The sequence below is a fragment of the Dromiciops gliroides genome, chromosome 2 (genome assembly GCF_019393635.1).
Source record: "Dromiciops gliroides isolate mDroGli1 chromosome 2, mDroGli1.pri, whole genome shotgun sequence".
NCBI lineage: Eukaryota > Metazoa > Chordata > Mammalia > Microbiotheria > Microbiotheriidae > Dromiciops > Dromiciops gliroides.
In genome coordinates, this window is record NC_057862.1 from 118,585,928 (window position 1) to 118,715,146 (window position 129,219).

The 129,219-nt window shown below is 39.4% G+C and overlaps 1 protein-coding gene across 5 annotated transcripts; it reads left to right on the forward strand.

The window, feature by feature from the left end:
- The first annotated feature begins 4,946 nt into the window (after window positions 1–4,946).
- Window positions 4,947–106,836, forward strand: CTXND1 (cortexin domain containing 1). 5 transcript variants are annotated; one of them, XM_043990051.1, is made up of 3 exons: window positions 4,952–5,195; window positions 49,664–49,837; window positions 102,501–106,836. In XM_043990051.1, exon 3 carries the CDS (start codon window positions 102,555–102,557, stop codon window positions 102,732–102,734), a length of 180 nt encoding a protein of 59 aa, XP_043845986.1. In that variant the 5' UTR covers window positions 4,952–5,195; window positions 49,664–49,837; window positions 102,501–102,554; the 3' UTR covers window positions 102,735–106,836. The 5 variants fall into 5 exon arrangements, with proteins under 5 accessions (XP_043845989.1, XP_043845986.1, XP_043845987.1 ...); XM_043990052.1 differs by lacking the exon at window positions 4,952–5,195 and adding an exon at window positions 5,206–5,470; XM_043990053.1 differs by lacking the exon at window positions 4,952–5,195 and adding an exon at window positions 18,698–18,730.
- Window positions 106,837–129,219: the final 22,383 nt, after the last annotated feature.

Consider the following 129,219-nt stretch of genomic DNA (forward strand, 5'->3'; position numbering starts at 1 on the left):
CATTTTCAGAACTTAAGCACAAAAGCTGTGGTCTTCTTAAGTGGGAAAAACATGTGATAAGAATGGATGGCAAACTGAGTATATAGGTGCATGCCTATTATCTCTACTACCAGGGAGGCTGATGCTGGAGTATCTCTTGTGTTTAGGTCTGAGTTGCAGTAGACCAAGCCAGTAGGTATATGCTCTAAGAGCAGCATTAATTTAGTGATTCCCCCTCATCACCAAGAAGGAATACCAGGTTGCTTATGGAGGGGTTGGAAATGGAACAGTTCAAAGCTCCTGAGCTGAAGAAGAGAAAAAGTAAGAAAAGGAGAGGGAGAGGAGGAGGAAGAGGAGGAGGAGGAGGAGGAAGAGGAAGAGGAAGAGGAAGAAGAAGAAGAAGAAGAAGAAGAAGAAGAAGAAGAAGAAGAAGAAGAAGAAGAATGGATGTCATAAGGATTTCTCAAATATTTACTGTTCAAGAACCAAATTAGTCACTCCACTGAAGTACTCTTTGGGAGTAAGGTCATGTCTATGTAAACACCATTGAATCTGATTAGCAAGATGGAGCTGGTGTGACACAAGAATACTTTAAGGGTGTCAGGATTGGCCTGTTTATATCCTTTTAATTCGGTGGGGGAGGGGGGTCTATAGGTGAGACAGAGTGAGTTTAAATTTTTATCCACAACCAATTTAATATAGCTTTATTCCCATCTCACAAAATGGTAAGGAACAAGAAAGTCCTAGAATCTTTAAGTTTGAAGTAACCTTAGGGGATATCTAGTCTAACCCCTCCCTCCCCCTTCCTTATTCACCCAATGCAGGACTCCCTTTTGAGACATCTGCCAGATGGTCTTCCAGCCTCTGTTTGAACATCTCCTAAGGCAGTCAGCCCATTCTGCTGTTGGACAGCTCTAATGATTAGAAAGTTGTTTCTTATAGTGGGAAGAAATCTGTCTTTTTGTAAATTCCACCCACTGAAATAATGCACTTCGTAGCTTTTTAGCTGCAATATCTTTCGGGTGAGATCCCACTGTAAATAAGTAGGATACTCTTCTCACTAGAAACCAATTTTACTTAGTACATTTCTACCGTGTCGAATTACTGCTATTTATTCAGAGATGATTTATGGAGACCACTTGGAAGTTTCTTCAGGTGCAAAAAAATAGCATCTTGTGTGTTGTTTTAAAAATCCTTATCCCTGTTCTGCAGTCTGTATATTTACTGTTTTCTATTTAATTGATTCAAAATGTTTCTTTAAGTTTCTCTGAGGTTAGCACTGTATTTTAAGATCTTTGAAGAGCAGGGGACCTTGTATCATCCCCATAGTACCTAGAATAGTGCTAAGCATATAGTAGTGCTTAGCGAATGCTTATTGAATGGATGAACAACCTTCTCTTGTACCTTATGATGAGATATTCAACTGGACCATTGTTGAAACAGTTGCCATCCAAGCAACTTTTGCAAAGGCAATGAAGTGCTGTTGCAATAAAAAATGTACTGGGTTTGGAATCAGAGGACCTATGTTCAAATCTCAATTTTGCCTTAAAGTTGGATTGTAACAATCTCAATTTTAAACAAGATTAAATTGTGACTCTAAGAAAGTCATTTAACCTCTTTGGAAACCCTCACTTTTTACATCTGAAACGATGATCTCTTCCAGCTCTAACTATGAGTTCTAACCAAGAGTAAAAATCAAAAATTTTAAATATTTATTCTAGTTTATTCTTCAGAGGATCTGATGAGTCATGTGAGTAGGAATGGGATTATGAGCTTAAGTACAGCACCTCTACCACAGGTGAGCAAGAATCAGAGTTCTAAGAGATAGAAAGAACAAGATAGCTACCAAGGCTAGGGACATCTATCTTAGGTTCCTGTGTGGTGACCTGTGTGCAAGGAAAGAACAAATCAGAGGGAAAAGTAAGGGACTTGGAATCCAGTTTAGACTTACCTAGACAAGCACAAGCTCTCACTGCCATGTATATCATAGATGCTGCTAGGAACTCAGAAAAGGAAGATAAATCCCTCCCCAAAAAAGTCTAAGAGAAAGCTCTTACAGCTCTGAGTTGCATATTCAAAAGGGGAAAAATGAGGGAGTGAGAAAGAGCTCGGTGATCTTAGAAAAACATGGATAGGCTTGCATGAAATAATGGAGCAAAATGAGCAGAAGCAAGAAAACATTGTATACAGTAATAGCAATACTATTTAAAGAACAACATTGAGCTAATAAATCATTTTGACCATTATAAATACCCAAATTAACTATGAAGGAAGACACTATCTGCATCCAGAGAAAGAACTGAAATAGAAGAATGTATAGAATTATTTTACATATGAATTGATATTTGTGTCTAATGGTAGCCATTTCTGGGGGGAGGGAGGAAGAAGAAAAGAAATTCACATAACTCTATGTGTGTGTGTGTATTTATTTTTTTTTATTTGTTTTTTTAGTGAGGCAATTGGGGTTAAGTGACTTGCCCAGGGTCACACAGCTAGTAAGTCTTAAGTGTCTGAGGCCGGATTTGAACTCAGGTACTCCTGACTCCAGGGCCAGTGCTCTATCCACTGCACCACTTAGCTGTCCCGTGTGTGTGTGTATTTAAAAGAAATATCAAGTTGTACATAATATATTTGCAGTTTTGTGTACAATCATCTTTTTAAAAAATATACTATGCTATGAAAATGATTGCTTTGTTCCATAAATTAAAAATAAAATAAACAAGGCATAATAAGAAAGGAAGAAAGAAGCCTACTGAATAGTTCCTCCTAGTCAGGCATCCATAATTTTTGCCATAGTCACCAGTTAGAGAGATTATAGGAACCAGTAAGGGATTCTTGTGTGTTATCCCAAAGTTCAGATCTACAAGTACCAACAAAAGGTGTGCTGTGTCATCCCAAAATTAAAGTCCTTCATTACTAAGCCAGAGCACATATCATTCCCTACAGAACAAGAATGTGTATGGTCAGCTCCATGACTGGAAGTTCCTCATTCTAGCAGACTGCATGGAAAACTGAGAGCAACTAGAATTCCAGAAACATGGAAGTCAAGAGTGGAGTGGTATAATGAGTCTCCTATCTTACCATTAGATTATCCCTAGCATTTGAAAATCAAATCTAGGTGGATTTTCTAGGGCTTAGAATTTCAAATCTAGTATGTTCCAATGTAAACAAAACACTATTATAATCCAGTTGATATGGATGGAAACAGGAAATAGCACTTCCACTTTTGCTATTTACCCCTCATCAATGACACTGAACTCAGCAATACTTAGTGAATACCTACCAAGTAAAAAAGACACTGTATCACATCAAGGAAATTATCCTGGCTGGATAAGCCATTTAACTTCTCTGGGCCTCAGTTTCCTCATCTGTAATTTAAGAGGGTGGTACAAGATGTCCCTTAAAGTTCCTTCTGTCTATGAAACCTATGATTATCTATAATTAGTTTAGCAGTGGAATATAGAATGGATGAGAGAATGAAAAGAATGGAAGTCAATTAACTAGGAGGGTACTATATTAGGCAATGAGAGACAATAATAATGAGGACAAGAAAAATGGAAAGAAGGCATCAGGTTCAGTTGACATTGCTGAGATCATATTAACAGAATTTGACAACTGACTACATGTGGCCATATGGGAAAGAGGGAGAAATCAAAGACAGCACCAATGGTTTAAGCCTGTAGGACTAGCTGTCTGTAGCAGAAATAGGGAAGTCATAAGGAAACACTGGGGGTTTTGGAGATCAACTCAGTTTTGTTTTGAACATCTTGAATTTGAGGGGTCAACATGACATCTATGTGGAGATACCCAGCAGGCAGCTGAAAAACACAAATTCATAGAATTTTAGAGCTAAAAGTGATCTTGATTTTCAGGAGAGAGTGAAGCTTGGGACTGTGATTTAAGAATCAACAGCAGGGGGGCAGCTAGGCGGCACAGTAGATAAAGCACCAGCCCTGGATTCGGGAAGACCTGAGTTCAAATCCAGCCTCAGACACTTGATGCTTATTAGCTGTGTGACCCTAGGTAAGTCACTTAGCCCTCATTGCCCCCAGAAAAACAAACAAAATTTTTTTTAAAAAGACTCAACAGCAGAGGTGAGAGTGGCTGATTCCACCAAGGGAAAGTATAAAGACTAAAAAAGGGTCACCCTTTGGTCCATGTCAGTGGGCTCTCCATTAGGAGAGTCTAACCCTTGCTGTCCTCACACAATGAGACATATTTCTTTGCTCTGGATTTTGCTGCTTTTCTGAGCTGTAGTCGAAAAGAGTTCACTGTTAAGAACCCACCTTAATGACTTCCAGCCACCACCAGATTGGAATTAGAAATCTTTTCACCAAAAGTTGGTATCCTAGTTGTTAAGGGCAATTGTCCTCCAATTATTATTAGACCCTGGTGACACATGGGCTAAACTGGAATTTTAGGATCTGTGGCTGAGGGGAAGAGATAAACCTACATTCCAATTGGGGTTGCATTCAAAGCACAAGCCCAGGAAACTACTGCTTTCCTCCTCAATTAGCTGGTGGGGGAAAAAAAGTTTACCACTGTTGAAGTAATAACTCTTAGCAACATATTGTTTAGTCTCTGAAACTCACAAAATTTTGGACAAGGAGTTGGAAAAAATGCCCATGTAATAGAGAAAACCTATGTGAAAATGTTATAAGTTTGGACACTCCACTGACTGTCATATATAGTATGTGTGGTTAATGTCCCGCCCCACTCCCCAAAAGGTAAAATCTTGAAAGTATGTACTAAAGTAGAACTCTTCCACTGATTTTTCAAAATGTTATCAGGCAATTTCCAGATAACATTTTTCAAAAATTGTTTCTGCCACTCATGTTGAGGTTTGCCCTTCAGCTTCTTAAGGGATTCAGCCAGGCAACACATTGTGAGAGGAATATAGCTTCTTTACCTTTAAAATGTTATGGATGCTGTGGCTATTGATAGAAAACCTTCTTATCTGGTCTCCAAAGCTGTGCCTCCTCTCTTTCTTTTCACTATGAAGACCCAGTGGATTGCTTACTTAGCATCCACCAGAGGCTATGGATAGGGTGAGCAGTCACTGCAGCCAGAATTTCTCAGTCAAGATCGCATGCAATTATACTCAACATGCAGATCCTTTGGAGCTGAATTGTGCTGGATCCAGCAACTCGCCAGCTGACAGAACCATGTGGGGCTTGGGAGAAGAGCCACTTACACACAGCTAAGAAAGCATTGCAGTAAGTGACTGGGATACTGCAGCAGGCACCGGCTGTTTCCTTGGGTTGGCTAGGGATGGATGCCTTGCAGTTTTGTGGGGAGAGCCAGGCAGGGGCTAGAGGTTGGGCAAGAGGGGCATCATCATCCTGAGCTTTGGGCTTTTCTCCTTGATCTGAATTTGGGGAAGGAACTGAGCTGAGGTTCAGAGTGCCTTGGGCATCTCCAGCTATATTTTCCTGTGTATTGCAGAGGAAGGGTTGCGCTGGCTGGTCCTGCTCTGAACAAGAACTGTTAGGTCTGTAGCTCTCTCCGGTTATTTCTCTTAGTCTCTGGCAGTTAACTCTGTGTGTGTGTGTGTGTGTGTGTGTGTGTGTGTGTGTATGTATGTATGTGTCCGCGTGTGTGCATGCACATGTGCATGTGCAGAATGGTTGTTTGCTGTGATAAAATGACCGGACTGCCCACTGATACTGATTATTTACTATGTGTTATATTTCGTTGCAAACTATTTTTCATACCAGTAGTCTGGCACTGAAAGTGCCTGTACACTGCAAATGAAAAGCAGCAGGCGTCTAGCTTAGCTGTCTGTAGTATGAATAACTAGGTATAAGTGCTGGACAGGTAACAAACAGTATATGTACTCACTTGGCTAAACCAGGATCAGGTTTCACTTTCTACTTTCTGTGGGAAGGGGTCTGGGCTGCCACTGTGGTAGCCCTTGTTCTAAGGGTTAAATAAATAAGCACTTTTTTGCACCAATTCTGTATTCTGACACTTTAGTAAGCTGTTCTGACTGGGCACTTTAGAAACACAGATGGAACTTTGTGAAAGCTCTCGTTTATTTGTGATGAACCTACGGCACTTGAAATTTGTCCTGTGACAAACACTAGATTACTCCCTTTGGAAAATCTGTAGACTTTGCTTAGTTTTCTGAATGTAGTTCCTCCTTGCCCCTTCCCCAATATAAATGACTTCATCTTCTAAAACAGTTTTCAAGGTGCTAGGAGGGCTGGTGGTCTATTGCATTTGCATAGTGGATGTGGGCTAGAAATGTGGACAGCTTTCATTGACTTGGCTAACCACTGGCTTTGGTGATTTTGATATGGCTGCCATTTTGGGTTTGCAAGCATGGAAGTGGGGAAAAAAGTTGAATATTTTTCTGAGTCCAGTAGAGGTTATGAAATTTTTCTTACTTTATTACTTTTTATAACATCAGGCAGGGTTTCTTTGTTTTTTCCAGTGTTCCCACTGAAGGTCACAATTGTTTTAGCTTTTGCGATAAACTTAAAGTGAATAGTACAATTTGTATCATTGTATTCTCCCTAAATTAAAAGTTCTTTCAGTTGAAAGCCTATTCTTACCTTGTAATCTACCCAGAACCTATTCATCTTGATTCAAATTCTGTGTGTGGGAAAGTTCATGTGGGAGAATGATTTTAGACTTCTTTTGCCGGACCCTAGAAGGCAAAGTTAGGATCAGTAGGTTGATAGAATTATTGCTTCTGATCTGAGGGGGGACTCTTGTAATTTAGGCACAACCCATAAGTAATCTGGAGGGTATGTGGGAGAGCGAGTCCCTGGGGAACACAACCTTTTTCTCCCACTTTTGTAGGATAATTTTACTTTTGCCAGGTTTACATTTGCTAGCAAAACAATAGTAATATCTCATATTCAAGTAAGGTTTGACAATTATGAAATACTCCACCAACGTGCTCTCATTTTATTCTCACCAACACCTTGGGATACAGGCAGAAATAGATGACTAACTCCACTTTACAAATAAGAAAACTGAGGCGTGGGAACCTTAGGTAACTTGCCCAAAGTCGCACAGCTACTAAGTGCCCAAGAATGAGGAGTTGAACCCAAGTCTTCAGATTCCTGGGCCAACGTTCTTCCCACTGCACCAAACAAACTAACCAGTGATGGGCTCCAGTTCAATGTTAGCAAATCGTTCTGTTTTTAATTTGAGCAAAGATTTACTATAGTGTTAGCTTTATTGGATTCTATTGTTGGAGATTTTTTTTCTTATGTTCCTGCTCTTCCTCCTCCCCCCCCCACCTCATTTTTTTTTTCTTTCTCATTTAAGCAGTCATTGGAAAGCCATCAGAAAGTGATTTGTTAGTCCTTCTGGAAAATTCGCTTAAGGTCTGGAACATCATAAGTTTAAAAATCGAGTAGCCATGAATATGATTTATCATCTTAGTTTTGATTAAAGCTGTTTGTAAAGCTGTCTTAGGAAACTTATTCAAGACATAGGATCTCATGGAACAAACAGAGGATGGGGAAACATACACAGGACAAGATTATGCTGGGAACTGACTGCAGAGCAAAGGAAGTTTTATTTGGTCTGATATGAAAAATTTGGTTAAACCTTTTCATTATTTTTAGTGGTACCTGAATCAGTATTGACTTATATGAACTGCAAATTCACCAATCATGATTGCTAATTCAGTTCTAATTATTACCTTTATGTGATTATATATAGGATCAGAAATTTAGAGCTAGAAATGACTCTAGAGATCATTTCACCCACATACCTGTTCCACCCCCTCATTTTACAAATTTGGAAACCCAATATCCAAGAGAAAGCAACTGGCAGATCATGGATTTAAACGAAAGTCCTCTGGCCCCCAGTTCAGCCACCTTTCCACTGTACCACTTTGTGTTCTAAGAGAGACGCAGAACAGAGCGGGCTGACCTGGGATTCAGGAGGAACTGGGTTCAAACCCTGTCTCTGATCCATACCAGCTTTGTGACCATGGGCAGATGACCTAACCTCTCTGTGCTCCCAGGCCACTCTCTAATATAAATTACAAAATGATTTGTAGATCTGCATAAGTAGAATTTCCTGTGCCAATGAAATCACAAGATCTTAGGTCTGAGCCAAAAAAAAATGTGTGTGTATAAATGTAAGTGTATACATACATTTAAATATATGGACATCATCTATGATATCTTTGGTGGAGGGAATTCCCAATGTGGATCTTCCTTTACTGAGAAGTTAAATGACACATACAGCAGGTGTGTGTGTCAGAGGCAGGACTGAACTCAGGTTTTCTGGACTTTAAGACAGGCTCTTTATCCAATATCCCATGCTGCCTTGTGTATGTTGGGCTGAACCTGAGATTTCATTGGTGTGAGGAGATGCCTTCTATTAAGGGAGGTTTGCAACAGTTTTACAATTTACAGTCTTGGAGAGTTGCCCAGGGTACTGAGAAGTGAAATATAACTTGCTCAGAGTCATGCAGTCATGAAGTCATATCATTTGTATATCATTAAATATGCAAAAGGACAGCTAGGTGCTGCAGTGGATACAGCTCCAGGCCTGGAGTCAGGAAGACTCATCTTCCTGGGTTCAAGTCTGGCCTCAGATGCTTACTAGTTGTGTGACCCTGAGCCAGTCACTTAACCCCAATTGCCTCAGTTTCCTCATCTGTAAAATGAACTGGAAAAGGAAATGGCAAAACTACTTCAGCATCTCTGCCAAGAAAACCCCAAATGAGGTTGCAGAGAGTTGGACACGACTGAAATGCCCAAACAACAATACAACATGCAAAGGCCATAATTCAGTAGGTAAAATAGTGAGTTTAGACAGGATGTAAATTTTTATCATCTGTAGATAATGAAAACTGACTTTTCTCTGAGATCAAAATACAGCAGATCATGGCATATTCCTGTCACTTGGGCTTTAAAGGAAGGAACACAAAATGTACAAACTTACAATTATGAAAAAAATAAACATTGCCAGCTTTAACCTCAATTGTTTAGAAAAAGTGACATTGATCAAAGCAAACTAAGTCACAGACAGAATAATTGCAAATAAAAGAGTGTATGTACATCCCCGGGGCGTTTTGGCAATGTTAATAGAAAGAGACATTCCCTTTGAACATGCTGGCTCTTCTTGCTCCCAGTCTATCTCCAAGCAAGTCTATCTCTAGTATCAAACATTCAGGCAATACAAAGAACAATTAAATCCATAGGAGCCGTATGTTTGCAAAGTAATGGTCAAGTTTAATATTATTTTCATGGCTAAAATTGAAACTGGGGACACTGCAGTCATCAAGAAGAATGAGTTTGAGTTCATCTGCCCTACCATAATAAAGAGAACACTATTTATAAAATTGTCATTCTTCCAAGAATCTGTGCTTAATTATTCTTATAAGAATTTGGGACCAATGAAGTAGAGTAATGCCTTATTTTTCTCTTGATTGAGGAATGAGCTGCTGTATGTGAGTGAATGTTCTAGATAACTGAAGTATATGTGACAAAACAGGTGGGTTTTTTAAGTGTTTTACAGTAGAAATTTTCTTTAAAATGCTACATAATTCCTTGACTTCTTAACATTAGCAATGAACATATATACATATATATACATACATATATGTGTGTATATATGTTGACTCAAGGGATATCATCATACATAAGCTACAGTAGGGAAAGGACTGGATTTGAAGTCAGAGAATAAAGGTTCAAATCCTGACTCCTACCTGGCCTGAGTGACAATGGACATATCATCTTACTTCTCTGTGTGTTAGTTTGCTCATGTAGAAAATGTGGGAAGGGGCAGCTAGGTGATGCAGTGCATAAAGCACTGGCCCTGGATTCAGGAAGACCCGAGTTCAAATCCGGACTCAAACACTTGATACCTACTATCTATGTGACCCTGGGAAAGTCACTTAACCCTCATTGCCCTGCCCCCCCAATTGAGGGGATGGACTTCTTTGTCTTCTGTTCTACAAAAAAAGAAAAGCAATTTGATGAATTCTAAATTTTACATAATATCACACTGTACCACATTAATATGAATTCTTCTGATAGTTAATAAATGTCAAGCACAGTACCCTCTATATTGAATAGGTGCTGTACTATATAGCACAGCGTACAATGTCTTCAGAGCTCATTGACCAGTCTGTGTAGGGTTATTTGCCCCCTACCCATAAGTTTTTTCAAGTTCTTTTTGTTTACATGTTAAAAAAAGAATAATTCTCCCATCTCTTCCTTCTCTTTGAGGCTATCATTTGCTTCTAGCTTCTTTTGGAATATATTAAACATCCTCAAATGTTTCCTTTCCCAATTATCTTGTGGATAGGAAATCTGTTGTTTGTTAAAAACTGTATCCAAAACAAAAGCAAATAGGCTCTGAGGGAGCTCCCCTATGGGAAAAAGACCTAAGATTTTATGCAAGGAATCTATAACATCTCTGTTGGCTACTTTAGGGGCCTTTTTTTTGCTTATTTCCTGGCTCTTGATTGCTTTGAACAATTAAAGTTACTTGTCTTATAAGTGGTCTTTGAATATATGCAGAAACTCAAAATACTACTTTGTTACAAAAGGTGAGTTAAACATCTTTTCTTTTCAGTTATTGAAAAATCAGAAACATTTTTTGGGGGAGGACAAAAAGCCATGTATGTATGTATACATACATACATATTTTTGTTATTATTGTTCAGGCATTTTAGTCCTATCTAACTCTTCATGACTCCATATGGGGTTTTCTTGGCAAGGATACTAGAATGGTTTGCCATTTTCCTCTCCAACACATTTTACAGGGTTGAGTGACTTGCCCAAGGTCACACAGCTAGTAAATCTCTGAGGCCAGATTTGAATTCAGGTTTTCCTGATTCCAGGTCTGGCACTCTATACACTCTGCCACCTAGCTGCCCCCTACATAGACATACATACATATATACATACTTACATATACACAGTGGATAGGTAGGATAGATAGGTAAGTACGTAGGTGGGTAGGTAGGTAGTGTAACGATTGGAATGACGCCACCTGCTGGAGACTTACTGTAGAAGAGTTCTGCCCATGAAGCAAAGGTCTTTGAGGGCAAGACCAGGAGTCTTTTCTTTGGCGTGACGCGGGCTAGTGGGAGGAGGAAGGAAGAGACTGGCGCTCGGTCTCACGCTCTTTCCTGAGGACGCTGGTGGAGAGGGGAGCTAGAAATGCGCTCTCCCTTTAATAGATAGGAATCTAGGCCTTTCTCTCTCTCTTTACCAAATTCTTATTCTCCTTAATAAATGCTTAAAAGTCTAACTCTTGCTAAAGCTTATAATTTATTGGCGACCACTCATTAGATATTTTAGACAGTTTAGCTAGAATTTTAGCCCTTAACAGTAGGTAGGTAGGTAGGTAGGTAGATAGATAGATAGATAGATAGATAGATAGATAGATAGATAGATAGATAGATAGATAGATAGATGGATGGATAGATAGATAGATAGACAGACAGATAGCTTAATAGATAGATAAATAGATAGATGGATCATTGATAGATATTAAGTGTTGGTATTATGGTATAGGATTGATAATCTCTTTTAAGTATGATCACGTTTAATGCACTTCTTATGTTCGTTATTATTTCTGGGAATGGGATTTGATTGGTATTGTTTCAATATATCATGCCATCAAGAGCAACAATATAATGGGACACCACTATATTCTGTAATGGCTCATGACCTATAGAGAAGATTAGGATTTAATAGTTGCCTCAGAAAAGGAGGAAACAGAAAACACCTAATAATAAAGGTGATGCACAAGGAGAACTGGGTTGATAGCACTTGGCTTCATTTTTCCTCTCAAAGGATGACAATCCAATTATAAACCTATTTTACTAGATGATATTTGGAAAGAATTCTCTTCTTCCCAGTGTTAATTTATAGTGTTTGGCAAATTAACCATTCTGACTGAACTTAAATGGAATCTCTAAATTTCTAGTGTTTTTAAACATTGATACAGTAATAGTCAATGATGGTAACAGCGTTTAATTAAATAATCCCCATATTCCTTAAAAAAAAAAAGATCAAAATTGACATGCATCATATTAGTCCAAACATGGGTCCCACTTTTCCTCCCTACATCTGATCTAGGTGACGCTTATAATAAGTGTTATTTTTTAAATGTATATCAATACTTTTTTTTCAAAGAGATGTGATTTTATGGGTGTGGACAATATTTGGAGCAATAGGGCACATTGGGCTTTATAGTTATAAGGGACTTTTATAAATATCATCTCATTTCTTTACAACCTTTGAGGGAAGTTGTATGAGAATTCTTATCCTGATTTTTCAGACAAAGAAAATGAAACTCAAAAAGGACAAGTCACTTAGAGGTAGAGTTAGGGCATGACTTTCAACTCCAGGTACAATGCTTTCTCCATTTCATGATAACTAACTTTCTTGTATCATTCTTCTATCTATCACTGTCTTTTTAATATTCTGATCCTAAAATTGTCAGGGGATAGTCAGCCCTCAAGGAACTACCCTTGGCAAATGTAGGTAATATCTTTATCGCTGCTTCTAAAATAACAGTGACAAAGACAATCAGTTTAAAAAAACGTTCATCAGAAGCTATTTCTCCCCAAATTTATTTACTTTTAGTTATTTATCTCATTTAAATGCAGAGAGGGGTAGCATAAAACCAAAACTTCTTAGGGGAAAGATAAGAGTAAGAAGACGTGTTCTTCTGGGGCAAGGGAGATGATTTGTAAATGGTTGAATATGGTGTTTACATTTAGTATTTCACTTCTTTTCAAAGTTCAGGTTTCACGAACCTGACTTCTCTTCATTTCAGAGGGAGAAGGATCAGGCAGCCACTGAAGACCCAGTTATTATACTGTCATTTCATAAATTTGGAGGTGTTTTAAGATCAAGTCATTCTCCCCTTTTCCAATCCAAGTTACAATCAAACCTTTAAGATACCCCTTTAACATAATCCTTTGTTTTCCCTGGCAAAGTCAGTAAATGTTCCTCTGAATGAATCCTTTCTTGGAAGTATAATTGCTGTTTCCAGTGTGCGGGGCTTTGGGGTGGGGGAGGTTTGAATGAGGAGAGAAATGTGTTGTTAGAGGGAAGAATTTCTCAGGAAAGTAATTCAGGGAAAACTTGTAAAAATAAAAAGATATCTCAAAATGTAAATGGGAAAGGGAAAGTGGAAGAAAAATAATCTGGGAACATAGGTTTTTCATCTGAAAAATTAGATGGTGGGATTAGATGGTCTCCGAGGTCCCTTTCAGCAGTAACATTCTATGATTTATAGATCCATTGAAGGGCTAGGCTGAGCACTCTCTTGGCAAGCTGTTAAACAGAGCTTATGCATGATTGCAAACTCGTCAACCTTAAGATAAATACAACGTTGGGGGTTATTTCTGCTCATACTCAAGGCTAGCCCTAAACAAAGTAGTGAAGCATATGAAGCTTGGTTTTGGTGGCAGTATTTTGACCTCTTTGTAACTTTGTGGGGGCCTCTTCCCACTTCCCTTCCTCTTACACTGGTATCCCTCCTGAGAAGGAGAAAAGGACCTAATTCTGGGTTTTGTTATTGTTATTGCTGTTCAATAATGTCCAACAATGTGTGACCCCATTTGGGCTTTTCCTGGCAAAAAGACTGTGGTGGTTTGCCATTTACTTTGCCAGCTCATTTTACAGATGAGGAAACTGAGGCAAATAGGGTTAAATGACTTGCCCAGGGTCACACAGCTAGTAAGTATCTGAGGCCAGACTCGAACTCAGGAAGATGAGTCTTCCTGACTCCATGCCAGGTACTCTTACCACTGTGCCATCTAGCTGCCCCTGATTCTATTTAGTCACTAGCAGTTTAGTGTGAAATAGTTCAATGTAAACTCCTCTTAGAAGTACTTGCATCTTAAAAGGAAATAGAATTAAAAAAATGAATCAATACAATTCATACAGTTTCATACAATTCAGACACTATGGTATCTAAACTAGGGAAATATGTGGGATTAGTGTTAATACCTACTCTATTACCACCAACTCCTATAATAAAGGAATCTAGCCCTTACTAAGCTATCAGGATGTATAGATATTGAAGAGGGGAGTGACATACAATTTGCTGAGGAAATGAAAAGTTTTGCATATGAAGATCTCATGCATACTCCATACATAAGGAAAGGAAAGTAAGAAGCCAGGGGGTACAGTGGATACAATAATGAGCCTAAAATCAGAAAAACGTGAGTACAAATCCAGTCTTGGACACTTACTAGTTATATGACTTGAATAAGTCACTTTACTTCTGTTGGCTTCAGTTTCCTCATATGTAAAATGGGAATAATAATGGCACCTGCCATCCTGGGGTTATTGTAAGGATCAAATGAGATAATATTTGTTAAGTGTTTAGTACTGTGACAGGCACATAGTAAGTGCTATATAAATATTAGTTATTATTATTGTTGCTATTATTATTATTTTTAAATGACAATAAACTATCCATAAAGTAGATGATCAAAACATTCTGGATCAGCGCCAACAATGGCATTGTTAAGGAACCATCCTGAGAGGATTATGGGAAAAGCATAAGGGCTAAATGGTGATGACAAAGGAAAAAGAGAAACATTCTAAGCAAAAAGGAGACAAAAGAAAATGGGCTTCCGGTGAGTCAAAGCATGATGTATGGGAAAGTTCACTGGCCTGGGAGTCAGGAAGCTGTTCTATTAATTAATTCTTGCCAATTAATATCACTTGCTAAAGTGATTTTCCTAAAAGGCAAGTCTGATTGGTATCCCTCTCCTAATTAATAAACTCCAGTGACTCCCTATTGCATTCAGCCAAAATTCCAATAATCTTACCACAAATACTTAGCACAGTGCTTGGCTCATAGTAAACACTTAATAAATGCTTCTTGACTGTTCAACTTATACTCCTCAGGCCTCAGTTTCCCCATATGTAAAATGAGCTTAAATTCAATAACCTCTAAGGTCCCTTCCCAAACATTCTATTAGATTATAACCCAGGCGTCCATAGAGTTCTAAAATTCAGGAATTCTAGGAAAAATATTAAAAATATTGGCATCCTGGTAATAATTAATGCTGTAGCATTCTGAAAGGATGAATGAATCCTCTTATGTGTCTAATTACTAGTAGGAGGCAACTAGAAAATGGGGTAGATCAAGACTTATTTTTTCCTCTAGCTCTCTTACTTTATTTTCAAAATCCTTTTTGAGCACTTCTATGGCCTGAGACTAATTCATATTTTTCTTGGAAGCTTTGGATGTAGGAGCTTTGACTTTGTTATCTTCTGAGGGTGTATTTTGATCTTCCTTGTCACCACAGAAACATTCTTTGGTCAGAATGTTTTTCTGTTTTCTCATTTTCCAGGCTATTTCTTGACTTTTAACTCTTTGTTAAAGTGGGGCACTGCTTCCAGAAGAGAAGGCACACTGTCCCAAGCTTCAGGGGTTTTGTACAGCTATTTTCAGAGATCCTTCTAGGAATTTGTAAGTTTTCAGTTCTTTCAAAGTGGTACGATTTAAGGAGAAGTATGTTTACTATTCTTCTGGCCCATGCTCTGTTCTGAAAGCAACCACAGTCTGGATTTTCTGCCCTGGAACTATGAACAGAGTCTCATTCCACTGTTGCTGACAGCTCTTGTGTGCTTGTGCTCCTCTCCTGCCTAGGACTGTCACCCAAGACTGTGACCTGGGTCTGAGTATGGGCAAAACAACTGAGTCCCGCATTGGTGTTAGCAAACAGACCCCTGTAATCTCCTTCTAGCCAACTGTTTGGCCCCCTTACTGTCTGTGGGCTGAGAGTTCCAGAAGCAGTTGCCACCACTGCTGATTCAAACACTCCACGACCTACTCCTGGTTTGCTGTGTCTGCCTCTGCACAGCCTATGCTAGACTGTGCTCTACTCTCACCCTAGTACAAGAGACCTTTCCTGCCCACCTTCTAAGTTGTCTTTGGCTGGAAAAATATTTCACTCTGTCCTTTTGTGGGTTCTGCTGCTCTAGCAATTGTCTTATGGTATTATTTGAAGGTATTTGGAGGGGTCTTGTGGAGAGCTCAGGCAAGTCACTGCCTTTCCTCCGCCATCTTGGCTCTGCCTCCCCATTGTTTCCCTAAGATTCTAGAAACTTGTCTTATGTGGAAATTCTAAAGGCCAGTTTTCTTTCTCCCAGATGAATTTTCAAGGATCGAGTACAACGTGGTATGGTATCTATCATCCAGGTCTCATTGTTCTCTTTACTCCAATCCTTCCTGTTAGGCTCATTTCAGATTAACATAGGACCTATTTGAAAGCATTAGAATCCACTGTGGATCATTTTGTATACTTGTGGAGAAGCACATTTTGTCTCCTTAAGAGAACCAAGGAGACAATTGCCCCAGAACATGTTACTTTCTGGTTGTTGGTCTCTTCTGTGTTGCATTAATTAATATATTGCAGGGGCTGTAATATCTACTGTATGGATATTATAGGGTTTATAGCTAGAATGGACCTTAGAGGTTATCTTGTCCTAAAATCATAGATTTAAGGCTGGAAGGGGTCTTATAGGTTTGTGGTTCAACCCTCTCACTTTACATATGAAGAAGCTGAGGCCTAAAGAGGTCTAATAATTTCCCTGAGGGTCAATTATTTCCCCTAGCAAGTAGGAGAGTCAGAATTTGAACCAAGGCACTCTCATTCCAAATTCAGAACTCTTTCCACTACACTATGCTCTACTATCCATCTAATCTGACCACTTTATAGAGAGAGAAATTAAGTCCTAGAGAGGAGTTGAATGACAGTGGATAGAGCTCCAGGACTAAAGTCAGAAAGACCTGAATTCAAATTCGGCTTCATACACTTATTGCTATGTGACCCTGGGCAAGTCACTCTACCCTGTTTATCTGTTTCCTGTTCTGTAAAATGATCTGGAAAAGGAAATGGTAAACCACTACTCCAGTATCTTTGCCAAGAAGATGATAAATGGGGTCATAGAGTTAGACATGACTGAAACAAGTGAACATCAGAAAGAGAGAAGTGACTTACCCAAGGTCATGTGGAAAATAGGTAGCACCACATGAGGGGATTAGATGTTGCCTGGAGCAATGATTTGATTTTAAAATACTCTTCAGGGAACAAAATACCATGTGATTTGAATGGTGGTGTGTCATGGTGGATGGAGAAAGTTGTCTTGGGTGTCAAGAAGACCTGGAATGATGTATGATTATAGAAAAAGATTCTCATTTTCCTCCTTTGTGAATTGAAGAAAATAACACCTGTGGTAATTCCTTCACAGGGTTGCTGTGAGGCTCAAATGGAAAAAAAAAACTATAATTCATAATATAAATGTCTAGAGGGAGCCTAGACCTATGATTTCACTTATTTAGGAAACTCCTTCGACCAGTGTTGGTTGACACCTTCTTTGCAATTTAGAGCCTGAAGAGGGTTGCCTTGATTGAACATTAAGAGGTAAAAATGGGGGCAGCTAGGTGCCCCAGTGGATAAAGCACTGGCTCTGGATTCAGGAGGACTTGAGTTCAAATATGGCCTCAAACACTTGATACTTACTAGCTGTGTGACCCTGGGCAAGTCACTTAACCCTGATTGCCCTGCCCCCCCCCCCAAAAAAAGAGGTGAAAATGACTTGCCCGAGGTTACAAAGCTGATATGTTTCAGAAGCAAGCCATGAACTCAGGTCTTCCTGGCTCTCAGGGCAGCTCTGTATTCATTACCTTACGTAAATATATGTTACTAGTACAATTATGACATAATAACATAATAATTGCTATTATCCTCTAAACATTTATATATTTATTATGTTTTGCACTGTCTTGTGATAGCACTGATTTAAGGAACTCCCCTTGTGTAAATCCCTTCATCAGTGCAAAGCAGTTTTGGACAATTGCCTGGGGTTAAATGATTTACCCCAAACTAGTATTTGATAAAAAGAACTTGAAATCACATTTTCCTGTTTCCAAGGCAAATTTTCTATCCACTGTACCAAATTGTCTTTTACAATTTATAAAATATTTTAAAGCATAAATATTATTTAACCTACAAATCAGATGTGATCAACTAATTACTCGACATTGCTAGAAAATGGTGGCAAATCCCCATGAAAGAATCTTTAAGACAGATGCTGAACCTTTTTTGTGTCTTGGTCCCCTTTGGAAGTAAGTCTGGTAAAACCTATGGACCCCTTCTTGGAAGTTTTTAAATGTATAAAATAAAATACATGGGATTACAATAGAAACCATTATATTGGGATACAGTTATCAAAATATGGTTTAAACTAATATGGTTTAGGCTAATAGCTCCTGCTTCATAAGAATATGAACAGGATTAGAGTAAATACAGCTAAAAGCAGACAAACCTTTCCAAGAAATCTGTGTGAAAGATTAGTTAGTAAAGACAAGTTCCAGAGAGCACTTTCTCCATTCTGTGGCATTTGTTACTTCCTATGAGCCTTTCTGAAGGTCAATTTCTTAATCTGTAAAACTGGAGTGAGTAGATTAGATAATTTCTACAGTGCCTGCTATCTCTAAGACTCTAGGTCTGAAACTATGAAGAAAGTCAACCTGATTTCCATTTCAGGGTGGAAGTTTGCATCACCCAGAGTAGGAGGGAATGAGAATGATCTCATCTGATTCAGCATCTGAGCAACAGTGGCGGGGACCCTGGGGTGATCTGAGCTAGATGAATGATATCAGCTCTGAATTTGTCCTTGATTTAATATGAAACATGCTCTACACCAAAAGTCTAATTTCTTTTATTCCAGCTCATGCAGCCAATCAAACTAACTCCAACACTCTCTATACTTTCTCTCAGGACCAGGTAGGAAGCAAATCCCTTTATTGATAAGAAATGTTCATCTTTGCAGTTGATATTTCCTTGTAGTCTCCTGTTCTTATCTTACCCCACTCCCACCTATCCAATCCTCCCCACCTCCCCCAAAACCTACAAGGTCAGTTAATTGGCATTGGCATTTGGTGACAAGCCAAGTAGCACTGTCTACTGCATCCTAAAGTGAAAGGATAAAGAAAAACAAAAACAAGGAGCACACATTTTCAGCTTTTATATTTAAGGGTCAAAGCCTCTTACAACAAATACAATGTTAAGGGGAATATGAGTATAGCAAAAAGATTCCTAAGGCCTAACTAATGGAACTTATTTCAAGTCATTGCCAAATAATTAAGATAGTGAGTTCAAGTTCATTGAAATATGATGGAATTTGACCTGTGGTACATTAAAGCTCTGATTCAGACAAGAATTTTCCAGTGGCCTGTTAGAAATAATGTAGTTTTCAAAAGACGTCTAACATGTTAAGGGTGTTATGTGGGTCCTGGGAGAATCTGATTCCCTTTGATGATGTGAAGGTCATCTATTTTTCTCTTAATTTTGAAAATGAAGACTGGGTGGGGAAGAGAACTGAGATTAGATTCTGGAACTCAACTTCAATCTCCTCTCTTTAGAGTAGGCATATCTACATTTAGTAATCACCCCACAATGCACAAAAGCCAATCCAGAATTCAGCAACTCATCACTTTCCCTAGGGCTCTTCCACAATGGGTATACCTAACTCCAAAAAATGGGGATTCATTTCCACTCAAGCTGATTCAAATATACAGTAATTTTACATTCATTTTGAAGCAGTCCAAGACTAGGTATGTTCCACTCCACACAACTTCCTCATTATATGATATAGCACTGTCCCTATTTGCACAGCATTTCAAATCAGAAAGGTGCTTCATTCCTAGGGGGCTCATCCAAGTCCATCAGCCAATATTAATTTATCACCTGCTATATCTATGACAATGTACCTAGGTGTGGAAGGCTAAGGACAGTACCCAAAGAAATTGGTTTCCTTTCAGGAGTTTGTTTACAGGCAGAAATTCCTCCCATCCCCTCAGCCTCAGGTTGAATCATATTGTGATAAAAGAATGACTCCTATCTGGTATTTAATAGTTAAGTAACCCATCTAAGTGGTGCAGTGGGAAAACACTGGGCCTGATCAGGGTCAGGAAGACCTAAGTTCAAATCCAGCTTCAGACACTTACTAGCTGTGTGTCCCTGTGCAAGTCTCTTAAACTCTGTTTGCCTCAGTTTCCTCATCTGTAGAATGGGGAAATAATAGCACCTAGCTCCCGGTGTTGTTGTGGGAATCAAATGAGATAAAAACTGTGAAGGGCTTAGTACATTAGTAAGTGCTATATAAATGTTAACTATTATTAACTTTTAACATTTTAATTTGCAGCGCAACACATTACCTTGACATGTATTGTTTCTCAGTCTTTTGACTAAGATTTACGTGGAATGGACAGTTCTGAGTGGGCAGGGACCATGTCTCCTTAGCTTGCTACCACAGTAACACATAGAAACAGAGAGCCATTAATTCTCAGAGGTATCCCACAGGGCTCTGTCCTGGTCCCTCTTCTCCTACTCTACTACTTCATTTGATCTCATGGGCACCCATGAATTTAATTAACAGCTCTATCCTGATGATTCTCAAATCTACCTACACTGCCCTAACAATTTAACATTTCCAGCTACCTTTCAGACATCTCAAAGTAGGTATCCAGTAAACATTTTAAACTCCACATATTTAAAACAGAACTCATTATTTTTCCCTCTAAACCTTCCCTTCCTCCTATCTTCCCTATTACTGTAGAAGGCATCATCCTCCAAGTTCACCAGTCTCACAACCTAGGAGTCATCCCTGAGTATCTCTCACCACTAGCCCTGTCCCCATAGCCAAGTTGTAGCCAAGGCCTGTTGATTTCACCTTTGCAACATGCACCAACATGCCCCCTTCTCTCCTCTCACACCACACCACGCTGGTGTAGGCCTTCATTGCCTCACACCCAGATCATTGTGATAGCCTGCTGATGGGCCTGCCTGCCTCAAGTCTCTCTCCACTCCAGTTCATCCTCTACTCAGCCACCAAAATGATTTTCCTAAAACACCCTCTTTTATTCAATGAATTCTAGTGCCTTCCTATGGTCTCCGGGATTAGATACAAAATTCTAAAGTCCTTCATAGCCTAGCCCAGCCCCTTCCTACCTTTCTAATCTTTTAAACCATAATGACACCTTGCCCCACAAACAAGACTAGTTTCAGTTGAATGATGAAGTCTAGAAGATAGAAAAAAGGTGGAGATATACAGTATAAAAATAATTTACTAATTACAATAATAAATTAATTGAGAAGTAAAATGTTTCAGTTGCCTATCTGGAGCACAACAGGTAATTAGTATACCAGAAGTTCCATACAAAGTAAATCATAAGTCCAGATGGGCCTACCAACCTATACAACATATTTTTTTAAAAATAATAAGTAACTTGCATTCACATAGAACTTTACAGTTTATAATGAGCTTTAAATTACTCATCTGAGGTCACATGACTAGCTAGTGTCAAAAACCAAACCCAAAGCCTTACCTTTTGCTTTTAAGTCCAGTGGCTTTTTATTTTAAATCTTTGCTTATTTATTTGTTTTGCTATATCTCCCGGAATCTCCTTACCAAGAAAGTTTTCCAAATGGGAAATTCCCAAATAGGAAACAAGCCATTCTAGAAGAGAGGTGTCATCCTGCTTAATTAGATAAATGAGATTACTTTGCTCCCAGTCTGGTGATGAAAGGATTTTATTTTACAGTGCATATTATCTGGGACTGAAGCTATCATCCACCTCCAACTTGCCTTTTTTTTCATCACTCATTCCATGACTGTCCCAGTTGCCCAGGCTTGAAACCTTGGGGTCATTCATCTTTAATTCTCCCTCTTCTTTATCCCTTACCTCTACCAGTCACCAAGTCCTATTGATCTTTCTTTTGAAATATCTTGTAAATCAGCCTTTTCCTCTTTATATCCACCACCCATACTCTAGTCCAGGCCCTCCATACTAACGAGCTTCTCCCAACCTCCAATCTATCCTTCAAATGCTGCCAGATAAATCTTCCTAAAACATAGAAACTTTCCACAGTTTCCCAATCATGTGCAAAATAAGGGATCTGGTCCTCATTCTGGGGTTTGAGGGCCTCCAAATGAATATCTTGTCTCCCAGTTCTCTCTTGTAGGAACCCTCCACTCCAGTTAGTCTAGTCTAATTATCCCTGGAACCTGCCCCCTCTCCCACCCCACGCACACACACCATGCTTATATATGACTCTTGCTCAGGCTATTTCCTCTGAACCTTTCACATCTTCTTTAAGGAACAGCTCAAATTCCCCGGGAACCTTCCCTACTCATTCCAGAAAACATGTCTCCTTTCTCTGGACTCCCATGGTATTTGTTGTCTAGATCACCTGTTTTGGCACTTAACTAACTTTCTTGTTTTCCAAGTGTAGGTCTTAGCCACCAACCCAAATAGACTGTAAGACCCTGGAGGGTAGGAGTCAGGTCTTACATGTATATCCGTTCACTTCAGCACATAACACAACTCTGCATTTGCTTAAAAGAATATCAAAAGAGCCCAATCCTTTCCACTCTCATTTCCCTGAGCACACTGTGCCAATGTACCTCGATGGTCTGGAATAATTTAGAATCATTTTTCCCCCTTCACACTCTCTTTATTGGGGACTTTTAGTTTTTTCATCACTGGATTTATTTTCATTAAATTGTGATATTTACAGTAGATTTTTATCTCCTGTGCCTAAAGTCTCTATGTAACAGATGCATTTTGAAGAGACCTAATAAATGAATCGGTGAAATATATCAACATCAAAAACCTCTTCCCCTTACTAAATGTCAGAAATGTTCTCATAACTTCAGCCCTTCCAGAAGGCACTGCTGTGGAGACACATTTCACTTGGGACAGTGATTGGGAACCAATTCAAGGTCCTTCATGCCGATGCTGCTACTAAATAAAGCAAGACAAGAGTTCCCTTTATGAGTGGCTACCAGAAACCAGGCTGCAGCCCTAAGTTTCAAGCTATGGGGAGAATCAAGGCACTAAATGGGAGCATCTTAAAGGTTTCTGAAAGGTACACCGCTCCCATGTGTCTCCCTCCCCCCGCCCCAAGTCCAAAAAAGCATCCTCTTGTTGGCTCACTGTTGTTAGAAATTCCACTAAAATGGCATTCCTTTAGTTTAAAAAAAAAAAACAAAACCGGGAGGGGTTGTAGGTTTGGGAGGGGAGAGACCAAAAGTCTTCTTGCCTAGGAAAAGGAGAGGCCACTGGGAAGAGAGGAAAGATGAAAAACTGGGACACAAGTGATGTTTAAAGTTTTGCTTTCTAATGAAATGTAACACTCCCTAGAAAGAGCTACCCCTTAAGCCAATCACTGATACTGTACAAATCTCACACACACACACACACACACACACACACACACACACACACAGTATTACGCTGGTTTTAGAATCAGAAGACTTCACAGGGATCGTAGATTTAATGCTGGAAGGGAACAAAGGCTATCCAATGTTCTGGGTTTGGAAGTCAGCACGATCTGAATTCAAATGCAGCCTCAGACACTTACTAGCTGTGTGATCCCAGGCAAGTGACAATGTCTATTTGGCTCAGTTTTCTCCACTGTAAAATTGTTGCGAGGATCAAATGAAATAGTATTTGTAAAGAGTTTAGCGCAGTGCCTGTCACATAGTAGGTGCTTAATAAATGCTTGCTCCCTTCCTTTTCTTCCTTTGTTCCTTCCTTTCCTTTCCTTCCTTCCTTGATGAGAAAACTGAGGTCTGGGGAAGTTGTGACTTACCCTAAATCACACCGTAAGTTGGGTGAAGTAATACATTCAGAAGTGATAGGAAAGGCCTGGGAAGGATTTAGCTTTCTCCTAGCTAGCTGGGATGAAGGAGAAGAAAGGATTAAGTGCCTATCACTATCCCCACCTTTCTGATAATAATTCAACCCAGATCCTCTGTCTCCATAGCCAATGTACTTCTCATTGTAATAGTCATAATAGCTCATATTTATTAGCACTTTAAAGTTTAGAACATGCTTTATAAATATCATCTTAGTTTATCTTCAAAACCCCCCCCTGGGGGGGGGTGACACAATGGATAGAAGACTGGCCCTGGAGTCAGGAAGACCTCAGTTCAAATCAGGACTCAAACACTTGACACTTACTAGCTGTGTAACCCTAGATAAGCCATTTAACCCCAATTGCCTCACAAAAAACCCCAAAAAAACCAACCCTGGGAGATAGGTGCTATTATTATCACCTACATTTTACAGATGGCAAATCGGGTTAAGTGACTTGGCCAGGGTCACAAAGTTATAAGGACTTGAGACTGACTTGAAGTCTTCCTGATTTCAGGTCCTGCGATCTAAACACTGTGCCTCCTGGCTACCTCTACCATATACCATGTCAATAAGTTGTTGAAAATAAAAACCATGTTTTTGCTTTTCTTTGTATCCCCACCACTTATCACAGGAGTAGGGGATTTTAATCCAAGTCTTCCTGACCCCAAGTCCAGCATATAGAAAGGACTGAATAAATGTTTGTTGACTATCTGACTGACTAATAGATCATAAAGTACTTTACACACATTTTTTTTTCACTTGAACCTCCCGAACTGGAGAAGTTAGGTGAGTCCGGAACAATTGTTATCCCTGCCCTACAGATGAAAGGCAAAGTCAGTATTCGAGTTCAGGATTCCAAATCTGCAAATCTAAATCTTGTCCCTGCTGCACCACTCATTCTCCAAGGCTAACCCTATCATCTCAAACGCTAGTCCAGAAGCTTTCCTATTTTCCAATTCTACTCCAGTAAGAGGGAACCTGGATTGAAGGTAGTTCAAGATCCTTTTTGAAGATCTTCCTTTGGTCCCTTGGCTGGATTCTCTAAAACAGGAGTTGTTGACTTTTTTTTGCCATGGACCCCTTTTAAATATTGGTGAAGTCTATGGACCCTTTCTCAGGGTAATGTTTGTTAGCTACACTCATAACTGAAGGAAATGCTATATTTGTTCATGAAAACAAAAATGTAATTTTTCCCCATCCAAATTCAAGGACCCAATTTAATAACCATTGCTCTAGAAAAAAGAAATATATATATATATATATATATAGGCTTCTTTTCTACTTCACTACAGTAGCTCCCCAAAAGAGCTGTAACTACTGATTCTGGTACCGAGGCAAGGGTAAGGGGCACAAAAGACACATCAAATGGGGTAGGAGTGAGGCAGAGACATTGGACCTCAGGACATAAGGACCTAGGCTAGGGAGAGCTGTTAGGATACTTTCCCATAGGGACAGAAACAAATCCCAGGCCACCAGCCCCTATGAATGGTTTTCCAGAACACTTTGAGACCACAGTTGAGGAGGCTACCTCCCACTGTGGAAGGAGAACAGAATTGAGACAGCCAGGGAGGAACTCACCTGGGGTATGGTAAGCAGAGTAGGAACCTGGTAGTTTCCTATATAAATGATTTATTCTTGATAACTAGAGGTTAAACAGTTTTTTCCCCCTTGACTGTTCAAGGAAGACAAGTACAATCAATACTTTCTAAATTGTGGCAATCTGGAATGCAGCCCCAATTAACCTGCCCTAGTTATTGTTCTGGTTTCCAAGTTAGTTTTGATAAAGAAGTGATGATACTTAAATCCAATATTAAATTATTTAAATCCAATATTGCCATTGTTTACCTTCCCTTGAGTAATATTCATTCAACAAATATTTATTTAGCACCTTCTAAGGGCAAGAAAGACATTGTGATAGGTACTGTGTAGAATCCAATTTTTATCTCTATTTTATAGCTAAGGGAAAGAACATGGCATAGTAGATAAAGAGACCTCAAAGCTAGGCAAACCTGGTTATAGACCCCACCTCTGACTCAAAGTAACTATGTGACCCTGGGCAAATCTTTTAATCTCTTGTTGTTCTCGGAAGCTCTCCAAGATTATAAATTGCAGAGATGGTGCCAATATACATTGATAAAGACAGTTCCTCAGCAAGAAGTTCTCTATTTCAACAAGTCCCATTTCAATCCCTACTTTACAGATAAAGAAACTGAGACTCAGAACTTGAACAAGTTAGTATGACTAATAAATGATAAAGGGGGCAGCTAGGTGGTATAGTGGATAAAGCACAGGCCCTGTATTCAGAAGGACCTGAGTTCAAATCTGGCCTCAGACACTTGACACTTACTACTGTGTGACCATGGGCAAGTCACTTAACCCTCATTGCCCCACAAACAAACAAACAAACAAACAAACAAATGATAGAGCCAGGACCCGAATCCAGGTCTTCAGATTGTGAATGCAGTATTCTTTCCTCTTTATCATAAATTTTGTTGTTCTGGTATTTTTTTCAGTTGTGTCTGACTCTTCATGACACCACTTCGGGTTTTCTTTGCAAAGATACTACAGTGGTTTGCCATTTCCTTCTCCAACTCATTTTACAGATGAAGAAACTAAGGCAAATGGGGTCATGCAGTATCTGAGGCCAGATTTGAACTCAGGAAGATGAGTCTTCCTGACTCCAGGCCCAGGGCTCTATCCACTGCATCACATAGCTTCCCATTTATCATGAATAGAAGTGGATAAATCAAGTTTATAAGGTCAAGATAATGAGTTTAGTCTTAGACATGTTTAAGGGTTAAAATGTCCAGCAGACAGAAGACAGAGACTAGATACTAGAGCACAGGAGAGGAATCAGAGCTGAAGAAAGAGATTTGGGCTTCATTTTCCTAAGTGCATCTTGCCAGGAATGAATGTTATCACTAGTTGAACTGTCAGCAGAAAATATGCAGCTATGTTTGCTATTAGCTTATGCAAATGAACACAGTTTAGGATCAAATCCTTCTGAAATGGAAAATCAATGACGCTAGCCATCATACTCAGAATGGTGCCTGAGGACATTTGTAGCCTATTATGCTTGGACTGTGAGTGTCAATTTTCCAAGTTGATTTTCCAGCTGGCCTCCATTAGTACATTGGGTTAAGTTAGGGCATCAATCCTATTTCCCATGATTGTGCTGCCCTCTTACCTTAAGTTAACATCAGCTTCCCATGAATGACCAAACTGGCTGCAATTAATAGAAAATGAGCCATCATGTTAATACTTCATGTGGAATTGTACCCAGTCATGCAAGACAGAGTTGCCATGCATGAAGCCATCCTAATGTAGCTCTCATGGGAGTTACCTTAATGGACACTCTGCTCTTTACCAGTTCTCCATGCTTTCTCTATTCCCTTTATAGTCCTACTGACACAATAACAATAATAAAAAGTAGCAGCGGCTATTCATATATGTTCACAAAATGCCTTACATTTATCACCTCACCTGACCCTCAAAACAACCTTGTAGAGTAGGCACCATTATTAGCTGCATTTTATAGAGGAGGAAACTGAGGCTCAAAAAAAGGTAAGTCACTCACCCAGGGTCATATACCTAGTAACATCTAAAACAGAATTGGAACTCAGTTCCTCTTGACTTACAAGTCAAGCATTCTGTCCATTATGCTGCAATGACTCTCAGTAATAATGATATTCATTTACTTTACCAACAATATCTCACATCATACCCATACCACTCTGCAAAGTGGATACTTTTATTACCTCTATTATAGTTGGGGATTCTGAGGCCCAGCGAAGTTAAATAACTTGCCCATGATTGCATGGCTAGTAAGAACCAGAAGCATGATTTGAATCCAGGTCTTCCTGATTCCAAGTCCAGTACTTTATCTACCAATTACTTACAGTCTCTCTTCCAAAATGGAAGTCAAATGTGTACATATGCATGCATGTATGTTTGTATGTATGTATATGTGTATATGTTTAATATAAAGTTATATCATAAATTAAATTCTCCCCTCAGTAGAAGTATAAGCCTAGATCAAGGGGAAAACTTACTAGGATACTGGTATGGATATTTTCTTCCACATGTTGTTCTAGGATATACATACAAATATCTTTTCAAATCACAAGAGAGAAAGAGAGACAGAGACAGAGAGACAGAGAGAGAAGAAAGGGGGAAGCAGGCAGGCAGGAAACTCCTTATATGAAAACTGATTGGAGGTCTCTAGTGGGGTGTCACAAGGTTCTGTCCTTGTTTTGTCTTAATTTGAATAAAGACATAAAATGCATGCTTAGAAAATTCTCAAACAGAACAAAGGGACCTTAATATATTGTATTACAGAATCAGAAAATGTTCTTGATTGGATGAATGTATGGCTAAACCCAACTGCATAAAATTAAAGGGTGACAAATGTAAACACCTACATTTAAACTAAAGGAAAAAAAAGGTAATACAACTGAACAAATGTAAACTGGGTGACTTCCTTTTCAGTAGTTAATATAAAAGAAAAGATTTGAAAGTTTAGTTAAACACAAGCTTGCTATGATACAAATATCTATATGAATATATATAGAGATAAATATATGTATACATATATGTTATGTGTGTATGAGTATATATGTGTGTATATGTGTATATACATGAACACACATATACACCAAGCATTATACCAAGAGTGAGTAATTTATTTAAAGTAAAAACAATCCCTGCCCACAGGGAACTTACTATACAATGAAGGATACAACATGCAAATAGGCATATAGACACATACAACATTTAAACATATATACACATGCATATCTATAAACACATATATCTGGGTTCCTATATATGTATATACATATAAGCATACATATATGTATATGTGTGTGTGTGTGTGTATATATATCTGTGCTGCTCAGTGCTTAAAAATTCTCTCTCCAAAAAAAAAATACACTACACACTTTTAAGTCTAATCTGCATTAACAACATTCTCTCCATCACTTTCTTCAGTCTAGACAATCAATAAAACAATATATTAAACCCTGATTTGTAGTATTTGCCAATTTCTGATTTGTAGATGCTCACACTGAAAATTCAATAAGCAACTCTCATGAGCCAGTATAACCTGACATGTATATGTGTGTATGTGATGTGTATTATATGTGTATGTGTATACACATACATCTCTATGTACCCATATATGCCCCTCTCTCTCTCTCTCTCTCTCTCTCTATATATATATATATATATATATATATATATATATATATATATATATATATATATATCATTAGAGCTAGAAAGGATCCTAGAAATCAGAGGAAAATATAGATTCCCAAAGAGGTAAACTGTCCAAGGTGGCATAGGAAGTTAATGGCAGAGCTGGAGTCCAGCTCTTGGTGTCCTTGCTTTGACAGTTCTGTGACTTTCTGCCATGTCACACTCCAGTCTAGGTCTGTTCCAATAGAAATATAATATCCAGGCCAGGAACATGATCACTCTGCACTGCTCAGTTTATGTATAGAATATCATAGTTACCCCCAAATGAATTCATTTTAAGGAGCTTGTAAAACTAGAGAAGGTCAAAAAAAGAATGACAAGGATTGTGAGCGACCTGTAAAACATGTCATGTAATAAATGATTGGAAAAAATAGGAATGTTTAATTTGGAAAAGAAACTACTAAGGGAGAGACATAACTACCTTCAGTCATATAAAGGACAGTGAGGTAGAAGAATGATAACTGATATTCCTTTAATGCTTTATAATGTGCAAAGGGCTTTGAATACATTTTCATTTGTGCATCTTACCCTTGTAAGATAAGCACTTGCAGGTATTTTCTTTTTTACAAATGAGAAAACTGGGACTCAGCGTAACTTGCTTTTGGCCACACAGTGAGGAAGTATCCAAGGCAGGATTTGAAAACAGACCTTCCCAACTCCAAGTCCAGTACTGAAACCTCTATATTACTATGCTATGGAGGGGGGCAGCTAGGTGGTGCAGTGGATAAAGCACTGGCCTTGGATTCAGGAGGACCTGAGTTCAAATCCAGCCTCAGACACTTGACATTTAACTAGCTGTGTGACCCTGGGCAAGTCACTTAACCGTCATTGCCCTACAAAAACAAAGAAAAAAAAAAGAGTGTCCTTATACTACTATGCTATGGAAGGCAGAACTAGAATCAGTCACTGGAAATGACAAGGAGACAGATGTCTTTACGTGAAGAAGAATGTTTCTTGCCTAGAGCAAGCAAAGAAATCTAGAAAAGAAATAGTATACCTTCTAAGATTACTCTCCCATCCACTCTGAATATATATTGTAGGTACCTATTTATATTTTATCTCCCCCATTAGAATATAAGCTTCTTGAGGACAGGGATTATTTTTACCTTTTTTGAATCCCAAACTCATAGCACAGTGTCTGTCACATAGTATGTGCTTAATAAATGCTCTTTGATTGACTGATTGATCATGAATCTGTGAATTTCCTTTCACTAAAGAGAGTCCAGCAATGACCATCATTTAGAGATTTCTTCTTTGGACAAGAGATTGAATTAGATTAGATGAATTCTAAAATCGCTTCCAATGTTAAGTTTATGATGCATTTAGGTCCAGCCTAATTTCTTTCAGACCCGAAGTGTGTGGCTACACTAACTTGAAGAGTATTATCAGAGTACTTCTTGTCTGACAAAGTTCATACTTATTTATCTAAATATTACTAAGGTCAAGAAGTGGGAACTCAAGTCAATGGGGAAAAACGCATCTTGCCCACTATGTGCAAAGCACTCCTGGGTGCTAGGAGATACAAAAACAACATAAAACATGGCTCTTGCCCAAAGACTCTACAACCAATGGGGTAAAGGACATGTAAACAAACATATAGCTATAAGGAAGGGCAGGGTATATATGATAAGGACAGAGGAGAGGACTGGACAAGGTCCTATCCTATATTTGAAAAAGAGATCCCTTCTACCAGAGGGCACAGATGATTTTATTTTCAAGACCAGTAAGAACTGGAAGGAACCTTAGAGATGAATAAATCCAAAGCCCTTATTTTTTCAGATGAAGAACCAGGTCCAGCAAGCTTATACAATTTACTCAAGGTCACATACAGAGCAAATTAGTGGTGGAGCCTTTAGTTTCTACAGGAATGACATTTTCTATCCCTTCTGGGAACTGGTAAGATTAGCAGTGAGTTTGGAGTGAGGCTCAAATGAGCATTGGTTCTTTACTTACAGAATCATTTAGGCCTGTACTCTCAATCCCAATGGATAAAGGTCAGCCTGCTTGGTATGTTTTCTTTATCAATAAGAAGTAGCTCTTATGATATGCAAATTAGTCTTGAATCTCAGACAATTACAGCCTCAATGTGAAGGGCTGTTAATTACAGAAAGATTAATTACTCCCAGAGAAATCCACATCATTTTCTTCCATGACTTTTTTGTTAGCCTGAGTAATTTGGAGAAAAATGAGCCTTATAACTAAACTGAATAGATAGATGGCTATCCATATGAATTGCTATGAGGTGCCACAAGGCCTTCTTCCTTTCACTTTCCTAAGTCTGTCATGGAAGCCTGAAGTTCCAGTGCTAGAAAGTCATTGCTTTTTAGGTTAAGGTCTGGTCCTCTGTTTAAAATGAAAATACCCCAGGAAGAGTTAATCTGTTAAATCTTTGTTTGTCATGTCTATTCTAATGTCTTAAAGCATTAGAGCTTTTCCAAAAAGCAGAAAACTGAGAGCAGGTTTTGGCTCTAAGGCAGAGCAAAGGATTTAGAGCTGAAGAGACCTCAAAGATCATCTAGTGCATGCCCCTGTTTTTATAAATAAGAAAACTGAGGCTAAAAGAGCAAGGTGACCCACCCAAGGTAGAGGCAAGATTTGAACCCTCAGAATTCAGCATCCTTCCCAGAGGGAAGAGATTATTTCAGGACACAAAGGAAACCAGACTAAAGTGGAAGATTCTGGGTAGGAGAAGAGGTGAGGGAAATAGTTGTAACAGAACACATCCAGAATCTAGCTACAGGACTTTTCAAAAGTCAAATTCTCACTGTTCCTTGGTTTCCTCACCTGTTAGATTGAGAAGGACAAAGGGGAAATGCATGATATCTAAATGTCCTTTCCATTCTGACATTCCATGATTCAAAATATCACAGTGTTCTTAGAGCCAGACTGAATTATTTTGCCTGTGTCGCTTTTAGTATTTACTCTTAAGTATTTTGATATCATAAAACTTCGTTGTTAAGATTTCAAACATCATTCCTGTGGGGCTACCAGAAGTCATGAGACACAGGATTTAAAGCTAGAAGAAACCTTAAGGATCAGCTAGCCTAAATTTTTCATTTTTGCAAGATGAAGAAATTGAGGCCTGGATAAGCAAAGTGACCTACCTAAAGGTCACACAGGATGGTATATGGTTGGACCAGAACTTGAAGCCAGCAGGTCTTCTTACGCTTGGATGGGGCATAAGATCTCTTCCTATCTGAGCTTTTTATCACACAATAGCAAAGAGGAACTGACCATTTCATGCTTTCGCCTAGGATAGAAAGAGCACTGGGAAACTAAACTGAGAGGCATGGAATCTAGGTTCCTGAGTCAGCTACTCACTAACTGTGCAGTTTTGGGCAACTCACAACTTCTTGGGGGTCAATTTCTAAAAAATTGAGATAATCATGCTTGCTATATTAGAACAAATGAGATATTATAATGAAAATGCTATCCTAAAGTATTATAAATGTAAGTGAACATTACTTCTGAAAATTGGTCAATATTATTTTTAGCTGGAAAATGAGGCAAAAAAAAAAGCTGAAGGGACTTGTCCATGGTCATCTTGCAACATATTGGCAGGGGGCAGGTGGGGAGACAGGAGAGGGAGCTTGCATCCCCCAGCTAGTAAAGCCCAAAGTTAACTTGCCTGTCATATTATAATGAGATTTCCCTATCATAAATTTGTCCTCCTTTGTCCTCAATTATTGCTTTTGCTAACATCATTTTTATGCTCTGAGGTTTGGTGATAATATTTCCAACCTTTTAATAAAAGGAGTCTCAAGCAAAACAAAACAAAAAAAAAGCAAAACAAAAAAACCTTCCTGTATATCAGGGCTATATAAACCACAGGTAATTATTATTTCTGGTAGTGATAATAATAGGGTATGACAACTTCCAAAAGGTTAAGAATCACTGATCTCTGCCAAAAAAAGAAAAATGGGTGGGGACAGAATCTAGAAAAATAATTCAATTTGGCTTTAGGGCCCATCTCTGTTTGAATATATCTGCTACTTGCTTGCTCTTGGCCAATAATAATAACATTTAACATTTGGATAGCCCCTTATAGCAAACAAAATGTTTTCATCAAAACAGCACCTGAAACATAATTAGCACAAGTATTTTTGTCGCCATTTTAATGTTAAGAAAATTGAGACTAAAAAAAAACTAAAAAAACAAACAAACTGAGACTCACAGAGATTAAAGGCTTATGGTCATTCACCTAGTCAGGTTTAGAGTAGTGAATTTAACTCAAGTCTTCTTTCAATGACTTACACTGCACAGTTTCTTCCATATCACACTGCCAAAGGCAAGTGAAACCCTGTGGCTAATATTATAGGGCTTCATGCTACATCCAAATGACTTAAAATTTACTAACTTTTTTTAAAATTAAGAACTCTTATGCTCCACAGATTAAGCCTTGGGCTTCAGAAAGAGTAGTTAGATTATCCATAGACCAGAGCCTGACTGAGGAGGAGGGGTTGCCTTAGAAGCCTCTCTCTGCCTCATTAGCATTTACAATGCCATTAAAAGGGAAATATGGTCTGGTGATGGCAGCATTCAGCCATCCACATTGCTGCCTCTTGAATTGAGGAGGCCATATGGTTCAGGATCTTGATTTAGAGGGCCTGGGTTTGGTTCTTGCCTCTGATATTTACTACCTATGTGATCTTCAGCAAGTTATTTAACTTCCCTGGGCCTTGGTTGGTGTATTACTTCATCATGCCTATTTAGAGGGTTTTCCCCACTTTTCCAATGAGGGTGGATAGGAAGAAAATAATGCTTGATCATTGGGGGAAAAAATACAATTTAATCTATATGTTAGTTGTTGCTCTTCTTCAGTCATATTCAATTCTTCATGACCCAGTGCCCCATACTGTCCATGGTGTTTTCTAGGCAAAAATACTGAAGTGGTTTGCTATTTCCTTCTATGGTGGATCAAGGCAAACTGACGTTAAATGGCTTGCCTAGGGTCACACAGCTACTAAGTGTCTGAGGCCAGATTTCAATTCAGGTATTCCTGACTCCAGAACCAGTGCTCTATCCACTAAGCCACCTAGATGCTTCCTTTAAGTTAAAATTAAATAAAATGAGAAGTTTGAGATCAATGACCAATTTTTCCAACTCTAAATCTATGCTCCTTTGCTGCCATATTTGAAAGGCTAGGCTTAAAACAGAATAGAAAGCTTTCTGCAGGAGGCAAAGAGTAGGATTAAAAAAATAACTGAGGTTAATCCACAAAGTCAACTGATTGGAGAGAGTTGGTCATAAAGAAAACACCCCACACAGACTAAGAATCTGGAAGTCTTCTCTTTGTCACTCCCACAGAGAGACTCAGTTAAGCAAGACAGAGGGAAGGAGAAGCATACAGGGCACAAATCTTCCCTCCTATGGTCACCAAACAGCCTGTATCAGCTTGCTGAGTCTCATCAGATACACAACAGTATGTGATTTATCATCTCAAGCTCTCTGCTCCCTCAGCGCTATCAGTGAAAACAGCCAGAATTAGGCACATCTGGTTTTTTTGTTTTGTTTTGTTTTTCTTTTTTTAAGGCTCATCTTCTATACTAATAGGCTTCTCTTTTTCATTCTGACTATTAAATGTGGTCAAAGACAACTAGGCTAATGGTCCACCCTTTGAAATAAACAGCAATAGTGGAAAGAACAATGAACTTGGAGGCAGAAGATACAGCTGGATTCTAGTCCCAGCTTTTCTGTTAATTCATTGTGTGACTTTAGTTAGACAAGTCACAGGATAATAATAATATTAACTAATCAGCCATAATAACTATGTGCCTGGCTAAAAGCTTTACAAATATCTCATTTGATCTTCAAAACAACCATTCAAGGCAGGTGCTGTTAATATCTCCTTTTTATAGTAGAAGAAACTGAGGTGAAGTGACTTGCCTAAAATCACTAATATCTGAGGCTGGATTTGAACTCAGATCTTCCTAACTCTGGGCAGAGTATCCTTTCTACTATATTACCTAGCTGCCTCTAAGATTAAAGGACCACACATGATGAACTGTGGGGTTTTTTTAGTTTAATTTTTTAATTTTATTTTTTCCAATTACATGTAAAAACAATTTTTAACATTCATTTCTTAAAATTTTGAGTTCTAAGTTTATTCCCTACCTCTCTCCTCCCTGCTCCTTGAGAATGAAGCAATTTGATGTAGATTATTCATGTGCAATCAGGTAAAACACATTTCCATATTATCCATGTTGTGAAAGAACACAAAGACAAGAACAAAAAGCAAAATAATAATAATAATAATCTGCATTCAGACTCCATCAGTTCTATCTCTTAGGGTCATTTGGAGTCTCTGTGGAGTCCTTCAGAATTGTCTTGAATCATTGCATCACTGCAAATAGCAAAGTCATTCACAGCTGATCATCATACAATATTGCTCTTACTGTGTAGAATGTTGTACTGGTTCTGTTCATTTCACTTTGCATTAGTTGATGAACTATTTTCTAGGATCCATCCAGATCTGGCATTCCATGATTCTATAATTTATTAGAATGACTATAGCCAGTAGAAACTGATTTGGAAAGAGTACTCTGAAAGCACAAATTGGGAGCTCAGGATTCATTTTCCCCCAAGTGATACCATGGCTTTTGTTATTTCATGTTTAAAAGCAAGTGCCAACTAGGAAGTATGGTTTAGTGGAAAGAACACCGGACCAGGAATCAGGAGAGATCTAGGATCTAACAGAACTACCGCTAAATAGTATATGACCTTCAAATGGTTACAACTCCTCTGGAATTAGACTTCCCCAACTATAAAATGAGGAGATTGAATTAGATGATCTATAAATTCTCATTTTTGTATATGTCAGGTCATAGGAAACAACAGACCCCCAAACATGGGATGTACATGGGCATGTGCTGGTAAATTTTTTATAATTGGCTCTCCAATAAGAATGACATTCCCCAATTGATAGTCAAAGGATATAAACAAGCCATTTTTCAATGAAAAAAATCAAACCTATATATTGTTTTATAAAAAATGCTCTAAATCATTGTTGATTAGAGAAATGGAAAGGAAAACAACTTTGAGATATCATCTTTATATTTCTTAGATTGGCCAAAATGATAGAAAGGGGAAATGACAAATGTTGAAAGAAATGTGGAAAAATTAGGACTGATACACTATTGGTGGAACTGGGAACTGATGCAAGCATTTTGGAGAACAATCTGGAATTATGCCCAAAGAGTTATAAAATTGTGCATACCCTATAACCCATGAATACTACTATTGGGTCTGTTTCCCAAGGTGATTAGAACAGGGGAAAAACCCATGTGTTCTAAAATTAAATATTTTAGAACATATTTTTGTTTTATTTTAGCAGCTCTCTTTGTCATGGCAAAGAATTTGAGGGGCTTCCCATTGATTGGGGAATGGCTGAATAAGTTGTGGTATATGATTGTGATGGAATACTACTGTGCTATAAGAAATGATGAGCAGGGTAGTTTTAGAAAAACATGGAAAGACTTGCATGAAATAATGAAGAGTGAAATGAGCAGAACCAAGAGACCCCCATTCTGAGTATTATATTCAAATGAGCTACAAAGAAAGAAGATGCTATCTACCTGAAGAGAAAGAACTGAAAAATAGAAAAATATATAGTATTGTTTCACTATACAGTTATCCCTTCCACATCATGATTTTCCCCTTGTCAGTTCTGATCTATTGTGAGTTGGTATAAGAAATTAAATGGTGGGGGGGAGGGGGCAGCTGGGTGGCACAGTGGATAGAGCACCAGTCCTGGATTCAGGAGGACCTGAGTTCAAATCCAACCTCAGACACTTGACACTTACTAGCTGTGTGACCCTGGGCAAGTCACTTAACCCTCATTGCCCTGAAAAAGAAAAAAAGAAAAAAGAAATTAAATGGGAATTTGAGGGGAGTTTTGTGGAAGTCACAGAATACACTAGAAGGCCAGCAGATGATGCTTAACATTGACCTATATATAGCCTATGATCAAATACTTGACCCAAATGTTACAACAAGGTACAATAAATACCCCATTAAAAAAAAAAAACCAAACTCAGATTTCTTCTCTGGTATAAAAGGAGGGCCAAAAAAGTTTACAGATATTTTCTAAATTGTGGGGGCACTATGCCCCTCATCACCTCAATGTGAAAGGGATAACTGTATATATGTGTGTATATATATATATGCATGTATAGCTATATATGTATGTGTATATATATCTGTGTCAAATGGTAGCCTTCTCTTTTATGGGTGGGGAGGGAGGGAAAGAGGGAGACAGTTTAAAACTTAAAATGTAACAAAATAATAACTTAATTTTTAAAAAATAATTTTTTAAAATGTCAACAACATTCAACTAGAAGGAATAATCCTTTGGACAGAACAAAGATCAGTGTCATCGCCTGCCTAGAGTTGCAGCCATTTAACATCTCTATTCTATAATGTTATTCACCTCAGGATAAGCATTTTACAACTGACCTTATATGAATCCATATAACCATTATAAGTTGTACTCTAAGGATCACATACATAACTGCCAAATAGTATATCCTTCAAAAAGACAAATACTAAGTTGTTAGTGTTGTTGATGGTTGGATTTTTTAGGATTTGGGGGTAGTGAGGAGAAGCTGGCTTTTTGGACTATCCGAAATAGCTAGATGGACCATAAAGATATCTGATCCAATCTCCCAGTCTCATAGATGAGGAATCTGGGTCTTAGAGAAGGGAGATGAGTTACTGAAAGTCACTTAGTAAGTAAGTGATTGAGTTAAGAATGGAAGGATCAGGAAAAGACTTCTGAATTTTAGAATCCAGGCCTTTTGCTTTTTAAATATAACTTTCCTTAGATTGCATTGCTTACTTGTTGAATAAAGAAAGGATTTAAAACTAAAGAGAAAGAGAAAAGGAATAAAGCATAAAAATTTGACTCAAAAAATGTACCTACAACACACTTTTAATTTTGATCTTCATTATTTCCCATACTGCATTTTCTCCATCATTTCCCTAAGTCTAGATATAAAAAAATCAATAAATCAAAACCCTCTTTTGTAGCACTTGCCATGGTGTAAATGCTGTCACTGAAAGTTTAACAATAAAACCTCCCTAGCTATTAAGAGCTGGCTCTAGCACTTCCCCAGATGTGCTCGATAATTCTATTTCCTGACATCATTCCCCCCATAGAATTTGAGGAGCATGTCAGAAAATAGCATTCTTGAGGACCTATTGGTCCCAAGTGACTCTGTGGAATTGGGGAACTGGAACAGACCAAAAGAATTCATAGTTGCCAAAATGGTTCACCCCAAGCTCTTCCTGGGCTAACTGGTTTAAAGGATAATTGAAGGAAAACATTGTTTTCTGCCTCCAGGCACACTTGGAAGGGTGAACAATTTGTTGTTGAAAGTGACCTACTTTCTCTGGGGTCCTGAGAACTTTCAGGATTGACTCTTCCCTGAGGCATATGTGATATGTATAGAATAGGAAAATTTCCTGACCTACATTAGGTCATGACACATAGAGGTTCTGGCTTAAGGCCATGGGTCCAAAAATCTCAAAGCACTCAATCAGCAAACAATGAAGGACTAGAATTCATGCAAGTTAAAGCCAGTCATGGGTTAGAAAGAATAGAGTTCAAAAAAACAAAAAAACAAAAAAAAAAGAAAGAATAGAGTTATTCTGTGAGAAGCCAGGATGTATCTCCAGGACTTCCTCAGGTGCTAGTGTGCTCTTTTGGGAAATTACTTTGTGATTGCTTTGCATTTTTGTACTTACTAGTTCATACTCTTTCCCCACTAATAGAATGTATACTCCTTGAGGAAGAAGACTAATACTTTTGGTTTTGCCCCTCCCATAACTAATAGATGTTTGTTGAGGAATTAGATGTAAGGGACAATCTTGGGAAATTTGAAAGGAAAAGCAGAGAAAATAAGCTTAAATTTGGCAGCATTTTCTTAAAAGTCACATCAGGGCTCTTTCTTTGGTATCCAGGATAAGGAAATGCCTGACTAGTAGAGAAAAATCCCAAATCTTTTCTGTATTTCCTCACTACCAGTACTGGTCTACAGGAGAGTCAGATCCTTAGTGAGAAGTGTTTTCCTTCCCTTTCCCTTGTATATATTTAATGAGAATGGAAGGGCAAGGAAGCCATTTGGTTATAGACACTTGAGATCAGTGTGTCCTTGTATTTTGATACCTTTGACATACTTCTTTAAGTTGTTTAATTCCATGATTGAGATTACATTTTGTGTGATGAATAATATTTCAAATTCAGAAAACATTTTAGTTTACAGAGGACATGCCTCATAACAACCCCAAGAAGTAGACAGTGTGCCTATTGTTAGCCCCATTTTCCAGATGAAGAAACCAGTATTTAGAGGTTAAATAACTTGCCCACAGTCTCTTACCTATTAAGGGCTAGCCAAACACCAGTCTTCTTATTCCAAGACCAGAGTTCATTCTACTATACCACGTGACCTTAATGATTTTGAAGGCCTCTTTTGTAAGTTAGTGCATAGCAGGATGACATGTTATGGGCCATTTTAATCATTTGTCATTTATTCATCTCAGTCATGTCTGACTCTCCCTGATCCTATTTTGGGATTTTCTTGGCAAAGATACTGGAATCTCCATTTCCTTCTCCATCTCACTTTATAAATGAGGAAAATGAAACAGAATTAAGTGACTTGCCCAGGGTCACTCAGCTAATAAGTGTCTGAGACCAGATTTCAACTCAACATCTTCCTGACTCCAGTTCACGTGCTCTTTCCACTGAGCAACAAACCTCACCAGGTGCATTGCTATTACAGGCCATTCATTCAACGAGTATTTACTGAGTTCATATCTCATGCCCGGGCATGACTGGACATGCAAAGAGATAGTACAAAACAAGATCCTTGCTTCCATGGAGTTTACAATCTAAATCACTGTATTCAATTGACTTTTCATTTCTGGCTGGTTCAAACTCACAAAATAGTCAATTGAAGCAAATTTCTCTTGAGCCTATAAATGGAAAAACTGTTTTGTTGTTGTTATTCTACAAAGGAGCCTGGAAAATAATTAGCTAAGCTTTATTTACTGAAGAACATTCATGTGAAACAGATTTACATTATTGTCACATCACCACACTACTTGAATGTGTAATCAGCCCGTAACTAGTCACTTAACATAATCTGCTTTTTAGCTAACAAAATATTTGTGTATGACTTCTATGAGCTTAACAAATAATCTACTCATTTTTAGAATAAAGAATAATTACTTTGATTTCCTGAATTATATTATTCAATCTCAGGAAGCTCCTCAACCCTAATAATTAGCCATTAATGTTGGACTTATTGTTACTAATAATTATGATAATTGAACCAGGGTGATATAGTGAAAAGAACACTAAAAGAATTCTGGGGACATGAGTTTTAATTCTCACTATGACATTAACTATTTGGGCTAGCTAGATGGTACTGTGGATAGAATGCCAGGCCTAGAATCAGAAAGATTCCTCTTTCTGAGTTCAAATCTAGTCTTAGATACTTATTAGCTATGCGGCTCTGAGCAAGTCATTTAACCCTATTTGCCTCAGTTTCTTCATCTCTAAAATGAGCTGGAGAAGGAAATGGCAAACCACTCCAGTGTCTGCCAAGAAAATCCCAAATGGGATCAGGAAGAATCAGACACACACGTGACTGAATAATAACTATATAGTTTTGGATAAGTCACATACTCTCTCTGAGACTCAATTTCCTCATTTTCAAAATGGGCTCTATTGTATCTAAAGTCAATTCCAAGAATGTAATTCTATTGTTCTAGTTGTCTCCAACTCTTTAATTATCCTCAGAAGTATGGTACTTACCAAGGGAGTCTATGATCAATCTTTTAGACCACTGATGGATAGGATGGGCCAGGGGATAAATCATAATAGCAGCGGCTAATAGTAGTAGTAGTAGTAATGTCTACTGTTTATATGAGCATTTGACACATATGACACAGCCAGCATGATAATAATAGCTAATATTAATGTAGTGTTTGCTATGTACTAAGTATTGTAATAGGTACTTTACAATTATTATTTCATTTGGTCTTCACAATAGCCCTAAGAGGTGAGTGCTATTATTATCCCCGTTTCACAGCTAGTGAGAGCCTGAGACCAGATTTGAACTCTGGTCTTCCTACATTGTGCCACTAGCTGCCTGGTACTGAACCTTGAGTCAGGGAGACTAGAGTTCAAAAATCAGCTTCAGGCATTGAGGGTCACTGTTTGACCCTGAGCAAATCATTTAACCTCTAGTTGCCTCAGTTTCCTCATTGGTAAAATGGGGACATCAAAAATCCTGTCTTCTTTTGGTATCTTCTAGCTAGTGATCTTTCTCAGATATTTAGGTGTGTTAATCCTAGATACTAGGAGGTCAAACCCAAGACTTCCTTTTCCAATATGGCTGCCTCTTACAAGTTCCTTCCTATAGAGCCCTCATAGTTATAAAAAGGGATGAGTCCTTACTGAAGCTTGGTCTCTTTCTTCAGAGCTCCCTAATCTCTGCACAGTCCCTGTGCCATTTTGCAGACCCACCAACCCTTTCTCCATTGTAATATCTTCTTTGGAGTTTCACTATAAGATCAGGTTTATTTTCTGGCCTATTACAGGGAATAGGTGAAGGGGAGGATAACATGGGCTGTGACCCTAATGCTTGTTTTTGTGTGAGAGACATGAGGAGCTCTGAGAGTAGTGTCTGTGCTCCCATCCAGCCTGCAGGAGCCTCTTCCTCTTCACTTCCTTTCACCCCAACCCCTTCTTTCACCTTTCTTCTTTTCCTTGGACACCCCTACCCAGTGACTTGAGTACTAGTTGGGGGCTCCCATGTCAGGTGATCTGGACTAGTTCTTGACGAGGCAGGGGGCCATTTGGCTTTTTGGCTACCTAAAATATAAGAAACCCAGCCCTGGAGGAAAACACATTAGAGATTATACCTGTGGAGAGCATTCTCCTGAGCATCGGACCTAGTGCCTATAGAGTTGAAGGGGAATAGTGTTTTATATGTCCTTTTTAACATTGAAAGTTGTATTTTAATATTTTGTTCTTATTAATTTTTTTAATTGCGTTTTGCAATTCACTGGTCCCTCATGACTTTTTTTTTTTAAGTGAGGCAATTGGGGTTAAGTGACTTGCCCAGGGTCACACAACTAGTAAGTGTTAAGTGTCTGAGGCCGGATTTGAACTCAGGTTCTCCTGACTCCAGGGCCGGTGATCTATCCACTGCACCACCTAGCTACCCCTCATGACATTTTAACCCCTAAGCTTGAATAACTAGACTGGACTAGCCTAGTTCAGGCCTATATTTATATATTTAACATAGTCTAAAGGTTTTGTTTTTTTTTTTACAATAGCTTTGTGGTTAAATTCCTATCTTTTAAAAATTAATTGGAGGAAATGTCTTGTGGTAGAAAAAGAGGCCTGAGTGATTGGATGGCCTGATCCAAGACAGTGAGTGGTATCCTGTTAAAGGTATGTGGGGAACCACTTCAGCTGGAAAAGGAGACATTCCCATTCACTTTGTAGTATTTGCGGAGTTTGATGGGAACAGAAAAATATAATTTGGCTCTTACTGAAGGCTTGGAAAAACTGCACTGGCAAGGAAAATGAAGATAAATTATCCTTTCTTAGCCAGTTAGAGGCTTAGCACAGTGCCTGGCATATAGTTGGTGCTTAATAAATGTTTATTGATTGATTGAGGGGAGAATGAACTTTTGATCTTTAAATATTATAACTTGGAGGCAAAAGAAACATTCAGTAATCTGATAATTTACTAAATGAAAAGGGTATATAGCCCTATGTAATTTTATACATATATGGATATATTAAAATGTATATATTAATATATTAAATGATTATATATTAGTGTAATTAATAATTTAGTAAATCATAATAATGTGATTAATATATAATATGTATGATATATAAAATATATTTACATATATTAGAGAGAGAAGCAGCTAAGTGGAGCAGTGGATACAGTGCCAGGTCTAGAGTCAGGAAGATATCTTTCTTCCTGAGTTTAAATCCAGCCTCAGACACTTACTAGCTATGTGACCCTGGGCAAGTCACTTAATCCTGTTTGCCTCAGTTTCCTCATCTGTAAAATGAGCTGGAGAAAGAAATGGCAAACCACTCTGGTGTCTTTGCCAAGAAAACCCCAAATGGAGTCAATGAAGAGTTGGACATGTCTAAAAAATGACTGAAGAACAATATATGGAAGGTATGATCTTTGACCCAGAAGTTTCTCTGGACAATGTGTTTAACATTGTCAAGGACTATAAGGGAGGAAAATTGAAGCAGGTTGGATTATGAATGAGAACTGTAGCTAGTGGTAAGAGAGAGTCAGACTTATTTGACTACTACTCCCTCTCTCCCCCCACCCCCACTATACTAAGGAAGAGAGTGACTTCCTTTATAGGAGAGTCAGAGGACAGTCTCACTTCAACACTAAAGAACTTGGGAGAAATTTACAAATCAAGCCTATGAATCATTGCAACAATGATAAATGGGGGTAAAGTCTTTGCCTTGGCTCAACCTATTATTGCATCCAGATCTGCTTATAAGAAATTCAAGTGTCCTTCCCCAAAGGAGGATTGTAGCTTTCCAGGAGGCCAGAACACTTCGGATGATAATCAAGTTCCCTCTCCTAAAGAACTGGAGTGCATTATAAAAGTGAAATAGGTGTGCAGGAAACAAAGAACACCAGGGAATCATCATGGTTGTGAAATCATAGCTTCCTAGACTCTTAGAAACCTTGAAGATCATCCAGTCAAACTTCCTTATTTTATTTAAGAGATGAAGAAACTGAGGCCCAGAGAGATTTCGATGTCTTACCCTCAGTTATACAGGTAGGAAGCAGCAGAGCATGGGCTTGAGCCCAGGTCTTCTGACCCCAAGAATAGAGGTTATATATCAACTCTAAATTTGAATGAAATGAGTTTAAAATAGACTCTATAGTAAATTAATCCCAAGTGGTAAAATTGGGAAGCTGTAATGAGATGTAGCAAGAAGATGGTCAGTTTCAGAACTCCCTCGAGCTATGCCATTTATACCTGTCACCCAAAGGACTGATAAACTCATTCCCACAGCAGTGCTAGTCACAGGTAATAATGTACTGGGTCATATACATCGCCAAATCCTGCCAATTTTCTTTTTCCCTCAGCAGGAAAGATGAAGTCTAGAATTTAGTAGATAAAACTTGGAGAAGGGTCTGAAGCACACATCGATTAAATAACTATCCCAGAGTCCCACAACTAATACAAATCAGAGATAGAACTTGAACCCAGGTCCAAGCTTAGCCCTCTATCCACTTCTTCTTCCCTCACTACTTCTTAACAGGAGTTCTTAAGCATTTTTGTGTCCTGGACCCCTTTGGTAGTCTGGTGAAGACCACAGTCTCCTCAGAAAAATGTTGTTAGAGCAAAAATTAAAATATTTAAGATTACAAAAGAAGCTAATTATTTGGAAATACAGTTATCAAAATCTTTTTGAAAGTTCGTGGGCCTCAGCCTAAGAATCTAGGTAGGCTTTTTTATCAAAATATAATTCAATTTCATACATTCCAGAAAGTTATACATTTAATAACAATCAACCAAATAATCAAATATTTGCAGGACACAATCTTATTTCCAAACCCACAGTATCTAACAAAGCAGAACCCCAGGAATTTACAAATAATCAAAGAAAATAGACTTTGTTTTGGTCTTTTGGTGGGCCTGACCAAAGTGTGAGCACTTTTTGGCCCTATTTTCCACCCATCTTTTTCCTTCTTTCTTTCTTTCTTTCTTTCTTTCTTTCTTTCTTTCTTTCTTTCTTTCTTTCTTTCTTTTTTTTGCAGGGCAGTGGGGGTTAAGTGACTTGCCCAGGGTCACACAGCTAGTAAGTGTCAAGTGTCTGAGGCCAGATTTGAACTCAGATACTCCTGAATCCGGGGCTGGTGCTTTATCCACTGCGCCACCTAGCTGCCCCCCCATCTTTCTTTTCTTCTTTTTAATATGCTTATGGTATATATATATATATACACACACACATCTAGTTCTTCCAATATCATTCTGTCATCTGCTTTTCCATATTTCCATGTGTGCTATAGATTTCCTTTTAGTGCCAAAAGAAAATTTTATTATATTAATATAGAATAGGAATAGGGAATAGAGCTATGAATTTTTATATAGGAAACATCCTCTACTAATGTGGGTTTTCAGTCAATAAGCATTTATTAAGCACCTACTGTGTGCCAAATATTGTAGTAAGTTCTGGAGATGCAAAAAAGGTAAAAGTCCCTGCTCTCAAGGGAACATCTTTTCTGCAATTTATAGTGTTAGAGACATATGCAAGAGCACTCAGTATGAACTGACATGCCTAGAGTCCCTGAGCTGCTATGTACCAGAGGTAGTGCTTGAACCCAAGTCTTCTGGCTTCAACACCAGTTCTGTATCCACTCTGCCATATTGCATCTCTTATATAGCATTATTTATTCAGCCATCCTCTCATTGTTGGACATATGGGTTATTTCCAATTTTTTGCTATTATAAATAGAATAGCTAGGATATTTTCCATGGAGATAGGTCCTTTAACGATGTCTTGGAGATAGAATTCTAGCAATGGAATCACTGTGTTGAAGGATTTGATCAGTTTTATGACTGTGGATTCCCACATTGATTCACAAAATGTTTTCACCATCTGTGGTCCTACCATCAATATATTAGAGAACCCATTTCCCCATACCCCAAACAACAGTGTATCTGTATATTGGGACTGGCCAGGGAAGGAGCTTGAGAAGTCATTTTGGTAGCTATAAGGTAGCATCTTCAGATTGTCTTTATGTCTTTGATTATTCAACAGTTTGAGCATCTTTTACATTATTATTAGCAGCTTGTGTCTCCTTCATAAATTGTATGAGATTTTCTTCTATGAATCTGTGATTTTGCTGAAAAAATGATGAGGTACATATATATTTAAGTCTGATATAGTCATTTGGTATGGAATCTTTTAGTATAATATTATGTCCTTCCTTATCCTTTCAGTAATTTCTAGTTTGTCCAGAATCATTATTGTCATTTCCACTTTTATGATTTGGAAGCAGTGTGGTAAATTATAAACTGGTCTTTCATTTTGAACCTATTTTGATCTTTCTGAGTTCAGGTTGTTTTCTGTGAGGAGTATATTGTTAAATGTTGCTTTTTAAGCCATTCCAGGATTTTTTTTTACTGGACCTATGAATTTATTAGTATAAGGAACTGATAAAGAAACTACCTCTCCTAATGCAGATGCTGTGCACCTTGGTTTTAGAGTTGCCTGGGGTGCTGAGATGTTAAATAAATTGCCAGTATTTTAATAGATCCAGGACCTCTTTCTAGGGCTTCCTGTGGCCAAAGATGGTGCTCTATCTTCTCCATTCTTCTGCCTCTCCCATCATTCCAACATACCACAATTAATCATAATTTATTACTGTTTCTAAAAACTCTTCACAGTATTTTTGGTTTCAGATATCCACCTTGTGTCTTCATAAAGCATACTGTGTTTTTCTGAGTAGGTAATTCAGGGTCCATGACCCATATCTCTTTGTTTTGAAAATGTATTCCAGGGGTCTGCAATCCTTGAAAACTCTGCAGTGTTCTTAATTAGTGAATGGTCTTATTTGGCTGGAGTACTTGGAGATAACTAGCATTAGACAGGACTGGAAAGGAGGAATGTTTCCAGGTTATGGTGACTGTTCAGTGCCAAATCAAGGAGTTTACATGAAACAGTGAACAATAAGTAACCACTGAAAGGTTGAGACAATCATTTTTTTTCTGTTCTACTGCTATGGAAATGCTTGTTTTACTTCTTAAGTTCAGAATAAAATTAATTTAATTTTAAAAAGAAAGGTTTGGGCAGAGAAGTTACTTGACCTCATCTGTGAATAAGGAAAATAAGTTTGTTGGAATGTGAAGAATAGTTTGGGGGTGACAGTGATTAGAAGAGGAAAGATCTAGTCTATTAAGAGGCTGTCCTATAACTCCTAGTGGTTAATTTCCTAATCTTACAGCCTGCTTCTCTACTCAAACACTGTACTGGTCAGTCTGAACTATTCTCTGTTCCCTGATGAGGTCTGCATCCTTGGTTCTGGCTAAATCTGTCCCACTATATTGTTTTTCTTTATCCATTTCTGTCAAAATGCTCCCTAGTCTTTAAGAGCTACTCAAATTCCTTTTCCTCAGTGAGCATCAATTTCTCTTGTTTGAATTAACATCACTCATTGTCTGTATCATTCATTTGGGAAATTAGTGTCTTATATTTTTGTCCTTAGTATTACTTAACTTACATTTTCATGCCTTGTCTTTCAGCAACCTTGTATTTTTTGTATTTATCTCCCCTCTGCACTCTGCACTCAGCACAGGGCTCTACACAGTGTTCAATTAATGTTTGCTGATTTATTCCTTGCAAGGCTATTTACATTTTTTTAAAGGAATATTCTTGGACAGGAAAATTCCTTGTCCAAAAAGGTGACAATGATAATGCTACAATTTCAGGCAAGTGGGCAGCATCTAAGTGGAACACATACTTTGGGGGCAGGAAAGCCTTTCAATTGTCAGTCAACCTGCCTTTATTAAGCACCTACTATGTGCCAGATACTGGCCCTGGAGAATACTAGGGATACAAAGAAAGGGAAAAAAAATCCCTCTTCTCAAGGAGTTCTCCCTCTAATGAGGGAGACAATTACCCTAGTCCCACACCTGTGAAAATCACACATAATGCATGACAAAGAACACAACAATTGGGAAATATATTACAAATGGGTTGTGGGAATAGCAGAGGTAGGAAGACAAAATGCAAACAACTATGTTCAAACAAGTTACATACAGAATAAATTGGGAGTAATCTCGGAGGGAAGACACTAATGAGGACTGGGAAAAACTTATTGCTGAAGGTGGGACTTTAGTTGAGTTTAGCTTTAAACACCAAAGGATTTTATATTTGATCCTAGAGGCAATAGAGAATCAATGGACTCTTATTGAAGAGAAAGGTAATATTGCTAGACCTACATTTTAGGAAGATCAATTTGACAGTGAAGTGGAAAATGGATTGGAGTGGGAAGAGACTTGAGGAAGGCCTTCATAAAGCATCTTATTGGTAAATGCTTATTTCTAGCTGATATAAAGAGGATCTGACTCTATAGTTCATGTTTTCAGAAGACTTAATAGATGCATAAGTGAAAATGACTAGCATAAACAAAGTATTTCAAGTCCTTGAAGATGTTTTACCCTTTGCTATTTATTCCCATTGCAGTATTTGATATTTGCAATGTATTTCCCAATCTTTGTGTCCATTATTAGTCATCAATAATCTGTGATATTTACAAGAGAGGGCTTGGGTAATGACATAGTCAATGATACACCCTTTTCTCCCCCTCTTTCCTCATTCATCTTTCATTTCTCCAGAGGCTACTTTCCTCAAATTGATCCAGGTAAAAATGCTATCTGTAAAACAGTGTGGAAAATACAAGGATCTCTGAGATGTGGTTCCATGCCTCCAGAAGCCTATATTTTAGGAGGGTAGATAAGCTGCCTATGTGAATAATGTTAATGCAAATTAGGTATTCACAAAATCCAGTCAAATTCATTTTCAAACAGGAATATCTCTGACATATGTTAAATAGCCCCCATTTGAAAGAATACAATGATGGGGACCCACTTCAGTGGGTCCAAAATTCACTAAGTCAAAATTCACTAGAGAAATTATTTAGAAGCATTCCAAAATGTTACTTGTGAAAGCAATGACCATAAACTTTAAAATAATTTTATGTTATGGTAAATTTCTTTTCCTATTCTTAAGTAAAAAGCTAAGAAATACAAATATAATTAAAAGTCCAGTCGAGGTATGAGGACATCTTGTCTAGATTTCCTGTAACCCAACGCTTCCTTTTGGCCTATCATATGAAATAGCACCAAAGCATGAGTGACTGTCAGATTAGCACATGAAACAAAGATCTCAAAACAACCCAATTAAGTAAAAATATCTCCTTACTCTTAAAAAAAGAGGGGAAAAGAAAACTATAAGAGACTCCACCTGCCCTCTTAATGTAAAATCTACTTAGCTGAATAAAACATACTTAAAACTTGAGAAACATTTCTGAATTGGATAAGAATTCTATTCCTTTAAATAAATGGAAAGGGACCTATTCAGAGACACAATACAAGAAACCAAATGGATGCTGTTCACTTTCTCACCCAGAAAGTAGATTCTATTGCTGCTAAATTAAATTTGGTTGGAAAGTCAGGCTAGCACCTTGGACTGTTGATTAAAAAATGAAGAGCCTTTCTAAGTGAATACTGGTATTACTTTGGCTCTTCAAAATGAATCTGGATCACATTATTAAATGATACATTTTCTTTTATCAAACATAGACTGATACAGACCCATTCTATTCCCTCCTTTCACCTCAACACACACACATACACACATTCTAAGGCTCATAATAATAATTAGAGGTCTAATCTGGAACTCTAAAAGGATTATTTGGCTTATTCTCAAGATAGGGTCTAAGGTCTATCCCCAAGCCTTAGGGGCAATATCTTGTGCAGTCAAAGGAACTGGGTTCAAATCCTGACTTTGCTATGAAATAACCTGGGCCTCAGTTTATTTCCTATGTCAAATGAGAGGATTTCACTAAATGATTTCTATGGTCCCTTTCAGCTCTAAATTCTATGATGTTATAAGATATGTACGTATACAAAATCCCAGGGACATGGAAACCATAATCTTTCTTGTTTTTTTCCCCAGGGTTTAAAAACTCTTTGACAAGGGATTTTTTCCTTCGATGATCCATTTGGAGAGAAACCCCTCACAGGTTTAAGAAGGGAAAAGAGATATTTCCATCCCATATACATACAGACACCCTAACTCCAGTTTAGTGCCATTTGACCTCGTGACCTCCCCACCATCTTCATGACATGTGTGAGTATTCCCTTTTCTCCCCATTCCCTCTTTCCTACTTTAGTTCTGGGAATAGTAATCAAATCAATACTACCATTCCTGGGAAAAAGATGTGTGGGTCAACAACTTCATGACTCCAATCACCATCCTCTGACTTCCCTGTCCAAACCACCCTTTCTTGTCCACCGCTCTTCCAAGGGTGTTGTCTTCTATAAAAAGGCAGACTCCTGGAGGTCAGGAACTGTCTTGCTTGATTTTATTTGTATTCCCTCGCATACATTAGGCACTTAATACATGGGTTTTTTTTATTCCTTTGGGGATCTTCCTCTTTGAAATGAGAAATTGGAATAGTTGGTCTCTGAGATTCCTCCTAGCTCTAAACCTATGCCAGCCTCCAATCAGATACTCAGGTAAGAAAGAGCCCAGGACAGGGCTAAGATCGCCTTTTAGCTGTGTAGACGTCATTTCTATCATATTCTCTCCAAGATGGGGCCAACATGTGTGACTGATTAGACAAAAACCCAGGGCTGGGTTGGGATGGTGGAGGGGGAATTGTTAGCAAGGAGAAGATGGTGTCTACATTGGAGCAGGGGATGGGGAGGGGAAGAGAGACAGAAAGAGACAGAGAGAAATGCAAAGCTGGGAGTGGTTGATACTGTGATGTATAGGGAGTACTGAGTGGAAGAGGCTGAAATTAAGAAGACTGATAGTTGGAGGAGAGACTCAAGGATGGAGAATCAGCACATCAGGAAGTAAAATACAGAAAGTACTGAGGAGGAGAGCATTGATCTAACTCTATCTGCTTCCTCAAGTCTTCTCTTTTTGAGAGCCACCACTAGCCACCCATCACCTCTTCTTCAACACCTTATCCTCCCCTGCTCAGCAGCACACCCATTTATAGAATCAAATTTGGCATCATCGAAGAGGAATCATCTTCCTGCTCAGCTTTACCTTTCAGCCTATGAACTCATAAAATGTCTCTGCTCTCTCTGTTATCATCCTTTCTTAGCAGCATAAACCTTTCTGCACTGTTTTAATAGCGATATGAAGAACCAGTAAGATAGGAGGACCCTGGAGGTCATGAGTACAGAATAGTACCGGTCTTGAACTGAAAGAAAGGCTAGTTGAACTCTTCCTAAGGAGAATGTCTTTGAATCACACTTTCCAGGCTCAAGAGGGTTGATCTGTGCTCATTATTCTGCAGGAATCCAATAATTCCAGTACCTAATTTGTTCATTCATCCCACAAAAATGAATTTGAAAATCAGAGCTTCCCAGATTTGGAAAGGATCTCAAAGGTCATCTAGTCCAATTCTTATATGAGTAGGAATTCCCTCTGAAATATCCCTGATCTTCAACTTCTACTTAAAGACCTATGTAAGATACTCATGCAACCTTTGAACAGCCCTAATTAAGTGCCTGCTACAAACTGGTTACTGGATTAGGTACTGAGGGTAACTTAAAGATATAAAAGATCTGGTCCCTGCCCTTAGGAACTTACAATCAAATAGGCAGGATGTGTTCTCTGAGAAGCATGATAAAAACGAGAGGACTGGATAAGAATATACGTAAGAATAGTGTATAACACTATGTGCATAATAGTATACATAAGAATAGCGTATAACTTGATGGGAGAAATAAGATCCATCCTGGCAGGGAGAAGAAGGGCTCTGAGGAAAGAATAATGATGCTTATGATGATGGTGATGGTAAATGATGATGAGAGCAAGAAAGTCCCTCTACAGGTTGTCTCATTTGATTCTCAGGAAAAAAAAAAACATAAACCTGTGAGGTAGGTGATATTATCATCTGCATTTAACAGATGAGAAAACTGAAACTGAGAAAAGTCAAAATGATTTGACCAGGGTCACGCAGTTGTTTTTGTTTTCCCTTGGTTCTTGAAGAAGATCGTGACATCAGGATGATGTCATGACTTTCTGTGAAATGGATTTAAGTGAAGGAGGGCTGTGGAAGATCACCAACCTCACTCTTTCCTCCAGAGTCATCTGGGTCCAATGGTAAGATATGGATCAGGATGACTGGAGATGGCCCTGGATGTTGAAGGCAATTGAGGTTACGTGACTTGCCCAGGGTCAAACAAGTAGTAGTGTCTGAGGTAAGATTTGAAGTTGGGTCTTCCTGACTTCATGGCCAGTGCTCTATATACTGTGTCACCTAGCTGCCCCAAGAGTCACACAGTAATTAACATGTAATTAAATGTCAGAGATGTCTTCTTCTACTAATATCACTGGTTGCTTCCCAGGCTTTGATGGAGGGTGCTGAATTTCAAACGGTGCTTGTGGGTAGGATGTAAATGGTGGATAAAGGAGGGTGAAGGTGTTTCCAATCCAGAGGGAAACATGAATGAAGGCGTAAAAGACATGGTGTGTATTTGGGGGAAAGGGGAAGGGACAAGCAAGTTAACCAGTTTGGGTGGACTAATTGAGTACATGAAGAAGAGTAGCACAGAAAATTCAGGTTGGAATTAGATTTTGGAAGGTTTTGAATGCCAAGAAAAAATTTTCTTCAGTAAGCAATTAGAAATTGCTGAATGTGTATGCGATAGGATGCAAAAACCACAAACTAGCAAGATCTGGCAGCTATATAACAATTAACAACAATAATAAAAACACCAGCAGCTAGCATTTATATAGCTCTCTTTAAGGTTTGCCAAACACTTTACAAATATCTCGTTTTATCCTCACAACAACCCTGAGAGGTTGGCAGGGGGGGTGTTGATTAGTTGTATCCAACTCTTTGTGACCCCATTTGGGGTTTTTTGGGGGGGTAGGGGTTTTTGCAGGACAATGGGGGTTAAGTGACTTGCCCAGGGTCACACAGCTGGTAAGTGTCAAGTGTCTAAGGACGGATTTGAACTCAGGTACTCCTGAATCTAGGGCCAGTGCTTTACCACTGAGCCATCTAGCTGCCCCCCATTTGGGGATTTTTGGCAGATACCGGAGTGGTTTGCCATTTCCTTCTCTAGCTCATTTTACAGATGAGGTTAAGTGAGTTGCCCAGGGTCACACAGCTAGTAAATGTCTGAGGCTCAGTTTGAACTCAGGTTCTCCTGACTGCAGGGCTAGCACTCTATCTACTGTGCCACCCAGCTGTCCCAAGTTTTGTCCTATTTGTTATCATCTACTACTTATTATCCTCACTTTTACAGATGAGGACACTGAAACATATATAGGTTAAGTGACTTGCCCAGGGTCACATAGATAGTAAGTGACTGAAGTGAAATTTAACTCAAGTCTTCCTGATTCCTAATTCCAGATTTTGGGTCCAGAATTCCGTCTACTATGCCACCTAATATGTATACAGTAGTTTGGAAAGGGAAGAGCTGGAGGCAAGAAGTTATCTAGTAAAGACATTCAATTGAAAATAAGACAACACACTTTGCCAGATCAATGTCAACACATACCTCAGGATCTCTCTCTTTTGCTGAGCTTCAGTTCTTTAGTAAGAAAGAGCTATTAAATCTGAACTGTATGAAAAGATATACACATTCTTGACTGCAAGCAAAAGCTGTTTATTTGCAACTATTGATCTTCAATAAACAATGTGCATGTTTCAGAACCCCCAATTACAGTCTGGTTAGTTATTTGGCGGTGTTCTTCAGGGTTTGGGTATAGAGGATTTTTTAAATTGCTTGTTAAATTGAAAATTGACAAATTTCTAAGAACTTAATTTCCTTTATCAGGTGAATGAGTTATGCATCATTATCTTCCCCTGTTCAAAATTTAAAACTCTGAAGATATCTAAGAATATTAGAAAGAAAACTTTTCAATATGATCTTTTTTTTCCATTTACAAGATTCTCTGATACAATAGGAGAAGGAGCTAATATTCTTGCAGGAAATCTGATAGCTTGAAAAAAGAAGATTAGAAGGAATATTGATCAACAGATATTCACTCAGCAAGGACATTACTCTAGATGCTATGGACTATATACAATGTAAAAAGCCCTGTGCCTGTTCTCAAAGATCTTACAACAGTGCAGATGGAGAGCAGATTTATCCACATGGAGAGACAATGACACATAGGCATGTAAGAAAGATGCCAAATGAATACATCAGGGCTTTAGGAGCTCAGAAGTGAGGGAGATCACTGGGAGGGAAAGTTGGGGTACAGGGGAATTGCATTTGGGAGATGTATTGCATCTACATATTTGAAGAGGAAGGGGGGTCATTCAGGTGGGGAGAATAAATCAAGCAAAGACTCAAAAAGCAAAAAAGTAAGAAAGCATTAGAAAGTTTCTGAAGAAAGGAAGTAGCCCAATAGAAGGCCTAGAGTCACAAAGACCTAAGTTAAAATCCAATCTCATGGGGTAGCTAGGTGGCACAGTGGATAAAGCACTGGCCTTGGGATTCAAGAGGACCTGAGTTCAAATCTGGCCTCAGAACTTGATACTTACTAGCTGTGTGACCCTGGGCAAGTCACTTAACTCTCATTGGCCTGCTCCCCCTCCAATCCAATCTCATGAATTTAATCTATGTATGACCCTGGATAAGTCACTTAACTTCTGCTTGCTTTAGTTTTCTCACCTGTAAATTAAGAATAATAACAGCACCTGGCTCAAAGAGTCATTATGAAGATCAAATAACATGATATTCGTAAAATACTCAGCACAGTGACTGCTACATAGTAGGAACTTCCTCTTCCCTCTGCCCTAATCCATCTGAAGCCAAGGATTCACAGAATCAAGGTTGACAGTATGGACTTTTTCTTTACTTGTATTTATATCCCCAGTGCCTAGTTTTAAGGGATAGAGGATAAGAACTAGACATGTGATTTCATTGGCTTGGAGAACTCTTGGAGATAAGGAAACTTCCTCCACCAGGTTGGTTCCTTCTCTGCAATTTAGAGTCCCAAAAAAGTTGCATCATGCACTGAGAGGTTAAGTGATTGCTGGGCAGCTAGATGGTGCAGTGGATAGAGCACTGGCCCTGAAGTTGGGAGGATTTGAGTTCAAATCTCATCTCAGACACTTACTAGCTGTGTGACCCTGGGCAAGTCACTTAACCCAAATTGCCTTAAACATCCAGGACCATCTCCATTCATCCTGATGTATATATCTTTCCACTGAACCCATATAACTCTGGAGGAGAGAATGAGGCTGGTGACTTTGCACAACCCTTCTTCATTTAAATCCAATGCACTACAAGTCATGACATCACTTCCCAATGTCATGGTCCTCTGAGAATGAAGGGCAAACAGCGATAAGTGATTGCTGTGGGTTAGACAGCCAGTTTATGTCAAAGGTAGCATTCCTAAAGTCAAAGCCAGCTCTCTAGCCACTATGCCACACTGCTTCTTACCTGACACAGGAGAGGTGCGTGATAAATCCTTGCTGATGGATTGAAAGACAGGTTAAGAAATAAAATCATAAAATCATAGAGTTGGAAGAAATCATAGCAGTTACCTATTTCAGAAATCACTGAAGGATTTTTGAGCAAGGAAGTGATGTAGAATAAAATTATAGAAGAAGGGATGTTAGAGATCATTTACTTTAACACTTCCCCCACCTACCCATCCCACGAATGAAGAAATGGAAACAAAGTAATGTTTCAGGAAGTTGTTATGATAGCAGGGTGTAGAAGGGATTGAAAAAGGGAAGAAACTGGAGGCAGAGAGACAAGTTAAGACACCATATCCTGCCATGTCAGGACTGAGGAGCCTGAAGGCATGAACAAGGATGGTGGTAATGGCAGTAAAAGGAGAAGGGGCTGATGGAGATATGAAAAGCTCCAAAGGAAAAATCAAACGGATTCAATGACTAATTGGATATGGGGCTGGGGTGGGGGGGTATGAGAGAGAGGCCAAGATAACTTTGAGGCTTTAAGCTTATGCAACTGGGAGGATGGAAATGCCACTAACCGAGATGGAACCAATATGGGGAGAGGAGGAGGGAAAAGGAAGACTTCATGCTCTTTGGCATGGTGAAATGGGCAAGTGAATCCATTATCCAAACAAATCCACCCCAAATTCCTTTTAAAAAAAAAATAGTCTTTAGACAGAAGCAGCATACCTGCTGCTAAGGAAAGAAAAAGAAATTAAGTCTGAACTATTGATAATGCAGTGAACAAAAGGCTGGGTTTGGAGTCTGGAAATTCACTTTTGGCTTCAAACCCTATCTGTGTGTCCCTAGACAAGTCACTCAACCTCTGCCTGCCTTGGTTTCCTCAATTATAAAATGGGAACAAGAATAACTCCAACCTCCAAAGGATTGTGAGCATCAAATGGGATATTTGTAGAGCACTTAGCACACTTCCTGGCACAAAGTAGGTACCTAATAAATGCTTATTCCCTTCTGCCCTTTAAGTCTCTTTCATTTTACTCGAAAATCTGTTATATCTCTCATATGCCTATTTCTGCTTCCTCACTGTTGTCAAGCTATAGGGAAGACCCTGGACCTAAGAAAGTGTTCCTACCATATGTGGGTACCTCAGAATACCAATAATATTAGGTGGTCCATCTGCACCAAAGACTTCAGAATGTTACCAGAATGATAACAGAAAATTGATCTGGGCCAGGACCACTTCCATCTTAACTCCATCTAAACTTAATGAGAAGATGAGATAAAAAAAAATAAGCACAATGTCTGACACATATTAAGTGCTTAATAATTTTTTGGGGGGGAACAATGAGGGTTGAGTGACTTGTCCAGTGTCACACAGCTAGTAAGTGTTAAGTGTCTGAGGCCGGATTTGAACTCAGGTCCTCCTGAATCCAGGGCCGGTGCTTTCTCCACTGCGCCACCTAACTGCCCCCTTAATAAATGTTTTTGATTAAATAATAACATATTTATATAATGATTTAAAATACATGAAACACTATTCTGGTATTACCTTATAATAAAACACACATATTGAAATTATCAATTCCTATTTTATAGATGAGGAAATTCAGGCTCAGAGAGGGTGTAAACTTGTTCACAGTCACACAGCACTAGAACCTGAAGTAGTGCCTAGGTCTCATTTAACTCCTAGGCATTTTCTCTAGTTGTCCTCCATGCCAGGAATGCTTTCCTTCCTCATCTCTACTTCCTGGGTTTCTTTCAAGTCCCAGCTAAAATCCAGTCTTCCATAGAAAGCCTTTCCCAACCCTTCTTAATTCTGGTGACTTCCCTCTGTGAATTATTTCCAATTTGTCTAGGACATAGCTTGTTTGTACATATTTGTTCACTTACTGTCCCCTATTAGACTGTAAGCTCCTTGAGGGCATGAACTGTCTTTTTTCCTTTTGCATTCCCAGGCACTTAGTACAATGCATGGCACACAGTAGACACGTAATGCATGTTTGTTGCTGAGTCCCTCTAATATTTGCTTCTTCTAGGTTCTTGAAGCCTTCTCATTATTTTTCAAATACCCAGGGTCTCCCTGACCTCCAAGTCTAGCTTAGTACTCAACAACATTATTTCAGCTTCTCCGCTCTCAGCTTTTTTCCCCAAAATTTGGACTCAATTCTGCCGTTAGCCCCACAAAACACAGGGTTTGGGGAGTGATTCTTTGTTTTCTTTTCTTTTTTTGTTTTTGTTTTTGTGGGGCAATGAGGATTAAGTGACTGGCCCAGCATCACACAGCTAGTAACTGTCAAGAGTCAGAGGTCAAACTTGAACACAGGTCCTCCTGAATACGGGGCCTGCACTTTATCCACTGCACCATCTAGCCACCCCAGGGTAGTGATTCTTAATGAAGAAAATGTTGGATGTCTCCTTTCCTCTGGAAAAAGTTGAGGATAACAATGGTTGGCAGTCTCATATTTTCTCTCTACTATTAAAACAATTTGGATGTTAGCTTTTTCTCAGGCAGTTCAGATCCCTGTTGGGTCTTTAACAAATGCAAACCTTCTTTGGAGAATGGTTGTGGAAGGCTCTGTTGTGTTACCTTTTTTCACTGTTGAGAGCAAAAGTCAATATTTTAAACAAGTTTTATTCTTTTATGAAGCAGCATCTTTTGTAGTCCACAGATCTTGGATTGGATGTATTGTCCCCCCCCCCACCCCAACTCTTACCTTCTGAAACAAGAGAGGAATTTTAGATCTATGCAGAAGGGATTTGCATGATTTGGGGGAAAGTACTATGAAAAGGAGTGTCACCTAGACACCTGTCAGCATAAATCTTCAGAGGTAGTCAGAAGACAAAAGCTTGAGGGAAGTTGGTTAGGGCAGCTTCCCCTGGGGAGAGGGGGGTGGTCTCTGGAATACAACTCTGCAGTGCTTTCCAATGAAAGGTGAGGCTTTGTCAAATACCTTTTAAAATGTAAATTGCATGCTGTTAAGCAAGAAAGCAAGAGTATTCTACCTTTTGCAAAGAAGGCTGCTTTGCCCAAAGGCCCTGGAGCTGGAACAGCTGCCAAAATGCCTCATGGAATTTCCTTTGTCGAGTGAATGATTAGTGTAGCATGCAGTCAGTCCCATTTGGAGAGGAAATCCAGATGCCATTGGCAGCGTCATCTGAGATGTAGTCAGGAGGAGGGCTGCCTCCCTGAGCTCAGGGTCATGTTGCCCTTGCTCAGCAGGTTGAGAAAATCCCCATGATGCTAGGGAGCTGGGCAGGGTCTTCAGGCCCTAGCATTGCAGAAATGAGACCCTCATTTCCTTGTATTCCATAGCCTGGGGGGAGAGAGCTTCTTTTTACCGAGGGAAAGAAGGAAGGCAGTGAAGCTCCTAAGAAACTGGGAGGGGTAGGGGAGAAGGGGGCAGAAGTGTGATTAGTAGTAATATAAATAACCAAACAATTTATATTGCCTTTCAATGCCTTTGTCACTTGGCAAAGAGTAAAAAGAATAAAAATTTAGTTTGTGTTTTTTTATTCATTATATATAATATGCACTTAATATTCGTGAAGTTGATTTGAATCACCAAACCATATACTGAGATCTACCAATATGTCTATACCTAATCATAGAGCTCCAAGCTGATTTATAAAGTCCTGTCCTCCAACAAAGCTATGAGGCAGTTGATATAAGTATTATTGTCCCCATTGTACAAATGAGGAAATTGACAGAGGTTATGTTAATTAACTCTGGGCACAGAGCACATTGAAACAACAATTCCAATATTGAGCAAAACAAGATCAGTAAAAATAGCTATCGTTTATAAAAAGCCTTAAACATGCTCTAACATTTTACATGCATTCATTCTACTTTGATCCTCACAGTATCCTTGTAATATAGGTATAACTAACACCATTTCAGAGATGAGGAAATGAAGCTCAGAGAGGCTAAGCTGTGTTAATACAGTTAATAAATAGTAGAGGGCAGCTAGGTGGCACAATGGATAAAACATCTGCCCTGGATTCAGGAGAACCTGAGTTCAAATCCGGGCTCAGACACTTGACACTTACTAGCTGTGTGACCCTGGGCAAGTCACTTAACCCTCATTGCCCTGAAAAATGAATAGATAGATAGATATGTAATGAGGGAAATGGGGTATGGGTTGGGTTAGAGGTAGGGGTTGGGGTTCTTAGGAATTCCTCTTTAAAGATTTACACCCTCTTGCACACAAAAGTAGTTAGAATAAGGTGGTAGTTTATTTAGGAGCAAGGGAAGAGAAGGGTGGGGGGAGGGAAACCATGAAAGAAATCCTTGGACTTCTCTTGGGAGATAGGCACAAAGCACGTGGCTCAGAGGTACCAATTTCCTTGAACAGGAGACAGGCAGGTACTTTTATAGAGGACTGATGCGGGGAGGGGTCACCATTTGACTGTGGAAAGTTCCTTTAGTGAGGGAGGACCATCCCCCACTGTTGGTAGCTGGGGGAATTGGGTGAGGAGGGGAGGGCCAACCCCACAGGTAGTGATTAGAGGAATTGGGTGAGGGGTGGCTATGGATCCCTCTACAGAACACAAAGGCCGAAGCCACACCCAAATTTAAGGGAGACCAGAATGAAGGGTGGGAATCCAAAGCTAGCTCTGTTCCATTTGGTTCCACTTATCTCTCTAGGCGTTATCTGTCCTCTGGTTTAGTTTCTCAAGGAGAAGGTTCCTTGATGTGCCCCAGAGAACTTCTGGGGTGCTCTGCACCCCATGACAGATAGATAGATAGATAGATAGATAGATAGATAGATAGATAGATAGATAGATAGATAGATAGATAGATAGATAGAAGATAGATATAGATAGAAGAAGCAGGATTCAAGCCCAAGTCTCACCTAATTCCAAATCCATGACTCTACCTTCCACCTTCTGGTATTTCTCTCAGAAAGGGGCAGTTACTGCTGGCTATTTTGTTCTCCTTACTTGGCATTTTACAATAATATAAGCTCAATTTATTTCAATCTAAGATCCCTGAAGGCTGGGCCTTATTATTTTGGTTTTGCATGGAAGCACCTAACATGGATGCCTTTCAATGCCTTTGTCACTTGGCAAAGAGTAAAAATTTAGTTTGTGTTTTTTTATTCATTATATATAATATGCACTTAATATTCGTGAAGTTGATTTGAATCTCCAAACCACATACTAAGAACTACCAATATGTCTATACCTAATCATAAATCTCCAAGCTGATTTTTTCCATTGAGTTCCCCCTCTTTACCATGATCTCCACTTCTGACACAATCCCTCTCTGTGCAAATACACCAAAGTGGAAGATGAGCATTGTGTATGAAGAACAGGAAGTAGGCGAGTTTGGCTAGAACACAGAGTTTGTGAAACAGAGGAAAATAAAATAAGTTTGGAAAGTAGGTAGAAACCAGGTTGTGTAGAGCTTCAAATGTCAAACAGAAGTATTTTTTATTTTATCCTAGAGACAACATGGAGCCATAGAAGCTTTTAGAGGAAGGGAATGACATGGTCAAACACACATTTTATCAGTGTGTAGAGCAGAAGTGTCAAATTCAAGGCTCATAAACTGCCTGGAAACTCCAGAATATGGATGGAACCAGATTAAAATGTAATTGGAGGGGCAGCTAGGTGGTGCAGTGGGTAGGGCACCGGCCCTGGAGTCAGGAGTAATTGAGTTCAAATCCAGCCTCAGACACTAAACACTTACTAGCTGTGTGACACTGGGCAAGTCACTTAACCCCCATTGCCTCACCAAAAATAATAATAATTTTAAAAATTTTTAAATAAATTTTTTAAAATTTTAAAAAGAAAAGAAAAGAAAAAATGTAATTGGGAAATGTTTTACAAAAATAAAGAACAAAACCTAAAATGCATCAGCTGAAGTAAAAGAAAAAGGAAGGAAAAGAAACCAAAATTTTTTTTTCTCTCTCTCTCTCTCTCACACACACACACACACACACACACACACACACACAGAGCAAAATCCAAAATAGACCCAATTTAAAAAGATAAACAAGGAAACTACTTTGCTAAAAGTTACCATAGACAGTGAAATAGTATCAAAAAATTTTACAGCTCATTTCTCTAATGAAGGCCTCATTTCTCAAATATATAAAGAATTGTGTAAATTTATCAAAATAAGTCATTTCCCAATTGATAAATGATCAAAGGACATACACAGGCAGTTTTCAGAAGAAGAAATCAAAGTTATCTGTAGGCATATGAAAAGGATATTCTAAATCACTATTTATTAAAGAAATACAAACGAAAACATCTCTGAGGTACCACTTCAAACCTATCAGAAATGACAAAGAAGGGAAGATGGGGGGAAATAGGTACACTAAAATTCTGTTACTACAATTATAAACTGATAAAAAAAAAACATTTTGGAGAACAATTCAGAATTATACTCAAAGATCTAAAAACTTTGTGTACCCTTTGACTGAGCAGTGCCAACACAAGGTCTATACTGCAAATAGATCAAAGAAAAAGGAGAAGGACCCATATGTACCAAAATATTCATAGCAGCTCTATTTGAGGTGGCAAAGAACTGGACATTGAGGAGATGGTCATCAGCTGGGGAGTGGTTGAACAAGTTGTGGCATGTGACTGTGATGAAATATTACTGTGCTATAAGAAATGACTAGGGGAGTGGTTTCAGAAAAAAAATAATGGCCAGACCTATATGAACTGATGCAAAGTGAAGTGGGAGGAACTGAAGGATCACTGTGCACAGTAACAGCAAAGTAGTGATGAGGAAACTAGAAAAGTCTTAGCTACTCTGATCAATACAATTATCCAAAACAGTCTCTTAAAGCTTATCATGAGGGGGCAGCTAGGTAGTGCAGTGGATAGAGCACTGGCCCTGGATTCAGGAGGACCTGAGTTCAAATCCGATCTCAGACACTTGACACTTACTAGCTTAACCCCAATTGCCACGCAAAAAAAAAAAAAAAAAGGCTTATCATGAAAAAATGCTATCTATTTTTCTTGCTTTTTTGTACAATAGCTAATATTGAAATGTTTTGCATGATTTCACATTTATAATTGATATATTGCAGTGGATGAAAGAGTAGGAGGGAGGGAGAGAATTTGGAACTCAAAATTTAAAAAGAAAAGAATCACCCCCCCAAAAAAAGAATTTAAATGAATAAATAATTGTTAAAAAGAAATGTGATCTTGAGTTTGGGAGGGTTTTGGATCCTTTTGCTACAGAACTTAAGTAATCATTATCAGAGTTAATTGTTTTCTTGTTGCTTCCTGGTTTCCTTTCTTTATAAGAATTTAAAGGGTAGAAGTAAATTATATTAATTTTTATTATATATATACATATGTATATTCAAACAGATAACTTGATATCATTTATTGTATTTGCACTTGCTAAGTATTTTGTAGCTCTTTTTTTAATACCAAAACAATTGTAACTCCAAAGTGACTTGGCATAGTCTACATACTGCTCAACTGAATAATTATAACTCAAAAACATTGAGTGAAAAGGAGCTGAGATAATATATTATGTAACTCCCATATTTATCACCACATTTTCTGAATCATCCAGCTTCATAATGATGATTTCTTTCCATTCTTTGCACTGTTTGGAAAATGCATGTTTTGTCAATCCCTAAAAATGTATATAAATATTCTCTCTCCTCACAAACCAATAAATCCTTAAAATTAAAAGACAAAAATAAATTAAAATATAATATGACACAAATAATGTTAATTTGTGGTTTTCTAAGTCAATGTACAGCCTAGAGGGATCCGTTTCTATTTGAGTTTCATATCACTAGAAGATGGGTTAGAGAAAGGAGAGGATGCAAGCAGAGGACCAATTAGTAGGCTATTACAGGAGACAGCTAGGTGGCACAGTAGATAAAGCACCAGCCCTGGATTCAAGAGGACCTAAGTTCAAATATGGCCTCAGGCACTTGACACTTACTAGCTGAGTGACCCTGGGCAAGTCACTTAACCCTCATTTCCCTGCAAAAAAAAAAAAAAGTAGAAGGCTATTACAATAGACAAAGTGAGAGGGCATGACCTATGATGCTGGACATTTTATTGGAGGAATAGGGATGGCTTGTGAGAGGTGCTGTTGAGGCAGAATCTATAAGATGAGAACCAAGTAGTAATGGAGAGTGAAGAGTCAAGGACGGTCCCAAAATTATACAGCTAAGTGCCTGGAAGAATGATGGAGAGAAGTTAGGGAAAGGGATGGATTTGTTGGGAAAAGATACTAGTTCCATTTTGAATTTGAGAGGTGCCTTTGATACATACAGGTAGAAATGCTTAGCAGGTGGTTGGCTCTCAGCCCCAATGATATCACTGTCCTGGCCCTGAGCCCTAGATCTCATTTGTAAACTCCTCCTCCTGTTCCCACTCCCGCCTATTCCCTTAAAGAGGCTCCAGGGACCTCAAAAAGTTGTCATTCAGATACAGATTCTGAGAGATATCCTGCCAATATCAACACTAGGACCCAAAATACAATCCAAACTGCCACATAACTCAAGCCAAATCTGCACATACTCACTGAAGCTGCTGACCTTGACCTTCATAGGCACTGGTCCTTCCAACCTGGTTCTTAGAATTCTAAGCTACTAACCACACTCTGACTCCTTACCACAACTGTAGGGGCTGCCAGTTCCCATACAATATTTATTCATTTATTCTCTCTCTCTCCCTCCCTCCCTCCCTTCCTCCATCCCTCCATCCCTCTCTGTCTCTCTCTGTATCTCCCTGTCCCTCTGTCTGTCTCTCTGTCTCTAGCTGTTTCTGGCTGTCTCACTGTCTCTGTCTCTCTCTGTATCTCTGTCTCTCTGTGGCTCTCTCCCTCCCTCCCTCCCTTCCTCCATCCCTCCTTCCTTCTCTGTCTCTATCTGTATCTCTCTGTCTCTCTGTCTTTGTCCCTCTCTCTGTGTCTCTATATCTCTGTCTCTGTGTGTCTCTTTCTGTATTTCTTTGTCCCTCTCTCTGTTTCTTTGTCTCTCTCTCTGTCTCTGTCTCTTTGTCTCTGGCTGTTTCTGGCTATCTCTCTGTCTCTGTCTCTCTCTGTGTCTCTGTCTCTCTCTCTCTCTCTCTCACTCCATCCCTCTCTCCCTGTCTCTGTCTCTCTGTGTGTGTGTCTGTCTCTCTCTCTCTCTCTGTGTCTCTCTGTCTCTGTCTCTCTCTGTGTGTGCCTGTCTCTCTCTCTCTATGTCTGTCTCTCTCTGTGTGTGTCTCTGTGTCTCTGTGTGTGTGTGTGTGTCTCTCTCTCTCTTTCTCTCTTTCCCCCACTAGCTCCCTGTCCATATATCTCCTTCAATACATCCAGGGATTAGTTTCCTTCCAGATGCCTCAAAACACTACTATTAAAAGTATGTTTAAGTGTACCTGAAACATGACAGCCTCCCACACACAGCTCTTTGTCTTTTGCCAGCATTCTCTTTCTAACAATAAGTGAAGTATGGCATGAACATAAATAAGGATAATATTATGTAGGTTGTTACAGGGGCAAAGGCAAGATCTAAACATGACAGGTTGGAGGTACATCTTGGAAATAACTTTCCCCTACTCCATCCCACTCCCAGCAGCTAATAGCAATAGCTCACCTGTATATAAGTATTTGATTCCCAAAGCCTTTTTCCTTCATAGCAACACCATGAGGTAGATAATACAAATGTTATGACTCATTTTACAAATGTGGAAATTCAGACTCACAGAAATTGATTTGTCTGTTTTACCTAAGTGGCAAGTGTCAGCAATGTAATCTCCAACCAAGACCTAGGGCAGAGCACAGGAGCCAAGGGATTAAGCAGGAAAAGACACCAATTAGCTGCAAGAAAAGAAATCAGCCAGGTGCATAGATTGTAGTGTACAATCAATTACTAGTGGCAGGTCAGAGATAACTGAACCAACAACTAGAAGATATCTAGCTGCCAACTGGGTCGACAGATAACATAGATGCATGGTGAGGAAACCTCTGCGTTACTTATCGATGTAGTACCTGATGTCATGTAGGTAGATATCTGCCATCTTTACTCAGCACATATGATCTGCTGGTGTTTGATTGTTTGTTTATGGATGTCTGAGACCTTATGTCCCTGGCTAGCAATTCAGAGCACTAGCGCTTTGTTTCCTAGACTTTTTGTGAGAACCAAATGAGATATTTGTAAAACATTTAGTACAGTGCCTAGCACATAGCAAACACTTAATAAGTTCCTTCCTTCCTTCCTTTATAAAATTAGGGGGTTAAATTGCCTCATCCCTAAGGCCTTCATCCAGTGACTTTCATAAGAATTTTTCAAGTATGAATAATACCCCCTGGGTAAGCTACCAAGCATTCACACAGCAAGTCCCAAGGTGGAGTTGTTACCCAGTTTCCAATTTGCCCAGCTCCATTCCTTTATCTCCTTCATAGGAATTGGGAAATACCCAACCTCTAGTAATTCTCTGTTGCTACCTCCAGACTTAGGTAAAAAACACTATAGTCAAGTCATATTCAATAAACATTTATTAAACACCTACTGTGTGCCAGGTACCGTGCTAAGCTCTAGAGATACAATAAGGAGCAGAAAAAAAGGAGTCTCTGCCCTCAAGGAAGTTAAAATATAATGGGAAGACAATATATACTTTATAATTTGCCAGCAACTTGTTCCTCCTTAAAGTCCAGGCTCCCTCCCTTATGAGAAGACTAATAATAATAATAACAACAACAATGATGATGATGACATCTTTGAATCCTGAAAAAACAATCCCTTTGAAATTTGTCAGCTGGTCATGTAGTTGATAATTTATGTATATATGAATATAATAGATATGACTATATTATATATATATATTCAACCCTACTCAACTCATCCAACCTAGAAAATTTTGAATTTTCTAGACTACTGTTGATTTTTGGTGCTATTATGGATTAGAAAGTATTGGATTGGGGCAGCTAGGTGGCGCAGTGGATAGAGCACTGGCCCTGGAGTCAGGAGTACCTGAGTTCAAATCCAGCCTTAGACACTTAACACTTACTAGCTGTGTGACCCTGGGCAAGTCACTTAACCCCAATTGCCTCACTAAAGAAAAAAAAAAAGAAAGTATTGGATTTAGGGAGCTAGGTGGCACAGTGGATAAAGCACCGGCCTTGGATTCGGGAGGACCAGAGTTCAAATCCAGCCTCAGACACTTGATACTTGTAGCTGTGTGACCCTGGGCAAGTCACTTAACTCCCATTGCCCCACAAAAAAAAAAAAGTATTGGATTTGGAATGAAGAGGTGGATTCAAATCCTTGCTCTGTCAATAACTACCTATGTGACCTTGGACAAATCATTTAATGTTTCAGGACATCAGTTTCATCATCTATACAAGCAGGAGACAAGATTAGGTGGCCTCTTCCATCCTTTCCAGCTTTGAGTCTGTGGTTATATAAACAAATATTCAGAATCATTTCTAAGATGGGCAGAGACTGTGCAGCATCTCAAAAGCTGTCACATATCTGTATGTCCCCCTTCTTTTTACTGCTTTCTCTGATTATCTTTTCATTGTGTGTTTTTTCTTCTTGTTTCCTGGATGACTATTGTGAGTGCCAAGTTTCTGTCAGAGCAGAAACCACTATTGAAATAAAATGCTTGAAGAAGAGTTGCATTTTATCTTTGTCTTAAAATCTCGTTATAGGTTGTTGCAATGTGTTTTAAAATGTTATGGCTCCAAAGCAGGCCTGGTCTCTTTAAGGCAAGCTGTCTCTGTCAGACTGTCAGACTAGGCTGTAAAGGAGGCTGGCGGGAGAAGTATTCAATGAGTAACCCTAAGTATTCAGAGCAAACTAGCGCAGACCCAAGTTTTAGGGGGGTAGTTATTAGGAGGCAGATTTCAGCTCAACATAAGATAGAACTTTCTTTTTTTGGGCCCGGCAATGGGGATTAAGTGACTTGCCCAGGGTCACACAGCTAGTAAGTGTCAAGGTACACCTGAATCCAGGGCCAGTGCTCTATCCACTGTGCCACCTAGCTGCCCCTAGATAGAACTTTCTAACTAGAACTGCCTAACAATAAAGCCCGTGAGACAGATGGTCAGTTCCACATCAGTGGAAGTGTTCAGAAATAGAGAAGCTTCAGGTAAATTGTTAGAGCTTTGTCTTTTACCTTTCTTTGTATCCCCAACACTTGGCATAGTACCTAACACATAGTAGGTGCTTAATAAATGCTTATTGACTTGACTGAATGAGGTTTGGGGGTCATAGCATCAGGGATTTATAGCTGTGTGATACCACAGAATTCGTTTCATTAGAGTCCCTTGTTTTACAGGTGAGCAATCTGAGGGTGAGTAATTTGCCCAAGGTTATATACCTACTAAGTGCCAGGGTCGGAATTTGAACCAAGGTCTTCTGATTCCAAAGCAGCACAATGCTGCTTCCCTTCTAGTGTCAAGACTGCAGGACCCCATAACATGTATCACCCTTCCATTGCCAGTTCTCTCAGAAATTATTCCAGCTATCAGGAGAAAGATTTCTTAAAGTTATAGGAAACATTAAACATCATTTTAACTGGTTTTTAATCATAGAGTCATAACCAACAGGGCAGCTAGGTGGCACAGTGGATAGAGTATTGGGCATGGGATCAGGAAGACTCATCTTGATGAGTTCAAATCCAGCCTCAGACACTTACTGCTGTGTGACCCTGGGCAAGCTGCTTAACCTCTCTGTTTGCCTCAATTCCTCATCTGTAAAATGGCAAACAACTCTAAGTGTCTTTGCCAAGAAAACCCAAAATGGGGTCATGAAGAGTCAGGCATGACTGAAATGACTGAACAACAAAACAGAACCAACATTGTTCTAAGAAGATGGCAGATGATCAGACAACCAAGCATTATTTATTTCCTTGCACAGTGCCTTGAACCTAGTACACACACATATCGAGCAGTTTATGACTGAATACAATGGTGTCAAACTCAAATAGAAATTAGGGGCCACTAATCCATACATAAGGATCCCTGAGGACCATATATTGACTTAATTTTAAATTATAAAAGTATTTTATTGTTTTCCAGTTACATGTAGAGATAGTTTTCAACATGCTTTTATAAGATTTCTAGTTCCAAATTTTCTCCCTCCCTCCTCTCCCACACCCCCTCCCCAAGACAGCAAGCAATCTGATATAGGTTATATATGTACAATAACATTAAACATATTTCTGCATTAATATTGACAATTTTAAAATATATTATCTAGGCTTTATTGCATTTTTCTTTATTTTGATTAATATTTCCCAATTACATTTTAATCAAGTTCCACTGCATTTGGGGAGTGTTGAGTGAGGTCCATATGTGACAGCAAGTTACATGCCTGACACCTCTGACTTAATAAATAAGTCCTAGAGAATTTTTGGAGGCCCATTAGAGATTAGATTGAGTCAGTCATCCAGGGTCACCCAACTAGTACCCGTAAAACACTCCTTCCTGCTTCTACATCCAGAGCCCTAACCGCTAAGCCAGGCTACCTTTCTCATAACAGGTAGTTAAGAAACATTTGTTTGTTGATTCAAATTGAAGAGGAGTGTTCATATTTGCCCCATCTCTAGCCCCACATGTCACATTCCATCCCAGTTACCTTATTTACCATTGCCTATATACAGTTCACCTTCAGTTTCTGTACTGACCACTCTACTGTGCAATACTGTTCAAAACCCCAGCTCAGCTACTTACCATCTGCCTGACTTTGGGCAAATCACTTAACCTCTAGAGAATCCATTGTATCATTTGTGGAACTAAGAGAGCTCCACAGTTCCTTTTGAGCTCTAAATCCTGTGTTTCTATGGCTCCTGACCAGGCAAGCAGCAAGCATATAAAAGTCTTACTTGCTTCAGGAAGAAGTTATCTCCTTGCTACTGGTATCGCACCTGCTGTCCTGAGTGCCCGCTGGAGGCCCAGTTGTTTTGGATCCAGTCCTGCTTCCATTTTTGCTCCCCACCTTTCCTTTCTAGCCTTGCCCTTGTTTTCCTAGTCCTGGTCTCCAACAGTTTCTTTAATCCAGTATAGCCCATAATCCCAGTTGGTGGCCTGCTGAGAAAGGAAGATGTGCCGATATCTTGTGACAAACTGAGATCCTCAATCCCACCCCAGCTCCCAAGAAATAAAATCCCTAATTAAAGGGGCCCTACACAGTGTGAGATTAGAACCTGAGAATGCTTCCCCATGGTGGTCTCCTAAAGAAAAGCCCATAAGATGCCCTCAGAAGTAACCTGGAGAATTCTACCTGGGGCTCAAGTTATTCAATGGATGAACCTCTAGAAGAACAGAAAAACAAATCAAAATAATGCATAAGATCTTGCATTTCTATAGCGCTTAACAGTTTCCATAGCACTGTCATGTACATTATCTCATTGGTCTTTACAACATTCCTGTGAAGTCCCTAGAGATATATCAATATCCACATTTTTTTGTGGGACAATGAGTGTTAAGTGACTTGCCCAGGGTCACACAGCTAGTAAGTGTCAAGTGTCTGAGGCCAGATTTGACCTTAGGTCCTCCTGAATCCAGGGCCAGTGCTTTATCCACTGCTACACCTAGCTGCCTCACCCACATTTTTACAAAAGGAAAAAATACAGACTGAGAAGTTAAGCAGCTTTCCAAAGTAACCCAACTAATAAGTCATTGAAGTAGAACTTCTGGGTTTTCTGACTCTGGTATTCTTTCCACCTCACCATACTGCATTCTGGGGTGCACAGAGATGGGTTTTGGTCATGCAAAGCTATACACCAATAGCTTAGAGAACATTTGTCATAACTTCAAGAGAACTGGAAAATTGGCCCAGCAACTAGCACAGTGCCAAGCCTTTATGGGATGATGATGATAGCAGTGATAACAACGATGCTGCTGCACCTCTGTAAAAATATCCCGGTGATTAGAAGCCATTGAAGCTAAATTTAGAATCTCTAGGAGCTGTTTTTATGCACCATTAGAGAGATGCCATTTCCATGAATTGACTTTCTTTTCTGCTAAGCCCCATGGAGAGTTGGAGAATCAAATCTGTATTCCTCACCTAGCGTTCTACTAATTTTCAAGCCTGACGGACAGATATATGCAACCCAGCTGTAACTCTTTGTCAGATTGCTAAGAGTTTCAAGGTTATAGACATTTTTTAAAGTCTGGGAAATACTATAATTAGTGTACTTTGTCTCAAGTCAGTCGGAAAAATGCACAACGAAGACATTTTGGATGGCGTCAAAGAAATTGCTCTTTCTGTTTTATGTTAAGGTTGAAAAAGGGTTTTTAAAGCCCTTCACAGCCTGGCCCCTTCCCACCTTTGCAGTCTTATAATATTCTCCTCAATACTCTCTATGATCCAAGGACACTCACTATTTGCTGTTACACACACTTGTTCTCCATCTCCAACTCAGCCTTTTCACTGACTCATTTCCAGGCCTGGTATACTCGATCCCCTCACCTGTAACTCCTCCTTGAAAGTAAATTAGGCGTGGGCAGCTAGATGGCTCAGTGGATAAAGCACTGGCCTTGGATTCAGGAGGAACTGAGTTTAAATCTGGCCTCAAACACTTGACACTTAACTAGCTGTGTGACCCTGGGCAAGTCACTTAACCCTCATTGCCCTGAAAAAAAAAGAAAGTAAATTAGACTTGGGGGAAGCTAGGTGGTGCAGTGGATAAAGAGCCAGCCCTGGATTCAGGAGGACCTGAGTTCAAATCTGGCCTCAGACCCTTGACACTTACTAGTTGTGTGACCCTGGGCAAGTCATTTAACCCTGATTGTCCCACAAAAAAATGTGGATATTGATATATCTCTAGGGACTTCACAGGAATGTTGTAAAGACCAATGAGATAATGAATTGGATTCAGGAGGACCTGAGTTCAAATCCGACCTCAGACACTTGACACTTAACTAGCTATGTGACCCTGGGCAAGTCACTTAACCCTCATTGACCTGAAAAAAAATTTAAAAAAAAAAGAAAGTAAATTAGACTTGGGGGAAGCTAGGTGATGCAGTGGATAAAGAGCCAGCCCTGGATTCAGGAAGACCTGAGTTCAAATCCAGACTCAGACCCTTGACACTTACTAGCTGTGTGACCCTGGGCAAGTCATTCAACCTCAATGCCCCGCAAAAAGAAAGAAAGAAAATTAGATGATTTTTTGTTTTAATTCTTACCTAGCTCTTAGTCATTGAATGGCTGTTGCCTCCGACAAACTGAGGACTTTGATTTAGAAAGCCCAAGGTCACCTACTGCAACCCAGGCCATCACCAATCATCTTGACTTTTGTCTTCCTCTGGACTTCATGACTCCAAAGGAGGAAATGAGGCCAATACTTTTTGCACAGCTCTGCCTCAATTAAATGCAAATCACATACAAGTTAAGGCCACCCTCATGATGTCATCGGTCCTGTCTGAAAAGGAAGTAAAAACAACAATCTGGAAGCTCCTCCTTAAAGGAGGATTCAGCCTCTGTGAAACCTTAGGTCAAATCCCATATTTTGCCTGAGGTCTTTCCAGATCTCTTTCACTGCTAGTCTTTTCCCCTGAGATTGCCCTCCATTTATGTTATATGCATTGTGTATGTATATAATTTTTTACATTTGTCTCCCCATCAACACATGAGCTCCTTGGAAGCAGGAACATGTATATGCCTTTCTTTGTGTCCCTCACTCTCCCACCCCCAAACTTAGCACAGTGCTTATCACTGAGTAGGTATTTAACAAATGCTTGGTGACTGCATGGAAAAGGGGCCACAACCAGGAGTTATTTTTACTTCCATTTCAGTCATCAAAAAAATCAAGTTTTTAATATTTTAATTAGTTGGGCACAAAACAAAACTCCATTGTCATCAATAAAATCATATTCCCATACCACTTCATATTATAGGCATTGATAGGCAGTCTGGCAAAATTAGGAAGAGCCAGCCTCCAAGTTAGGAAAATCTAGTTTCAAGTTCCTTCTCTGGGCAATTCTGGCTAAGTGACCCTGAGTAAATCATTTAAGGCCTCCCTGAGTCATTCCTTAAGACTCTAAAGTGAAAAACAGTTCCTCATCTCCATTGGACTTTCTTCACAAATCAATGAAAATCATAAGTATAGATCAAAACATTTTTAAAAAATCACTTTGCCTCTATTGTCTTTCTCCAAGACACTCAAGGCACTTAACAGACACTTATTCCCATCAGAACCCTTGGGGTTGAGGAGGGTGGGGATTCAGAAGAGACCATGGAGATAATTTGTTTTCTTTTCAAGCTAAGAAAATAAAGGCATGGTAACAGAGTGCAGTGTGATAACCGACTTTTAAAAACCAGGAGGGACATTAGAGATCAGCCATTCCGGTCTCCTCATTTTACAAATGAGGAAACTGAGGCCCATAGAGGGGTTCTTGCCCAAACAGCTCAAGTTCTCTTCTATTCAAATCATTTATCAGTTAATAAGATCATAGATTTAGAGCCGGAAAGACCTTCAAATCCAACCCCCTCATTTTGCAGATAAAGAAACTAAAGTCCCAGAGAGGTTGGTTGATTTACTCAGTCACACAGCTGAAAAGTATCTGAGGCAGACTTTGAACTCATGTCTTCCCGACTTCAAATTCTAGTATTCTACTTATTGTACCACCTAGCTGCCCAGGAAACAACTTCTGTCCTCAGGCACTGTACTAGGTGTTAGTCCTTGCCCTTGAGGAGCTTACGTAAATATATACACAAAAATATGTACAAAATAAATACAAGGTTAAAAAAATGGGGTGCTGGGGTGGCACACTAGGATCTGAGTGGTTGATAATAATACTAGCATTTATATAGGACTTTAAAAGTTTGCAAAGAGCTTAACAAATATTATTTCATTTTATCCTCAGAAAAACCTTGGGAGGTAGGTACTACTATCATTCCCATTTTACAGATAAGGAAACTGAGGCACAGAGAGGTGGGTTTTGTTTTGTTTTGTTTTGTTTTTAGTGATTTGCCCAGGGTCACACAGCTACCAAGGGTATAAATCAGGGCAGCCAGATGGCACAGTGGGTAGAGCATCAGCCTTGGAGTCAGAAGGGTGTGAGTTCAAATCCAGCCTCAGATACTTGACACTTACTAGCTGTGTGGCCCTGGGCAAGTTACTTAACCCCAATTGCCTCACCAAAAAAAAAATTTTTTAAGTATAAATCCATATTTGAACTCAGGACTTCCTGACTCCAAGTCCAGCCTAAGTCAACAACTAAAAGAAGAGAGAACGAAAAGAGAGGAAAGAAGGAAAGAACCTTTACTCTGTCCATCTTGGTAAATTGGTTGCGACAGCTGGGTTCAGTGCAGATAGATTGGATAGCTCTGGATTGAAGCTGATGGGTAGTCAGATTCTTGTGTTAAGTGACCTAAGTTCCAAATGCTCAGTGGCCGTCAGCAATAGCCTGTCCTGGTGAAGGGACCTGGATATTTTAGTGCATGGAATGTAAGAGTTAGCAGGGACCTCAGAGTTCATCTAGTCCAACCCCTTTATTTTATTTTATTTTATTTTATTTGGGGTGGGCAAGGCAATGAAGGTTAAGTGACTTGCCCAGGGTCATACAGCTAGTAAGTGTCAAGTGTTTGATGCCAGATTTGAACTCAGGTCCTCCTGAATCCAGGGCAGGTGCTTTATCCACTGTGCCACCTAGATGCCCCCCTTTCTTTTATTACAAATAAGGTTATTGAGACTCAGGGAGCTGAAATCACTTGCTCAAGATAACAGTTACTAAGTGACACTACTGGTTTTTGAACTGGAGTCTTCTGATTCCAAAACAACTAATTTTCTTTCCACTTCAGCATGCTACCTCAAGGCCAGCTAGCTTAATTCAGAGAGAAAGTTCTAGACTGGATCTGATTTCACAACTTTATCATGGCTTGCTCTCTTTATTGTATAGTCTATTTAGGGACTCACACTACTAACACCAACTAGGTATGTTCTGGACTGACAAACATCCCCGAACAGTATAAGGATAATGAAGAAAGCATGTCCAAGATCCCCAATATAGACCCTGCAATTCCCAGCTTCTTTAGGTCTCTTTCTCCAGCATTTACTCGAGGCCTGATCAAATGCTCTCTCCACATCAAATATCACAACTCTATAGCATACATTCTTTACACAAATAATTACCTATCTCTTCTCCTACCAAGGCACTCAAACACCAGCAGCCTTCCTTCTCCTCAGGACCCTTTAATACCTTGGCAGAATTGCCAACGCAATCAATTTCTTCCTGTGTCAGTTGATGTCACAGTAGGAAGAATAAAGGAAGGAATTTTTTCCCCAAATCAGAAACAGCAACAGCTGTACTCATTCACTGCCTTCTAGTCCTACAGAAACTCCATCTCCTGACATCGTGAAGGGTGGTGCCACTGGGGTTGCCATCACTTCAAAGTCACTCTGGCACAATAACTTTAAGGACAGCCCTAAAAAGGGATTCAGAAGAGTTCAGAAGCCAAACTCTCAATATGATTTCTTAAGCCCTCAAAATGTCTTAGAGATGAGATTCACCTTAGAGGAAGAAAGTCCACAAGGCTTAAAAATAACAAATAAGCATTAGAGGAAGAGAGACCACTCCTATCATGTACATAATTTTTTTTAACATATAAAGGTGATTGAGGGTGGGGAGGGAATGTGCATGAATTTGTTCTTTTAATTGCAAAGCAAAGAACCCTGGGTGTCTTGCTTCCACACTTCTGTATCAGAAAGAATCTGGCCCCATTCTCTTTTTCCATGTAATAAACTGTATTTTTCTTTAAAAATATAATGAAGCAGAGGCAGCTAGGTGGCACAGTGGATAGAGCACCGGCCCTGGAGTCAGGAGTACCTGAGTTCAAATCCAGCCTTAGACACTTAACACTTACTAGCTGTGTGAACCTGGGCAAGTCACTTAACCCCAATTGCCTCACTAAAAAAAATATATATATATATAATGAAGCAGGGGAAGCTAGGTGGCGCAGCAGATAAAGCACTGGCCCTGGATTCAGGAGGACCTGAGTTCAAATCCAGAATCAGACACTTGACACTTACTAGCTGTGTGACCCTAGGCAAGTCACTTAACCCTCATTGCCCCACAATATATATATATATATATATATATATATATATATAAAATGAAGCAAAGGCAATCCAGAAGTTATTCCAATTATGCTTGAAAAATAGAACATTGTATAAGGGAGAACAAATTTTGAGAATTCTGTTTTCTGAAATGGGGGGATAAAAAATTGAAAATTTTTTATATATTTTCATTTAGCATGATGTAATAGGATATTTATAATAAGATACTATCCAGTCTCTGTACCCCAATATTATTTTTTAATTATTCAAAAGGAAGATTTTAATCTCTCTCAGTGATAGTAACTGTATCTGAGTCTGGCAGTACTTAAATTAGACTGCCCTTACCAAAAAGCATAAGTAGAAGTCAACTGGTTTTGAAAAAAATCAAGCCTCATTCTTTCATGTAGAGAAGAAAAATGAAGAGAAAGACTATGTTAAGATACAAGAAAAAATTTTTTTTTATCTCATGGTTTGTAGTTGGCTCTCAAAGTGCAGTATTCAAAGAAAGAAATATCAGTGGTGATAATATAGTTTACTGTACTTCACTAAATTACACAAGAAGCACCCTGAGCACTATTAGAAAGATGTACAAACTATAGGATAATAGATTAAGAGCCAAAAGGGGCCTTAAAGACTCCATTCTTGTACAGATGAAGAAACTGAGGACTCAAGAGGTTAAATGACTTGCCCAAGGTCACACAGGCGATGACAGAGAAGCTTCTGGCTCCAAAGCCAATGTTGTCTCCATAGTTTTATTGTTGCAGTATAAACAGCATCGTTCCATTGTTGGTGCAGGAAGGTTATCTGGGATTCTACCAAGCTCATCCATCCCACCAGAAGCTTGGCAGCAATGCTATATACAATACAGCCTCTATATCCTCTTCTCACCACATTCATATTTCTGTATCTGAAGGATATGACAGAAATGGCTCTTTGTTTTGAAATATTTGGTCTGAATAAAGAAATAAGCACCATGTCAAGAAATAATTCAAGAAATGTGAAGGCAAAGAGAAGTTTCTCTCAATTTGGACAAACCTTTTTTTTTTTATTTCAAGAAGCCTACGAAGATCATTAAAATTAAAAATGCAATGGCAGAAGGTATCTGGTGTAATGGGGAAAATATAAAACTGGGAACAAAACTCTCATTTTGCTGCTTTTTACCTATGTGAGCTTCCCTGGTCCTCAATTTCCTCATGTATAAAATGAAGTAATCTCTGAGGTCTCTTTTAGAATGAAATCCTATATTTTTTAGGTCTGGATCTTTAATTTCATTGTTGTTCCTATAAAGAAATTCCTAATGAGGAAATCTCCTCTACCAACTCAAATCAACTACTTCTTGTTTTAGAGAGTTGCTTGGCATCATTGAAAGAATAAATGCTTGCCCAAGGTCACACAGCCAATATATGTCAGAGGTAGGATTTAAACCCAGGTATTTCTGACTCTAAGAATGGCCTTCTGTCCACTACTCCATGCCATCTCTCTAAATCCTATAAGGAACTGTTTCTTCTGTTGATTCAGAGTATGAGACAATTTAACTGAGAGGATTCTTAATCTTTTTTGTGTCATAGATGCCATTGGCAGTCTGATGAAACATATGGACATTCCCCAGTGCAGAATAATATTTTTAAATGCATAAAAAATATAAAGGATCACCAAGGGAAAAATATTTTGAAATACAATAATAAAAATATATGTGTGTGTGTATATATACACATGTACATACATATACATACATACATACATACACATACATACACATATATACATACATACACATACATATACATATACATATACAAAGTGTGTTGACAGGCTCTAGGTTAAGAACCTCATTAGACAAAGTCCACAGAGCAAAATTTTCATTTGATTGACATAGGAAGAAGCAGGTCCTTTGTTCACCCCTCCCAAACTTTTTTTATGAACATGAGAACACTTTTGCTATCTGCTTGGCACTGTAAAAAACACTAAGTTCAGAAAATATAACTATAACTTTCTTAGAATTCTATGATGGAAAGAGTACTGAGCCAATTGCCCAGTTTTCTTCTAGAGAATCTCCAAAACAAAGTTTATTTCATGTCTCAGTTTCCTCAAATATGGGCAATTGGATCACCATCTCCCACACAGGCTGTCAATGTACAATATGGATTTGGAATATGGGACAACCCCACAGGAAAGGCACAAGCTACAAAGGAGACACAGGAGCCCATGAACAGATACCGATACAGAAACATAAAACAAAGTAACCTATTAGACTTCTCACAACCCCTATCAGAAACATACTTTGGGAGTAGAGGGAAGGAGTACTCTTATCAAGTTATAGCCTTTCACATAAGAGCTACACCGACTAAGCAACTTATTGTATTATCAAGGAGGAATGGCAAGGTCCAGTAATTCTGACTCCATATAACATGCCTCCAACTGCAGAGGCCATATTGGTGGTCCTCTTTCTTCTCCATAAAGAATGCTGGTGTGGAAAGTCTCCCTTTGGAAGGCTTTGGAGTTAACCACAAGGCAATTTCCATAGCAGGTTCTGCCAGAGACTCTCTTTTTTCTGACTGGAAGACTAGATACTCAAATTATTATGTCTTAGAAACTGGGAGGGAAAAAACCCTTCTTTCCTATCTTATAGTCCAGAAACAGCATCATTGAACTCCCTTCTCAATACACCTAGAAGCACATGTCTACCATTGCCATGAACTTCTGTTCTCATTTGCCATTATTGCTCCTGGAGGTGAAAGGAAGGCACGAGCACGCGCGTATACACACACACACACACACACACACACACACACACACACACACACACACACACCTCCCACCACAACAAAGTTCTACTCTGCTGAACTCTGGTCTGGAAATTCCAAAAGAGAACATAACCGGTTTGCCTTTATTACGCTGGAGAGGGTCTGCTCTTCTGAGTCTGTGTCCAGTCATCTTTAGTTGCCTATCATCTTGGAGGCAGTTGTAATCACTAGGAATTAATCAAAGGAGTTCTGTGTGTCTTCTCAGCAGTGTCAGGGCATATGTTTACCTTCATAGGATCTATCCTTCAGATGTCCTGTAATCTTATCAAGTATTCTACTTTGTGTCTGTCGATTTAAAAGTAACTTAAAAAAGAGAAGCTAATCTGATTGGCTAGATGCATTGATATAAGTACATAAATAATTAACAACTAATAAACAATTACTTACCAGTCCTCCCTATCCTCCAGAATGTGCAGAGATTTTTTTTCAAAAATAACAAAGTATATTCAATCATGTTGCTCCCACATAAAAAAATAATACATTTTAAAGCAAAAAAGGTTTCATGAGTGATCAATAAATTAAGTTTAAATTATTTTAAGGTATCGTTTAATTTTATCTCATAATTTTATGCTTTTTGTATATGTTTTACAAATTACAAAAAATATTAGTTGGTCATTGGACTCCATTTGACCATAAAATCTTTGGAAGCAGTGACTGTCTTTATCATTTCACTATCCACTTAGCTCAATGCCTGGCATAAAGTAGGCACTTAATAAATGTTTTTTGACTGACTTACTCCATCTTCTTCTGGGACTTCGCTATTCATATTAATGATTCTGTTAACATTATGATCTCAAGTCCAACTCTTCAATCTCATCAACTTTAATGACCTTAATTCCATTGAACAACCCTTTGATAAGCTTCTACTCTGTTCTTAACCTTGATCTAGATATTGGAGACACAAAACCAAAAATTCAGTAGCTGCTACCCTCATGAAGCTGAGGGCACCCCCTCCACCTTTTTTAATCCTGACTGGCTTCAGTCACACCCACATGGCTATCCCTCAGATCTCATCCTTTCATGGAATTTGGAATTCAGCCTGAAATTTATTTCATGAATTCTACTCACAGACCAAAACCTTTCCCTACCTCTGTGTCTATTTTTTTCCGCTCAGAACATCTGCTTTTGCCATCTTGAAGCAACCTGACTAGGAGTGAGTCATTGGCAGACATGCAGACAGTAGGTTATTGTTTATATTTGAAAGAAGTCCCCAAATCAGAGGGGAAATGAGGGAACTAGGACTATGCCATATGAATAAAAAGTTTCCCTGTGAAAGTGCTCCATCTGTTTGAAATAATGCTGCACACAAATCCAGTCCTATTGTTAAAATGATATTCTAGTCTTGTGCTAATAGTGTAATCATTTATAATAGAGATTTGAAATGAAATTGTATCATGGTGACAGAAACATTTTCTTTCATAACTAATATCTAAAAATATGTTGTTTAATGTTGCCTAGCTTCTCTGCAGCAAGTTTTGAAGGTTGTTTAAAGGTTATGAATTCAAATATATGGGGAAGCTAACTAATGATAGGCCGAGAACATTTAGCTACAATGATTGCAGGAAATGAGATTACATTTTATTTCATTAATCTTTTCAGCCAAAGAAGTTGACATTGTTTTAATAGCATGTTAACACATATATTCTCCATCTGACAGACTTTTAAAAAAAATGTTCACATAGAGATACAAAGCTACTACCTTCAATTTCATGTGATAGTATGATTAATAATACTTGTGAGTCTGTGACACTGGAAGCCATCACCCACTTAACCCCTTTGTACACTGGAAAAATGATTCTGACAAGTCATCTTTCAACATGGGTTCTATCCTATTTATAAACACATACCTTCTTTTCCTATACTTTGTTAGACAAGATCCCCCCTTTCACCCCACAGAACTTGTAATGTTACTATGGCCTAAGGGGCTTTCTTTTAGTTTATCAGCATAAGTATTCAGTTTTTTAACATATATCTTGCTTTTCAGTGTAGAATATTTGTATGGAAGTAGATGAATGCTCCAGCATTTATTGTTTTCCTAAGAAGTATATGACTTCAAATTAAAGACTACAGGAGCTGAATAATTTGGATGAGATAAAGTCCGAGGCTTCAAAGAATTTTCAGTCGTTTGGAGTGAGGACACTGACAAACATGAACATTCTCTAAAGACTGAAAAGACCTTAATGGTTGAGGAATTCATTATTTTATCGGTATAAATACTCCTTTCATTGACAGAGTACATTCCTTTATAACTTGGCAGATGGCAGAACAATGTGGGGAGTTCATTAGGGTAGGGAGCTCCTGGTCAGAAACTTCCTCTACCCATGCAGGTTGGAACCTTCTCAATTTAAGAGCTCTATGAAGTTAAGTGACTTAACCAGAGTTACATATTATGTATTAGAGATAGGACTTGAACTCAGGTCTTCCTGAGTCAGGGACTTGGAGTCAGGAAGACCTAAGTTCGGAACTCACCTCTGACACTTGCTACTGGATGATCATGGACAAGTCATTTAACCTCTATAAGCTCAGTTTCCTCATCTATAAAATGGGGTCAGTGCTGCCTCTAGTATCTACCACATAGGGTTGTTGTAAATCTCAAATTAGATAACATAGGTTAAAGGCTCTGTAAATGTTAAGTTATTATTACAGTCTTCAAGAGTTGTTGTGACCAAAAAAAAATGTCACTACTCTGGAATCAATTCTTTGAACCTCTTTGAATTTAGCTAGGCTGGTCCTCAGATGGTAGGCCTGTATTCTAACTTTAGCAGGATCTGCAAGGACTTACACTGTGCTGACATAACCTTCAGGAACCTGGAGTTACCTCCTTGCCATGATTAAGGTTAAAAATAGGACTACAGTGGCAGCTAGGTGGTGCAGTAGATAAAGCACTGGCCCTGGATTCAGGAGTACCTGAGTTCAAATCCGGCCTCAGATACTTGACACTTACTAGCTGTGTGACCCTGAGCAAGTCACTTAACCTCCATTGCCCCACAAAAAAAAAAAAAAAACAACCCAAAACCAACTAGGACTACAATGGAGTAAAGACTATAAGTAGATGAAAATAATGAGTTTTGTTCTCTACTCAAAGAAAGGCATTTTGCCCTTGAGGTATTCAAGTCACCAGGTTAGGAAAACTATATCCTGGAGTACCGAAAGGAGTGGCAGATGTGATTGCTGTGACATTATAAGTGATCTTTGAAAAAAAATCAACAAATACACATTAAGTACCTAATGTATGCCAGTCACTGGGAATACAAAGACAAAAGTAAGATAGTCCCTGTCCTTGAGGAATTCACAGTCAAAATTAGGTATATGCAAAAAAAAACCCAATCCACTGTACAAAATAGGTACAAGATGATTTTGGAAGGAAGGCCCTAGCAACTTGGTAAAGGGAGTTGGAGGAAGGAGAGGGAGGAAGAGGAAGCAATCAAGAAAAGCTTTGGGTAGAACAAGGGTTCTTAATATTTTTGGTGTCATGGCCCCCTTTGGCAAGCCTATGAACCCCTTCTCTGTAGGTAATGTTTGCTACCTACATTGGTAATTGAAGGAAATGCTAAGTTTCGGTTAGATGTTAGTGAAATTAAACATGTAAATTGTTCCCATCTGAATTTGCAGACCACCCCCACCCTGATATCTCTCCATGGACCCCAAGTAGGAGCCCCTGATATAGAAGGTGCTGCTTGAGCTAAGCCTTGAGGGAAATTAGGGATTCTGAGAAATAAAGGTAAAGAAGTGAGAGAGAAGGAACAGAAGCAAGAGATGGAATTTGGGGTGAGAACAGTAAGACCATCTTGAATGGACTCTAGTGTACAGGAAAGGGAATAATGTGAAATCCAGCTGGAAAGGTTTTCGGGTGCCATACTGTTTTTGTATCTTAACAGGATTGTTTAGGCCTTACTCAAACCAAATTCTAAAAATAGTGCAAGATCAAATAATTATCAAGAACTCCAATTAGAGGATTTCCAGGGGCAGAACCAAGATGGCAGAGTAGAGAAAGCTCTCAGATGACCTCTCCCACCTCCCTGAAGCAGTCAGCTAGGAGGTAACTGGGTATGAGCTGTTAATTGTGGTATTGCCAAGGATGGTTAATCAGGCAGCCTCCTTACAGAGGCCATGTCTGTGACTGCCCATTTGTATGACCTTAAGAATAGGGTAAATATGGTAACACTTTTTTCTTCCTTGGAAAAAGCAATTCTGATGGCAGTCTAGATAAAGGTTATGGGATGGTAGGCAGTAGGTAATGAGAGAGAGGGACAGTGTGAAAGGATGATAGGGAGAGACTATCAAGGGTATTTAGATTCCTAAGCATCTTTCACAATGGCCAGCCCTTTATACTAACCCACTTTCACGAGTGTGGGTGCTAAGGTCTCATGTTTACATCCAATTCTCCATACTGATCATTGTCTATACGCATGAAGGGGATCAGTTGAAACACAACATCACCAAGCCCTTCCCTGTATTCTTCCTTGCTCTATCCCATTCCCAGCTCCAGCTAGCTGCCAGGAGATTCATTACCATTTTGTTTTGCAACCTCTAATGTACTTGCGTGTGTACATGAAATGCATGAAAATTCATCTCTTAAGCACTTACTATGTGCCAAGCTTGGTACCAAGTACTGAAGCTACAAATACAAAGGAGAAAGTCTCTGCCCTCAGAGAGCTGACATTCTAATAGAGGGTAACAACACATATAGGGGGCTGGCAGCCAGGGCAGGGTGAAGTTACAAGGATGGTGAGTACAGATGAAGCACACTTTTACTGAAGCAATAGAAGTTTGATCCTGAGGAAAACCTAGAATAATGCATTTCTGGAACTGGCTAGATATTGTGAGCCCTCACCCACAGAGGGGAGGCACTAGAATTAAGAGGGATCAAGAAAGGCTTCTTGTAGAAGGGGGGACTTTAGCTGGGACTAGAAGAAATCCAGGAAAACCAGGAGGTAGAGATGAGGAGGAGGGCATTCCAGGCATGGAGGGCAGCCAGTGAAAACATGCAAGTATGGAAAGGGTTTCGAAACAGTCAGTCCAGTGTACCAGTATGGTGCCCATCTGATTCCAGCTGTTCCTGGGGTAAACACAAGTAGGAGGAGGCAGAGACTATTTGCAGATTCTGTGCCTAGAGTGATGGAGCTCTCCTTAGAGAAGGCAGAGAACAGCACCAGGGTAAGTGGAAGAATTTGTTCAGGCACAAGATGGCATTGGGGCTTGGGTCCTCAAGGAATGTGTCAGACTAGACATTCACTGTTTCTTCTACATATGAGCCCTGCTATAATTGCTGATTCTAGCCGGAAGTCACTCAATGACATGACCCCTAAAGTCCCTTCCTACTCACATCTATGATGTCAAGCCTGGCTACTTTTTAAAGTGAACCAAATAAATATTAAAGGAGACTCATTCAATAAGCATTTATTAAACACCTACTGAAAGAATTTTGAAGTCAAAAAGTATCTCAGCAGCCATTTAGTCTAAGCCATAACAAAAAAAGTAATCCCTATTGCAATATGCCCAACAAGTGGTCACCTGAGTCCTCTGCTTGAACACCGGCGATGACAGGTAGCTCACTACTTCCCAAGATAATCCATTGCACTTAGGATACCTCTAGTCATGGGCAGTTTTTTCTAAATGTTTATTTTCTTTTTTATAACTTCTACCCATGTCTCTTAGCTCTTCCTTATGGGGTCAATTCTTCCTATGGAATGAGCTTTGAGATGCTTTGCCGTCCTGGTGGCTCTTCTCTGGAAACTCTCCATGTTACTGATGTCAATCATCTTGATTAACATCAGAAACTACACATAAGGAGCTGCCTAACTGCCAGTGGACAACTAATCTATTAGTGGTAAAATGTCAATCAGGTGGGGCAGCTAGGTGGCACAGTGGATAGAGCACCGGCCCTGGATTCAGGAGGGCCTGAGTTCAAATCTGGCCTCAGACCCTGGGCAAGTCACTTAACTCCAATTACCTCACCAAGAAAAAAAGTAATTAAAAAATGTCAATCAGGTAAAGTGCATTTAATTTAGCACCTACTATGTGCTAGGCACTGTGCTAAGCAGTGGGAATGCAAATACAAGGGGGGAAAGGTAGTAGTAAGAGGGTAATCCCTACCTTCAAGGAGTTTGCTTTCTAGTGAGGGAAGACAATCCATAAGAAGAAGGTAAAAAGTCAATAGAGAAAGTCTGGAGTACAGCCTGCAGAGGAATGAGACATGGTTGGCCTAGGCACCCTCCATAAATGGAGAAGCCATCTAATCAGAGGAAGAGACCACAGGAGCAGGGGGAGTTTCCTATGTGTGAAAATTCCAAGGCTGGAGTGAGATTCCAAGATGAAGAGGCTTCTGGAGCATAATAGAAAACATCCAGTGTTCAGCTTAGAGAGGAATGAAAATCATTCCTTCTTTTTTTTTTTTAAGTGAGGCAATTGGGGTTAAGTGACTTGCCCAGGGTCACACAGCTAGTAAGTATTAGGTGTCTGAGGCCAGATTTGAACTCAGGTACTCCTGACTCCAGGGCCAGTGCTCTATCGACTGCGCCACCTAGCTGCCCCGAAAATCATTCCTTCTTGAGTGCAAAGACAGATTCCCATTTGTCTTAGTATCCTCAGCACCTAGTACAGTATTTGGCACATGGATGATATGATACAATACTATATAATGGGATATATGATATGATATACTATACTACCCCATAATATAATAAATACAATATAGTATGATATAACAATATACCATAACACAACAATATACTACAATATAATATGATATAACAACATAACAATATAACATAACACAAAACATATAATATAATGATATAACATAACATAATATATGTTGGATGAATTGAACTGAAAGTAGCAAAGTCAGGAACAAACCCCAGACTTTTCTAATTTCCCATCATTGCTATAAGATTATTAGTCTTGGTACCATCTCCTTTTTGTACCATGACTTTTCTTCTATGTATAATATATATTCTTACCACTTAAAAGCTGTACAGATCAAAAGACTGCTGGGAAGACCATGTTCTACACGTCAGAGATACTGTTTTTGAACACTTTGAACTGGGTCCATTAAGTTCCTTATTAGTCTTCACCCATATTTCCACTCTCCAACTTGGCTCTAATTCATGCAGCTCTGTATTCAGATAAGGAGTATTTTGTTTTATCCCTTCCTGTCCTTGGGTTCCCTTCTTTGGCACAATTCTTACTCCTCTTGGATCAGTCACTTTTCCCGTACTTGCCCTCTGAAAGCTGACCCAAACAAGCCAACTTCTCCCATGTAAATCCCTCAGAATCACTGCCCTTCCTGGATCAAATGATCCCAAAGAAGAAAGTGAATTTAGATCTTCTTTGGCTATTTGCTGAAGGACATTGCAATTATGTCAGTGATTGTTATACAAAATGGAAGTTGACCAAGCGAGAGGCCAGGAACTAGACAGTTGTTTACTTTGTACTAAATGTCAGCTGAATTTAAATGTGCCATTTATTGGGTGTCCTCCCATTTGAATTAAACTGGATTAGATTTCTACCCAACAACATAATTAAGCTTAATGATGAGCACATTCTAGCTGGGACCAGAAAGAAGCAAAAATGTTCCCTGAGGTTGGACAGTTTCGAATCATCATGTCATGGATACGGAGATGGCCAAGGCCAATCCTCTAATTTGACAGATGAGGATCTCATATCAAAAAAGATGAAATGACTTGTTCAAGCTCATACAGCTAATCAAAGGAAGACTGGAGACTGAAACTCTGTTTGCTTGCCACCAATGCCAGCACTGGCATAGGAACTCCCTGAGGTCAGATACAGTATTGTTATCTTGCTTTATAAATCCAGCACTGAGTGCAGGGCCTGGCACAAAGTAAGCACTTAATAAATGCTTGTTGACTGACTTGTGGTTGGACAACATAGGTAGCTAGGTAGCTAGTTAGCTAGCTAGAGCACAAGAAATGCTTTTTTTACTTTGACCTTTTTATTTATAAATATATACTTAAGGGGGCGCTAGGTGGCGCAGTGGATAAAGCTCTGGCCTTGGATTCAGGAGGACCTGAGTTCAAATCCCACACTTACTAGCTGTGTGACCCTGGGCAACTCACTAAACCCTCATTGCCCTGAAAAATAAGTAAATAAAATAAATAAATATATACTTAAAATAACTACACACATTTTTAAGTTGAATTGGCTTTTGTTTTGGGCTGCCACATCACATTCCTGAAACCTTTCAGCTAGGTTCACTAGATAGAATGCTGGGCCTGGAGGCAGGAAGAGCCGAGTTCAAATCCAGCTTTGGAATCTTACTAGCTGTGTGACTGAGCAAGTCATTTTATTATAATCAGTTTATTCATCTGTAAAATGATGACAATAACTGCACCTACCTCCTAGGGTTATTGTGAAGATAAAATGAAAAAACATACAGATAGCACTTTGTAAACCTTTAAGTGCTATAGAAATGCCAGTTGTTATTTTTATTATTATCATCAGAAACCTCAGATTTTTTTCACATAAGCTGTTTTCTAGCCTCACTCTTTCCATTCTTCACTTTTTTTTTTTTGGTGAGGCAATTGGGGTTAAGTGACTTGCCCAGGGTCACACAGCTAGTAAGTGTCAAGTATCTAAGGTCGAATTTGAACTCAGGTCCTCCTGACTCCAGGGCTGGTGCTCCATCCACTACACCACCTAGCTGCCCCCCCACCATTCTTCACTTTTGACGTTGAGTTTCTTAAGCTAGGTTTTGCACTTTTCATTTATCCACATTAATTCCTAGATTTGACCTATCATTTCTTGGTTATCTATGTTCATGTCTAATTCCCCTATTTAACCATAAACTTCATAAAAGCAGGGGCTATTTCTTAAGATTCTATCTGTGATAAGTTGAATCTGTCAGAGAGCTCTAAGTCCCTAGTAGACAGGAATACACAGAGGATAAGATTTTCCAACCTTCCCTGGGACACACAAATGGCTTATACCAGCTCTGACTTCCATTATAAGCCTTTTGCATTACCACACCGCTACATTGGAATTCACCTTGGCTTAAAGGTGTCCAAAAGATGCTAATAATCTTCTTGTCACATTATGGTTTATGATGCTTGTTATTGGTCCCAAAGGATGAGGAGTCACCCTCGCAAGTTTATCGGAGGTTTCAGTGACTTTGTTCTCTAACTTTCCTTCTTTATACGTGTACAAGTTCAAGACTAAACAGACTGAAGATAGCAAAGAATCTGCAGAAAGATGACAGAATTGTATGCTTATCTCTATTGCTCAACTCAGAAAATATTCTTTGAGTACATACTATTCTAAGGCAAATACTAAGTGATGTGGGGCAGACAAAAATGAAAAGTACATCACAAGAGGGAAGGTGCTGTACTCAGTGGGAAGACCTGGGTTTGAATCCTACCTCTGACGCTTTTATGGCGATAGAGAAAGAATATAAACTTCCCGAACCTCAGTTTCCTCATCTTAAAAATGGGGTTGATTTTATACTATCTGTCTCATATGATTATAAGGAAATAATTTTCTAAATCTTCAAAGGCAACAGTGTAGCAACAGTGTAGGAATGGACAATCTACCACATGGCATAAACATGTAAACATTTACCTAATGCAAAGCATGATGTGAGAAATATAAAATGCTATGAGAACTTAGGGTAGGAAGGAAGCTTTTCTGTCAGGGGGCATTATGGAAAGCTTCTGGACTCTTTGCTTCTCTCAATGCAGGCTAAGCTCTCATTAATGTTCTTATTTGTCATATTACATTGTTCATTCATATTGACCCCCCCAGTTCACTAAGACCCCAACGTCTCTTTTATAGAAACTATTGTCTGGCCACACACATCTCATCTTGTACTCATGAAGCTGGGCTTTTTTTTACCCAAATATAGTATTTTACCCTTAGGGGATAATCTTTGAGGAAGTCAAAGGAATTATGGGAATGATTTTGAAAAGCAGAGAAGAGGATAATGACATTCTAGACTGATGAAAGAGCCAGAAAGGGACTTTAGTAATATATCCTTTAGTAATATTTCAGTATTTGAAAATATCAAACCGATTCTTGAGTTGGTATGCTGCATTGCATTCTGTCTTGGTCATACCAAATCTCCAGTATTGTGTTCAGTTCGGGGTATCAATTGTTGATCCATTTGTTTTTTCCATATCTGAATTAAATGCTTTTCAGTTATTTTTCAGTCATATTCATCTCTTGGTACCCCCATTTAGGATTTTCTGACAGAGATACTGGAGTGGTTTGCCATTTCCTTTTCCAATTCATTTTTACAGATGAGGACACTGAGGCAAACAGGGTCAAGTGATTTGCCAGGATCACACAGCTGGTAAATGTCTGAGGCCAGATTTGAATTCAGGAAGAGGAATCTTTCTGACTGCAGGCCCAGCACTCTATGAAATGTAAAGTTGTTAAAGAGAACTGGGGTGATAGTCACCTGACTCCTAAAAATAGGGGAAACATAACTGGTTGGGGCTTGAGCCAATAGCAATAGAGAACAAAAACATTCCATAAACCTCTCAGGGTATCCTAGAACCCAGAGAGAAAAGTGTAGCCTGCCTGGATTTGGGAGAAAGAGCAAAGTGCATCTTATACATGTGGGGTTTCATCTGGGACAAAGTTGGGCCTTTTCTATTTGCATGGACTCCACATGTATTCTCCACTTAGGATTATCATTTATGGAGAGACCTTCATTTATGGTAACCTAGAAAAACTGGCTAAATTCCTTTAGGTTGTAATGGTAAACAAAGATTATCCAGTGTATATTCCTTTGTCATTCAGTTGCACCTGAGATAATTTTGCAAACTTTTTCATCTGTTGATTCATTGAGTGTTTAAAATATTAATATTGGTGTTATATTACTGAATAATTAATGATAGTGAGTCTCATATGAAAAGTGTGGAGTTTGCATTAGTAAAGTGATAATGTGTAGTTGAAAAATGTTCTTATTTTTATGTTGCATTTAAACAGACTTAGATGGCTTCCCTTATTGTAAGACCATTATGCCTTGCAAGTCCACAGGATAAAATTTTCTTGTGTACCTGGAAATCCTAAGTAATCAGCCCTTAGTACTTAGTTCCTTTTCTTAAGAACCTCTCCCATCTTCCTGGCTTATTTGACCTTATTTTGCTATTTTATCTGAGTCCCATTTGTCCTATTACTGGTTGAGTTTGGGGTTTTATTTGGATTACTCTTACTGTGGAAAGCATCCATTGGGGGAGTATTAGGTAGCCTTTGGAATAAGTATGCAGAGGAAATGTGCCTAGACTTCTAAGTGTACCTATGGTACATGTACTCCTAGCAAAATGTTAGTGTGCTCTGTATAGAAACGCAGAAAATTTCTCCCTCTCCTGCCCAGTTGGATGGCCCTCTGTACCAAAGGAATTATGGAAGAGTTAAAAACCATCTGGTTTTTAATAAGAGGGTGATGGGATGACTTCCATCTGTCCTAGGTCCCTTAATCTCTGTGCAGCAAGTTCCACAGTGCTCTGGTATTATAATAGAGGATCAGCTTTCCTGATATGGGAAGCTTCATTTTCTTTTTCTCTCGGAGTTCCTCAGTGGTTGAACTCATTTTGTGAATGTGGGCTCAGAGGAGATGCTGGAATCCTGTTGGAAAAAAAAGAGAGAGCAAAGTGCCTCAGCCTAATAGTACCCAAACCCAGATTGCAGGCACCAAACCAGATCGGTTTGGTTTCTTGCCTGAGAGGGAAAGGTGACTTCTAGTTGGCCCTAGCACCTAAATGCCTTCAAGGATAACTCCACAAGGTCTCGGAAAGTCTCCGGGGACTAGATTTCCATCTGGATGACAATTGTTTTGCCTTTTATTTTACTTTTTGAATTTGGGTCAGGCACTTATTGAGTACTAAGCAAGCAGGGATCTTTGGTAAATTTTGTAAAATCTGTATAAATTTGTAATTATGGACAATTATGATTTTAACTCATACAAATCTCTGTCACATTGAATGTTCTGAATTTCTTTCCCATGTGGTACTGGGGAAACAAGTGAAAGAATGTTTATGTCTCCCTAGACAACCGTTCTAGATTGAGGTCAAGGAAGGTGTGTGTTCAAAATGCACCCCTGCATATATGCTGAGTACAAGAAAGTTTTTAATCAAGGGGGATTGTGTAACAGGTGTCTGTCACATGTGTAAGTACCCCAGATAGCATCTTTCCATGTAGAAAGGCTGGGAGTCTATTTCTGAGAAAGTTATGATGGTATTTAAGGAAAATAGATATCTGAGAGAAACTTTAGAATATATGTAGGGACAGCTAGGTGGCACAGTGGATCAAGCACTGACCCTGGAGTCAGGAGGACCTGAGTTCAAATCCGGCCTCAGACACTTAACACTTACTAGCTGTGTGACCCTGGGCAAGTCACTTAACCCCAGTTGCCTCACCAAAAAAAAAAAAAATTATTATAGGATATATGTAGACATTCTGTGAATGGTTCTGTCTGCAAGTGCTATGCTCAATAGGATGCTCTTTGATTGGTTTTGAGGGCATTAAAAAGATCTCAATTAGGGGCAGCTAGGTGGTGCAGTGGATAGAGCAACGGCCCTGGAGTCAGGAGTACCTGAGTTCAAATCCGGCCTCAGACACTTAACACTTACTAGCTGTATGACTCTGGGCAAGTCACTTAACCCCAATTGCCTCACTAAAAATAAAAGATCTCAATTAGCTTCTGCTATCATTCTTGCATTAGTCATTTTGGATGTTCCTTATTCTGTGACTCCTCCACCCACAGTGTCCAGTGAAAGATCACACAATAAGGAATAGGTGTTTCTTGGTGTTTCTCCCTTCTAATGCCAAATGGCCTTAAAAATGAGCTTCAGTCCTTAGCCTCTATGTTCTTTTCTATTTTAGGTGGGGAGATTGGAACTTCTGGCCCCCCTTTTTTGAGTTTTGAAAGATTATCAGGGTGCTCCAACGTCTCAGCATGCCAGGATAAATTTCAAAGCCAACTCGGCATCAATACCTCAAGAAACAAGAAGTAGCCCTCTGGATGACTCAACCCAATCGTGGTCAAAACAAGTACTTTTCTGGCAAAGATATTATCTTTGGGCATCACCTTAGTGGAATTAATACTGTGTAGAAACTGAACTAATCTGAGACTACTCCCTACCCTTCCCCCAAGTTATGTAAGGGTATTAGGAGAAATGCCTGTACATTTGTTTTTGCAATATCTTTAAAGTAAATATCCGTTTGCTAAAGACACATTAATGTTAAGTGGATTAATGGATCTGAGGGACCATTCACTAGCCCCTAACAATGGAAGGAACACAGACAGTGGAGGCTTGAGCTGATGGCAATAGAGAAAAGACAATCCATGCTAAAGGGTAGATGTAGCCCTCCTGGCTCTAGGGGAGAGACCAGAGTGTACTCAGTCCATATGCAGGAGCCCAGCTATGGATTTTTGCTTGACTCACAAATAGAAGAGGGGTAGTTCATTCCACAAATTGCTGCAGCCTCTGAAGATTTTCTTAACATCAGCCAAAAAGACAAAGTCCCCAAATTATGAAAAAAAGTTGGGGAACAAAATCATCCCACCTGCTTTAAAAGCATGCTTTAGAGCCAGACTTAGCCACTCCAGACATAAGAATATTTGAAATTGGCACACACAAGCACAGATATAGATATAGATAAAGATATGCAGGGCTGATGGAGGGGTGTGATACAGTGGAAAGAGTGCTGGATTTGGAGTCTAAGGGCTTGGGTTCAAATCTTGGCTCTGCACCCAGGTGTTACTACTTTGTTCCTTTGGATAAGTCATTTTATCTTTCTGGACCTATGACCCCCTCATCTGTAAAATGAGGGTGTGGGACCAGATGGCCTCTAAAGTCTTTTCCTACTGGAGATCTATAATTCTAGGATATTAGGATCTGGAGAGAGCATGGGGTAGTAGAGAGAGAAAACGCTGAACACAGAAGCAGGAGAGATGCATTAGATTCACATTCCACCACTTGCCATCTATGAGACTGTGGGAAAATCACTTACTCTTTGTGCCCCAATTTCCTAACTGTAAAATGGAGGTTTTGAAAATGTGCAGTGATAACCACAGAGGCTTGTTGTGGGGAAAGTACTTTTTAAATAAAGCTGCGATTGAGGCTAGCTTCAATTTTTAAACCAGCTGGAAAATTAAATCAATTAGCTGGGTGATCCTGGTGATTCTGCATGAATTATTAATGAAAAACTCTTATTTCTCACCTTTGTTCTGGCTGTGGAGATAGGATCAGCTTAGAAAGGGTGAGACTGAGAAGCAGGGTAGAACTTGGAGCTTTGGGTGGGTAAAAAGAAGAGAGAGGAAGAGCACCAGATATTTTGAGTATAGCAGAAGGAGCATTGGATTCAGGGATAAGAGAACCGATTTATTTTGTTTGTTTGTTTTTTGGTTTGGGGGGTTTTTTTGTTTGGTTTGGGTTTTTTTTTTTTGTGGGACAATGAGGATTAAGTGACTTGCCCAGGGTCACACAGCTAGCAAGTATCAAGTGTCTGAGACCGGATTTGAACTCAGGTCCTCCTGAATCCAGGTGCTTTATCTACTGTGCCACCTTGCTGCCCCTCCTGATTTCTTTTTTTTAATTGTCTTGATCACTAGCTGTGTGACCTCGGGCAAAATTTAATCTGTTTGGACCTCAGTTTCCTCATCTATAAATTAAGAGGTTTGAACTAAATAAGCTTTAGGTTCCTTTTTAGCTGGAACATTAAATTTAATGGAGAGAAAGTTTGAAATAGAAGGTAGAGTGTTAGAGTTAAGGGTAAAGACGACCTGGGTTCAAGTCTTGTCTCTGATACTTATCTATGTGACCATGGGTGAGGCATTTAACTTCTCTCTGACTCATTTCCTCATCTAAAATGGAGAGCATAATATCTGTAGTACCTATTTCACAAGGCTGTTTAAGGCTCAAAGATAATACTATTGTTGTATTCTTCAGTTGTTTTCAGTCATGTCCAACTCTTCTTGATCCCATTCTGGATTTTCTAGTTAAAGATATTGGAGTGGTTTGCCATTCCCTTCTCCAGCTCATTTTACAGATGAAGAAACTGGGGCAAACAGGGTTAAGTGACTTGCCCGGGGTCACATAGCTAATGAGTATCTGAGGCCTGATTTGAAACAGAAAGATGAATCTTTCTGACTTCAGGCCCAGTGCTCTATGCACTGTACCACTTAGCTGCCCATGATACTATATTACTATGTATAAAACATCGTACTTGGGGCGGGGACTGGGGAATGGGACAGTTTAAAGATATGTAAGATACAAGGTATTCTCAAGGAGTTAACAGTTTAGAGGGCTCTGTCATTCTATGACAAGGTTCAGGAAATGGGGAAATGCATTTCTCAAGAGGAAAGGAACATGGATGATTATCTCTACTGATGCTACTGCCAGCTGGGGCAGATGGAAAGTGAGAATTTTCCAGGTCTGTGGCTGCAGCACTGGAGGAGGGTGGTCACAGAGCAGCTAAAGAAACGTTTCAAGGGCAATAGAAGGCACTGTTGGAAATGATGAAACAATAGCTGTATCAGCAGTTCAGAACCAACAGCTGCGGACAGATTGGGTCAATAGGAAGGAACCAACTAAGAGAAAACATGAACCCCTGTTCCAAAGGAAAACAGTCCCTTCTAGGTAGAAGCAGCTTCCATCTTAGGGACTCTGAGCCCATCCCCACTAGTGTGCTACTGAGGCAAGCTGTCCTGTCTTTCCCTTGTCCCACAGAACTCAGTTTTGATTTCCACATATGCACATTACCTCAGGCAAATCACTGAATTGCTCTGGGTCTCAGTTTCCTCAACTATAAAGTGAAGGGGTTGGAACAGAAGATCCAAAAGGTCCTTGACAACATTCTCTGATTCTTGGAAGTCACACTGAGAAAGGGCATGTACAGTTTTGAAGATGAGTTATTTGCACTGTTGTCCATGGCGTTGGATGCATTCAGCCTGAAACTTTAATTGTTGTCATCCATTATGTCCCAAAAGGGGGAAAAAATGGTCATCGAGACAGGGAGTAAATGATGGGTTAGCAAGAGGAGATTTGAAAGACCGCATCTATCTTCTGTCACTTAAATTGTAGGATGTGTCTAACATTTAATGGAACTCTAGCATTCAATATACCCAGATTTCTAATCAATATTATGGACTGCTCCAGCCGCATTAGTATGTATATCAAGGCAAAAGCATAACTGGGGTGGCTTGGACCAGCAGGCATCTCACTGTACTCTCTATTCATGGCACTTCTTCTGATGTTATCACCTTATAAACTAGGTCATTTGGCAACTAAATTCACTTTTATAGGGTCCAACTAATAGCTGGTTTTATGAAAACATGTCTTATAGAAGACATGATGGTTCTGTTCAAGTGCTTGGGGGAAGGGAGTGTCATAGGGAAGAGAGATTAGATTTATTCTGCTTAGCTCCAATGGGACATGAGAGCATTAGATGGAAGGGACAAATTTAGGCTTGATTTTTCTATCTTTCCCCCTTCCATTTCTTGCTTACACTGGGAACCGTAATCAAGTGGATGCTGCCATTGCTTCTAGAAAGAGCACTTAACCAAATTCCCTGTGACTACTCATTAGGCCAGTGAATTTCAGACCAAAACATCCTCTCCCAGGCAGCCATTCCCCAATGTCTTCGAATGGAAGTTCCTTGAGAATAGGGGCGGATTTTCTTGTACCTCCAGTTCTGGTCATAGTGTTTGGAATATAATAAGCATTATTAATTTTTCTTTGTTCATTCACTGATATCAGGAAAATTTCCCAATACTTGGAGCTGTCCAAAAGTGAAATCCACTACCTCAGGAGTCAATAAAAAAAATTAAGTGCCAAATACATGACAGACACTGGGCTAAGTGATGGAGACTCACAAAAAAGGGGGAGGGAGGCAAAAATAATCTCTTTCTTCAAGAAGCTCACAATCTAATGGGAGAGACAACATACAAACAACTATGTAGAAACAAGATGTAGCTAATATAAATTAGAGATAATCGATAGAGGAAATACACTAGAACTGTCAGAATCAGAAGGTGGGATCTATCACATGAAGAAGCCAGGGAAACCAGAAGGTAGAGATGATGAGGGAGAATAGTCCAGGTGTGGGGAAAAGTCGGTGGAAATGCTCGGAGTTGGCAGATGGATTGTCTCATTCAAGGAACAACAAGGAAGCCAATATCACTGGATCACAGAATATATGGGTAGGGATGGGGAATAAGGCATAAGAAAACTGAAAAGTGGGGACAGGTTATGAAGGGCTTTGAAAGACAGAGAATTTAATATTTGGTCCTAGCATGATGGGGAGCCACTGAAATTTATTGAGTGGGGTGGGGGTTGGGGGTGGTAGTGATTGGAGATGACACAGTTGGACTTGTACTTTAGGAAGATGAGAAGGATGGGCTGGAATTAGGGAGAGACTTGAGACAGGGAGACCAACTAGCAGGCTATTGCAATAGTGAGGTGATAAGGGCTTTCACCAGTGTGGTAGCAATGTCAGAAGAGAAAAGGAAGTGCATATAGGAGATTCTACTCTTAGGATCCTCAGGCTGGAATTTTGGTCTTCTGTCATTTTCTTTCAAGTCCTGAAGTGTTCTATGACCAAAAGAATTTAGGATCTGTGGCTACAGCAGAGTAAGACAAATTGTGCTATTTAAGGATTCCAATCTGTCCCTTTTCAAATCAAGAAATTGACCTCAAGAGAGGAAATTCCCTTGATCACAAAGGAAGGAAGCCGTAGAGCTGAAGTGTGACTTCAAGGCTTCCAATTCTTTTTCTGCTTCAGCACCCTGTTTTCTCCCTGGGGCCAGCAGAAGGCTGGGGCTGAGAAATGTTGGCTGGGGAACCAAAGTGGAGAGTTTATGTCAGGCCCTGGCTCCCTAAAGCTCGGCCTTCATTTTTACATAGTGCATCACTCTTGAGAAGATATATTTCCAAACCCAAAAAAGTAGACATCATGCTTGATTATAAGAAGTCTCAGACTGGAAGCAAGAAAAGGTCATAAGAAAACTGAGCAATGAGAAATGAATCTTCAGTGTATGGTTAGTTCCATAAACAAGTGAAACTGTAATGGTGCCTCAGTGCATAGTCAAGGAAACAAACCTCAGTGGCTCCCTATCATGCTAGGACCAAATATTAAATTCTCTGTCTTTCAAAGCCCTTCATAACCTGTTCCCACCCAACCTTTTCATGTTCCTTGCTCCTAGGTTTCTACATGTGCCCACTCCTCCATTCCCACCCCTCTGAATACTTTGTGCATTGGTGGGAGAGTATAACTCAAGTTTGTAGGTTGTCTGATGTTTTGGTTATTCCTACTTTTTTCTTCTATTGAGTAAATGTTATATTGTGATTATTTTTGCCTTTACCTTATTTTTAGCAAATGTTTTATGTTTAACAGATAATAGCATCATTGTATTTGCTTTGTTTAAATGTACAATGGTGGGGACTCAGAAGCTACAGTCAAGAATATAAATGTATTTTTCCCCAAATCAGAATTACTATGGAGTGAGTTGTAATAGCATAATCATTCCTCTGACGAACCACCAAAACCTGAAATCTTACAGTTGGAATGGTTTGGAAGACAGAGGGATAGGGTGGAGGAATGTCTGTCAAGATCTTATGAGGTAGATTTTCCCCCCTTTTTTTCATTTGCTATCTAATTGTTTTAAATTATTTGATCCAACATTGTTTGGAATAAATGCTTACAAAGTGTAAGGGCCAAATTTAGTATGGGAAGAGTTAATTGGGCGGATCACCTTAGTATTGGGGTAAGAAAAGAAATAGCCTCTTTCAAAAACAAAACAGGTTTACTAATGGGAACAAATTTAAAACACAAGTGAGATTAATAGAGCTAGGAACAATGTATAAATCTCTGGGGTAAAAAGGCCCCAGGTGCCCTGAACCTGCCTCCAGCCAAGAGCTAGCTTTGCCTCAAAAACACAAACTCACCACCACCTGAAATCTGTAACTCTAATGAGAATTAGTTTTGTAGTTTCTTCTGTTTTGTTCCGAAGGTCAAACATTAACAGCTCCTCTGTCTACCTTCCTTCTCTGGCTCTCTCAGAACATTCTCCTCAGAAAAACTCCCCTCCCCCTCTTCCTCTAACTGCCTCTAACTGTTTCTCCCACGGGAAGGGGTGGTTTTTAGCCATGATGAGTCTCCAATTGGCTCAGCACACCCACATGGGCTGTCCCCCTTATAATCTGGCCAGGCCCATGTGGGCATGGGGGAGCTATTAGGGGAGGCTTAGTTACTTAGTTTCAATAAATGTTCCCTGTGGTCAAAGTTCCTCTTGTTTGTTCAATTAATTCCTTACATTGTAAACAGTGTTGTGGACAAAATTAGAAAATTAGTAATGCTCCTATCTGCCACGTAATTAAAAGAAACTAGAACATAAGAAGAAATGACTCCAAAGTCTAGAAATCTGGAGATCCTTCAATGTTGTAGAAGAGATTCTTCTTTAGAATTGAGATTGGACAAGACAACCTCTGTAGTCTTTTCCAAGTGTATGACTCCATGAATTTAGATAAATGAAGCTACTCATCTTTATAGCAATTCAGAGTAACTCACTAGTTGCCCATTTTTCAGCAATAAGGGGCTCATTGATGTGCCCTGATAACGGAACATGTATATTGTCCTTTAATTACTTCTATAATTTCCTGTGATACTCAGGGGATTCCCCAGCTTAAACTTGGAGCTGGTTTACTTAAGGGGAATGCACAGGAAGGTGACAGTCAAGTAATATATGGAAGTCCCCAAATTGTAAACAGGCTGTGCTCCCAAAAGCACAATTATAAATAGACTGTTTGGAACTCTAATGCAATTTCTAATAGAAACTATGTGATTAATGATAGCTTATATAAAAACATATTGAATACATAACCTACTTGAAGTATAGTAGAATTAATTGTACCACAAAACTTAACTTGCAATATTATCTGTAGGAAATTATGGTCTGAATTTCTTACAATATTGTTTTGTATTGTGTGTCTCTACATGTAGACTAGGAAAAATGAGTTCTTTCGGTTTTGATATCATACTTTCAACTCATTTTTAACTTGCATAGAACATGATCAACTTTTACAGTAGTCTACTCTTTTCTTTCATTCTTTGTGCAGTTGATAATTTGAACCTACATATATAATTTTACATCTGTTCTTGTTAAGTTCCTCCTTATTTGATTCTTCCCATTCAGGTTCCTGTCAAAATCTTTCTAGGATCTTAATTCTATAATACAAGGTCTTAGCTGTCAGAGGCAGAAGACCATGATGGACAAAGTACTGGATATGGGTCAGAAAGACACACATTTTTTTTTTTGTGGGGCAACGAGGGTTAAATGACTTGCCCAGGGTCATACAGCTGCTAAGTGTCAAGTGTCTGAGGCTGGATTTGAACTCAAGTCCTCCTGAATCCAGGGCTGGTGCTTGATCCACTGTGCCACTTAGCTGCCCCCTAAAAGAACCAAATATAAACCTTGTTTCTTTTAACAGACATGTGGACTTGGGCAAGTCACAAACTCCTTAAGACCTCATTTCTTCATCTATAAAATGGAGATAATAACAGTACTTACTTGATGGTGTTATTGCAAAGATCAAATGAGATAATATATGTAAAGTGCTTCACAAAATTTAAGGCAGCTATAAACAGGAGCTTTTATTAGGAGTCTTCCTTCTTAGATGTTTTATCATGTGAAAATTTATTGATTATGTTGTCATCTAAGTCACTGTTAAAAAATATTGTATAGCAAGGTATGAGGATGTATCCCTGAAGCACCCCACTGGAGATCTCCCTCCAAGTTGACCTCACATAATTAATAACTACTCATTTGGTTCCAGTCATTCTATCACCTCAGGACCTAGTGTTTCATCTATCCCAATTTCTTCATCTTATCTACACAAATAGCACATGAAATTTGGTCAAATATTTTGCTGATATCAAGGGATACTTTCTTTGGCATTCCCCTCACCTACCAGTGTGATTACACTGTCATAAAAATAAATGAAGTTAGTCTGTCATGATCTGGTCTCCATGATGTCATATTTTCTGTCAGTGATTGCTATTTCCCTTTCTAAAGGTTCAAAACAATCCCATTAATAATACATGCTAAAATTTTAACAGATTAGAAAATAACCTTGCTAGCCTATAGCTTGTAGAATCTACATTTTTTTGAAAACCAAGTTTGCCCTATTCCAATAGCTTGCCCTATTCCAGTCCCGTAAGACTAAGTTTGGGCACAGTGTCTGATATTTAGTAAGCACTATATATTAGTCATCGTCACCATTGTCATCATTATAAGAAGCTAGGTATTGTGGATAGATCACAGGACTTGGAGTTGGTAAAATATAAGTTCAAATCCTGCCTTGTACATTTTCTAGCTTTGTGACCCTGAACATATCATTTGGCCTCTCTCATCCTCAATTTCCTCATCTATTAAAAATGGGGACAGTAATAACACCTCACAGGGTTGTGAAGGTCACATATGAAGAATGGACAGAACTAAGAGAGGAATAGTTCTGCTTTTTTATTGTTCTTTATTGTACCTTCTACTTCACCACAAGATAGAATCTGTAGTTCATTCTTCATCTGTTGCCCTCATTTGGGCATCTTCATCATGCCCCCAGGAACCATATCATTGGGGAATTTAATCATCCTGCATGCAAGATGGAAACATTCTAGGTACTTTCATTTCATTAGTATCCTCTGCCCCTCTGATTGGAGGATGGAATGATGAGCTCCAAAACTTCCATTTTAGGATGGGACCCAAAACAACCATCACCTCATTTTCCACAACTACATTCATTTGGACATCTCCATCATACCCCTACTGAATATTTTCTTCTCCCTGTCCCTTCTTTGCAAGTTCCTTTTGTGTGTTGTCTTCCCCTCCTTTGGAATATGAGTTCCTTGAGAGTGGAAAATATCTTTTCTTTTTTCCTTTTCTTTTTTTCATTTGTATCTCCAACACTCAGCACAGTGCCTAATGCACAATAGGTATTTAGTAAATGTTTATTGACTGAATGATTCTGGATTTTATGCTTCCTATTCTTTCCCTTTGAACTGGGCTTTAAAAGATAAGGAAAGGGGCAGCTAGGTGGCGCAGTGGATAGAACACCGGCCCTGGAGTCAGGAGTACCTGAGTTCAAATCCGGTCTCAGACACTTAACACTTACTAGCTGTGTGACCCTGGGCAAGTCACTTAACCCCAATTGCCTCACTTAAAAAAAAAAAAAAAGATAAGGAGAAATTCACCAAGTATAGGGCACAGCATGACTAAAATCATAAAGGTGAGAAATGTAGGACATGTTCAAAGAAAGAGAATAGTCATCTTCAAAGGACGATAGAATAGATTGCTGGGAACGGTTTGAGATACCAATGGAAAATCAGGTTCATGCCAGATCATGGAAGATCTTGAACACCAAAGAAAGTTGCTTGAGCTATGCTCTCTAGACTATAGAAAGCCATCAACCGATTTTTAAATCGGGGATACAATGAAGAGAGAATAGAGGTGAGAAGATCTATTAGGAAGCTTTTCTAGTACTCCAGTGATAATGAAGAACTATCAGATCTAGGGTAATGGCAATAGGAATAGAGGGTAAGAGATGGATGCACATCTTGTTGTTGAAGTGAAATTAACAGAACATGGAAATTGGTTGGTTATTCTTTATCACAAAGGTAACAATAAGTTTTGAAGACAGGAGACTGGATGAATACCACTGAAAGAAATGTTAAGTTCGGAAGGAGGCAAAAGTTCAGGTGGAAAGATAAGCTCAGTTTTGGACCTTTTTTGGTTTCTGGTTCTGGTTCTCAGAAGAGATAATTTGAGAATCATCTTTATAAATAATGAAGTAGAAGAAAGGAAAGGAAGAGAGAGGGGGAAAGAGAGATTTGGGAGGAGTAAAGGGGAGAAACAGTAGAAAGAGGAGAAAGAATGAGGGAGAGGGAGGGGGGACAAAGAGAATGGTAGAACCTTAGGTTTCATAAAGAAGTGGTAGAGAAAGATCAAGATGAAGATTAAAAGGTAGAAGGAGAATCAAGATATATGCATATGATCTTTAAAGCCAAGGAAAGAGAGATTATTCAGAAGGAGAGGATGGTTTCCAGTATCAAATGATTCAAGGGGATCGATGAAGATAAAAACATTTTTTTAAAAGGCCATTGGTTGTGTGATCCTGGGCAAGTCACTTAACCCCAATTGCCTCACAAAAAAACCAACCAAACAAAAAAAGGCCGTTGGATTTGGAGTATCTCTCCAGTAGGGGGTGCAATTCCAATTCTCACAGAGTTGGGAGCCAGAGTAAAAGGAGTTGAAGACAGAGTGGGTCAAGATGACTTTTTCAGCTGGTTTTCGTTTGTTTGTTTGTTTTGGTTTTTTTTAGTGAGGCAATTGGGGTTAAGTGACTTGCCCAGGGTCACACAGCTAGTAAGAGTTAAGTGTCTGAGGCCGGATTTGAACTCAGGTACTCCTGACTCCAGGGCCGGTGCTCTATCCACTGCGCCATCTAGCTGCCCCGTGGTTTTCTATGGAATAATAAAATTGTTATATAAATAACTGATGGCCCCTTAAGTAACTATGCAAATTAGCATACTACCATTCCATATATAAATTCAGTTTGTACCTAAAAGAAACCAGTAAAATTCATGCAAAATTATTATTATTAAGATAGACCTCTTTCCTTTTCTTGTTTCAATTATTTTTATGTCCTCTATGTATGGTACAACTAAGTGCACTTACAGCCCAAACTTGAATTCTTCAATTTAAATAAGATAGAGAAGGGTGGAATACAATAGCTCTGAACAATGTGGGCTGATTTGTCCAAAAGTATACATAAAGGTGGTGTTCTAGGGTCCCCTCCACCTTATAGCTATACCCCCAAGCTCTTCATCTCCCTTTACTGTACCCAAGTCTGACCCAAGTTGCATGTCAAGGCAACAACCCTGTATGAAGAAGTGACTGATTCCATCCTACATTTTTGTTCCTTCCTGTGCTATGAAGGCCAAGATAAACCAATAGGGTAGAGTTTGAGAACTGAAGAATTTGAGAATGAATTCAGGTGTGTTCACTGATTACTCCATTCCAGGATCAGACTATCAAAAGCCAACAAGTCTTTGCCCAGTGGTATCACTATACCTGTACCTGGATATTCCACCAGTACTCCAAACTAAACATGTCCCACATTAAGTTATCTTTCCCTCGACATTTCCACCTCCTTCTCACTTCACTATTTCTTTCAGAGACAACATGAGGGAAGAGTTAACTATTTAGCAAGAGTTAACTGTTTAGCTCCATTATCTGCTCTAACAATTGACTTACCCCTCATGACATCATTTATAGCTGGTATTCCCAGTCCTACAAATTAGGCCAGCATTAGGAGAATTTACCCAGCTTGCTGGATGGGGAAAACCTAATTTTAAGTCTATCTGTAATATTTAGAGTGAATGCCAGCTTCCCGGCCTGTAAAACAAAGCCAATTTCTCTTACCTCAATTTCCAAGGATAAGGGGACGATTGCACAATGAAAACTTTTCCAAAGTTGGAACTAGTTAAAAGCCAATTTCTGTTCAGTAATTATTACCCTTCCCCCCAGCTAGAGAAAGCATTATCTAATGTTTGGTTTTTTGTTTGTTTGGTTTTTTTTTTGTAGGAACAGAAGGATGGTACCAGTCAGAATAAAACCAGATGAGGAGACAACCTCACAATGGAAGAGCCAACCCCAATGCCTGTGCAAGTCGATGTGGACAAAGGATTGACTTTGGCCTGTTTTGTCTTCCTTTGCCTCTTCCTCATCGTGATGATTATTCGCTGTGCCAAAGTCATCGTGGACCCCTATAGTGCCATCCCCACATCTACCTGGGAAGAGCAGCATCTGGATGACTAAAAGCACCTGGTCTCCTTCAGGGAGGCTGGATGAAAATCACTACCCAAGATCTCCTCTTTCCAAAAAAGCCATGGGAGAGCCCCAACTCTTTACTCACCTTTACCAAGTGATAGCTCTTTGAGGACACAAAATAACACAAACCTTTGCAAGTAGCAACTTACAAGATGGCGAGTTGTGAATCGGACCAAGCGTGGAAGCAAAAATCGTCACTTTTTTAAAAATTTATTTTATTTTCCATGTACCTCCTGGCCAGTGGGTAAAACAGCATTTATTGGACTGGTAAACATTTTGTACTTGTTTGCAATGCTGTATTAAGAGATCTTATGAATCATTTTGTTGGTAGACCCAAGTACTCTCTGGTTATTGTTACACATGGGGTGATCTATTTCTCTCAGAGCTGGAGTGTAGGGAAGTAGAACCCTTCGTCACTATTTGAGGTTACCCTGTATCTTTTAGGATCTGGCTGCTAGACACTGCCCCTGGGAACCTGCTTCTTTCTCTCAGAGTTTTGGGGTGAGGACTCGGTCTCTCTGTGAAAATAGACAGGAAATATCACAACTGAATGGGATGTGGGCTTTCTTCAGGCTGCAACTTCAGACCTTTAGAGGGAGAGTAATCTATCAAAAGAAGTATAAGGCTGGGGTACCATCTTGGCTCTGCCACTGATTGATTTTGTGACCTGGGGCAAGTCGCTTCAGTTTCTGGTGCCCCAGTTTCCTCATCTGTAAAATGGGGACAATAAACTTTAAGCTTTCTCACCTCATTAGGATTTGAGGATAAAATTCAATCTTAAGTATGAAAAGGCTTTAGAATTAAATGCAATACAGCAGAAGAGATCTGCCATTGGCCATTGCTGTGCTCAGGTTCCCCTCCACTAGAATAGACTACCATCCCCACCTGTACACATATAGGGGTGGCCGGGAGGTTGGGCTGATTGGAGGGCCAGTGTTTGTCAGGAGACTCCCCTCCCCCTAGTACCAAGAGCTCAGAGCTTTCTTCTAATACCCGATTGACACAGCTTCCTACAGAACCTTATGGAGTTTGAGTACTCCTCCCAAATTTTAAGTTGGAAGGGACCTCAGAGGTTATCAAGTTCAAACTTCTCATTTTACAGATGAAGAAACTGAGGCACAGAGAGGTTAAATGACTTGCCCACAGTCACACAGCTAGTTAAGTGTCTATGGCCACAGACCATTTGTAGGAGCCCACCTGTGGTTCAGCAGGTATATTCACAACCACTTCTTCTGGGCCCTGGACCTATTAGTGCATTATAGCTATCAAGTTATCCATGGTATTAACAACATTGTTCTTTTTATTTTGTTTTTTGTTTTGTTTTTGCAGGGCAATGAGGGTTAAGTGACTTGCCCAGGGTCACACAGCTAGTAAGTGTCAAGTGTCTGAGGCTGGCTTTGAACTCAGGTCCTCCTGAATCCAGGGCCAGTGCTTTATCCACTGCACCACCTAGCTGCCCCTGTTCTTTTTATTTTGGAGCAAGCCAAAAAAAACCCCATAACTATTCTGAGTGCTCTTTCTTTAACCAGGAAGAGCCACAGATTTATTCCCTCGGTGATCTAGGATCCCTTGGTCATTTATCACCTATACCTTTAGAGATGGTCTGAAGCAGGAGATCATGACATCATAGGCTCATAGCTTCTCACCTGCTTAAAAAGGTGAATTCTAGCCACCCTAGCTTTTACAAGCCAATCTGGGGATCTGGGTTCAAGGGGGAAGCAGCCTCCCAGAGCACCATCACCACCTGGTAACAGGCGGCAATAGCTGACCAGGCACACCAGCTGCATACACAGTGGTTCTAGGGCACACATCTGACCGTTCACCCACTCATATGGGAAGCACAAACAAACAGAAGGCATTTGACCAAGCTGCGAAGTTCCCAGGGAATGTTCCAGATCTGAAGTTCCATGTAAGAAAGGAGAAGGTCCCCAAGGGGGAGGCCTTCCCCTCTGCTACTGGATAAACACTTTTATTTAGCCAACGCAGCAGCCTTCAAGTTTGCAGTCTACCTCGGAGAAATAAAGCACTTTCTAAGGAAAAAAGGCCCATTTTTGTGAATTTGTTTTGCAAATAAATATCTTTTCATGATTAGAGGAGAGAGGAGAACAGAGGAGAGAAGAGCCCTTGGGGTTCATCTGCTCATGCAGTTCTGCCTGATCTAAGATGAGTTTCCCCTGCAGCCTAACTGGGCTCCATTTGGGGAGCTTTGGAGAGAGATGGAAGCTGGAAATTGAGTATTAAATCCTAGCCCTGTGTGCTCCAGGAAAGAGGAAACGCCTGCCAAGTTCTCTGTTGGGTAGGTAGCCTTTCTGCTGGGGAAGGCTGGCTTAATTATTCTCTTCTTTTCTTGATCTTGTGCCATGATGATCTGTATGCAAAAGTGCAGTAAATAAAGCAGAAAAGAAAGGCAAACTCAGGTGGGGATTCTGAGGCCTGCCTCATTTCTCCTCGTTGGGTGATAGACAACTGGGGCTCCCATCCCTCCAGTTAAAAGTTGTGGATAATTCCACTGGCCAAATATTTCACAGAACCAATAGGTTTGTCAATAACGTTGCAGTGCCCAGAGATCTTTTGAAGAAAGGAGAAGGCGTATTCCCCTTCATTTTATCTTGAGACTACAGCATAGACATCAGAGGCAGAAATCTGGGTTCACATGCTAGCTCCCTCAATAGTATGCTGTGTGACTGAGAGTGACTTGCCTAATTTCACTGTGCCCGAGTTAAAAAAAAAGTTCTGCCCTCTACCTACCTCACATGCCATTGTGGGGATTAATGAAATAGCACCAAGAATTCAGTGAAAGAAGCCCTATGAAGACAGTCTAATTCCTAACAATCTACTATGAATATTGAAAAAAAAAGAAGAGAACCTACCAGTGGGGTGTATTTAAGCATTTCCCATGGGAACAAAGTGAGTTTCAGTACAACTTCTATGCTAGGACCATGAAGGAGCAGAGCCATAGGCATAAACATCTTCCTGTAGGTGAACAGGCAACTGACAACAGGTGAGGTTTTAGGACCAGAAGCTTACAACTCCCCCACCTGCTGGCCATTGTCTGAAATTCTACAATTACAGCTTGAATTCCTTTAGATTAAGGCTTTGAGCCCTGAAATTGTGCCAATTCCCCAGGCCAGTCTCATTATGATATCCCGGTGTGGACATTATATGAGGAGGGAAAAGAAGAGCTAGAGATGTCCAGGAGAGTATTTGGAGCCTGAGGAGGGTTGGGGAGAAGATCTCCCAAAATGGGAGGGAGGAAGTAGAATAGGCTGGCTAGAAACTCTAAAGATGAGCAGAGAGTTTAGAATTTCACTTCCCAGCTAGAGTGCTGGAGAACTCACCAAAAGGGAGTTTCTCTTACAGAGCAAAGTATCCCTGTGGGTATAGTAAACTGGAGGGGAGCAGAATTCTGCTGGGAGGCCCAACATTTAAATATTTAACATTTAAACTGAATTGCTACAAAATACTTCCTTATTTTAAAGACAGAATGAACCTCCCTCCTTCCTGAAGATTATGGCCCACATAAGCAAATATTTTCACTGATGAAAAAAAAAGTCGACATTTTGCAAATTCATTCTCTTGCCTCTACCTTCCCTACAGACTTTTCTCACATTAAACTTTTTCCTAATGGGGAAGGCATCGATGTTCAAACAGAGAAACCTGTTTTACCTTGAGTTATCCTAACCCGTCTTCCTCCAGCATCTCCTTTCTCAAGTCCACCAAAGTATATAGGTTACTTCTGTAATGACAGGAAAACTAAGAAGGCAAATAAAAATTCTCCCTTCCCTACTTCTGATGTTTGACCATGATGCTCGTCTACCCATAGCCGAGAGAGATGTTAATTTTCTATGAATCAATGGACCGCTGACCTACCTCACAGGGTTGTTGTGGGGAAAGCACTTTGTAAACCTTGAAACGTGATACAAATGTGAGCTGTTGTTTTTTGCTGTTCTTTTTCAGCGCATGTAGCAAGTGCCTCTGCTGAGTCATCATTTTGGTTTTCAACAGTTATTCTACCCTGGAGAGAGATGCATTCTGAATAACATTTAAATGAATAGCAGATGTATATCTGATAATAAAGTTAATCACTTCAACTGGAAAAAAATGGAGTCTGTCAATGCCCAGCCCTAACCCTGAGTTCCTGTCATCCCTTCTCCTCAATCGAGTTCTGACTTATGGATTCTTCTATTGCCTAATTCAATCTTATTTCAATTCAAGAAAATCTTTTTGAGTGTCTACAAGGTACCAAGAACTGTGCTAGGTAGGCTCTGGGGATAGAAAAATAAAAAATCAACTAGTGGGGCAGCTAGGGGGTACAGTGAATAGAGTATTAGCCCTGGAGTCAGGAGGACCTGAGTTCAAATCCAGCCTCAGACACTTGACACTTACTAGCTGTGTAACCCTGGGCAAATCACTTAACCCCAATTGCCTCACCAAAAAAAAAAAGTCAACTAGTCTCTGTCCTTGAGAAGCTTACATTATGCATGGGAAGTTGGGGTGGGATAGGAAGAAAGGGGAATAAAACACATACATAAATACAAAATATCTTGGAATTTCTTGTCATATAGGATTTGTTGTATAAGAAATTTATTCGGGCAGCTAGGTGGCATGGTAGTGTAATGATTGGAATGACGCCACCTACTGGAGCTCTCCACAGCAAGTCTAACAGCCTGGCATTCCTATCTTTCCTCAAATTTCCTGTGAAGTCCTCTGCCGCCACCACCATCAAGTCCGGAAGCCAAAAAGGCCCGCGCTCTCTGTGCAGGCTCCCTTTCCTCCTTCCTGTCTCCTCCCAGACCATAGGAGGCTCCTCCAGTTGATTGGCTGGTAGACTTGATAGACAGCACCCATGAGCAAACGTCATTTCCTGACGCCAAGGAAAAGCCACAATGCCTCTGAGGCATTTTCCTCATGGTGGAGCTCTCCACAGCAAGTCTCCAGTAGGTGGCGTCATTCCAATCATTACAGTAGATAAAGCACCGGCCCTGGATTCAGGAGGACCTAAATTCAAATCCAGCCTCAGACAATTGACACTTACTAGCTGTGTGATCCTGGGCAAGTCACTTAACCCTCATTGCCTGGCAAAAAAAAAAGAAAGAAAGAAAGAAAGAAATTTATTCTATGAGGCCTGCTTATGGATCCAATTTTCCATATATAGAGGATCTGCTGGGGCAACTAGGTGGCACAGCAGATAGAATGCTGGGCTTGGAATCAGGAAGACTCATCTTCCTGAGTTCAAATCCAGCCTCAGACACTCACTTACCTTGGGCAAGTCACCTAACCTTATTTGCCTCAGTTTCCTCATCTATAAAATGAGCTAGACAAAGAAATGGCAAACCACTCCAGTATCTTGGAGTGACCTTAAATGGGGTCACAAGAGATATAATCAAAAGGACCAAACAACGCAAACAACAAAAGAGGATCTGCCATTTTAAATTAGGCCTGCAAATATTCAATTACTCTAACTGTTCAGATCCAAGCAGCCTAAAAGAAAGTCCTTTCTTGACTTCCCTGAAAGTCCATATGATTGTTCTCTGAAGAAATCATATTTCTGCAATAAAGTTTATTCTTCCTACATCCTGATTGGCCTATTCATCTGCAGTCACCCTCATGCATTCATTCATTTATCCATCATTAATAACAGGCTACTGAGCTGGGTCCCATAAAGAACAAAACAATGGGTTCCAGGAGCTCCCAGTCTAATAGACACTGGCACTGGAGTCACAAGGCAGAGCAAGCCCACTGGATTTAGAGTCAGAGTACCTGGATTCAAATTTTGCCTTTGCCTTTTTACTACCTCTGTGACCCGGGGCAAGTCTCAACTTCTCTGGGACCAAGATTCTGCATCTTCATGCATATGTTGGGCTTTGCTGCAACTGCAGCTAAGGCTAGGTAAGCAAATAGCAACAACAACACAAGATTGTAAAATAGAGGTGGGGGGAGAGTCAGAAGAGTGAGTTTGTACAAGATAAATAGACAAGTCTTGAGTCACACAGACCTTGTCTTGACAATTATTTGAGTAACTCCTTCCAACCACCCCCCACCAAAGCATCCAGCATTTGGGTTTAAAAGCCAATGAAAGGAGAGGGGCTGCTGTTCTTTTGTCCTGTTGAAACACTTTGGACTGGAGCTAGCTGTTATGAGATGGAAATCAGGAGAAACCTCACTTTGCTGGAATGGAGAAAGGGTGACTGCGACCACCAACAATAAATGTTTTTGGTTCTGATCCTGCTTCATGTATCCTTGCTCTGTGATGGAAAAATCTACCTTGATCAGGTAAGGAAATCCTTGTATAAAAACAAAAGTATATGTGTATATATACACACATATACATATGTATATGTGTATATATACACACATATACATACTTTTATGTATGCATACATATCTATTGCAATATTGTATTTACTATATAGCATGCATACATAAAATTGTTATTATATAATACATGTTATATATTATATAATATATACTATTGAAATGCTTGTCCTCTGTATATAGTATGTATACATATATGACATTATTACATATTATTATGTAATATATAATATTACAATGCATGCCCCTGTGTGTAATATATACATGGACAGCATGTATATAGTATATGTGTATGCATGTACATACATGGTTGCATATGCATATACATGTGTATATACACTATACTTGTTCCCTTGCGAAGACTGTTTGGGTCCCCCCAGAGACGGTGGCACCAATGTTTTAAGCAGTCACTTGGGGTGCTCTACCTCTACAAAGTGGTACATGGCACTCAAAAGTCAAACTGTGTCAATTCATTTCAAACTGTGTATGTTTGAAGCCCCAGGAATTTAAGGCTTCCCAAGAAACTTGGATGTGTTTAAAGTCTAGAAGAATAGATAAACTCCAAAAAATTACTCGTCATTTTCTTTGATCACGGCTCCACCCACTCAGATCCCCAACATCACTCTTCTTCTCAGCAAATTCCCAGAGAAACCACCCATTTGGCCTATAGGACAAAAGGATTTGCTGCAGTGAAAACACAGAGAAAGCCTGGAAAGGGCAGAGCACAGCAGCCCATTATAAAGCGAGATTTTCAGTTCCCTGGCACTTTTCTTCTGTGTTGGGTCCCCTATTTTTACCATGGGAACAGATATATCCAAAGGCCCCTTTAGAAAGTGTTCTGAGACTCAAAGTCAGAAGAGGGGAAAACCACCTCAGCCCAGTCACCTCACACTGTCTCGATGCATGGCTAGTGTCCACCCCTGGCCAGTCATTTGCTTGGTACTTCCAAGAGCCGGCCCCAAACAATTCCCCTACCCTCCCCTAGCCAGCCATTATGGTCTCTTCTGCATCTTCTTTCAATGTCTCAGTTGTGCCCTGGAGGGCCCTGAAAGGCTAATATCACGAAGCTCTGCGTATGCCATTGGAAAGGGCTTGCCATGAAGCATGACCCATTCAAAACCTGACCACTGCCCTTCACCGCAGTCCCCCTGGGGATCCAGAAATAAGCAGGAACAAAAGGTTCCTGCTACACAGGGTTTCATGCAAATGTTATATGCAAAAAGGCAGAGATTGGGCTAAATGACTTCCAAGGGCCTTCTACCTCTAAATGTATAATTCTATTATCCTCTGAAATGTGAATGAGAAAAAAAAGATGAAAACAGCTCCCTGCACATTATCAGCAGGGGATACCTGCACAATCGACCGTGCAAAAGTTCACTCCATTCCAGCATATGGGGGTTACTACTCTCATTATATTTTTTGTTAAAACACAGCAATACCTTTGATAACACAGAGTGACCTACCAAGCATTTTTAAGCACCTTCTTTGTGCAAGGTATCATGTCAGGCACTAGAGATACAAAGGTTTTTGAAATGACATAATCCTTGTTCTCAAGTTACCTACATAATAAAAATGGAGATATAATATAACCATAGGCTATAATATAAGGCAAGGAGTGGGAGAGAGAATATGTATAAATATATAGATACAAGATACATAAGTAGACCGAAGATAATCTTGGAATGTAAAAATCCTATAGGAATCTCAGGGATTCCTTTAAAAGACATAAGTTCAATCCTCACTGTAGCCACACCACATCAGGAGAACCCTTCTCCTCTCATCTCATGTGAGCTGAGTTGTGGATTTACTGATCAACTCCCCCATCTCAGGAAGTCAGCATCATTTTCACAATGGTTCTCAGTAAGCAGTGCAGAAGTATAAAGTTAGAGACATCACTTCCATGAGGTCTATGTTAAAAAATGAACATGTTTATCTGGGAAGGGAAGGGAAAGCTGTGGATGGGGGCAAGGAGGAACAAAGGGATATGTTAAATTCTATTTATCGTTTTTGTATGTATTAGTTATACCAGATTAGCTAGCTGACACTTTGAAAATCTGAAAGAAAAAAAAAGAAAGAAAGAAAGAAAAAGAAAGGGAAAAAAAGTACAGGGGGGCAACTAGGTGGTGTAGTGGATAAAGCACCAGTCCTGGATTCAGGAGGACTTAAGTTCAAATTTTACCTCAGATACTTGACAATTACTATCTGTGTGACCCTGGCCAAGTCACTTAACCCTCATTGATTGCCCCACCAAAAAAAAAATCTGAAAGCATATCCCAAGTAAATATGGGATATGGAACAAATAAGCTTTGTTTTAGAGGCCAAGTGGCAGAGGTCCGGAATACTAGGGAGGACAGCCCAGAATAGGCTGCTACAGTAGCAGTACCTAGGAAGCTCAGGATATCATAGGGATCTGAGGGTACTTGGTAGGGTGGAGTGAAGAAAGAAGGGTGCCAAAGATAAATTTCACATACTTCAAAGTTTTATAGGAGAAGGAGGCTTGGAACATGTTCAGAATCAGTATCACACACAATATTGCTATAATGGACAGAGTATTGATCTTGTTTCCAGAAGATTCAAGGCCTAGCTTCAGATAGATGTCACAATAATCTATTTCTATCTCAGTTTCCTTATCATTAAAACCAGGACAATATTTGTACTACCCAGCTCAAAAGTTTTTGGTTTTTTTATGAGGTTCAAGTAAAAAAACTTAAATAAACCACTACATAAACGCAAGCATTCCTCATGATTATTAACATACATTCAGAATCTTCAGCTTTGAAGAGAAATAGATTCTCTGCCTTCCAATGACTCAGGGGAATACCTGATGGCCAGAGAACTTTTCTTCCTTCCTTCGCAAACTTTTTTTTTACTTAATAGTATTTATTTTTTCCCAATTACATGTAAAAATAGTTTCCAATATTCATTTCTTTAAGATTTTGAGTTACAAATTTTTTCCCTCCCCTCCCCACTCCCTAAGACAGCAGGCAATCTTATATAGGTTATACATGTACAATCACTTTGTGAAATGTTAATTAACAACCAGGAATCACTGACTCATAGATCTGTAACACACCTTAGAAACCATGAACTCCAACTCCTGCATTTTGACAAATGAGGAAATTGAGGCCCAGAGATTTGACTTACTTAGAGTCACACAGCGAATGAAAGAATTGGGACAAACACACATCCTGATTTTTCCAGGCCATTGTTTTCTCTGTTTTGCTATGATGCTTCTCTTAATTTTTCAATGACTTATTTTTTTTAAATACCCACTCAAGAATCTCCCTTTTCAGAATCTCTGCCCCTGCCAAATAAGAATCAACACTGACCATTTACCCAATTTCAGTAGCTTTAGAATTTTGTAAACTATGGCCAGTTGTGTTTGTTGCTTTGGTGATAAGAAAATCCTTCACATCAAATCCAAGGAAAGGTTAGTCAAAGAAGGCACCATTTTCTAGAGAATCTATGCATTTTGTGACCCTGACAATGGGTGTGGGGAAGACTAATGACTGACCCTGGGGCCTCTGCTTTACCTACCATGCCCCATCAAAACTTCCATATCATTAAGATGGTGTCCATGACCATATTACACTCTACAGGGGCATTTACTATCTCAGATGTCTAAGATCTCCAGTGAGTGAAACCATCAAATGGCCATCTCCTGAATTCTTTCCAATTTGTCAAAATACTGAATTCTGCTTATGTTTTTATTATGTCCCTCCCAAGCTTTCTTTTTCCATGATAAACATCTGCAGTTCCTTCAGCTGATCCTCATATAGCATGACCTAGAAGCCCTTCCCCATCCTGGTTGTCCTTCTCTGGTTACAGCATAGTGTCATGAGAAAGAGCGCTGGATGGGCGTCAGAGGCTCTGTGTTCATATCTTGTTTCCTCTACTTTCTACCTTTGTGACCTTGGACAAGTCATGTAACCAAACTTGGACTCAGTTTCCTCATCTGGAAAAAGATCTCTTTGAGCTCTAAATCTTATGTTCTCCAGCTTATCCACATTCTTTTAAAAATGTGGTGCCTATCAAAACTATGTGGTTCTAGCTAAGAAATAGAGTGGTGGATCAATGGAATAAGTTAGGCACAGGAGACACAGTAGTAAATGACTTGTAGTAATCTACTGTTTGATAAACCCAAAGACTCCAGCTTCTGGGATAGGAACTCAGTATTTGACAAAAACTGTTGGGAAAAATGAAAGATAGAATGGCAGAAAATAGGCATAGACCAACATCTTACAACTTATACAAAAATAAGGGCAAAATGGGTTCAAAATTTAAACATGAAGGGTAATACCATAGATAAATTAGGGGAGGAAGAAATAGTTTACCTCTCAGATCGATGGAAAGGAAAACAATTTATTTCCAACAAGAGATAGGGAATATTGTGAAATACAAGATGGAAGATTGACTACATTAAATTTAAAAAGTTTTTGTACAAACAGAAGCAATGCAGCCAAAATTAGAAGGGAGGCAGAAAACTGGGAAACGACTTTTACAGTCAGCATTTTTTTTTTTAGTGAGGCAATTGGGGTTAAGTGACTTACCCAGGGTCACACAGCTAGTAAGTTGTCAAGTGTCTGAGGCTGGATTCGAATTCAGGTCCTCCTGACTCCAGGGCCGGTGCACTATCCACATGTACAAAAATATTTATAGCAGCTCTCTTTGTGGTGGCAAAGAATTGGAAATTGAGGGAATGCCCATCAATAGGGGAATGGTTAAACAAGTTGTGGTATATGAATGTAATGGAATACTATTGTGTTGTAACAAACAATGAGCAGGAGGAGTTCAGAGGAACCTGGAAGGACTTACACAAACTGATGCTGACTGAGAGGAGCAGAACCAGGAGAACATTGTACACAGTAACAGCAACATTGTGTGATGAACAATGGTGATAGACTTGACTCTTCTCAGCAGTGCAATGATCCAAAACAGTTTCAAAGAACTCATGTTCTCAACATCCAGAAAAAATAACTGTGAATTATGAATTCATATTGAACCATACTGTTTATACTTTTGGACTGTTTTTTCCCCTTCTTTTTTGAGGTTTTTCCCTTGTGCTCTGATTCTTCTTTCACAAGATGATTAATGTAGAAATATGTTTAATGTGATTGTACATATACAAACTCTATATACCTATACATATACAACTGCTTTCTGTCTTAGAGAGGAGGGAGGGGAGGGAGGGTGGGAGAAAAATTTGGAACTAAAAATCCTGTGAAAACAAATGTTGAAAACTATTCTTATATGTAACTGGAATTTTTTTTTTTTTTTTTGCGGAGCAATGGGGGTTAAGTGACTTGCCCAGGGTCACACAGCTAGTAAGTGTCAAGTGTCTGAGGCCGGATTTGAACTCAGGTACTCCTGAATCCAGGGCCAGTGCTTTATCCACTGTGCCACCTAGCCGCCCCAATAAAATCCTTTTTTAAAAAAATGTAGTGCCTAGAATTATATAGAATATTTCATGTGTGGACTGACCAGAGCAGAGAACAATGAGAATTGCCCCTTTCTCAATAGTATGTCTCTCTTAATCCAGTCTAAGATTACCTTAGCTATTTTGGCTGTGACACCACACTGCTGAACAATACTGAGTGTGAAGTACACTATAAAAAAGTCTCTTTTTCAAAAAAACTACCTAAGCAAGTATACCCTGTTTCTATTCTTGTGAAATTGATTTTTGACCCCAATTATAATAATTTACATTTAACTTTATTAACTTGCATATTACTCCATTTGTCCCAACAATCTACCAAAATCTTTTTGGATCCTGCCTATGTTGTCCAAAGTTTTAGCTATCCCCCCCATATGTGTTTTGTCTTCACCCTTACACAAGTTATTGACAAATATTTTGAATGAACTACTGGTGCACTTCTCTAGAGATATTGAGTTACTAATGATGATTCTTTGGGTCCACCTATTTAATCAATTTCAAATCCACGTAACTGCACTATTGTATAGACTACATTTCTCCATCCTCTCCACAAGAATATTATGAGAAACATCATCACACTAAAATCTAAGTAAACTATATGTACAGTATCTATCCCCTCATCTACTAGCCTAGTAATCCAGTTAAACAGGGAAATGAAGTTGGCCTGGCATGGTCTCTTCTGGATGAAGATATGCTGACTCTTTATTGATCACTGCTTTCTTTTCTAGATTTTCATTCATCATCCTTTTAATGTTCCAAAATCTTTCCAGGAGGCAAAGTCAATTTCATTGTCTACAGTTTGCAGACTCCACACTTCCTTTTTCAAAAAATTAAGCCAAAGTTTTTTTCTTCTCTAGTTCTGCAGGCCCCTTCTCATTTTTAAACATTTAATTTTTTTTCACTATTTCCTAAACTTCTGCCTGTATCTTTCTCCTTGTCTTCTCTCAGAGAGCTAAACCATATGAATTTTTTTTCCAAAAAGAGAAAGAGGGGGCATCCAGGTGGTACAGTGGATAAAGCACTGGCCCTGGATTCAGGAGGACCTGAGTTCAAATCCAGCCTCAGACATTTGACACTTGCTAGCTGTGTGACCCTGAGCAAGTCACTTAACCCTCATTGCCCAACAAAACAAAAAGAGAAAGAAAAATGAGGGGAAAAATCAAGAAAATAAAATGAAATTTTAAAACCCTTCCAATATATTCAGTGCAAAGAAGTGGGAAGGTCTCACAGTTTTTCTTTGGGGTCAAGCATATCAATTGTATAACATTCATTTTCATTGTTTTGTGGTTATTCCTTCATTTTTCATTATTGTAATCATTGTATGTGTGTGAACATGCACACATGCATATATTTGGCTCTGCCTACTTTGCATCAGTTCACATTGGTCTTTCCATGCTTCTTAGTATTTGTCATAATCATCATTTCATACAGCACAGTGATATTCCATTCCACTCGTGTAGCACAATTTGTTTAGCCATTCCCTAATACACAAGTTTAGCTCTCTTTCTTTACACAGTCTTTCACTAGTCACTAATTCAGCAACCATTTGTCAAGTTTTTGTTGTTTTGTTTTGTTTTTCGGTACCATGGTATATAGTTCGGCTTGGTTTTGATGACCTGAACTCTTAACTTTCTACTTATCTTGGGTTAGTACTGTAAGTTCATTATTTTCATTTTGTCTTTGTTGGAGGGAAAAAAAAACCAAATAAAAGATGAACATTCTTGCCTTCTCTCAATTATTTCTTATCATCTTAATCATTATAAAAGGGGGGCAGCTAGATGGCACAGTGGTTAAAGCTCTGGCCCTGGATTCAGGAGTACCTCAGTTCAAATCCAGCCTCAAACACTTGACATTTACTAGCTGTGTGACCCTAGGCAGGTCACTTAACCCCCACTGCCCCACCAAAAAAAATTAAATTAAATTTTAAAAAATCATTATAAAAGGCAGACCAAGTCTTTCTTATGTACTTGTTTTCTCCCCTATATTCCTTTGCCCTTTGAACTTCTTACCAGCCTCAGCATATTCTGAACTTTAATATTTTTTACACTGTTCTTAGAGGACTATTCCGTGGTTTTATATTTTATATGTCTTGTGCATAAGAATTTTTTATTTTTTTATTCAGAACTTAAACACCAAATAACATGGGAATTTCCATGTCATTTTTATAAGATCTAAACTGTGTAGATAAGTTTCTTTTACATCCACATTGATCCCTTTAGATAACACCTGCCTTTCTTCCTCATCAGAATTTTTTCTATTTGTAGCTTCAGAATTTCATTCTTGAGAGTTTCCCATTCTTCTCATGCAGAGTCACCCTATACAATTTTAGTCTCTGGGTTCCCACTTGTGTTTTTTCTGAAATCTTTGAATTAGTCTTTTCCCAAAACTCTGTCAAGCATGCCAGATGAAGTCCAGCTTCCCCCCCTCCCCATTTCACAAAATTTCTGATGGGGTGATCACTTCTCCCAAGTTTCCCAACATTTCTACTTCAGTTGATGACAATCGTGTCCAGACTTGTAACTCCTCTTTCTACTTCCTCCACAGTTTGAAGAATGAAGTCATCATTAAAGCTAGCCAAGAATTTGTTGGCTGTTTTGCTTTTGGCAGGGAGAGAGGTCAAACAGATGTCCAGATGACTGAAGTCCCCCAACAGATGACCAGATAATTGAGGAGCTACTGTGTCATCCGCAGCATTTTTCGTGACTATCTAGTAAAAGTCACTGAGCCTGCAAGTTAGAGAAGTATAAATTACTGAATATTTCCCATCTATTTAAAAATAAAAGAAGACATCAATTTTCTGTAGACAAGATCTTGTAAGGATCAATGTGAAAGTAGTAAAGGACATGGTAAATTTGAAAATATTATAGCCATGTTGAATAGACCAGGTATGGTGCCAATGAAGCTAAATCCATTGGTTCAAATTCCAAGTGGGTCAGTTAGTTTTACTTTGTTCCCATAGTTTATTTGCCTCTCTCCAGTCAGTCAACAAACAAATACTTGTCTTTACTAACAACGATTAACAGATGAGTTAGTATGCATGAGTCAGTATATATCCATCTCCATTCAGAGCATCATTTTGGTTAACAGAAAGAGATACATAATGAGTTAAGCAATAATAGCACATGAATCTAAGGAACCTGAGAACAAATATCTTCACTCTTTGCCCAGTGGTATCAAGAGAAGTATAACAACTTCTCTTCATGAGAATATTTATTCCCCATATACAAATTGAGTAGAGATGGAGGGTGATTGACTCAGCTGTTCTCTTTCAGACAAGAGCTAACAACCTAGCTTGAAACCAGATTGAATCATTATGTCATCTCAGAGGATTTAGAGCTCAAAGATATCAATCAATCAACATGTATTAAGTGCCTACCAAGTGCTGGGGCACTATGCTAAGTGCTGGGGATACAAAAAGAGGCCAAAGACAGTCCTTGCCCTCAAAGAGCTTACAACCTAATGATTGGATATCTTCTAATTGCAGAGGTTCTTAATCTTAATATTTCAATAAATGTATTTCAACACAATTTGTTTCCTTTGGGATCCTATGTATTTTATTTTCTGCATTTAAAAACATTATTATAAGACAGGGTCCAGAGGCTTCATTTGACTACCAAAGGGGTCTATGCCATTAAAAAAAAAAGTTAAAAATCCCTGATTCTAATATAACCTCATTCTCTCTCTCTCTCTCTCTCTCTCTCTCTCTCTCTCTCTCTCTCTCTCTCTCTCTCTCTCTCTCTCATATCTTAAAATGATACAATTAGACAAGTTGATCCCTAAGATCGGGGTAGATACAACAATTTAAATTCTATGATTCTGCTTTTCTTGTCCTTGTGTGCTCAACAAGTCCCTTTCTCATTATGTGTCTTTGTTTGGGGAATTGGGGAAGAAGGGAAGGTAACAGTGTAGTAGAAAGAACATGGGCCTGAGTCAGCAAATCTAGGTTTAAATACTAGCTCCAGTTTTTACTACTTGTGTGACTGTGAGCAAGTCAACTAGGTCTCCCCAGGCCTCAGTTTCCTTATCTGTAAAATAAGGGCATTAGGTAAAATGGCCCCTGGGGTCCCTTTCAGCTCTAAATCTATGACCATATAAAGGGGTTTCTGCTGAGTATGTGGGATTGTGTCTGCCACATGTCATCTACATTAGAAGTCATGTTGGTTATTCATCACTGACACTCCTGGAGGTCAGAAAATGTTGTTCCACTCCAACCAAAGGAGTGCCATGGTATACATCTGTTTTGCTGTCAGTCACCCCCACTTCCTAAATAAGCTTCAACCTCTGTAAAAGAGTAAATGTGCTCGGATTTGTCTTATTTCAAAAGTTTAAAGGTTTCTGTCTGTAATGCAGATCTCCTAATACTTGTAAAATATAATTAGTCCTTGTATAATCAGGTCAGTCCCCATTAATAACTGAGCAGTAGCTAGCAAACGCCTCCTATTCAGTTCTCCAGAGACTAACCTTGTCCAGAGATCAGACTGGGCTGAAGGCCAAATAGCTGGCCTGAGAACCAGAGATTTAGCTAGAGCTCTCAGTGTGAGACCTGCAGCAAGTCGAAAGAAAAAGAACACTTAGGAAGGTAGTCTGGATTATAAATACCCCAATTAACCAGCAAACCAAGAATTTTCCAATCCACCTGGTTAGAAAATTTACTTTGAATTTCTGGTGCAATTTGGAGCTGAGATGGGGCTCATGACTTGACCTTTTCAGACCAAATACCTCTTTCCCCACTCCCAAAACAAATCCAGCACAGAAAAGTATGATGATGGTTGCCATCAGGTTGGAGAACAGAAAATTCTCCCAACTTTTTAATTTATGGTTGAAAAAAATACATTCTTAAAACCAAATATGGGGGCAGCTAGGTGGCACAGTGGATAAAGTACCAGCCCTGGATTCAGGAGGACCTGAGTTCAAATCCGGCCTCGGACACTTGACATTTACTAGCTGTGTGACTTTGGGCAAGTCACTTAACCCTCATTGCCCAGCAAAAACAAACAAACAAATATGCCCCATTTTCAACCAGTCACCCTCATCATTGATAACAGGCTTGAGTCAATAAGCACATAGGCAGCTCTAGCTGTAGAAAGGACTTACTGGATTTGAGACATATAGACTTTGAAAGATGCAGAGTTCAAGAAGCATCATTCAAAATATAAATTGGTATGCGCAGAGACTATCAAAGTATTGGGAGCACTAGGAAAACACAAAGCAGTTGAGACTATCAGAGGTTCATCCTCAATTTGGTTTTAAGATATGACTGGGTACAAGCCCTAGTATACTGTTAAGATGCCTTTCCCCCCTTTATTTTTAAAAATTATTATTTTTAACATTCTCTTCTTTTTAAAATTTGAGTTCCAAATTATCTCTCTCCTTCTTGCACCCTCCTTAAAGCAAGCAATCTGATATCAATTATACATGTGAATTCGTGTAAAATATATTTCTATATTAGCCATATTTTTAAAAAGCAAGAAAGATAAAGAACATGAGAAAATTATACTTTAATTTGCACTCAGAGTTGATCAGTTCTCTCTCTGGAGGTGGATAGAATTTTTTTGTTATGAGTCCTTAGGAATTGTCTTGGATCATTGTATTGATAGAGAAGCTAAGTCTTTCTTTCACAGCTGATCATCATGACAACATTGCTGCTAACTGGGCACAATGAGCTCCTGATTTTTCTCGTTTCACTTTGCTTCAGTTCATATAGGACTTGCCATGTTAAGATTCTTGATGAATTGTTGATCTGGTAAAGACAGATCTCCTAGTTAGACCTAGTTCAGAGAGTGAGTCAGGCTCCGGGAGGTTCCAAAGTAACACAGGCAAAGACTTGAAGAAAAGTGAAAAATGGAAATATATACAACACTTACTGTCTTAAAACAACAATCACAACCACAACCACAAGGACACCATTTCCTCAACTGTCATGCAAACTAGTGAGGTCTCTCAGGCCTGCAGTGCTAAGAACAGAGAACATTTTTGTACCAGCTTGGTGGCAAAGAGGATAGAAAGTTGGACCTGGAGTCAGGAAGACCTGATTTCAAATCTGGTCTCAGATACTGATTAGCTGTGTGACCCTGAGAGTCACTTAACCTTTGTCTGCTTCAGTTTCCTCAACTGCAAAATGTAAATAATAATAACACCTACCTTGTAGACTTTTTTTTTTTGGTGAGGCAATTAGGGCTAAGTGACTTGCCCAAGGTCACACAGCTAGTAAGTGTTAAGTTTCTGAGGCCAGATTTGAACTCAGGTACTCCTGACTCCAGGGCCGGTGCTCTATTCACTGTGCCACCTAGCTGCCCCTTACCTTGTAGACTTATGAGGATCAAATGAGATATGATTTGTAAAAAAGCACTTAGTATAGAGCCTGGCACATAAGTACTATATACGTGCTTATTCCCTTCAATCATAGTGGAGAGAGCCTGCATTTGTTACCAAAGGGCCCGAGTTCAAATCCTAACTCTGCTACTTACTGCCTGCCTAGCCTTGAGACAGTTACTATGCCATCTGGGCTTCGGTTTCATATCTGTAAAGTGAAGGGGTTGGATGAAATCATTTCTGGCTGACATCTAAGATTCCAAAATCCAAGTCACATGCTAACTCACCTTGAGATAACTACTGAAGAAGGTCAAGCCCTAATGGAAGGGAAAGAACTTAAGCCACTGAAATGCTGAGTTAAGCTGCTGATTCAACCAGCAGGGGAGGAATTGGAAGATCAAAAGACCTAGGTTCAAATCCCCCTGCCATTACTTGTTACCTTTGTGATCTCAAGCAACTCACTCCAACTCTTGGTGACCTAGTTTCCTTACTTATAAAATGAGGGCATAGATTAGATGACCTCTAAAGGTAGCTAGGTGGCTGTGAGAAAATTATTACCAGGGGCCCCCCCTGCTGAGAGAAGCTGGCTGACCTTTCTAAGGCCAGCCCAGCATCAGGAAGTTACCTCACAAAGCCTTGTTCCTGCCAGAGGATCTGAACTCTGACCATAGCACATTCTATTCATGAACTGCCTTCAAGTCATGTCAATCAATGGACTTGAATAATACCAGTCAATTAGCTTGGAGCAGTGTGTAGGAACTGCCTGTCTTCCGACCCGCAGGGAGCTTCCTCTCTCACAGACACAGGGACTTCCTCTTGGTAGCCTGAAACTCGGAGGGGAAGGGGACTTTTTCCTCTTCTCTCTCCCATAGATCCTAGGCTTTCCTATCTTTCAGAGACACATGTTCTCTCTTTACTAACATCTAATATACTTTAATAAATGCTTAATGCCCAAAACTTGGTGCTGAAGCTTCTAATTTATAAGTAAACCCTAGCTAGTTTTCCCTACACTTGGGACAGAAAATAGACCACCATATATTAAATTTTAAATGTCACAGTGGAACAATGGATAGAGTGCTGGGCTTGGAGTCAGGGAGACTCATCTTCCTGAGTTCAGATCTGGCCTCAGATATATTACTAGGTATGTGGCCCTGGGCAAGTTACTTCACCCTGTTTGCCTCAGTTTCCTCATCTGTAAAATGAGCTTAAAGGAAATGGCAAACCACTCTAGCATCTTTGCCAAGAAAACCCCCAAATGAGGTTTTCAAAGTCAGACACAATTGAAATGGCTGAACAAGAAAGATCTGTTCCCTTTTCAAATCTCTGATCCTAAGGGAAAAGAACTTGAGAATTAATGGGGCAGGTTTTCTTCCTTCAGAGAAGGTTACAATGCAGTTTTACTCCAAGAGGGAGGATGGGTGTCTCAAGGTCCTTTATACCATTATGATTCTAACAGCAGTTTGTTGTTCTTGAGAGAAAGATATTAAATAAATCAAGGCTCTTGTCAGGGGGAATGGCTGATTATCAGATTTCCCAAATTGGGATCTCTGCTACCACATCAGCCGGGCACTCAGTAGGCACATTGTCAATACCATGGCAGACAGGAATAAAATTGGTGACTCTTCTGAGACACTCAGAGAAAGGAAAAAGATGGGTGATATTTCTGTTTTACAGGTAGTATCTGGGTGAACTTTAAAATGTAATTACAAGTATCATGTCATTGGTTTTCTCGCCGTATCTTGGGCATCTCTCCTTTCTTTTCCATTCCTATAACCACCTTTATGCTGACCCTTAACTCATGTCTGGGCTATTGCCTTATCTATCTCTCCACTCATTTCTTCCTTAAAACCCAGCCCTCTGAATTCTGTTCTAGCCATTCAATTGAAACTATTCATTTGAAGGTCACAACTTCCACATTGCCAAAGCCAAAGATCTTTTAACCACTTCATTCTCCTTAGCATTCCAGAGTACTTCAAACCATTGACCATCTTGAGTAAGGGTAGGCAGAGAAAAGTACTCAACTTTGGGTCACGAAACCTGAGTTTGAATCCCAGATCACCCCTCTGTGATCTTGGTCAGGTAACTTAACCTTTCTGGGCCTCAGTTTTTTCATCTGTGAAATGAGGAGGATGGGTTTGATAGATTCCTTTATGCTCTATGTCTCTGATCTTGCAATTCCTTCCCTAGCACTCACCTCCCTTGCCTTCTAGGACACTGCATTGTTCTAGTCCTCCTTCCATTTCTACAACTACTTTCTCTTTTTCCATCACTGACTCCAACTCCTACTGTCTCTGACTATGAGCATGTACCAAGACTCAGTGTTTGGTCCTCTATGATTTCTTTTTGTTTGGGGGCAAGGGTGGAATAGTTTGTGCATCATTTTTAAAAATTCTCTTTCAGAGAGTTCATTCATTCTTGTAATACTTAATAAAGGTTTAACTGATTGATCAGTCCTTTAGAGCAAGAGTTCAATGACTGCAGGCTTACTGAGTCAATACAGAAACTTGAGGTAGAGGTAGTTCTTTTTGGAGTTTGAAGAAACCTGAAACAAGCATTGGGAGGTAGGGACCCTCAGATATAGGCAGGAAAGACATTAACAGAAAGTTCATCCTTACTCTGTTCTATGATTTGGAAAGATTTCTTTTTTAACACTCCACTTCCTTCTCTGATAAAGGAGGGCTAGTTAAGGCCTTCAAGATTTAGGTACCAATGAGAGAGAATCCAAACAAGAATCCCCTAACACGGTAGCCCACTCCAATAAGCTACTTTCTAGGAAGAAGAACTATGACTAAATCCTACCACCAAGCCAGAACCATGGTTCTTAGTTATTTTGCCAAAGCTGATGTGAAAATCAGGGTGCCACCCTGCTGCTGAGAAAGACATTGTGAGGACCAGGGCAACACCCCCCTGAGGAGAAAGCATGTGACTAGTGTCTGGAAGTTACATCTATTCATAGAACCATTATATCTATTCTTAGAAACGCCTGTAAGTCATGTCAATCAATGCTACCAGCCAATTAGCTTGGAGCTGTGTGTAGGGAACACACCTGGGCGGGCCCACAGGGAGTTTCCACTCACTGGAGAACAGGGATTTATCTTTTCCACTGGAAGTCATGTAGAAGCAGGTGCAGAGAGCTAGGGTCTTTCCTTCTGAACTCCACATGTTCTCTTTACTAACCCCTATTATACTTTAATAAATGCTTAATGCCCCAAAGACTGGTGCTATGAGTTTCTAATTTAAGGCAACCACACATTATATTTTTTTTAAGTGGGGCAATCGGGGTTAAGTGACTTGCCCAGGGTCACACAGCTAGTAAGTGTTAAGTGTCTGAGGCCAGATTTGAACTCAGGTCCTCCTGACTCCAGGGTCAGTGCTCTATCTACTGAGCCATCTAGTTGCCCCCACACATTAGATTTTAATCATAGCAATTAGATTTTATACATCACACTGACCTTAGCATCTCCTTACCCTTTTACTTTTGTTTCCTTTAATTGCCTTATCTTTGTTTTTTGTTTTTTTTGTTTTTTGGGGCAGTGGGGGTTAAGTGACTTGCCCAAGATCACACAGCTAGTAAGTGTCAAGTGTCTGAGGCCGGATTTGAACTCAGGTACTCCTGACTCCAGGGCCGGTGCTTTATCCACTGCACCACCTAGCTGCCCCCTAATTGCCTTATCTTAAGGGTATCTTGATGGAGCAGAGATTACGATGTTTTTTAGCAATTTAGGGAATACTACACTGCTCCCTTCCACTCTCTGTTCTAGATGTTTCAGGAAGTAGACCTGGATAATTCAAATTTCCCAACCAAGCTGCCTAGGAGGAAGAAAAAAGATGGAGGAATAGTAAAGGATAGAGTGGGATGCTCCCTACCAATCCCCTAGAGCCAGCAGGAAATGCTAAGTAAGAGACACATCACCTAGGAGAGAAGACACAAAAGATAACAAGTCCCCATCAGCCTACTTAAAACAAGGTAGGGACACCAGTGTGTAAAGTACAAGAGGAAAAAAAAAATCTCTGGTTCCTAGGAAAGTCTCTTGTGTTTGAGACCTGAGGCTGGTGGAATCAGTTGGGGGAGGGTGGAAGCTTCAGAAGAATGGGAACATTCTGGTCTAGAGATTCATTTTTGAAGTATAAACACAGTTGTCCAATTCAGAAGCTCTAGTGCATTCTTCTCCTAGGTGGTACTTGTTAATGAAATGATCCTCTGAAAAAGGGAATAAGCATCACCTGCTGGAGACTGAGGAGAATGACAGGAAGAACTACAGTGATAGAAGACAAAGAAGGGAATTGTGATCTGTGACTACCACCTGTTGGAATCTGAGTAGAAATGCAAAGGAAAGTGAATGGAGCTTATAAAGAACAACTACCTTTTGCTAGAAGCTATGAAGACTACAAGAAGTAATGTTGTGGAGAACAGCAATGGGAAAAATGATGGTAAACAGTGACCAGTGATTTCTTCTGAGAGAGATTAGGAGTGAGAGCTGCTAGAGACATGAACACAAACAGAGAAACCATGGAGAACAATGTTATGGAAGGGGAAAATCCCAGGTACCTCCATTGGGCCCTAGTCATGGCACTGCATTAAGGGAGTACAACCAATCAGATCTCTGAGGGAAGGATTGATTACTGGGGGATATAGTTATTTTCCGTGGATTCCAGATATGAGCCCTAACTATTTTCCTTAACGTCAAAGTACTACTCCTTGTTTTAAGTGTTGAAAAAACTGTGTGTTTGTCCTTCCTGGCTGGGTGATATCACATACTAAAGATCTCAGGTCATCTGGATAGACAAGCCGGAGAAGTGAGAAGTCTCCTAAAGTGAAACCAGGCTCTTTGTGAAAGGAGGAACCCTCTGAAATAATGAGTTATATTTACCAGTAGTTTTTGTTCTTCTCTTCCCTTTTGCAGTCTAATACTTACTCTTTTCTATAATTTCTCTTCATTTACTTATCTTTCTCCATGTCATCATGGAGTTTTTCTTGATGCTCTTTCCTATGCCCTAAACATAGCATCATCTTCTGGTCCTCAAAACTTAAGATATGGGGCAGCTAGATGGCGCAGTGGATAGAGCACCGGCCCTGGAGTCAGGAGGACCTGAGTTCAAATCCAGCCTCAGACACTTAACACTTACTAGCTGTGTGACCCTGGGCAAGTCACTTAACCCCAATTGCCTCATTAAAACAAACAAACAAACAAACAAAAAACAACTTAAGATATAAGTTATAACAGAATCCAGAAGGCTTTGTAAGGAATTCTCTCTATCTACTTCATCAATCACAATAGACTTATTAGTGTTCCCCATTAATATCCTCTTACTTCTTTCTAAATGCTAATCAATGTCTTATTAACAAGAAAGATAGAAGAAAAACCACACTCACAAGCAACTGAGGTCATATTTGCTGAAATCACGACTCTCTTCAGATTGCAGCTCAGTTTCCAATCTGCTGCATAATAAATCATCATTTTGACTATATTCTGTTTTATTACCCTCGTCTCCTGAATTTGGCTCGGTAGTGAGCAATAAACTCTTATTGGTGGGTTTTGGCATTAATCCACATCACTAAATCAGTCAGTGGCCCAATAGAACATTCAGTCTGACCTTTACTTAGGATGACTTATCAAAATATCATTATTTATGATCCCAACTTGGCTAGGAGGAAAGACCAAATTAACCTTTCTTTTTAGCCCTCCCCACTATCCTAATCAATGCCTTATTAATGAGATAGTTGCCCAGAGGTGCCCAACTTTTTTGTTTTTTGGGTCAAGGGCCACTGAAACAGAAGGGTAAAGAAAACAAAGACTGCACATGTTAAAAAAATTTTCTTTGTTATGCATTCGATTTTTTTCAGAGATGTAGTTCTCTGAAAAATACAAAAGGGTCAACACACCTCTTCTTAAAATTAATAGCTGGGGCAGCTAGATGGCACAGTGGATAGAGCACCAGCCCTGGAGTCAGGAGGACCTGAGTTCAAATCCAGCCTCAGATACTTGACACTTACTAGCTGTGTGACCCTGGGCAAGTCACTTAACCCCAATTGCCTCACACAAACAAAAACAATTTAACAGCCAATATAAACACTTACTAAATACTGAAATACAGTGAAAAGAACACTGGACTTAGAGTCAAAGGTCATCGGTTGGACACTTGGCTCTGGCGCCTACTACTTTTGAAATCTTGGACAGTTCACAGCCTCCCTGATGTTGTTTTCCTCATGCATAAAAATGAGGGTTTGTAATAAATGGCTAAGGTCCTTTCCACCTCTAAATCTATTGTCCTATGACTTAATCATAAAAAGAAATCATTCAATTCCATGTTATGAAGAGAAAAATAATCAGAGGAGTCAGAGGCAATCAGGGTAGGAGGGGAAGAGATACAAAAAGAGAGGGGAAAATCAATGTTGCCCTTCCCCAATCACTACACAACTCCCTCCCTCCATCAGGTCCTCTTCTGCCTCAAACTTTTCCTTCTCCTGCCCCACCAAATGAAACAGCTGTCACCAAGTCCCAGGTTCCCCCAAACTGCCACTACCCAGTACTTTCCCTAGTAAAGAAGTTTACTTCCATAGGATATCTTCTTTTGTCTCTGAGCACATGCTTTGCACAATCTCTGATAGAGCTGCTTTTCTGCATGAAATGGATTTCTAGGACCTCCTAATTTTGCATTTCGGAATCCCTTGCCAGATACTTCCCAAAGATTTTTGGCCTACCTACTTTGCATCAAACGAACCGTACAAAAATAGATACCAACTTCTCACCTGGCCTATTTTTCCATTTTTTCAAAGATACATTTTTTTCCTGCAATAGTCTCTTTGCCATTACCAATTAGCTATGCTGAGCTTTCTGTTTTATCTTGTAAGCGTTTGTTGAAATTCTCAACATATTCTATCCTGGGATTCTAGTGTGATTTTTTTTTAACACTTTCCAGGATTCCAAAGGGTTACAGACTTTTAAAACTACTTTTCCATTCTCCTCCCTCTCTAGTCCCCTACCTAACTACTGCTTTAGAGCTTATTTTCCTTTTCTAAAATTGATAAACTCTAATGAATTTCTTTGACCTTCCCTTTCCTACCAGAATATTGAATTCAATTGTGTTGCGATTACATTTATTGTGGTTTTCTCATACATCAATGCATTTTTGTCTTTTCCAACAGATTACTCTCTCTTCAGCCTCTCCCTATTTACTGACTTCTTCCCTCCTGCCTAAAAAAAAAAAAATACCAATGTTTCTCTTATCCTTAAAAATATCTCACTTGATTTGACCATTCTCCCTAGCTATCGTCCCGTATCTCCTCCTCTCAACTAGACTCTTTGAGAAAGCCTACTCCAACTTCTCCTTTCACTCACTCCTAAACTCTCTATGATCTATTTTCCAGTCTCATCATTCAACTGAAACTGCTTTCTGCAAAGTTACAAATGATCTCTGTTGCCAGATCTAATCTTGACACATCTGTAGCTTTTGACACTTGATCACCTTCTCCTCCATTCAGTTGTAAACTCATTGAGGTCAGAGACAAGTTTTCATGACATTTCCAGTTTTCCTACCCACTTGACTGCTCCTTCTCTGTCTTCTTGGCTGGATCATTATCCATGTTTTGCTCACTATCTATGGGTATCTCCCATGGCTCTGTCCTGGTTCCTCTTTTCTGTTGCTTCATTGCTATCTTATTTAGTAATCTCATCTGCTTACATGGATTCAGTTATCATTGGATGATTTCCAAATTCATATTCCCAGCCCTATCCTTTCTCCTGAATTACGGTCCCCATCTCACCAACTGCCTTTTTTTTGTTGTTTTTTTTGTTTTGTTTTTGTTTTTTTTTGTTTTGCAGGGCAATGGGGTTTAAGTGACTTGCCCAGGGTCACACAGCTAGTAAGTGTCTGAGGCTGGGTTTGAACTCAGGTCCTCCTGAATACAAGGCTAGTGCCTTATCCATTTCGCCACCTAGCTGCCCCCACCAACTGCCTTTTGAACATCTTGAACTGGATGTCTTCTAGGTATCTCAATTTCAACATGTCCAAAACAGAATTCCTTGTCTTTCCCCCTAAACCATAGTCTTCCGCTTCTAAACTTCCCTATTACGGTCAAGGTAACCACCACCTTCTCAGGCACTTAGCCACATAACCTTGTTGCTATTCTTGACTCCTCACTCTCCCCCTAGATATTTAGTTCATTGCTGTATGATGTTATTTCTACCTTCCTAATACTATATCAATATAGAAATGTTGATATTGAACAGCTAGGTGGCACAGTGGATAGAGTGCAGGGCCTGGAATCAGGAGAACCTGTGTTCAAATTTGGGCTCAGGTACTTACTAGTTGTGTGATCTTGGGTAAGTCACTTCACCCTGTTTGCTTCAGTTTCCTCATCTGTAAAATGAGCTGGAGAAGAGGAGATGGAAAACCACTCCATTATCTTTT

Bases quoted from the DNA above. Each gene is read 5' to 3' on its own strand.
- CTXND1 (XM_043990054.1), top strand. From the start codon at position 102,555: ATGGAAGAGCCAACCCCAATGCCTGTGCAAGTCGATGTGGACAAAGGA.